This window comes from Anoplopoma fimbria, chromosome 22, assembly GCF_027596085.1.
Source record: "Anoplopoma fimbria isolate UVic2021 breed Golden Eagle Sablefish chromosome 22, Afim_UVic_2022, whole genome shotgun sequence".
NCBI lineage: Eukaryota > Metazoa > Chordata > Actinopteri > Perciformes > Anoplopomatidae > Anoplopoma > Anoplopoma fimbria.
Window position 1 is genome coordinate 7,092,308 of NC_072470.1, and position 121,896 is coordinate 7,214,203.

At 45.6% G+C, this 121,896-nt stretch overlaps 2 protein-coding genes across 5 annotated transcripts in view; both read left to right on the top strand.

Moving 5' to 3' along the window:
* Positions 1-29,686, top strand: part of pard3ba (par-3 family cell polarity regulator beta a) — a 123,762-nt gene extending 94,076 nt beyond the window's left edge. Inside the window, 3 exon segments of the mRNA XM_054624052.1 lie at positions 2,850-2,976; positions 16,354-16,430; positions 28,220-29,686. Coding sequence (XP_054480027.1) covers positions 2,850-2,976; positions 16,354-16,430; positions 28,220-28,646 — 631 coding nt within the window. The 3' untranslated portion in view covers positions 28,647-29,686.
* A 30,710-nt stretch (positions 29,687-60,396) lies between these two features.
* nrp2a (neuropilin 2a) lies at positions 60,397-117,254 on the top strand. Of its 4 annotated transcripts, XM_054623815.1 has the most exons (18): positions 60,397-60,536; positions 69,380-69,557; positions 78,369-78,550; positions 86,006-86,236; positions 87,673-87,828; positions 88,464-88,633; positions 89,326-89,481; positions 95,985-96,129; positions 97,821-97,996; positions 98,316-98,495; positions 98,605-98,749; positions 104,386-104,463; positions 104,612-104,716; positions 108,257-108,519; positions 109,204-109,300; positions 111,008-111,040; positions 116,030-116,092; positions 116,198-117,254. In XM_054623815.1, exons 1-18 carry the CDS (start codon positions 60,461-60,463, stop codon positions 116,500-116,502), a joined length of 2,739 nt encoding a protein of 912 aa, XP_054479790.1. In that variant the 5' UTR covers positions 60,397-60,460; the 3' UTR covers positions 116,503-117,254. The 4 variants fall into 4 exon arrangements, with proteins under 4 accessions (XP_054479790.1, XP_054479791.1, XP_054479794.1 ...); XM_054623816.1 differs by lacking the exons at positions 116,030-116,092; positions 116,198-117,254 and adding an exon at positions 113,040-115,800; XM_054623817.1 differs by lacking the exons at positions 60,397-60,536; positions 69,380-69,557; positions 78,369-78,550; positions 86,006-86,236 and adding an exon at positions 86,758-86,841.
* The last annotated feature ends 4,642 nt before the right edge of the window (positions 117,255-121,896 follow it).

The window sequence follows — 121,896 nt, forward strand, 5'->3', positions numbered from 1 at the left end:
ACCGGCTACCACCACGGGATAGCTGCACCCCTCTCTCACTTTCATACAGCAGACGTTTTTTTTGTTCCCCTGCTCTTCTCCAAGTTCCCATCCCAGCGTCGTTTTTGTCGCTGTTTGGTTTTGCTCTCATTCTGTCTTCTGACGCGTCTTTCATTTCCTTCCCCTCAGCCTCCATCTTCCTCCTCCTCCTCCTCCTCCTCCTCAGGATCAACCTGCATACTCAGACACTCTGAAATATGGATGAAATATGAGGCTTGAAGGGAAAACACGTCCGACTTAAGTGGCAGCAATTTCCGCGCCTGAGCTAATATAGCAAAATAAGACCTTATTGATGTATTGATCCGTTGTGGTCTATTTACACGTCAGACACTCAGAGTAATACCCCCCCCCCCCCCCCCCCCATACATCACATATAGACACAGAAAATCAGAAGATCCTTTAACAGTCTAACTTGTGACAAGCAGTCTCGCATCCCACTGTCCTATTGAGAAAGATCAGTAAAGCTTCAATCTGTTGTGTTTACGCTAGCGGCCTCAGGTTCTGTGACAGGCAATCAGCAGCGGTTATTAGCTGCTGATGACAACAGGGGAGCATACCTGTCTCCCTCACACACACACACACACACACACACACACACACACACACACACACACACACACACACACACACACACATAGGACAGGACAAATGTGTGTGCCTGTACAGACGCAAACACACTCTTTTTCTGTCACTGTTCCGAAAGCAGCCTGCCTGCCTCGACTGTCAACCCATCAAACTTCGACTCAACAAACCTCAACTCCCCCCCCCCCCCCCCACTCTAATGTTTTATCCAGAATCAGCCTCCGTCTTCAGCTATTAATATGATAATATTTGGCGTTGTCAGTGATGGAGGCCGCGGCATAATGAGATAATTACGGTGTTGTTTCGTTGGGAGAGCGACACGCACGCTCAATCAAAATGGCAGCACTAATTACGGGGCCCAGGGATTGGCTAATGGGTTCGCTATGAAGAGGGGTAGGGTAAAAAAAAGAAGAAAAAAAAAGCAACAACTCAACGATGCTCCGTTCTTCCGTTCTCTGAGGGTCTGTTTGTTTGTTTGTTTGTGCGTGGAGCCGAGGGTGAGTGAGAGTAATAAAAAGCAAGTAATAAGTGGAAAAATTAATAAAACAAGAGATTAAGTGTGAATATCTTAACAGCAACGTTGTCTGCAGGATGCAGGGGGACTGAAACACAGACCGCTATTGATTAGCTGCACGTTAAAGCAGCAACAATTGGCAAAAACTCCAGATTTCCATCTTTAATAAAGAAGAAGCTTTTGTGCTTCACGGCAACAAGGAAGCTTCCGGGAAGTTTATCTCCTCGTGGCTGCAGGATTCCAACTCCGTGTCCTGCAGTGAAGCGACACTCACACATCTATAACAGAGCGTTTTGCATATCAACATAATGGCACAGGAGTGCGTATGACTCAGCCTCCTGTCTCCTCTGAGCTGCATTAAATCTGGATACGTACTGTCACGGCGTGTCCCACACACTGCAATACAAGGATTAACTACACACACACACACACACACACACACACACACACACACAGGCACACAAACGCAGAAAAATGCACCCTTTCCGTCTTCTTCACAAACACACACACACACATTTTCTAATTAAAGGCAGGGTCACAAGAGAGACTTAAACATGTAGGCTATGTACTCCACTAATGAGCCTCTCTATCTGCTCTGTGTCTCTCGCCCTCACGCTCTCTCTCTCTTTCTCTCCGTTACGGTCAATATCTGCCTGGGGGGGTCAGGTCATTAGAATGTACAGCACAACGTTTAACCGTCGGACAAAGGCCTTCCTCCTGTTCAGCTGTTACAGGTGTTTTGAGTTTTGAACAGATGCAGAGGAAAGGGTGGAAAGTTAGCTTTTTTGTTGTTGTTGTTGTTGAATATTTTTCATACAGCGTTTATTATCTCCAGAGGATGGAATAGCGAGCGGGCGGCATATCAGTGTCAATACGAGATACCTTTTTCCAGTGCAGCCGGTAAACACAGATAAACGACAGCGCCGCGGCGTACGTTGGCGAGCACATCCTGAAGGAGTGTGTGTGTGTGTGTGTGCACATCCTGAAGGAGTGTGTGTGTGTGTGTGTGTGTGTGTGTGTGTGTGTGTGTGTGTGTGTGTGTGTGTACAAACCTTTGTTCCTGTGCACACGGCTCTCAGGTGTGTGTAGCTTATCTAGCATTAAGGTCCAGTGAGCACGATGACATTTCTCTTTAAGTTTTGTCCCCATTCTGTCCTGCGTTCTTATCTCTTTCTTAACTCTTTTTTTTATTTTTTTTATTTTTTATATATATATATATATAGTTTTTTCGCTCTTTCACCTTTCAGGTCACTCCTCTCTCGTTGACTTGTCAGCGTGTCTGCTTGTAGTTCAATCGAGGGGAGCGCTGGCTGCATCGGTCTGGGCGACTTTTTAGAGTGAAAAGCCACATCCATCAAACGTTTTTATTCTGTGTTTTTGGCACACCTTGGTTTTGTCTGTCAGCTGTAGAAAGTTCTGTTCAGGTGCTGATGTCTTCTCAGAGGCAGCGCTTTGTGGATATCATCTGTCTGCCGGGCCTGTCAGTCTCGCTGCACTGTCAGGGGGTTGTCGCTGCAAAGCCAAAAAAAAAAAAAAAAAAAAAAAAGAAATACAGGTGGATTTAAGAAAGGATGAAGCTGAACGGAGCATGTTCCACCTAGAATTAAACCATTTATCGTGGAATTAGACTGTTTGGATGATGACCCTCATTGTCTAACCTAAATCTTTGACCTTCCCAACTTTATTAACACCCCCTTTTTCTGTCTCTCCGCAGTGATCCGCGTGTGATCCGTGATCCGCTCCAGGGGCTGCGTCGCGAGTACCAGCAGGCCCGAGCCGCTCCGGGCTACGACGAGCTCGACAACCAACGACGCAGAGTCCTGGACCACGACCCGAACCGGGTGAGTTTCCATGCGTGCCTTGAAACATGGCCACCGGGAGATAAGTTTTCAGTGGGAGCTTGATGGATTTGTCGCCCTAATCATCCAACCGAACGCCACAAAATGACAGAGAGACATTCTCACCCACACGGGACACTAGTTTGAAAGATTGAAATGTTAAATGGAGGTGTATATGTTTTTCTCCAGAGCACTCCAGTGTGCCTGTTTTTCCCCCCGGTGTCTTTTCTGCGGCTATTTTCAGCTCTCTTGTTAACATTTTGAGGTGGCGTGTGCCACCGAGGCGGCGCCCGCTCGCCTCCTCATTTAGTTTATGGAGAGATCTATTAGACCGGTGACATTTCCATCCACCCTTTCCCTCAGCTCTATACCGCAACCTTCTCTCTCTCTCTCTCTCTCTCCTCTCCTCGTTCCCTCTTCCCTCTCTATCTTGTTTTTGAGACAACAGCAGCTTGAAATCTCACTGGAGTTGCCTCTCCTAACCAAGCAGCACTGCTAAATGTCCCTGAACCTGTATTGATCCGGCCTGAAGAATCATATCATCTACCTCCGTACACTCCCCAACTCGCCATGGAAATCAATAGACATTTATCAGCCATTTTGAAAAAAAAAAGTATTTTCTTTTTAATAGCGGGCGCCCAAGGATGCAGAAAAAATAACACTTTGATCCCGATCGGAATCATTGAATCTGCCCGCAGCGATTTGAGAAGCCATTTCCTCCGAGCTGGATTCCTTTTCGCATTCATTGAGCAAAGAGAGGAGCAGAGGCATCTGGGAAATATGGGATGGATCCACTGACGGCATTGCCGATACCCAATATCCCGACACAACCCGGCGTTCCTCCTCATTGTGGTGTTTATTGAGCAGTGGAGCTCTGCAGACCCCGACCTCATCTGCAGAAACACAGCGAGGTTTCTTTCTTTGAGGCCCTTGAAGTTCCCGGTACCTCAACGCACACCCTCGTGCAGCGGCCGTTCCTGCCACCGGTTGGTCGTGACTCCGTCGATGCCTAAAACTCCGACGCAATTAAAAACGCAGCGAGCGTGAGAGACAACCTCCGATCTGATTTGTTATTGTTTCACCCGGAGCAAAAAAAAAAAAAAAAAAAAAGAAATAGCCAGCAGTGGGTTCGTCCCCGAGGAGCCCGATAATGAAACACCCCACTCACAATCACACACACACACAATCACACACACACACACACACACACACACACACACACACACACACACACACACACACACACACACACCGAGAATAGAAAAACAGTAAAACACCTGGGAAGTAATGTTGGGTACAAAAAAAAAAGAGAGAGAGAACGTGATAATGGACTTTTGTATTTGAAACAACATGACGGCTGAAAAGTCACACCGAAAGAGTATTTTAATCGAGCAGCTGGAGATAAAAGAGTACTGCAACTGTGAATCAAAATACCCCCCTACACACACACACACACACACACACACACACACACACACACACACACACACACACACACACACACACACACACACACACAAAGAGATGAGCAGTAATATGTGTATTAGATTAGCCGCTCTGTTCGGCCTTTTGTGTTCGGCCTTTTGTGATCGGCCTTTTAGCTGCCGGCCTCCTCACCCTCCACCACCGACCAGTGTGGAGCTGCTCTTATATGCATTTCTGTAGCCTTGAATGGTTAAAAAGGCTTTCCAAGCTCTCCGCACAAGGCCAGGAGCGCCGTTCTCCCTCTCTGAGTGGGTTACGTGTGATTGAATGAGAGGACGAGTGCCTGTGTCTCTCCGTTCTCTCTCCTGAACCGGAGGATCATGGGTAACACGCTAACCTCACTTGACGTAAACAAAGAGCAGGGATAAAAGAGAGTGCCGTTTCTGTATCTATTCACGTCTCTGTTTATTCTCTCAGCGGTCGTCTATCGGCGGGATCTGGAGGCGGGGTTTTCTCTCTGTCTGTCTGTCTGTGTGTGTGTGTGTGTGTGTGTGTGTGTGTGTGTGTGTGTGTGTGTGTGTGTGTGTGTGTGTGTGTGTGTGTGTGTGTGTGTGTGTGTGTGTGTGTGTGTGTGTGTGTGTGTGTGTGTGTGTGTGTGTGTGTGTGTGTGGCTAAATGTGGTCTTCAAAAGAAGGACTTCATGTCTCCTTCCTCATTTCTCTCTCCCTTCCATGTCCCTGTCTATCTATCCGTCTCTAATTTGACCCTTCCCCCCCCGTGTTCCCCGTCTGCGGATAGGTCACACTTGTAATTATGACAATCACACTGTCCCCCTTTCTCTCGCTCTATTTTCTCTATATGCTAATGATAGGAGCTCTGTAATGTCTTGATGGCCAATTAGGCCACAAAAGTGCACGAGCAGCTTCTTTTTATAGCCTTCTTTGTTCTATAACATGGGTCTGGAATAACTCTGGATGTAGTTTTTAACTCGTTATTTCAGTAACTGACAGCAATGGTTCAATTATTCTTTGTCACGTTGAAGAGGGACACTTGAGTGGTCTAGCTTGAATACATTTAAAGTCTCTTGTCTCTTATGAGTGAGACAGATTCAAAAAGAAGACAATCTTAAAGTCTGTGGTAATAGTGAAACTAAATAAACGCTGGATCCTACATTTGCCATTATCTGTATTTATATTGCTATAGTTGTAATAGTTGTACTAATTGTTGTTTACTAGTTTTCCTTTGAGTTTTCTGTTATGCGTTTCTGAACGCATTCTCATTTATATTTATATTTCTTTCTCTTTTTCTTTGTTTCGTTCCTCACTGTTGGCCTATTAGCCCCCTAGTGGTCATTATTGCACATCCAATAATATGCGTCTTCAGACACGATCACTTGCTCACATCCTCTGACACATTATGTGTCCTTTGTATACTTCAGTCCTGATTGCGTGACATGTTTATTATGATGTAGATGTACTTTATGTGAATCCCAGCTGACCACGCATAACGTACGACTCCACAGCGAGCCGGAATCTTGTTTGGAGAGTCTAACAAAGACACACAGGCGCACGGTAGAGCAGAAACACACACACACACACACACACACACACACACACACACACACACACACACACACACACACACACACACACACATACACGCGCATGAACTCATGCATCTTATCTTCAACTCATTACCCCGTGAATCGTAAACAACAGTGGCAGCACATGTGACACCTTAATGAACACCGGAGTCACAGAAAAAAACACCAGCGCAACTGCACACTCCAAGTCATTATAAAACACACACACACACACACACACACACACACACACACACACACACACACACACTCTCACACAAGTCCAGATAGCACTTGTCATCCGTTGCGCAGCTGTTTTTTTTTTTTTTTGTACTTCTCTCTAATGTCGCGTGTGTGTGGACATCCATCACCTTGATGATATTTTAATGTCACATCCTCAGGCTGTCTCAATCTCCCCCTCTCCCTCACTCTCTCTCACTTTTTTCTCTCCCTCCCACACGTCGGCCATCACTTCATAAATAAACCCCCACATCATTAAGTAAACACGCACCAGCCTGTCACGGTGATAGATGGCCTACACACACACACACACACACACACACACACACGCACGCATTCACGTACGGGCGCTGGTGATCTGTGCGGGATGCGTCGTGCCCAAAAGGCAACATTTTTTTGCGCCCACAGTCCTAATGAATGAACACGGACTCAATAAAACAATGCTAGAAATGAAGTCAGTAAGTTCAAAATGTGTCCGCGGGCCCTTTTTGTGGTTATATTGATATTTAGTTTTGTTTACCAGCAAGTTTTTTTTCCCCGCTGTGCCCCAGTGACCGACCACCGCCGCTTCCACCTGACAAGTGCATCCTCTTACCACACACCTTCCTCTCTCTCTCTCTCTGTCTCGCTCACCTGAAGACATTGTAATGGATGTGCTGGCAGGCTCGTCCCGCTGTGTGTACACTGTTGGGAAAGCTGCCACACACACACACACACACACACAGAAAAAAAGAAGCTGTAGCCCAGCAGAAAGCTGCTTCTAAAGACAAGAGGGGGACCCGAGGGAGAGGAACGGGAGAGAGGAGTGAGGGAGCAAGCAAACGAGGGAGAGAATACGAATGGGAAACGGAGAAAGAGGAAGAGAGAACATGGGGGAAAAAGGGGGGAGGAAAGAGAGAGAACATGACAAAGCAATAAAGCAGAGTGGAAGCAAATAAGACTTAAAGAGGGTCGCCGTAGGAGGAAGACGGGTTGGATGAGGAAGAGAACATCTAGCAGGGGGAAGCTGGATTGGCACGAGGAGGAGACAGATGGGACGGAGGGACTGACGGACACATGGAGGCATTGACTTAAAGGACTGGAGGGATGGAGCGTGGGAGGAAGAGAAAGACGCCATGGTTTCGGGTGATCGTTGAGGCTGAAGCAAGCATGGGATGTTCCCGAAACACGATATTAAAATCTCCTACTTATAGTTCAACGGAAATGCTGCAGCATTCACATTTTATTTACTAAATACATGTCTTTGAGGGAGCTTTGAGCCCCCTCCACTCCGTGCTGTCCAGTTAATTAGAACCGTTCCCGTCAAATAAACCGTTTAAAATGAAGATTCGCCAAAAGAGAGGATGAATCGGAGAAAAGAGAGAGCGTGGGAGGCCGAGACGCCGGGGTTCGTGCATATGGAAGGAAGTGAGGGAGAGAGAGCAGCTGGTCCGGGGGAGTTTCTCCGAAGGAGGCTGCACTAATGTTGGTCTAATGTTAGTGTTAATCAGGTTAGCATATGCCCTGCGTGTGCGTGTGTGTGTGTGTGTGTGTGTGTGTGTGTCGGTGTGAGTTTTTACCGATGCACCTGCCATATTTTAATGAGGAAAGAGAGAGAGGGATGACTGGGCTGGACACCATCACTCAACATGTCTCTCTCTTTCTGTTCGCCTCACTTTCTTTGTCTTCTACACACACACACACACACACACACACACACACACACACACACACACACACACACACACACACACACATCTTTGTGAGGACACATTGACATAATCCCCATGGGGAAAAATCCGAGCTTCATTTGTATTTTTTCACAAACACGTCCTCAAGTTTAGAAAGTTTTATAACTTGGACTTTTAAGAGGTAACATACCACAAACACATAAAAAACACACAATCCACAAAGGCAACATGTACACACACACACACACACAATCCCCATGGGGAAAAGTCCTTCTTTGTATTTTTTCACAAACACGCAAGTTTAGAAAGTTTTATAACACAAGAGGTAACATACCACAAACACATAAAAAACACACAATCCACAAAGGCAACATGTACACACACACACACACACACACACACACACACACACACACACACACAGAGTCACCATCAAAGAGCTTCAAACCTCATCTGTGGCCAAAACTGAAGCTGCATTGAGTTCATTTCTCAGTAGGAGGCTCCAGCCAGATCCATGCTGGCAGCTCACACACACACAAACTCTTTTTGAAGGAAATCTCGTAATTCGGTAATTACAAGAAATGCAGCCTCCCGATTCGGGTTTCTTCCTCGTGATCCTCCAGAGCCTGCGCCGATCAAAAGCCAACTCTCTGGACCGAGCCCGATGCTATTCTGGCCCCCCGTACATAATTACAACAGGCCCCACCGCAAGTTAGTGTTCGGGTCGTACGCCCAGGAATAAACCAGAACAAGCTACTGTGAGCTACTGGAAAACAAGGCTGAGCGGGAGGGGAAATGACAGGGGAGGAATAAGGAAGGAGGGAGAGTTTAGAGGAGACTGGTGAGGTGATAATTATGAAAAGATGCGAAGATGATTCCTCTTTACAAGCCTTTTAGTCCCGGGAGATCATTTTAGGTGAAAGTTTTTTGCCAGCGAGGTGAGATTAATCCATGTTTTGATCGCAATTGTAATCTAATTTCTTTCATTTTTACCTTTTTTAAAAAATTCCATAATAAGAATGGATTTGATGCTTTATGACTATTTTGAAAACCAAAGATTTATACACAGGTAAAACCACCTGAAACCATTCATGTATTGATTGTTTTTGACCACCCACATTGTTTTACATCAGCTCCCCTCTTTTGCCGTCGGCGGTCACCTCGTTGTTTGATTGGCGCTCACAGACGGCACCTCCTTTTCTTTTCTTTTTTTCCCCCCACACACACAAAGACTCGAGGCACAAGCCGAACTCTCGCTCACACTCCAGGGAGAAACAAAGACAAGAGCGAACATCTCATTCCGGCATTATGTTTCCACCCACCGCCATCAAGAGTTTTCACACACGCGTCCCTCGCACCTTTTTCTCCCCCTTTCTCTCTTTGCAAAGTCACAATGAGAGATTCCGTCCACGGACTCTCCTCCTTTCCGTCCTTGTCTCCTCGGCTCTTCCCCGAGGCTCAACACACTCCCCTCTCCTCTCTTTTGTTTTAAGTCACTTCATTCCAATGCTGCACAGCAACCGGGTGAGTTTTTTTTTTGTTTTTTTTCCTCCTCCCCTAACTCGGTTCCCTCCTCCCAATCTGGGCCAGCAAAGTCCTACAGGGACTTATTTGGTGTCTGTTTTTATCCCCTACAGCTTGTCTCTGGCCTACGGGCAAACTGCAGAGTGTGATCTGCCTGCGAGTTGATAGAAATCTCCCATTCTGCTCCTCACCCGCGTTCGCTCTCACTTCAAAGCTCGTCACCCGTCTGTGTTTGAGTTAAAGGAAGGGGGAGGTTCAGCGGGGTGGCTGTGTCTCTTTGCTGAGGTCACACTTTAACATCTCACCAAAAGAAAATGAATTCATCCTCTAAATTATTATACACAGATGAGGGCGTGTCGTTGTTGTAGCATAAAGTTCCTATCTGTTAAGAAGTAGTGTTTTATTTACATTTGTGCACCTCTACAGTTGCTCATCTTCCACATTTTTACACGTTCACGCACGTATGGAAAATGTAATTCATCTTTACCTGTTAAAAATGAGACATAGATTATGAGATCAAGACATTTCTAAGGTTTTAAAAAGCGATCAGCCAGCCTCATGCAGCAGAATTCTCCTAAATCTCATTTATATTTTCTCTTAATGACTTGGTAAGTGGAAGTCAACTCTAAATACACCAAAAATCATAAATTGGAGTGTGGCATATTAATAAATAATCAGCCACACGCAGTCACAATCAGTTAGCATCGATAACGCCCCCCTAAACACTAGAAAGTGTTGGGCTGCTTGCAACTACTCGAGAATTGGAGAAAAGCCACCAAAATAATGGCGTAAAAAAGAAGAATTTGATTGTATGATTTTAAGGTTGTTTTTGTGTTTCTCAAATTTAAATCTTGTTTCATTGTGTTGTTCAAACAAATTGTGGACTGTGAAAAACAAGGCTTTATTATTTTTCATCTTGGTTAGAGTGCACTCAAGAAAATGTTCTCTCATGTAGGAGAAGAGTGAAAAGAAGAAAACATTTGCGAATCCCAGAAATCAATGGATTCTATGGAAATAAGAACAAATCGTGGATACAAACAACAATAAGAGAAAGTCTGGTCTTACATTGGTTCCTGTGACTTTGAGTTATTATTCCGTTTAATGCTCGTATGGTCTTTATCCAGAGAAGAAAAAGAAACGATGGATAAATGACAGTTTTTCCTCCCTGCAAGATGAGGAATTTGAACAGATGGAGGACGTAGGGGCGGTGGAACCTTGTGAGCCATAACACTGAAAGGCGTGTTTCTTTGCTTCATACAAAGAAACCGCTGCAGATGAATTCTGGCCGAGCGGACCCTTTTTAAAGAGCGCACTCTGGAGGGTCTGGAGCCGCATCAAAGTACGTGAAGGTCAAGCCACGCGGACCTCACGACATTTGCAGCAGGACCGTTGGAGGGCACGAGGAGCTGGACTGACTCATCAAAAGCCTCGCTGGCGGTGGTGGTGTCGACCCCCACATCCATAAAATCTGTCACTGTAAGGGGGGGGCGGCAACAGAAGGCTGAATTACCTGTGCTGGAGATGGCACCGTCACACACACACACACACATATATTGCGACTTGACAGAACCAGAGGAATGGCTGTTGGAAGATGTGATTTCTGCAGCCTGACACACTTTTTCGGGGCATCTCATAACCTGGAGAGGGAAGAATGGAGCCACACACACACACACACACACACACACACACACACACACACACACACACACACACACACACACACACACACACACATGCACACACACACTCACGGGGGCCTTCGGATGTTATTTCAGTGAACAGTGGGGAGGCGAACAAACCTCACAGAGGGGGAGGGGGGGACAGGGACACGGCTGCAGTAAATAAACAACACCCCATGGCCACTGCCACGGCCACACACATACACACACACACACACACACACCGACACACACATATGGAACAGGTTTAACATGCATGTTGATTGCGGCAACATGCGGCGACGAAAAAACACACACACACTCACACACGTGCAGGCTCCCCTTTTCAGGAAGTTTAGAAGAAAGTCCCTTATTTGGTTTGGCAGTTTAATTAACATGGAGCCTAAAATTCTGTTTCCAATGAGGATAACCCAATATGTGTTTTATGCATCCGTGTCAGATGAAACGGGGCCCATGCCACGTTGTGTCATCCATGCAGAGTGATATAAATCGTCCAGTTCCAAAATGTTTGTAGCTAATAGCCACTTAAACAAATCAAATACTCTCTCGGGCTGTAAAACATATTTATTCCCTCTGTGTCAGTCCGCTTGGAGCCAGTGACATCAGCGCATTTCCGGGAGCGTGCAAGTCACTCTTTTGAAATGTGTGCTGATGCATGCAAACAGTTTTGAGACCTTAAACCAGAGCATTCGGAGCAGATGAAGAAGTCTACATGGAGACGTAGCAACTGCGTGATGAAGTCTTATTTATTTAAAGAAGCTAATAAACTAAGCTGTCTTTCCCCGATACCTGTTGCATCCTCACACGGGAAGATTAAAACACAAACGCACATCCAGTCAAAGTCCGAACCCAACTGTATGTAAATGTGAAAAAAAAAAAAAAAAAAAAAAAAAAAAGCATCTCTAAGGTCAAGAGTTGAGACCTAAACCAACACTAACAATGACGAAAATTACCAGCAGATTGGCCTATTACCAAAATAGACGGCATTCCAGTCTGAGTGTGTGTAACCTTTGGTCCCCCGTGTGTGTGTGTGTGTGTGTGTGTGTGTGTGTGTGTGTGTGTGTGTGTACCATCTGCTGCTAACGAGCTCAGAGTGAGCCGGGTCCAGGTGTGGGAGTGTTTAGTGTACACCGGGGGGGCGAGTGAGCCTCCTGTCTGAGGAACACACTGAGCCTCCTAATGCAGCGTAATCTCGTGTGCCGGCGGCTTAGCGGGAAAGAGAGGTGCTCTGACCTTTTTCGACATTTGCTTGGTTATTAGTCGGTAACTATGCCAACAAGGCATTTTTAATAGGAACATTGCAAATTTGGAATTTAGTTAAGAAAATGTCCGTTTGAGGAAGACACTCGTGCCACTTTCCTGCTGGAAGAATACACACTAAACATCTGGCTTTTGTCTTTTAGAGGGAAAGGTCACAATTGGCATGGACTCCCGGGGCAAATGACTCAGCAGTAGTCATTAAATCAACAAGGATTTGGACAATTATGATAATTTCAGTCCAGTCAGTCAGTCAGACAACAGATATTTTACCTTGCTGATCATCCGAACACGCTTTATTCAAACTCAAAAACTAAATATAAGTCATCGAAACGTCTTGGTAAGTCTTTCCACAGTTCCAACAATCACCAACTTTGATTTGATTAAAATAAACCCTTAAGTCACGGAGTTGGATATGAATAGAAACAAGTCATTATATGCTCTTCTTAAAAGCTACCAGACTCCATTGACAGAAACAGTGATTTTACTTTGCCGATCATCAAACTCACTTCATTAAAACTCGACAGAAACCAAATAAAGCTCATTAACGCTGTAATTTGTTTGACTTGACGCGGTTCCAAATATCTCCAAAATGAGGATGTAATAAATGGAAATTACCATCGTAACATTTTCACTGTTTACTAACCGGGACACACCAGGAAACGATGCTCCCAATTTGAAAGGGGTCTATATTGCCCTTTTTTTTTTTTACAGGTTTTCCTGTATGTGCACTGATTTTGGCAACAACAAGTGGCATCAGTAGTTAGACTGCATGCTCTGTTTTGTTTCGGGTCCACACACTCACACGCCAAATCGTTAACGACATGTTTCCCTTCTGTGCCAGCAGAGTGTTCTTTTGGGGAGGGAGGGGAGGGTATCGGGGTGGGTTCAGCCTCATCGTGCCTGGTTTGATGAAGGGCGAGGTGGGCATGGGGCAACAGGCGGAGGCTCCACCCTGAGAGGCACGCTTAATTATCCTCCAAGATGGATGGAGGGAGGAAGAAAACGGATGGATGGATGGATGGATGGAAGAGGAGTTAGATGGCAGTACAGGAGGATAATTATGCCGTTTGGCACGAGACGACGCGGGGAAAGCGGTTTTTGGGAGAAAAAGACAAATCTGAGCATCTCAGCCACAGAATGAAAGCTGCTCAGGCATCGAGTCAAAGCACTTGGACTCTCATTTGATGGTTCATTGTATATGTGAGCATCACAAATTCACAGCGAAGCCAAAAGTGCTTGAAGAAATTCATTTCCTGAGCTCCGGCAATACTTTCTGATGAATGCGACAGCTGTGCTGCTAGAGTTGATTGGTGTGTGTGTGTGTGTGTGTGTGTGTGTGTGTGTGTGTGTGTGTGTGTGTGTGTGTGTGTGTGTGTGTGTGTGTGAGTGTGAGTGTGAGTAAGTATTGAAATGCGTATCATCTGGCACTGTCAAAGCACGGCTTTCTAATTTGGAAAAATGGATAAGTAACTTTTTTTTTTTTAAACAAATTTTCATTCACACTCACACGCCCGCCAAGCATTCTGCCGGAGTGTTTTGTCAGCTGCTGAATTGCGGCAATGACTCAACACAATTATACACTTTATAAGAGAGATTGTTCCCGATATGTTTAAGCTCATTTTTGCTTTTTCAGATGACAAAGTCTTAAAAACAGTCTGAAGATCTGCTGATTGTAAAGTTTGGATGTAGATTACGCACAAACGACAGCCGCAGAGAACTCCAACATTAACAAAGCCTTTCAGCTTTTGCGATTTTTCCCACATGACACACATGAGAAATAGGAAAATCCCAATCGTGTGTGTGTGTGTTGTGGTCTGGGAGGGAGTCCAGAGAGAATCTGGCTTTCTCTCAGCTACTGTCTGCACAAGACATTAACTTTTACCACTGATAACCACTTGCACATGCCACGTATATATACACACTGTAGGTACACACACATATGATGTCACCGGGTTCAGGGCGAGGACGTGAACTCTGGCGGCGTGCGAGGAATAGCGAAGTGTCAAAGCCCTCCACCTCCTTCTTTTTTTTTGCTCCCTGAAGTCCGACCACTTGCATTTCCTCTCAAACCTGGATGAATTTCATATTGCCGTTTTACCAGTTGCCATGGTGAGAGCGAGACTTGTTTTGTGCGTTTGTTTACTTGCGTGTATGTGTGTGCGCCGTGTTTTCAAAGTGCATGATCCGGCGCTGAAGCTGGCTCTTCTAATTTGGGGAAATGGGCTTCCGCCTGAAAAGCATCCATGTGACAGCCATAATATGTGTGTCTGTGTGTGTGTGTTTGTTAATAAGCGAATCAACCAGACCTATGGCTGCAGGCTATTATGCTAATACAATCAATGGAGTTTCACTCATTTTTTATCAAAACACACATTTCCTCCCCCCCTCCCCATCATCATCAGCCTCGTCCCCTCTCCCTCGCTCGTGCTCAGAAGATGTATTGTGCGTCGTCCTGCACACACAGAAGCTCCTCCACCTGAGTCCCGGCTCCTTCCTGAGACTAATGTCCCCTCTACTTCACATTATGCGTCCCCTTTGCATAATGTCCCCTACCTAACGCACACGCACCGCCATCCAAAGACGGAGCGCTCGCTTCCCGACATCATACTAAAACCCCCGACTACCCCAATATTAACATACTTATGTACACACACACACACACACACACACACACACACACACACACACACACAGGCACAAAGCCACATTAGTGAGCAGAGCTTGCCCCGGCCTTGCCTCTGATGTGCTTTCACTTCCTGGCTCCCATTCAGAGACATTAGAGCTCAATGCTAATGATATCTGGTAATGCTCCGCTGCTGCATTGACATGCAGAATGAATTTGAACTCCATAGGTTCGTGCAAAAACACAGCGATAGACCGGGGCCCGCACAGAGTCATTTACACTCCTATACAGTGTGTTTGTGTGTGTGTGTTTGTGTGTTAAATTCTGTGCACATGGGGGTTCACCCGGATCAAACGCAACGCTGTTTACCTCTCTAGATTTCCATGTGTGTGTCTGTCAGACCTGTGATTGCTTGTTTATTCACACACATGTCAGTTGTAAGCGCTGCCGCTTTGTGTGTTTGACCAACGCGCCAGTGTGTGTGTGTGTGTGTGTGTGTGTGTGTGTGCATGTGATGCCGCAGCGGCGTTTTGGTGTGTTTGACCGATGAAATGTCCACTGGGTAAACAAGCCTGTGTTTGTATGTGGAAACTCAGAGCGCCCCGAACCCAGATTGCAGTTAATTGGAACTGTATGCTCTCTCTCTCTCCTCTCTGTTCACCCCCCCCCCCCGTGTTCAAACCCCCGTTGTGTCGTCGTAACCTTACACCATGTCCACAATTTGACACCGCGTCTTCTCCTCCACCACATCATCCCTTTAATCCACAGTTGTTTGCAGACGGACGGAGATCCTAGAAGAAGAGATTTACCTCCACTCCTTGTGGCGCAGAAGATGACCTGAGGCTGTTATTGTGTTACGAAGTCGTTTTCACATTCAAACTGCTTCCAGATTTATCCGCCCGAGCGTGCACGTGGCTTCAGTCAATCACTTCCTGGTGTGCACAAACAACCCTCTGCACAAAAAAAAGAACTAATCAGAATGACACAATTTCTCTTCACACGATTGATGCATTGGCATGAACCAAACACGCACATGGTCGTCGGAGGGGGCCTTACATGTGGTTGCGTGTGTTTGTGTTGCCACATGTGGGGCATTCCATGTTTGTTTTTTTGTGTTTACCACTGAAACCACAAGCTGTGAATGCGTAATATATGTCCACTGAGCTGAATCTGAAATATTACTGAGGTTAAACATAAAGGCTGAGGATGTATGTGTTCTGCATCAAAAGGCTTAGAATCTGAAAACACATTTTTGTTTGCCTCCTGGCTGACGGAGATGCGAGTCCAACGTCTTGCTCAAGGGCGTTTTTGCCTGTTTTGTGACTTTTTTTTTTCAGTCCACATGCTTACGTTCCGTGTCCTGTGTTTCCTCACCAGATGGCACCCAGAGGTGCTGACTCTCGACCCATGCCCCGCTACGAAGAGTCGGACCGGCAGTACCCCACACAGCCCAGGTGAGACCACTCTGTGTGTGTGTGTGTGTGTGTGTGTGTGTGTGTGTGTGTGTGTGTGTGTGTGTGTGTGTGTGTGTGTGTGTGTGTGTGTGTGTGTGTGTGTGTGTGTGTGTGTGTGTGTGTGTGTGTGTGTGTGTGTGTGTGTGTGTGTGTGTGTTCCTCAGTGCAGTAAATGAAGGGATAACTTTTTCTTGCCACTCCCTCCCTTTGTATCTCCATCACTCTCTCTCTTTTACACACACACACACACACACACACACACACACACACACACACACACACACACACACAGAGACTAATCCTCTTTGGAGCTTATAATTAAATCTGGAGTGTTTGCCTTGGGAGTGTCTACTCATCCCAGGAATAGGAGTGTTCAGCTCTCCAGAGAGCAAGGCACAGGCAGGAGGATCACACACACACACACACACACACACACACACACACACACACACACACACACACACACACACACACACACACATAGAGGATGGTTTGCTCTTATGACGAAATTATAACCTCTAGTGTGGGTTAAATGGAACTGCACATGTTCCTTTATGTTTGTTTAAATGTTCTCATGACGAATGTTGCACATGCACATTTCCCAGCACCATGCATACATCAGTTCAACCACACCGGAGCATTACCTGTGTGTGTGTGTGTGTGTGTGTGTGTGTGTGTGTGCGTGTGTGTGTGGCGCGCTGAGCAAACGCCATCTTCGTGACGTCCGCGGCCCCAACGGCTAAGTGGAGCGGCGCGGTGCGAAAGTGAGAGGAGGAGAATGAGGAAAAGATGGGGGGGGGGGACACCGGGATGGAGAGGAGGAGAGTGAGAAAAAGAGAACAGTCATTTCACGGGTTATTGCCCCTCCTGATATGACAGGCACCAGGGAGCGCAGACATCAGCACCGGCTCAGAGCGAGAGACACTGAGAATCTGGGGGGTAGAGAGAGAGAGAGAGAGAAAGAGACAGACACATGACCAAGCAGCAGAGAGACAGAGAGACTGGCCAAGTGTAACTGTGCAGACAAACCTTAAAAGGAGACAGACAGACGGAGACTTGCACGACCTTTAAGAGCTCAAAACTATACTTAGGTTCAGTATACGGTAAAAAGAAATCATCATGCTTTCCATTTATCGAAACTTTCTCCGGAATAAAATCGAAGCAATTCCGGAAAATTGAGAACCTTCCCACCACTTCAGACTGGCAGAAATGATAACCTATTAATCGTTGGAATCATTTTGCAAGAAAAAGACCAAACCTTCTCTGTTCCAGATGTGAGGATGTGCTGCTCAATGACATTGTAAATTTTAAATTGTTGGTCAAACATAACAAGAAATTTGAAAGACACCAACTTGGACTCTGGGAAATCATGACTTGCATTTTCTTTGGTCTTTGGTCTTAGAACTTTAACCCTTTCACAGTGAAAGTTTATTGTAACATTGTTGGTCAGCATTCGGTTTGACTTGCCACCAACCTATCGTGTCACTTCTGGTTCCAAAAACCAAGATGGCTGCAGCCTAAAATGCCAAACTCAAGGCTTCAAAAACCACAGTCAACGTTAATTTAACGTGACTTCACTTTGTTTATATTTGATTAGGCCTGGAGATAAGAAGCCAGGTTCAAATAATGTTCATTACCTCAAGAAATCCTTTAGCTGTTATTTAACTGTGTTCATCTCCTCTTTGAAGTATTTTTAGGCCCAGGACCCATAGGACAGCATTCGTTTGAAATGCATATGCTACAGTTAACGCGCTTCTGGGGACATTTGCCTCAGCGGCGCAGGAGCAAAGAAAGGCTGGGGGAAAAAGTGCCAGATAGAGTTTCAACACTATTCCGAGTCATGTGTTTGTGTTCTTGTTCCTGATGTTTCTGTAAAGATAAATCACGACTCCTCGGCCCCCCCAAAAAAACTCCTCCGACTCCCCCCTTAGCATAAATACAGAGGCAAGAAGAAGAGGAGGAGGAGGAGGAGGAGGAGGAGACGCAAATCTTTTCTGGGAATTGTTTTTTTTTCTTTTTTATCATCGAGGGGAGAGAAAAAAAAAACCAGGAGAGAAAGAGAGAGCAGACACATTGAACAGTGAATTGAATGCATTTTTCAAAGTGGAGCTGAACTTTGTGCAAAATCCCCCCGGGGGCCGCCATTATTGAAAGCCATTTCCTCTCAAAATGAGTGCGGCTCCACCATTGGCCTGGCTCTCATTAGCATACATTTGGCCTGCCTTTGTGTGGAGCCGGCTGGGGCTGCAGCTGGAGGGGTGGGAGTGAAGGAGGTGAGTATGTGTGTGAGTGTGTGTGTGTGTGTGGATGGATAGTACAGGGGATGTAGCAAAGCACCTCACAGATGAGAGTAAATGGAGAGAGAGTGGAGGAGCGCTGTGAGTCAGGAGGATGGGGAAATGAAATCGAGGCTGAATCAAAGCAGGCAGAATATTTAAATATTTCACTTTCTGTGTTGTGTTGCAACATGTCCAGCCCTATTTTAGTATGGTGTGTTTTTTTTTGTTTTTTTTAAATCTTTGAGGAGTGTCTTTCTGTTTTTGTAGCTTTAAGTACCGCACTAGATTCCACTTTTCTCACAGTGAATCAAAAACGAGTTATTTTCCGAGTTCTTTTATCGGAAAACACTTCTCATCACAATCCTGCAGCCCAAAATGTGTTATTATACTGTCTGGCCGTTCCCGCCTCTCAAATCAAGAGTTTCTTTTGGACCTGAAGGAGCGGATCTCAGAGTATGAAGAGGACCTCGGCGGGGCTCCAACCTCCCTCTCCGTCGGCCATTAACGCCGGGGTTGCAGCTCAGAGAGGCTCCATGCTCGGGGGGGGACAAATGCACGCACACACACACACACACACACACACACACACACACACACACACACACACACACACACACACGGCCATATGGACGATATTAACATCATTACCAATTCAAAGCAGCGGGTCACGGGACGCCGCGACCCTGCCCCGGGTTATCCAATCAGAGCAGCCCCCCCCCCTCAAAAAGGTGATTGGATTAGGGGGCCGGGAGGTTGGCGCGGCAACGTTGCTGGCTGGGGCTGATTATTTGCCGATTGATAGAGAGTCTTGGAGCACGGAGCTCCTGTCACATCTGCACAGTGGAGATGAGCCACTGTGTCCTCGACTGTCCGAAGGTCCCTTTTGGATCTGGTCTATGTTTACTTTTGCCGTCAGTAATTCTAAGGAGCCTCTCCGGCTCATAATTTTGCTCCTTTTAAAACCAGAGGGCAACATCTTGATTGCCCTCAGCGCGTCGAGTGTCCTCCCCTATGCGGCGAAGTGTCCCTTTAAGGACTCTCATCTGACCTTCCTTTTAAAGAGCGCACACTTTGGACCCACTTCCCTTTCTTACAGCCACTTGGTTCTCTCCAGCGTGTCTCAGCACATGAACCTTTTGACCCCTTGGGCAGTGACTGCTCAAAGCCCCTAATGAGCCACGTCCAGTATTGACACACCTAGGATCAACGCAGAATATAAAAGACTAAATGACTCCGCCCCCCTCCGGGTGAAAGCAATCTGTTGAGTTTGAAGATTATGAATGATAGACCCTTCTAAAATGCTCATATTTAGGCCATTTATTTCTGCTTCACTGTCTCAATTCATGGTAAAAAAAAAAGCTCCCAGAACTTCCCTCCTACCTCCAACGGTTGGGTCGCTTGTATTTATTGCAAAGGCCCGTTATTATATCAGCGCAGTAATATCGTTTGGGCCCTGCAGTTCCGAGCTCCCGATGAATCCGGATGGCTTTTTTCAAGGTCAGGGGAGAAGTGATATTTTCTTCCGCTGCACTCGCCGCCATCTTTATTAAAACCCAATCGCCCCTTCACACAGTTTCATAAGTGATCAGATGTTTTCTCCACCCGCTGCTGTCCAGCTGTCCTATGACTCACTTTAAACTCACCCAACTCAGTTTCGACTTATTGTCTCCGTCACTCATTTCATTCCTCGGGTCCTGGAGAGTCTTTCGCCGCAGTAATCTCTCTACATTTGCCCCATAACAGCTGCTGACGTCTTCTTCGGGATTGCTTTAAAAGATCACATGACCCCCTTTCTTTTATTGTTAAATAAGCAACCCAAGAGCATCTGAAGCAATGTGCGGGTTCCTTTTTTTTTTTTTTTTTTGTTTGATTGATTTCCCGAGAGGTGTCCTGACCCTTTTTGTTATTTGCCGGGCCCCTTTTTTATGAAGGAACGGGCCCCGCCAGTGTGCCTCAGCAGCAGTGTTTGTCCAGCTAACAATGTTTGTGCTCCGACACAGAAAAACGTAATGGAATCAAAAATGAAAGGGCTTTAGCCGGCTGAGGCACCGGTGGCTCTACCTGTTTACAATAACTTATCTTTTTCTCTTTCAGGCGTCTTTCTCTGATTCCATCAATCCTTTTTGTCTGCATTTTCTTTTTTGTGTGTGTGTGTGTCGCTTCTGTTTATATCTCTCTTTACGCCTCTTTGTATCTCTCCTCGCTCTCTCTTCATCCACACCTCCCTCCCACAGCCGCTCAGGTGTGTGTGTGTGTGTATGGGGAGGGATGGGGATCTCCGCTTTATAAATAAAACAAAACGTATACACACTCCGAAGGCCTCGGCGCTCTCCGTGAGCTCGGCGAGAAATACAAAGACTGTCATGTACAAGTCTGCGTGACATTCAGTCGGCAAATACAGACGGACGGGCAGCTCCTGTGGAAGAGACACAGGAGTCAGCATGAATTCAGATGTCGTCCTCCTTGCACGGAATAGAACAGAATAGAAAAGGCGCACAGTGAACTTAGATTGAACTGCCAAGAATCTGAGAAATTGAATATGATTTGTGGCGAGCCTAAAAGTTTCTGCATTTCCCATCTGCTCCTGTCATTAACCGTTACTGCTTTTCCCAAGCACGTCTCCATTACACAACTACTCCCGCTGTGGTAGTACTGTAAAATAAGTAAGTCTGACCTTTGACCTCCTTAGTGATGTACTTTCATTGGCACAGGAACGATCCTTTTTCTGCAATCTTGCAGTCGTTTTAATCCGCTCTCGATAAGAGCAGAAGTTTGACTAATGCGACTCATTAGAATCAGATGGATATTGTAGACTCGCTGGTTTATGGATGGTCATCTGAAGCATGACATCACTAAAAATGATGAATGAGTCATGGAATGAGAGCTTCATGAGAGAGCACCTATTCTTGGTGTACATACAGGCTGTTTGCCGTCACTCCTCGCCTCCTCATTTACAAACCAAAGCTCCCACTTTGCCACTGATACATTACACATCCCCCCCCCCCGTCCCCCCCCCCTCACCCCCGTCCGTCCGTCACTGCTCGGTGTATGGTAGCAGCGAGTGTAAACACGGGCCCATTTAGATGAGCCACGTGCGTCTAGGTGAGAGCCAATTTCCACTGCCTGTTGTTGACATAGCCCCGGTTTGATTAGCGGAGCTGCCTCGGCGGGGGCCAGGGGCCGGACTGGCTAATGGTTCCCTCTGCTGCCGGGCCTGCTCTGTGTCTGTAGCACTCACCTAGCACAGCACCATTAGCGCTGTGACTAAGTGTGTGTGTGTGTGTGTGTGTGTGTGTGTGTGTGTGTGTGTGTGTGTGTGTGTGTGTGTGTGTGTGTGTGTGTGTGTGTGTGTGTGTGTGTGTGTGTGTGTGTGTGTGTGTGTGTGTGTGTGGTGCGCGCGCAGGGTAAGGACAAGGATGAATTTGGAGAATGTGGAGAATGCATCATACACTAATGAATATGTCAACTTGCTAAACATACTGTATTACATCTTTTAAATAAACATTATTTATAATAAGATGAACATGTTTTAGCTACAGCGTCTCATCTAGAAACCACCGACAGCGGTTTCGCTACATTAAATAAATTAATGCATTTCCAGCTACTTTTTTTTCTTTTTTTTTTTTTTTCTGCAACACCGCTGGTATCTCCATAAAAACATTGACCATTGTACCCAGAAAAGTGTATGCGGACATGCATATGAATGTCACTGTGTGTATGTGTGTGTGTGTGTTTGTGTGTGGGGGGAGTGTTTGGCAGTGAAGTGCAGCAGCTGCTTTTTTTTTGTTGTTTTTTTTTTTTCCTTCTGCAGAGCAAATGAATGCATTTTGCATGCAACGTGTGCCTGTTCCTCGTCAGTGGGCTAACAGGTGAGCGGCAGAGCTGGCAGATGTGCGTACATGTGCATCCGTTTTGCATCTGTATGTTCACACGTGAATTAATTAAATGCGCAAATGTCATTTAGGTGGTTGCAGTTCAGTGTTTTGGCATTTGCGCTCATTTTTAATGCGTGTGTGTGTGTGTGTGTGTGTGTGTGTGTGTGTGTGTGTGTGTGTGTGTGTGTGTGTGTGTGTGTGTGTGTGTGTGTGTGTGTGTGTGTGTGTGTGTGTGTGTGTGTGTGTGTGTGTGAATAAAGGAATATAAACATACCTACAAGCGTCCTTAAACTTTACTTCACCACTGCAGATTTCCAGGCATCTGTTTGTGGCTCTCCTAGTGCTGCACCATATTTGGGAAAACATGACATATTTTATTGTTCTGCCACCATCCTTCATGTTTGCTGAAATATTTCCATTCAACCGCCGTTGCGTTTCTTGTTGCAACCAAATCTTCCTTTATTTTCCTTTTCGATTTTTTTTTTCTCCTATTTTTGCTTATTTTCAGGTCGTGGTCGACGACTAGCGGGGCATTTTTTGGGTTGTTTGACACATTGATGAAGAATGATTGTGGCAACAAACTTTAACAGACTTCTCTTGTTGATTATGTCGTGGAAAATGAAAACTGTGCAAGTTCTCCTTTTGTGTCAAGCATCTACGCATGCGCACATCCCAAATGTGGATGCTGAAAAGCTATACCATGCAGCCCTACTCTATGAATATAACTTACAAAGATTCCTACCTTACTGAATACAACTCTATCTTGACTTTATAAACTGTATGCTTCCGAGATTCCAGCTCCTTTTTACTCCTCTCTGTATTATACAGAATAGATTTATTTATTTGTTTAATAGGTGTCGCCCCCCACACCTCCTTAAAGTAATGAAAAGATGATAATATAAGAGGAAAAAAAACAAGATTTGGAGACCAACATACACAAAATTGTTGTACTTTTGGCCGCTTTCTTTTCAAAGCTTCCTTGGTACGTCGTCTGTGAAAACCTCTGTATTTCTAATTTAAAATCAAATATTGGGAAATTCGAGCGAAAGAATCCACACAAAGGTGTTGGAGTGCAAGTCTGACAGAGACACATGGTTGTTTTCCAGCTGTTTGGGACCGGGGGTATTTGGGGGACCAGGATGGTGAGTGTGGGGGTCTAATAAGCAGTTCGGGGGTTACTAATTTCCGCCTTCCGTTTCCTAGGGGCAGGTGCAGGGTAACCCCCCACCACGCCATTCCCTATGCGACCACCATACACACAAATTCTTCACTGTCATACGCCGGACGCTACACACACACACACACACACTCTCACGGTCCCAGATGGACGTGTACGCTCACACACACACACACACACACACACTCCCAACAAGCACGGATGCAATCTTCCGGGGCGGGAGAGCGGTGCTGCATGGGCGCTGATGTTCTCCAAGTGTGAGTCACATGTATTACACGGTGTGTCATTACAGCTCTCCGCTCTGGCTGCTCCCTGTGGTTCACATCACACCCCGCTCTATATAGACCTCAGAGGGACAGACGAGTGCCTACATCCGTCTCCCTGCCCGTCTCCTGCTAAACGCGGCTCGTCTTTACACCGTCTCCTTTTTCCGTTTACCGCGTTTATTGCAAATCGTGAATGCGTCGAATTTAAAGGGCAAGTGGAAACGGGAACGGTGTAAAAATGTTATCGTAAATGAGCTCTTCCTGCTAATGTCATACCTACCGTCAGTCCCATGTCTGTGTCTACGTTGCTGCAAATAGCTTTGTTTATGATATAACATATTAAATAATAACATGGAGAGAAATAACAAGCAACCAAGGACTTAGTCATTTTTTTTAAAGTCTCTCCATTGTCCTTTTCTGGCTTTGATTCAAACCTATTGGTTTCTTTCCACATTGCTCATGGGAATATCTCATTTGCATTTGATTTAAAAAAAAAATATTATTTTTATTTTGACATTTCAAAAGTGTGGGTAAAAGTGGCTCGACAGCTTAACAAAAACACACCTACTGTCTGCTTGTCCCTTGTTGTCATAAGCTCTTTTCAAGATAGATTAGCAGAGTTCTTTTGAATTGTCATTACCGAAGCCAGCCAGCGTTTTATTTCGGCAGGAATCTGCCATATTTGGCATGTTTTTTGTAAATGAAAAGCTCTAAGGGGAATTTCCACCCTGTCCTGAAACTGTTACTCACTTTCTATGTTATAAGTGGCAGACTGGGAGACTTGTACACAACGTATTTTACATAGAGTTTAATAATCAGAGGGAAGTTCCCTTCTTTGGCCTTTTTTTAGTTATTGTTCGTTATTGTTTTGGCGGTTTCCTTTCTACGTGTTTGTATATCTTTCTCCTTCTCACGCTTCCTCTCTTTCCAATACTCGCATGATGCTCAGATGAAGTCACGCAAGTTAACAAGTAAACACGAGATCTCATTCTGACACTCGGAATAAACAAACACAACCGTGCACTCTTCCTCTGGCTCGCTCTCTGGCTCGCCGAGTCCAACCAAGTGTTTTATTTGGATCTGCTGCTTTAATCCTGATTTATATCGGACATTGGACATGGTCTGAGGAGATTTCAGGTCAGCGAAGCCTCCACAGAAAACACACACACACGGACTAAACACGTTGATCCTCTCAACCAGGGTGAGGCCAGCTGTGTGACCCGGGGATGAGGGACTCTCTGTGGGTCAATGAGGCCCGTGGACCCCCTAATCCCCCAGCTGCTTGACCGCACACACAGACACACAAACGCTATTAACCACATTATGTCAGGACGTCCCCTATGTTTACTTTTCTACAATGGTGCTCCAATAATGTCAGATATTTATACATTTTGATGTAATTGTGTTAAATCTCACAGCCCTTCTTTCTCTCCTGCAAACACATTGAAACTGCCAGACACAAACATTAGTGCTCCCATATGAGCAGGCAAAAGGCAACCCATACACACCTAGTCACACTAGTCCTGTTCTGCTAGGCCGTGTCCAGCCAGGGTCAAAGGTCATCCAGACCTGTGTGCCACGCCACTACAGGAATTTATTCTTGTTCATTTATCTAAGTCTTTCAGGAATTTAGACAAAGGCATGTTATTAGAAGAGCTTTTACAACTGAAATGGTACTTTTCAAACACTAGTGCATTTGTTTCATTCAAAAAAAAAAAATATATATATATATATTATAAAAGATTATAATTAAAGAATATATCAAAGTTATGACAAGAGACAATTTGCACAAGTCTCACATTTGAATTTATTTTAGCTCCAAATTACAGCTTTGCTCTCATTGTTACCTCTAAAAATAGCGTCGTGCACAAGTGGGATATGAAGGAGGTGAGGGCAGAGAGGTGATGGGGAAGGAGAGAAAGATGAATATTAATGTGGAAAAAGATGTGGAAATTGAAGATCTCAGAGGAGAAGGGGGTGGGGGGTGGTGATGAGAGAAGAATGGGGAAGCCGGCGGAGGTTCCTGCCTGTTTGGGTGGCCCTGAGTCGGGGTTGAGCACCCAGGTGCTCCCCCCCCCCCCCCCCCTCCCTCTACCCCTATGCCCCTCCATCCTTTCTTTCCTTTTTCCTCTCTGCCTCCCCTGGTGGCCTTCACCGCTTAATCTGGATTAATGAGCAGGTTGACCTTCGTCTCTCTTCCTCTCTTTCCTCTCCTCTCTTTACGTTGAGGAATAGTTTGCTTCCAGCCAGCCAGACTCCCCTCCACATCTGTCTCCTCACATCATAACTCAATACCAAATATCTCTCTCTGCTCTCCTTCTACCTCTCTTTTTATGCCTCCTTCCCTTATCTCAAGCCTGTGTGTGTGTGTGTGTGTGTGTGTGTGTGTGTGTGTGTGTGTGTGTGTGTGTGTGTGTGTGTGTGTGTGTGTGTGTGCGGCTCCGTCTCTGCTGACTGACAAGGCAGTGCTGTTCTTTCATGGGACCACCTGTGTATCTTGCCCCCCCTTCTCACTGCTCTGTTTGGGTGGTCAGGCCAGAAAACACACTCCACTGATATGTGGGACACACACACATATATATAGAAATCTACGTCACCACCGTCCATGAATATCCTCTAGGGGAAGTCCTCTTATGCACAAGCTGTGCGCGGCCTAATCGCTGGTGAGTGAGTCATTCTAATTGGCCAGTCAACAGGTGCCGAGCTCCACTCATGGGACGGGACAGAGGAGACGCAGGGACGAGGAGCGAGGCTAAGCTCAAGGCTTCTGTATAATAAGTACAGTGGGAGCCATTGTTGAAGGGTGGGAAGTGAATGTCCAAATCTGTTCTGCAGCTCTCTGCTGCTGATTGATATAGTTTAGTCATTTTAACTGGGGCCACTTAACGAAGGCTGTGTACAGACCAACAATAGAAACTAATACTGACCAGGTTGGTTTTTCCTGCAGGAAACTGATTTATATTTTGTCCCATGAATAGACACAACCAGGTTTTTTTTCCCACATGTATGCAATGTGCATTAGAAGTATCGACACATTATGTTCTTTTTCTGGCGCTGTATCGACTCTCAAAAAACACAGCGTTGATTTTTTTTTTTTGAATGAAAAGTTTTCATGCAAAGATTCATGGCAGACAGCGGGCTCAGAGTGCACAGAAAGTAGCGCTTTAATGTCGCACGATTCAGATAAAGAAGTAGATCCCATCCAGGGAAGCATTGCCGTCGTCAAACACACCAGTTTGTGCACGTAAACAAGTAGAATACATGGTAGCATCTTTGTAGCATTGTGCTAATTGAGCTCACAAACAGGAGATAGAACTGGACTTCCTCATGTTCTCTAAACTATGGCGACATGCATTCACACATAGACGGACCGTTGGTGTGTGTGCCTTTGGATTGCATGTAACCTTTACTACCATACATGGAAAAAAAAAGAGGTAGTGTTGTGTCCCGTGTGATGCCAAAAGTTCTTATTTACGATGTTGACAGGGCTCATTGTAGATCACCACTTTTAAAAATAGGAGAGTTTCCCCTCCAGCTAGGCCGATGAAGGCCTGACTTTTTAGATTTGCTTACTTGCTAGACATGTGTGTCACTCAGCACTGGAAACAGCACATAAGATGGAAAGCATTTGAACGGGGCCTCTGAAAGGTGAGCAGCCCTCCCTGTTCTTGTCTCCCCTCTCTTACCTCCCCTCCAGTTCCCTCTCTGCCTCAGCCTCTCTCTGTCTCCCTCCGTCTCCCCGAGGCCCGCGTGTCGCCTTACCCGGGGGTTTAGCCCCCTAATCACCCAGAGCTAGTGGGAGGGAACCGGAGACTTCCAGCTGGCTGCCTCGTTACTGCGGACCCCCTGGGACACACACATTCCTGCACACTCCAGCTAAACACACACACACATACACGCACTCAACCTCATATATGCTTACCAAGGCATTTGCTGTTATCTCTTGGCATCTCTCCATCCATGTCCCCCCCCCACAACTCGTTCCTGCCAAGGCCGCGGCCTCACCACGTAAACTGAATAACAGGAGGAGGCTTACCGCAAGGGAGGGCCCAATCTCTGGCACGTCCTCTCCTCCAAACCAGTTCAAACCAGTGTTTGATTTGTCTTTATCTATATGCTCAAGCATGCATAGATAGGCTATATATATATATATATATATATATGTGTGTTCTGATTTTTTTTTATCTTTCAGGAGGGATCCATATGATTACACCACCCACTCCAGGACCGCGCCAAGAGAACCAGCTTACCCCGGGCACTACCATGACCCTCCACCTTCCAGCCGTGCCCAGCTCCCCCAGACTGGCCCGCAATCATCCCATCAGGCGTCCAACCACCAGCGCTACTACCCCTCGTCTCCCGGCCCAGGACAGCAGCAACGCGCTGCAGTAAGGCAGGACGTCCCCCCGTCTCCCACCGCGGGCCAGAGAGGGCGCCACTACTACGAAGCCGTCGGAGGGCGGGGAGACGGCCACGGGCAGGTCAGCCAGGGCCACTACAACAGCCCAGAGAGGTACCCCGACACCGGGGAGCGCTACAACAGCCCCGAGCACTACGGCTACGAGGACGAAAGACAACCAGACCCAAGGCAGAAGAACCCCATGATAGGTGCGGTGTAAAAAAAAAAAAAAAAAAAAAAGGTTCTCCAGAGTCACAGACCCGTCTCATCAAACCAGTCACACAAAAGATATAAATAACTCCAAATTCATGTGTTTCCAGATTTGTGAAACATAATATCAGCTGTCTGGGCTGCCAGTGTGGATAAGTGAGATTTGGCCATATTAACTTATCTGATCAGGAACCCTTGAAAGCTATAAGTGACAAGCTGGGAGGCTAAAAAAAGGCTTATTTTCAGAACCATCTGGTCATAACTCTCTCCACAGGCCAAGACAGATTTATCAAGCGTTATGGACTCGTGTGTGTGTGTGTGTGTGTGTGTGTGTGTGTGTGTGTGTGTGTGTGTGTGTGTGTGTGTGTGTGTGTGTGTGTGTGTGTGTGTGTGTGTGTGTGTGTGTGTGTGTGTGTGTGTGTACATGTATACACGTTTGCAACCGCTTGTGTACATATGCATGTGTGCCAATGTTTATATCGACAATATTTTGACAGATTTTATGATGTAGATTTGAAATTAAGGGCAATTAAGTTAATGACACATTTATATAGAGTTTACTTAATATATTTAGTGTATAGAATCATAGATTTTCCAGCATTTTGCACAAGCTGATCAAACTGAAGGAAACAAAGAAGGATCACCTTGACCAGCCGGGCCAGGTGGCACAGGAAGGTGAAGTGGACAAACAGGAAAAGGAAGTAACTCCCCTTCAAAGTATCCTCTCGTCCTTGATGTTTTGTCTGTTGGACTTCCTTTACATCCTGCTATAACTCTTTTGATATTTGTATTTTTGCCTTTGATTATCTGGATGTGGATGTGGCTGACACATTTACTGCTATTTGTTAGACGTATAAATGCATCGCATATGAATTTATTTGTGATATTTTGGTGGTGTTTCTAATGAAATTGTATAAATGTTGATCCACACACAGATTAATAAAAGTATTCTGCGTGAATTCTCACACATGGTGCAGCTAATAAATAGCTACATAAATAAAACATTTTTATCTTTTGCTCTAAGTCACTGCACTGATTTGATTCAAAAATGCTGTCAAATAAATGTATGATTTTTTTTTATATATATATACACAAATATTTTGCATTAAACATTTTGAAAGTCATTTCATCCAATGTCTCTTCCATTTAACAAATTAAGCAGACTATGCATATTTAAACTATCCAGTCAAACTATGACAACACCACGAGTCATCACTTTAAATGTTCATTTAAAATATTCAGCTTAATTTCTCTGAGCACAATCTTTAGATAAATTTGCCCTGTGAGATGACTGATAAGAGTAGCCGGCGTTCTGATAATGACTAAATCATATTCCACAATTAGAGGCAGGGAAATCTCCACTAGAAAAACGATTACTGCCCAATTTGCTCTCAGAAATAAAGATGGCACTGATTGGTGAAATTAGACGTTAAAAGGGGAATAATTAGAGTGTGGAGAAGGCTTTTTCTATCAGTTAGGGTTTAATTAGCGCCAAGGCCAACAAGGACCGGGCCTCTGCTGATCCGTCTCGTCTCTGCACCGCTTTGACCCTCTCCTGTCTCGTCTTGAATACATTTCTTAAACCAGCCGGCACACACAGAGATGCATGCTTTACTTTTCATTTCAACCCATTTTAAGCAAATTAAATCTTCCCTAAATGGAGCGAATGCACAGATCAAAGATCCATAACCTACTTCAGAGGAGGCACAAGCTATCTGACTGACGCAATAAATAAATGCTTATTTTAACATTTCTATTCATATAGTCCTTTTCAAAATAGCATTACAAGTGCCGAATGGATGCAAGCTGAATAAACAGCGAAAGGAAAAAGCACAGCAGCTGTCTGCTGACCATCCTGTGATGACTAAATATCTTGCTGACACATTGAATTTATCAAGCACATGCAACGACCACTTTTTAAAGAGTCATAGTTCATTAACAGTCACATGTACTGTTGCTTTACCATTACCAAAGTGTTTACCGCGTCGTTACGCCATGGTAACGCAGTGGCAAACCATGGAACCTTTTAAAAAGCTCCCTTTGGTGGTTCAAAGACATTCCAGGGACTAAAGTTTGAGTGTCAGCTGATGAAAACATTATGGGCTGCTTTGTTAAGCAATAAAATCCAGAAGACGAACAATGAGAAGGCTCTCGAACACACTGACACATTTGACCAAAATGTAATCTTTACTAAAGGTCCATGTACTTTTATTTTCACACAATGACAACCAAACTCTTTCCAATAAAAATTCTACACCTTGGGTTAAGGTTTTGGTATCAAGAACTGTTTAAAGATCAATAATGTACTTTCACACTCAACAAAAAGTAAATGTGATAATAGACAAACCTTAAAGGGGACATATAATGCTCATTTTCAGGTTACTGCTTGTATTTTGTGTTTCTACTTAAACATGTTTACATCATTTTTCTCATTCTGTTTGTCTGAATATACCTGTATTTACCCTTTGTCTGAAACGCTTTGTTTTAGCGCCTGTCTCTTTAAGGCCCCGAAAGAAAACCTGTGCTTGCATGTGACATAGGAATGGGATCACGTCTTTCCTGATTTTGTCTTATTTCACAGTTTATGGGTTGGTAGACCCTCCCGATACCAAAAAAAGTATTTAATGATGCGCCCCCTTTAAATTCCAGCACTATGGGAGTATTCCCTTTATCAAGCACCACGTCTTATCTCATTCTCACTGAGGGCAAAACAACTCACAGCACTTAAGTTGGCTCCACTGGACATTCACTGTACTTTAAAGAATAACTACGCAGTAAACGGCCTCCTTCAAGTGCTTGTGGTCAGCTGGCTGCCAAAGACGATAAACAACAGCAACAGGAACATCCTAGCATTAACTGCATTTAATGCCTATTAAACAAAAACCTTTTAAAATGTCTGTCAGGCGGGCTCGGCTGTAACACACATCTTCTGTGATCAGTTGCCCAAGTTTGTGTGTCTTGTGAGTGTTTTCATCTTTTGGTTCATGGTCGTTTAGAGGAGATGCTTCAGTTCGATCCCGTGACACACACACACACACACACACACACACTCGGACCGGACGGGGTCACGGCCGGTGACACGCCAACAGACATATTTTCATGCGAGTTTTCCTCTCCGCCTGCATGATATCAAGGACCCCTCCTAAAAAGCTATTTGTCTATTCTCTACTCTCGTTGAAGTTCCCTGACGATTCTGCTGGGTCGTTTTTTTTGAAAATTCACTTCCTTTTTTTTTCTTTTTTTTTTAGCATTTTGTGAATTAATTTGACACCTCATAAGCCTGCATTCTTGTCGCAGTTACTGAAAAAGTAAAAAAAAAGAAAAGAAAAATTGCAGAAGCACAGGCGGCTCCCCGGTCGATTGTCATGAACCACGGGTTGTGGGAGAATTCCCCGGTTATGTTCTCTTAGCATTACCTATTCTGCCGGCGCCCCCCTGTCGAACACCTTGGCTTGTTAGCATGTGTCAATCAAACGCAGCGCTCTGGGGAGGGCAAAGTGGAGAGCTGGAACAGTTATCTGTCTCCCACACAGCTCCCCCCCCCCCCCAAAAAAAAAAAAAAAGGCTGAGAGACAGACAGAGTGGGGGAGTATATACGGGGGATGGAGGGTGTGTGTGTGGGGACTTCACCCTCTTACGGCTGAATAAAAGGAGCGGGTGAGTGCCTGCGGTGACCTCGGCCTGCTCTCGCTCATCCCCCCCCCCCCCACCATCTCCCGCTTTCATCCTCTTCATTAAAGGCACATTCCGCCGCATTAGCCCGCTGTCCTTTATGTCCTTCACCTGCTGCCATCCGTTTCAATTCAGCCCTCGTTAAGGCATCATGGTCTCGGAATCGAGATGCGGTCTGAGCGGGCCGAGCGGAGCTTCTCATTTAATTATACAGTTCGTTAGAAAGCCGGCCCCGCCTCCCCCTCCTCCTCCTCCTCCTCCTCCTCCTCCCAGGTCTGAGACAGGCCATGGGAATAGCTGGTGGCTAATGTGCAGTTTAAACGGCCTGAATATGGAGATTGGTGGAGTTATGGATTACCGTTACCCGTTAGCCTGCCCTTCACCCACCTCATTCTCTTTTTATGTCTGCTGTGTAGCCTTTTGATACAGTATCACTCAAGCTGGAGTGTGCTCTCTCAGCCAGCATGTTTGTTTGATATTGTTCATGAGCTGTGAAATTGAATTTCCACAGTCGGGCTGATATTGGAAATAATTTCATATCCTGTGCAATATTCTTGCTTGGTTTCCCCTCGTGCTGTGTTTAAGACATCCATTTTTACTTAATGTCTTTTTTTTTTCTTTTTTTTTTTGCATCTCCTTTTTTGCCGAGTCGACGCTGCAACTCTGTTAATTCAGACCGCGTTCGCCCTAAAAGCAGCGACGGCTCCCGTTTTGCCCACACACCACAGCCGTGCCACCAGCCACCATCTTCCACACCGAGTGTCGCCATGGCAACGGGGCCTCCGCTCCTGGCACAGCAGCCCCTTTTTCAGAGCTGATGACATCGTCGTGGCAACAATGAAAGGTCCTTATATCCCATTATGGAGAAAAGCAGGATTTCCTTTTTCCTTTTTTGGATCACTGAGACCCTGGATCCTCATATACTGTCAAATCCCTTTGTTCTTTGCAACAACGCTGATACCAAGTAATGTGTGTGTGTGTATATATATATATATATATATACATTACTTGGTAATGGTAATATATATATGGGGGGCATGCAGCTGGAATGCCATCTGCATTACATTCAGCTCAGTGTGGTAAGCTCTTGTTGGTCCAGCCAGTTAGCATAAATACAAACCAATATTCGTTAAGCTACACATAGCATTCCTTCCTCTGCCTTTTGAGGTGCATTTTTTTAATTTGTGGATGCAACATGAGCCAAAGACTACTAAATGGTTTGTCGGCCTCCCACCTGACTTGAACAGGCTGCATTGTGTATTTGCGTCCTCAGGCTGGTCAGATTCCAGCGTCCAAACCCTCCAAACTCCTCTCTTCATTCTTCTCCCCGGACCCTCTCGGCCTTTTCCCATCGCTCCGACAGTGAAAAACACCCCAAAAAAGTGCTGTGCGCTCTGGTGCTAGCCCAAGGCCTGCGGCATGGTTCAGTGGGTTGCGATGTGGCCGGCAACAGCTGAAGTCCGTGACCCCTGGACCCCATCCATCAGGCTTTCAGCACCAGCCCTGGCCTCTGACACACACCGAGCTTCAGCCAAGGAATGGAAGCATGCAACGGGGAAATGCATCAATGTCAGGGAGACACTAGAACCATATAAAAATGATATGTAAGACACTTTGTCCAACACTTGACATGCATACAGTACAAATCGGCATGTGAATATATAGTTCTAAATGTTCCCATGGGTCTGGAGCTGCCAAATTGTGGTTTTGTCTCCGTCATGCACACACTTATATCCTTGTATTTGTATTTCTTACACTAATTCACTTCTCATATGCCGTCTCTCCTGACACACATCCGCACTGTTCTACCCAAACACACACACACACCTTAGCGATGTGTGTGTGTGTGTTTGGAGCAGAGGCTCAGCTGACCGCCTGGCAGTCACTGTGAAATTGGCGCCCTTCTCATGCAGATGCCAGGTGTTTTGCTTGGCAGTCCGGGGTGCTGGGGGTGAGCCTGTGTCAGGAGTGTTGGGTTGCTGTGAACGGCAGGGAGAGCATGGGGTAATATGTCGCGTGTCCCTGTTAGCCCGGCCGCTCGGCCAAGAGCGAGCCCCGCATGGTCCAACAGGAATTAGAGTTAGTTTCCGTACGAGCCTGAAAACGGTGTTTGATATGTTGTCTTCCCATAACTCACAGAAATAGATAATCTGGTTTACAGTCTGACTTTGATTTATACAACATGTCCTGAGCGGTCAAAAGGTCAAAGGTGAAGATTTCTTCTGGTGTTTGGGCCTGAATTATGTGTCACTAGAGCATGAGGAGGAGTTTTGTTTGGCGAGGTGACACTCAGAATTTATTCTTAAAGGTACAATTCGACATTTTTGGGAAGGATGCACTCACTTTGTTGCAAAGAAGATTGATACCACTTATACATTTGTCTGATAAATATGAGGCTACTGCCAGCAGCCCGTTAGCTTAGCTTCAGTCAAAGACAGGAAACAGTAGGAAACAGCTATAACTTGGATCTGTCTAAAGTACCTAAATCTGTATACAAGCACTGTAAAGCTCCCTTATTGACATATATTTTATTTTTTGTTTTAACCAATACAAAAATGAAGTCCAAAGACAAGCAGTCTTGGTTTTTTTAGGAATTTATGTGGCGGACTATTTCTTGGTCGGATGCAGTCGCTTCCTGTAGTCTAAGCTCGGCTAACCGCCTTTTGGCTGTAGCTTTAAAAATATTCGAGCCCCAATTGATTTGATATTGTGCTTCTAAAAAGTCAGGGAATTGGTTAAGAGATGCAAAAAAGAATGGTCAGTCCCTATCACCTAGTACCTCCATGCCTTGAAAGTTCCTGGTGCCTGGTTTACAACAAACACATAGATTTTGACTAATATAATCAGTGGAGCGGCCCTTTAATGTCCTCCATGACGATGGAGACATTCCCGGTCTCTATGTTTTGGTTATATGCGATGTGGTTTTTTTTTCATTCCTTAAACCACAGGTCCGTACGTGCAGCCATAAACTGACAGGCGGGTCCATTTGACTTCCGGCCTCATTTTCATTTGGCAGAGATGGTTTGGTTCCAACGCGGATTAGATAAGGGTGAAGACAAAGTGGAGCCTCATTGGAAAGTCGCTGTAGCAGCCAGCAGTGTAATCCATCCACGCATTCCTTCCAGAGAATGCCAAACAGCTCGCTGAAAATGAGCTGCGGACCCGACTCCATTAGATCTCCGCTCTGTCTCCAGGCTTTCTATCTTTCAAAAACACACACACACACACACACACACACAAACACACTTTCACTCTGCGGCTGCCACCAGCTTCATTAGTGCTAAGAAATGTCCTGCTCGTTAAGGCGAGGCAATTAGTGGCTAATTGAGAAGCTCTCTGCAGTGAAGACAAACTTGTGCTTCTCTTATTCCAGCTTCCCTCCACAAATACGTTGCATTTTGACCTTTTTTTTTTTTTTTTCCCCCGCATCTGGATTCCACCTCGAGCTCATTTGCTGGAGTCGATTGAGCTGCAGCCTGAGGGAGATAAGGAGAGAAAAAAACACAGGGAGAAGTTTTTCCTCTTTCTTTATTTTGATGCAAGACTTAGTTTTTTTAGTGTTATTTATTCTAAATGTTTTGCCGGTTTGCTGAGACAGCTCGGAACTTCTTCTGCAGACACATGCGATACCAAAAAAAGAAAGAAAAACATAATAGGGAGTTTCACTGAGTCATTTCAGTGCGCCTTCCCCTTCATTATTCCTCCTCTCTAGACATAACAGTCAAACTGCCACAACTACACACACGCTTTCTTCACCACACGAAAAAACACGAGTCGCCAACTGCCTGCCCTTCTCACTCGACGGCTTGACTTTCCATCCCTCCGGTCTGTGTGCTTCTCTCCGCCACACTCCTCCATCTCCTCTTTCCATTCTGTCACTCCTCCCTCTCCCCCCCTTCAATTCTTTGCAGTCCGCAGATAAGCTCCATGATAGGGAGGAAATGAGAGTGACACACACACACACACACACAGCCTGCTAAATCTCCTTCCCAAGTTGCTTTGATAAATCTGCAGATCAGATTAATAAAACATGCAAAGGAAAGGTTTTCATTAAAGCATTAATGTTTTATTATTATTATTATTCATGCGCCGATGTGGATCCTGACTTTGTCCTACAGGGGGCAGAGTCCTTGTTGCCCCCGCTGCACTTGTGTGACCTCCTCCCTGACTTATATGTGCATTCCCTGGCACGGCCTCGCGCTCGCAGTGTACCATCGCCTTGAGTGATCAACAACCTTTCCCTAACAAACGTAGATAAAGGAAACGATGCAGCCAGAGTAAATGAACCACACACACACACACACACACACACACACACACACACACACGCACACACACACACACGCATGCATGACTCCGTCTCCTTGTCCTCGCTCCCATCACGGATTTCCCCTGTAAACATCAGAGATATGTGACCCGCTCGCTCTGACCACCCTCTGAGAGAGAGTGTTTTTATAACACGCCTTATCTCTCAGCCCACCCCACTTCAGAGGGAGAAGGACGGGAGGTCGGTGGAGGGGGGGAGATAAGGGGGAGCCAAGCCGGGGATTCCCTGTATGTTTTGCTTAATTCTCCACACACACACATGCATTCACAAACCGTTTTTCATGCGTTATAGCAGAATAAAGTTGCCGTGTGCGTGCGTTCATGTGGCCTCCATACTATTAGAGGTGAGGGTCCGGCCTTGTGAAAGCCAAAGGGCTGCCTTGACTTGATAAGTGACTCATGAAAGACACACACACACGCACACACACACACACACACACACACACACACACACACACACACACACACACACACATACACATGTATGGCAACGCCCTGGAGAGGTGAAGGCCTATGGGTGTCCGTGAGGGCGAGTCACATCCTATTCCTCCTCTCGAGTGGAGAGGGAAAATGAGCAACGGCCCTATAGAAGTCTTCTTCCTATATATGTGTGTGTGTGTGTGTGTGTGTGTGTGTGTGTGTGTGTGTGTGTGTGTGTGTGTGTGTGTGTGTGTGTGTGTGTGTGTGTGTGTTCATAGGAGACAGACAGGCGATATGTGAGTCAGTTAAGCTGGATTGACAGTGGGGAGTGTGTGGACAGGCTGCGTTTTCTTTGAACATGGACACGTTACAGATCTTATCTGGTGCTGGAGACCGACAACCAGAATTCCTGTATTTCTGTATAATATATAATATGGAATATGGAACTATGTGACTTGTTGGCCCAGTTTAAATGTCCACCATTATGGACTCACTGACACACGCTCGGGGCCGTCCCGCTATGAATTGGCAAGTGTTTGATAGCTCTGCGGTCGACTCGTTGAGCCCTGTATGGACACTAGTTCTTAAGATAGCAACTCCACAGACGGTGCTCAAGGGGAGTTACCCACAATGCATGTGGTTAAAAGAGTGGAATTTCGTTTTGCTGAAGGAGTCAGCAAAAAGAAAAATGTCACATTTTTCTGACAACAGAAAAGTAATTTCACAAAGTGCTCCCCCACTATCATAGTGATGATCCGGCGTGTTTAAAGATTCATCACCAGAACAGTTTATGTGGAACCCCCCCCTTTTTGGTTTCCCTAGCGGCCTGCTCTCTAACACGACACATACTTTCAAGCAGCTGTTAGGGGGCACTGTGATAACACTTCAGCTCACACTTCCTCTCCGCTCGCTGCTGCTGGACTCGTAATGTTCCCGACGAGCCACTCGCCAAACAAAACATTGATATTGGATGATTCTGCATAAAAACAAAGGTCCAGGTTCAATGTCGTTGAGCGCAGTGTCAGTGTTAATGACGCCGGCTGGGCCACTTCGGAAACATTATATTTCTCAGTGCAGTTATTTGTATTAATGTGAATATTACTGATATCTAACAATCAGTGGATTTGATGCTGTTGACTGTTCTGTGTTTTTCAGTTTCACTAATCACAGAGCCATTGAACTCACCATCAGTCTTGATTGGTCTACTTGCCAGTGAGCTAATGCCAGTTGAACCTCGAATGCTACAGCCAGATTCATTTATTTCTCATATATATATAAATATAAGAAGTGGACGTAGTTGTTGTGATGTCACCCGTTGGTTTGATGATGGCGGTTTTGAAGTCTCGAGTTCGACATTTTGGTCATCTCCATCCTCGTTTTTACCCTAACTATCTTGGTAAGTACAACCTAAATTTATAGAAAACTAAAAAAATTACAATTAATTGTCATGAATTTAAAAACACAACCTATTCCACCTGTCAATCACGATGTAGCCACGCCCTAAAAGATACCCTGCTTTACATGCTATTTAACCCTAAATGGGACCATAATTTACTTAAAGAACATCGTTCTGTATTGAAGAAGACTTTAAACTAGCGTGGTAATAAATCAAGATGTAATAAATCAAGTGAGAAGTAAGGTCATTTTCTTATGACTTCTTTTTGCAACCACAGAAGTCGGCCCCCTGATGGAGCAGCGTTCTGCACCGGCCTTCACTCTTCAGACCCGGAGGTTGGCGCCCGCTCAGGTTCCACTGCAGTGTGACTATTACAAGGGAAAGTTTTTAATTGCTTCCTGGCAATGACACAGTGTGTGTGTGTGTGTGTGTGTGTGTGTGTGTGTGCGTGCGTTCCCAGCATCTTGCGGCAGCTACGTCAACTTTTTCGGTGAGGTAAGTGATGAAATTTTGACACCAAAGCGAAAGTGGTTTTGGCAAACACTGGCGACTAAAGCCCAGGTTGAAATTAAATCACATAAACTTTAAATTACCTCTACTGTGAAGTCTAGAACTATAAGGACACATGCATATTTGACTGTTGAGAATGCCTGGCATGCACGTGCTCCCAGCCTCCATCAGCATCCAAGCCCCCCCTCTCCTCCTCCTCCTCCTCCTCCTCCTCCTCCATCCCTCTCCGGTGAGGCATATTGATGCAGTGTGAGGAGGTTAAGCCGTCGGTTTAGTGTCCGGGCGGCCGTGACATTCTGCCTCGCCGGCCTGTAATTGACTCGTCGGTGTGTGTATCAGTTAAACCTCGGCTCACCTGCTCCTTGCGTGTCGGGGGGGGGGGGCGCGTGATTGACAAGCTACTCTAATGCCCTGCAATTTGCAGTACACCGGGGTACCTTTCCACTCTGTTATCTCTGGCAGCTACTATTATTCCCCCCACATTTGATTTTTTTTTTTTCTTCCTCTTTTGAGACTTGCTCTTGGCATTTCTCACACTTGCTTTTGTTTTCATCTGTCTGCCGCTGTGTTTTTCTCAGTCTGTTCGGCTGTCAGTCTGTCTGTACCGCTCCCTCTCTCCATCACTATCTCTATTTTCATCTTCCTGCAGGTCTGGGGTCCTACCCGGGCCTTCCTCCTGTTGGATCCAGAGTGTCAGCTCATGTTAGCGGAGCGGAGCGGCGTTAAAGTTACCCCGCTCTGTGGAGACCAGCTGGGGGTCTCAGTTACTCTGGAAAGTTTGCTGCTCATGCTACAGGCATGCCGTTCTGCCTTTGGCTCGGTTTCAGCTGTCTACTCCTGTACGTGTACACACACACACACACACACACACACATGCACCCACTCACTTTCTCTCTCACACACATACACACATGGACTATATGTTCAGCCTCCCCAGTGACTGGACCCCAGTACAGAAGCTTTATCTGTTTAAGGCCACTAACTCTGCAGATTAGATCTTGATTCAGACCCATAATGGCGAGTCTGGCACAGCACCCTGCTTCAATTAAGGCCCGACATGTCACACACACACGCTCCCCGCAGAATAATGTGATCTCACTCACACCCAGATGTGATCACGCATACAGTACAAATGGAACTTATATATATATATTTTTTATTTTTCTTCTTAAATCCTGCGTTGAATTTAATTATATTTTACAGGTTTTTCCTTCCACAGTGACATTTACATCATTTGGAAAAATCTACGCCTACTCATATAAGATGACTGCTGGCAGCAAAGTAAAGCAGATTATGGTTCATTATTAGTGTTATGAGACTTATTAACACCTTTTACTTTAAAGGAGTAATGGTATAGAGAATAGTGGTGTCTTAATACCTGTCCAAGTCATAAAGCCGGCTAAATATGAACACATCTTTTCCTCTCCGTTTTGGCCTTTTGTTCCAGTTTATTTTCCCTGAGCTTTATGGAGAGCGTCTCCAGAGCGTGTAGATCTGAAAACGTTGCATTTTAGTGTTGATAAAATGGAAATGGAGCTCTTGGAAAACAGTGACATAAGCCTGCTGGGTCACATTAAGGGGCTATGACAACAGTGGGAATTCACAAAACGAGCTAAATCTGACTAAAATAATGTGTATGTATATTTCTGCATATTGGTCGAGCTTAGTGTGATAATGAACAACAAGAGGAGAATCACACGTACGCATAAAAGCACACACATTTTCAATTCAGGTCAACCCGAACAATAAAACCAAACTGTCTTTACATTCCGTCACACTTCCCACTCTCCGTCACAAAATAATTTAAACCCCACTTCCACTTCCCAAACATACACACACACACAACCACGTCGTCCCACAATGTTGAAGTTGGGCCGTTTGCTATTCTGGGCTCCTTGTTTTTATTTGCTTCTATCGTGGAAGCAGCTCTGTGGAGTACTTAGAGTTGCGAGTGTTAGAATAACGAGGCAAGCCTGTAAATAATGAAACAAAAGATGTTGTGCATCAATTAAGAGCCATTTACTGCCTCGCATCCATCTCATCTCCACGCGTGTGTGATTTCCGATGTGTTTTTCGTGCGTGGGTTTTTTGCAAATACGTCCCCGCGCACTGCGCCCGCCCTTCTGAAAACACATTAATCAACTTGTGAAACATCACAGTCTCCTCTGATATGAAAATGAGCCGTCCGGAACCACATTGAGGACATTGTCACCGTAATTGCTCTTTGACAGCTACGCACACACACACACACACACACATATACGCTTTAATTGCCTCCAAAATGTTTATGTCAAGATGGCGTTGCTAAGATAATGGCTGGGGACTGCCGGGCCCACACTAATGGCGTCTCCGTATTTAGCGCTGCACATCAGCAGAGAAATCGGCAGAGCCCATCAGATATTTAGTGGCGTGCAAAGGCTTCCATTGTTGGGGTAATATTGTGCTGCTGGATGCTGGCCAATTCATTAAAAACCTTATCGCACCAGAAGGAAATCTAGAGCACAGTGAGGCATAGCGGGAAGATTTTAATAAATATAGCTAATGTGACATTTTCAAAACCCTGCTTCTCTGTTTACATGCTGGAATTTTATTCTTCATGTTGCTTTAGCGCAAAATAGTTTGGTCCTGTGCAGTCATTCCCCCCGTCAAGAACTCCTGTAGTTGTTACTTACACTCCAGACTTCATTAAATCCAGACTTCTTATTTACCATCATTGCAAAGATGATGAAAAATTAAAAAGTGCAATAGAATAAAATCAATATTTCCAAGATGTGTAAACGTATTAGATAGACAGAAAACCACACCCAACAAGGGCTTCACTGTGTCCTGACAAACCGGGCTCACTCCTGGTCCTAGGCGTCTGATACCGACACACCAAGGCACCCTTTGGCGTCTGTATGGCACCAGGGATTCAATAACTCCAATAAAAAATGCGATGCGAGCAACCTATGTATTATAAAGAGCAAGAAAGCACTGTGGACAGGTAGGATGGGAGGCTAGATGGGTCTAACAAACACAGGACTTTCACCCAGCAGACTGCTGTTTGTTTCCAGTGTGAAACCAAGTTAATATTGACTCATTTAAATGTAGTCGTGTTGTGTAACTTCCCTACTTTACTAACACCAGTAACTTAGCATGCATAGTTATTTTACTTAACAAAGGTACTTATTTTAACCCAAACCACAATCTTTTCCTTGACCTTAACATGTAGTCTTCTTACAGAAGTAAACCTAAAAACAAAGTAAACCTGCATGTCAAGCAGAAACTTGGATTCATGTGGAGTTTATTTAGAAACTACATTATGCATGCAACGAGCAAAAACTTGATACGTCGTCCCTGACACGACTAAAACTGTGTTGGACTGACACACCCTGGAGTACAATCTGATCTTTCTTTTTTGGTACATGCAATTTGCAGATGTCCACCCAGATTCACCCTGAGCAGAGGTCTAATCAGACAGAATAAATGAAAACACCTATGCTTGTGTGCAAGGCCTTTTAATTGGCAGTTCATCTACTCTGAAAACCAATTGCTAGATGTAACGATGACTCAGTTTGTTTGCATTTATTATTCAGCAAACGGGGAAACGTCTGATTTAGGAGTTGACTTGCACGGGGGGGTGGGGGTGTGTCAGAGTCTCCATCACTGAGGAAAAACACCTGAATAACAGCAGCTCCACTATCTGCCAGAAGAATCAGCTCACAGGTACAGCCTGTTCCTCTGTTTATGCACACGTCTCTCCACTTCCTCCGTTTCACACCCTACTCGCACACTAGCCACATTTCCGAGTATTTTTATTCATTTTTTTTCACATCATGAAGTGTCACATTAGAAAAACTGTACTGGAAATGGAAAAATCGGGTCCCAATAAAAAAAGAGATTTTATGCTTGCTGCAGCCTGTGCTTGCTTTTCATCACTGAGGAGTTTTATGCTTTAAATGGACAACGAACAGACAAGTAACATGAATGATGAGCTGTTTTGGCTGTGATCCCGGATGTTCTCATAACAGTCTCCAGACAACATGAATATGGCGACATGAAAAGCAATTCAACCACTCTGCCTTGATCCATTTTTCTCTCTGTAGTTTTGTTTTGTTTTATCTGACTCCTCTTAATAGACAGCTAAATGCAGCTATGCATCAACCCAAGACACCTGCCATACATTCTGCTTAAGACATTGTATATGCTCTAATAAAGCTGATGGAAATGCACTTAATTTGCATTTTATTCGTAAAGTTATGAAAGTCCTCGTAAAAACCTTTTACAAATGGATGGAAATGTTGCTGCACTCTATCACACACATTTGGCAACTTTCTCCTCTCTCTTTTCCCAGACTCTCCATCACACACACACACACACACACACACACACTCACACACACAGTCCTGATGGAGCGGCAGCAGTAGTGATGACCTTGCTATCGTTTACAGCAGCTGCCAGTCCATTGTGTACTGTGGATCAGCTCAGTTACCACCACATGCACATGCAAATGCTGCAAAATGGCGTCCCAGTTTTAGCCTGCCTCTACAACCAGTGCCTAATTATCATGGCACTGAAGCTGTCATAAAAAGCCCTTTGTGTCCGCATGGAAGCAAGTCTCCTCGCAAACCTCCGAGAGATTGACATTTACTAAGTCGGAAACTTGCGCCGGGATTTTCTATCACAGTCCCAGAGAGCAGAAAAGACGGATATAATGTGGGAAAGGAGGGTGTAGACTGCAATGGATTCGTCTCTTCCATATCTGGGTTGCAGAATAACGAGTGAATGATTTATGAACTAGAGCCTTTTTTTCCCACAGCGGCGGAGGATTTGAAGTGGAAGTGAAATGACAACAGGCTCAGGCAGATTGTTGTATTTACTCAGCAGGAATTCCGAGTGTAAACTGAAACTGGCCTGCTGTAATGACAGGTCTGCTGTTGTCGTTTATTCATCCATAGCAGGGAAATAAAAAATTGTGTAATCACAATCAGTTACAAACAATTATGCAGTGACACAGCAGCAAAAAGCCTGGCAGCTTACTTAGTACAACAACAAACATTAATAGTTGAGATGCATCTGTGATTACAAACTACAGACAAACAAGTAAACTAAAGCAAAGTTCTTGCAATTATGGTTTAATCCTATCTCAGAGACAAATACCACTTACAACATTGAGCAATATATCCAAACATACATAATGTGTGGAGTACTACAAGGCTCCATCCTTGGACCTGTTCTATTTAACCTTGACATTCATCCATTTGGCCACATAAGATCATCTACTATTATGCAGATGACACTCAATTTTACTGAATTGCATTGAACAAATCACAATGTCATTGTATGCTCTCGAAGTGGAGATCCACAAGGCTCCATCCTTGGTCTTCTCTATTTAACCTTTATGTGCATCGATTTGGCCAAATAAATCCATCTACTATTATGCAGATGACGTCCAATTTTACCCAATTGAATTGCATATATCACTTTAATGCACTTCTGCAGTTTGCTAGCATTCTGCTAACTGTCCCCAGAAGTCCAAATTGACCAGTGAAAACCAGCATAATTATGCTCAACAGAATTGTCATGAAATCTGGAACAAACTTCTAGATTGCATAACAGACTTGTTGGAAATGATTATGGTATCCATTGCCTCACTCAAAATTATCGTCTTGAGTGTGTATTTTGCGTCTTAACGTCTCATGCTGAGTTTTTTAATTAATGTTGCCTTATAATCGGCACTTTTAATTGCCTTTGTGTTTCACATGAACCTTTTAAATAAACCTTCTTTGCCTTGCCTATAAATACATGTTCATTATGCACCTGTCTATCACAGATTAGTGGCTCAGCCTATAGGCGTTTTAATACCCAGTGTCTGGTAGGCTATTTCCATGGGATGCCATTTAGCACACAGCAAGTGATGCATCTATGTAAAATAGAAGAAGTGGGTTTTTAGAATGAGCAGCGATAGCCACCAAAGCCAAAAAGAGTAGAAAAGTTAAACACAAAAATTTGAAAATCATATAAAACAGTGCTGCCCACACTGTTCACTGACTGTTGGAGGTGGTTAGCAGAAACACATCCATAAATCCCCCAAAAACTGAATGTCAAAGATTAATCCTATTAGAGACACTGCAAATGTACAGTCCAAGACATAGTCTGGCCAATTGACTCGACACATCCATCATTCTGTTACTGCGTGGGTTTTAGCAGCATGGCATCCAGCCGGCTTCTCTTTCCGTCTCCACTTTTGAAGTTTGTCCTGCTCGAATTGAAACCATATTGACCCGGAGCAGGGCGTGAGACGCCAAAGCACTGTGGCCATTATTAATAATGAGCATGAGACACGAGGTGCTGGCTTAGACGTTTTTCGACAAACAGGTTTGTGACCCTCCGAAAACAATTAGAGGCTATTGTCCTGACCTTTCAGCGGTAACCACCCTGGAACCTGGGATTGAAAATAATGAGTCTGGCTGTAGTCATTACCTGTAGGAGACGAGTGTGGGCTGTGTGTGCATTGCTGTCAGAGAGCAATTGGATTACAAATGCACTCAATATGATTCATTTTAGCATTTTTTTGTGTGTTCCTGTCATAAAGTTGCACTGACAGCCCACACAGTATTGTTAAGAAGATGTTCTATGTTTACCCTTCTGTGTGTTCTTTGTGTTTCGAATCCAGAGAGTAATTTCCTGTGCAGTCATACGCCTTCACATGCAAATTTGAGTCAGAGCTGTGTATATTTCCAAGATTCTCTGCATGTGAAGTTCTCTTTAACTTTGGCTAGTGTCAGCTAGACTCTCTGGCAGGAAGAAGCTCGCGCTGAAGCGGGCAACTGTGTCGCTGTCTGAAGATTTGGACAAACATTTATTCTCACATGTGGACATCCAAGCCTGCTCTGTTTCTGGCTCTCCTCTCTCTCTGCCTCTTTCCTATCTTACCCAAAATTCAATCATTTCGTGAAAGTAGAGGACGGTGTTACCGTTGCATCAATGTAAAAGATCGACATCTATCTCACACTCTCACACACACACACACACACACACTCTCATCTGTCCGCCTCCTGGTTGCGTGTTTACAGTGTGTTTGCCATCCACAGAACCCGCTAGTAGCGCCTTGTTGTGCCTCTCTGGTCCCCTTCCTCATTTGCCTTTGACAACACTGATAATCCCCCTACAAGATCCCCCATTCAAACCCCCACCTCCAAACACACACACACACACACATGCACACACACTAACAAACATTTCCAGATGCTCACAGGCACATTCATATACACAAAACCAAGCACACACAAATACAATCATGCACAGATCCACACACACACAAGTACACTAGGTGCCAACCATTGCCATGGCAACTCCAATCAGCAAAGGCTCCCTTTCCCCTATTACAGCAGAGATATGACAGTTTCTCTCTCCTTCTTCCTGCCCTCCTTGCATTATGATTTTTCATTTCTTCCCTCCTCCGTCTTTCCCTGTGTCTTTTTTCATCCACCTCTCCTTTTTTTGTCTTTTTTTATTATTCCAGCTCCCTTTTCGTTCACACCCGGCGATACGAATCATCACCATAAGTCAGGAAAACAATATATATTCATATCTGGTATATTTTCCTGGGTCAACATGACGGTGCTTGTGTGGGATGAGCTGCAGGGTGGTGTGGCGAGCGCGGAGACAACTTCAAATCAAGTCAAATGTTGGCAAGAAAAAGATGTTCTGTTTGGCCTGGTCCCAATTACTGAGTTCCCAATCTGCTCTGAATTCCATTTGGATCCAATTTAATTTATTCTCATGTTGAATAAAGAGCTTTTACCTAACATAAAAAGGCTACTCATCCATCCAGTATCCATACCTGCTGGTGCTGTGCAGGGTTGTGGAGGGCTCAGAGCCAATGCAGGATGTATCCCCAACATATAACAAGGCCCCAACCTCTCAGTCTAACAGCACATGAGATCCCACTCAGTGATATACATCCCTGTATTCTGGATTCCACTTCTGTCTGCCATGTTTGAAGGGCAATGCAGCCAAATGATTGACAACTCACTGGGTTGGTATTGAGAGCTCTTTGCTTGTTGGCGGGTGACTCGGGGGCAAGCTTGACATGGTTTGATAAGATACAGGAGATGGATCCGCACCGGGGAAATGATACTTAATGGGGAGACAAGGGTGGAGGGAGCAAAGTTAGGGTTTTTAAATCAATCAAAATGGTAGTCAGGTTATTATTTTTTGCGAGTATTATTAAATTAAAGCTTAGAGCAGAAACAGAGTGAACCCCTGGTTTGACGTTTTCATTGAAGTTATTAATGATATAACCAAAATCTAACTAACAAATTGGGCATACTGCTTCGAGGCAAGGTTACCCTTCACTACAGCTACTTGACTCCCCCTAATCCCCCCCCTCCACCCCACCAGCCGTCCCCTCCCCCTCCTGCTGAAAGGACCATTTAGGGTCCATTCACATCAAAGGCCCCCTCGGACACTTAATGGTGCCATTGTTGTTTCCTCTTCACAAGAAACAGTGGTGAGAGGCGGAGGAAGAGAATGAAAGGGAAAGGAAGATAATCGCTGTCTCTTTCACACACACACACACACACACACACACACACACACACACACACACACACACACACACACACACACACACACACACACACACACACACACACACACACACACACACACACACACTGCAAGAGAGGAAAAAGTTAATTTAGTCTACTGTTGACTCTTGAAGTCATGGTTTTTTAAAGTAGTTGGAATATTCAGCTAATTAGGTGATACGTCCTCTTTTTTCCAGATTTTTAATAAAACTTTCTTCACACGACTGACATTATCTCCTTCAAATATGGCCGCTGGGTTAGCAGCTACTGAACCACATCTGACTCTCAAACGGGCTTGTCACTATAAAACCACACACTTACAGATGGTGCACACACACACACACACACACACACACACACACACACACACACACACACACACACACACACACACACACACACACACACACACACACACACACACACACACAAAGTGAAACCCAGCCAAACCCACAGCGATGCTTCCTTCTCACAACTCCGCTACAGAATGAATCTCACGAGGATCCAAAATGAACACTGACACATATCAGTTTCCTCACGGGATTTCACGTGTATATTTAGCAGCTTCTTACTAATGAGAACATTAATGTATCAGGCAGTTGTGACGTTGGAGCATAACAGGAAGTGTTGAGGCAAAATGGGTGATTTACAGCTCTTTTATACATGATTGAGATTAAATAAGTGTCTTAAATTGAGCTGCATGACGGCATAAAAGAAGCGGTTATCAGACAACGTGTGCTTTTCATTCATAAAATACACCTTTAAGAGTAGTAGTAGTAGTAGTTAATGGCAGTGAGGGGAAACATTCAACCTTGACTAACAGAAAATCAAACATTTGTCATTCTTCTTTTAAAAAATCTACTTTAAAGATCAGCAAACTGGAGACTAGGTCAGCCAATCAGTGCAAGCCGCCTGAGGAGACGCAATCATTTACTAATTAATTGGTAATTCATTAAGTAATAAATACTATTATTTCGCTAGACTTTTGACCTCAGGGTGGATTCCCATTATGTCAATTCTGCACCACAGGAGCTTTGTCTCAATGTCTCCCTCATCAGTTTCAGCGCAGCTCAAAGTTTATTAAGCTCGACTGGCATGAGACACGTGTGTGTGTGTGTGTGTATAATAAGACAAACACAATTCAATTCAATTCAATTCAATTCAATTCAATTCAATTCAATTCAATTCAATTCAATTCAATTCAATTCAATTCAATTCAATTCAATTCAATTCAATTCAATTCAATTCAATTCAGTTTATTTTGTATAGCCCAGAATCACAAATTACAAATTTGCCTCAGAATCTTTACAATCTGTCCTCCTCTGTCCTTCCCTCACATCGGCACAGGAAAAACTCCCCTAAAAACCCCTTTAACAGGGAGAAAAAAGGAAGAAACCTATGGGAGAACGACAGAGGAGGGATCCTTCTCCCAGGATGGACAGAATGCAATAGATGTCATGTGTACAGACACTCATAATGTGACAGTCAACACAGACAGAGCATCAGTTATCAATATCTAAAATATAGACGGGTTCATTGTTCCTGTCCGAGTCATTTGCACCTATGAAAGCAAACATTATGAATATTAGTCTGCATTTATGATATCCCTGATTCATACAACAATAAAAACATCTCACGTTTTTCTTCTATTATCCTTATATTAAATGGGTTTTATACATCATTTAAAGAGAGAATAACAAGTCAGAAAGTTTAGCTCTCTTAATTATCGTTTATAATTAAAGGCTGTGGAGAGGATTCTGCTAATCCGGTTACAAAAGAACTTCACTTGGAAAGCTTTTCTGTCCACTTAACAAAGCACCACTTAAGAAACACACTTTCTGCCAATTCTAGCAAATAAAAAAAGGAATAATTCCATTAAATCAGGAATTTAAAAGAGTTTTGAAACACGTTCCCATACTCATGATTTCAAAGTAGGGTCAATGAGCCACTGGCTTTGAGCTGGTTTCCAATTGGCCCATCCTCCCAGTAAGGACAGGAAGCAGAGGTAAAAGCTTATTTTTTTGGTGAATATCCCCCCCTAAAAACAAACTATAAAGCTATATATTAATGTAAAATGCTTCAGACAGAAATTTAAAATACACAACACCAAGCTTATCTAGGTCAGAGCCAAACATGAGTCAATTCTGGTTTGGCAGTGACAGCAGTTCCATGTTTCATTCATCACTATGGTGGTAAACCCTTGACAGTTTCGCCTCACTCTAATTAATACGATAAAAAACCTTCACCACGTAGCCACAGTGAGCACATAAAGTCGCCTCAGTCAGTCCGAGAGCACCGGGTGGTCTTATTTCTTCTATCCAGACTGTTAGTTTCATGTATCAAGAGATCTGACGATATGTTTCACAGTTATATTCCGGTGTAATGGCATTAAAAGCTGAAGTGGGCGGTGAGTTAGGAAGATAAAGTTGGCATTAAAGCCATCTTCCTTTGCCAGCTGTAAATCGTAAGTCCTACCATGTGGAAGCAAAATAAACATTTCCTTGAACACTGAAATGTTACAAAAAGCTCACATCTGCCCCAACAGGCCTTAACCCATGAAGGACAGTGAGCAGTGCAGGTGTGTGCAGACACAGGTGTGTTTAATTGAGCAGCTGATCAGACAGGACATTTCCTGTCTGTCAATACTTTTAGTCCAAAAATTCTCAGACCTCGAGAGTCGAATTAAACGCGGCCCCAAGGACGACACCTGGCTCTTATCTGGGACTTTAGTTTGGTTTTGCAGCTGACTTTTTGGGGCTTTGGATCCAGACATTTCTTATTTTACATTATGTGAGCAGAAAAGACAAGAAGCTCTCTCCAACCAAGGAAAAAACGATTCATTAAACTGACTGGCTTGTTTTTTGGCAAATATTCTTTTTGTTGCTGGGACTTAATTCAGTTTGCTAATTAGTGACAATGCAACGGAGCTTTGCTAATGACCTGAAATGTGAATTTAGCAGAGAAAATCTGCAAAAACTAAATTGTTAAAGCCACTTGGTGCAGCTTGTGTTTATGAAATTCCCAGTAAAGATCATTCTGCAGAACCAGTACTCTACCAGTTCAGACATATGTGTTAGAAATCAGCTCTGAGAGAGATCTGTGTTTGCATGCGTCTACTCTGTGATGTGTGGCGGAGTGAGCCTCATTCACTGTCCTGGGACCAGAGAAGGAACCATTGGAGGGTACATCTTGTGTGCTATGAAGGTGTGCCATGACCTCTTCCCCTCCACTGATAAACCTGTTTGTTGTGTTTGCCCTGTCAGCCATACATCATCATCCATCTTTACTTCGGTCGAGCTTGGCTTCACCTGAGGTCGGGCTGCTTTTGATAACACCTCACAATCTCCCTCTTATCGCTATCTAAATTACAGCCAGCTGCATACCAAACATACCCGTGTCACCCTTCTCTCTCCTGCCGCAGCAGCGAGAGCCGAGACCCGGCCCGGGGCTTGATAAACACTGACAGTTGAGGCGAGGTATTTCTGTGACTGACGGTTATTGACTCGGCGATATGGTGATTTGTTTCTGCGCCGCGGCACAATTGATTAGCCATAAGGAAACTCAGGAGACGTTATTGGATTACTATTCAGAAAGATTGAGTGTCAGTCTCCATCGGATTCCATATCTCATCCATCTCTCTTTCTCTCTTCAGAATATATTAGTCGTTTTCAATAATAGCAGGCTGATATGGAGGCGTTTCCTGTCCTCCATTTGATATTCTATACCCATGGCTTAATAATGATGGATCCTTGGGCTTGTCTTGTTCACCTGTCAGCCTATTCCGGCTTTCTAAATCTGTCTGTCTGCTGGTTTCAGTCCCTCATCCTCCATGCACTGAAATTAAGGGAGCACTTACTCTTGAGCAGTACTACCACGCTTGTAAAAGTGGTTGTGGAGGAACATTACTGCCGGGAATAACCCCTGATGATGTCATGAGGGTTACGCAGCTTGGTCTGAGAGACTTAATGAAAAGCATGTGTTACAAACTGCTAAATGTCCTTGCTACTGTGAGATCCAGTGTTGTTGGACCAAGAACCGAGATAACGACCCCTGCTGCAATGGTTTTCACCATTATTGTTCCAATGTGTCTCTCGCAAGTCCCCAAACATTCTGCGTTGCATTAGTGCCGAATTACCCCTTTAATATTATATATGCAACTGCAACTGAAGGGGTAATTCCTCAGTTGCACATATAATAAACAACATAAATTCTTCATTAATTATGTTCATCAGATTGAAAGACAGTTTCTAATCAGAAAGTGCGTATTCAATGGCAATATTTTTCATTTTTTGTATTCATTATTGGACTGCTTGGTAGAGCATGATTTTGAAAACAAATATTAGATAAAGTGATCATTCTGTTCAGTAAGCCCTCTAAAACCAAGCTACATCAAATATATATATATGTATATATAAACCTACCACAACCAGCGCCCATCCAAGATTGATTCATCTGCTGCTAACTTCTTGGAAGGAAGCCATCCAAAAAGGCTTGATACTGATAATTACAGTGCACCCTGGGTATTTTTCAACATGATATACTACAGCTCAAAATGTGCTCTATTCTAAAGATCCTAAAGATTCAAAATGACCAAATGTGTCAGATAAATAAAGATTAGGATGCGTGTACAATTATGCACACTGAGGATATTGCTTTTCCGAAATGGTTTTCACTATTTCACTAAGAGACGGAACAAGTTGGTGGACAATAAAAACATGACATTGTCTTACATGATGGGACTTTTCCAACCTTAAAGCTACTGAAGTTAAAAAGAGGAAACTGTCTGTTTAAAGGGGTTAAATGTCGTTTTTTTACTCGTACTTCCATAGTGTCTCCGTGTCTCTCTTTTGGCTCCATTTCCCACTCCATCTCATCTCAAGGAGACGGAGATACGGTCCATTTTGCCTCCACTGGTGCATATCAAGGTCAATCAGTGGCAAAGGGATGCACGTTGAAGCAAATGTCATTTAAACCCGTGTGTCTTGGTGTGTGTGTGTGTGTGTGTGTGTGTGTGTGTGTGTGTGTGTGTGTGTGTGTGTGTGTGTGTGTGTGTGTGTGTGTGTGTGTGTGTGTGTGTGTGTGTGAGGTGACACGGGGCACTCACTTACATGACTGACACAGATGTTACCTTTGTGGTCAGAAGGCTGTAAGTCAATTAGGTTTTGCTAATGGGGCCGAGTGCTTAGCTGTCTCCAACCCAAACACACACACACACACACACACACACACACACACACACACACGATATTGATAAGATTACCATGGTAATGTGAATGCACCAGGGTTAAACCACATTAAGGGAGCCGCCTTTCTCAAAGATCCTTGCTTCTTTTAAATTGTCGGCCATCTTATCCTAAGTGCCCTCCTCTGCCTCTCCGTCTGCCTCTTTGTGTTAATGTGACTTTTTCCTCCTCTGTGTGCTCCCTCTTCCTTCATCCTCTTTCCCCGGCAGCAGATGCACCACAAATCTCCTCTTTACATCTCAAACTTCCTCAGCCCATCTGTCTCCCCATTTCTGTCATTGGCTTCTGACTCAGTGGCATGATTTCTTCTTCAGAAACACATAAAAAAAATGTTGGTTTCCTCCTCTTCCCAGGCCGCTGTTTCATCATTTTTGACACGTCGTGAAAAAGAACAATAAATCAACCCCTAATAATATTTCCTGTGTAGCCAGGCCTGGTACATCTTCTTCCTCGTTGCCATAGAGTTCCATCGTTCCAAAACGATTTGAAAAAACACTTCAATGAGCCACACCGTTGCACTGTGACATGTTCCTTTTATTAAAATGATCACAGACACCGTAATTTGTTATGAGTCAGTCCCACATACACCACCCTGCTCCTCACTACAGAAGAAAATATTCCCCAACGAATGCATTCTTTACTCCTGTTTGAGTAACGTTTGCTATGAAATATAGAGCCCAGCCTTTTTAGGACATCATTTCATATAAAAAATGGAAAAGTATGTATTTGTAACATGTCTTTAAAGGGTTATCATCGTATTTATGTCGCTCAGAAGCATGATGACAATCAAACCAACATAAATAAATAGCCAAACGATGCACACGGCAATGACCAAAGTACGATGTTTCTTATGTTCTTCAAATGGCTTTTCTGATTGTAATAAGAAAAATAATTTCAATATAAATGGCCGTTTTAATTGCTATCTTGGCAAATACCTAAAATTCTGTATTATTTATTATGTTTATCCTACATTCAAACTATGATACTCGTCTCCTAAGCAACTGTCATCACAAAGGTTCCTGATCCTCTTGGTTTCTTTCCAACTCTTTATATCTTCCATTGACCTTATAATTCTGGTGTTGTTAACTCTAAAGTTAGAAATAGGCTGCCTGTACTTTTGGTTTTCATACAGCAAGTACTTTTCCAATTCAAGCTCTTGTTTAAATTCTACATAAGTATACATGTTCAGTACAAACCTTTGGGTTTGAGTAACACAGACAGGATAGGGGAATTAAAAGCTACTGATCTTTTTGTTTGTTGACATAAGGAAAATATTTTTAAAAAGTGTTTAATTTAGTCTATGCAGAGTATAAATGGGTGTATTTCTACAAGAGTAACCCGTGGATGATGTAACAATACAGTACGTCTCTAGTCACAGTTACAGTAAAAAGACACGATTCTTCTTCTTCTGTTAGCAGCAGACAAAACTGTAGCTCCTAGTGGTGCAGCACTTTTATCCCCCCCCCCCAAACGAAAAAAACTCTCTCTCTCTCGCTCTCATTAGCATGCACTTGTCCTCCAGTGTTTTCCCTCCCCGGTATGTCAAGCGCTGATCTTTCCTTCAGAGGCCGGGTGATAAAGGCCCCGCAGAGTAAACAAGCCGTGGAGAATGGCCTCTTGTCTTTTTATTATTGCCTCCTAATGCAGCACTCATTCCTGCCGTGATGGAGTGGGGCTGGAACCACACAAACGTCCTGTGAGAGGGGGGCGCCGTCACAGGAATGAATGCACAAAAAGAAACACACTCGAATAATTTATTTGCACAAATACACACTGAAATGGATCCTCTCACTATTTCTGATCACAACAACAGTCTTTTTTTCATGTCAAGCAGCAGAGATAATGCGTAAAAAGATTAGCTGTAGCATCTGCAATGAAGTTTCAATGCAATTGTATTTCCATTGTTCACTTAAAACTGCTCATCATGTCAGGTATTGTATTGCTGTCTGGATAAGCCCCCCTCCCCTCTCTCTCTCTCTCTCTCTCTGGTCTCCAGACTAAAAGGAGGGGTGGGGGGTTTTGGAGGGAAAAAAAAGGGTGGCGAAGGTCACTTTGATGTGACTATAAAGACACGCAGCAGGCCAGTGGAAAGAGATGAAAGAGTCGGGGGCAGAAGTAAAATAGATCCTGGAGGAGAGGCAGAGGGAGAGGAGATGCATTCTCTCCTCTCCCTCTGCAACACACAGCGGATAATGATGCTGTATCATAAACAAGAGGCGGCCGGGGAATAGAGCCGGCGTCTTGCAATTAAAGTGAGCAAACAACATTTATTTGAACCGAGCTGACAGCCGCTATACACCGTAGAAAGTGAGACGAGCGGAGCTCATATCTGAATCAAAAAATAATAAATACATCAAAATAGGGCATTTGGCACATGCTGATCATCCACTGTGACTTATTTACTCAATGATTAACGCATACCGCCTGATTTTAACCGCACTCTCAGACGCTCCGGATTATGCCTTCAAGCAAATTAGATGTGTAGATAGCTGTCGTAAGTGCATGTTGATCTTAATAATCTTGATAGTTTTAATGTATGCAACATCAAGTTTGTTCCTATTTACATCATGTTCCTAAAAATTGCCTGGAGTCTGGTCTACTTTAACGCCTTGGCTTGATGCGGTTGCCTGCCCCCATTAGGCTCAGCTGTGTACTGCAAATGAATCATCCTGCACTGAAACAAGCTCTGTGCAGTCCCTGTGTTTGACTCCAGACTGCCATCTCTATTGCCTGAATGGGTGGCAAACAGCAGCCCCAACATGAACTGCTATATGTACAGAAACCTGCGGAGCAAGAAAACCATGTAAGATTCAATCAAAACACTGAGTTTCAACGGGGCTCCGCTTTGAGGTTTTCTTCTCTCTTGTCTGCTGTGCGTGCTGTTCCTGAAAGTGTTTCCATGATTGAGCTGTTTTTGGTATTTAAGGTAGCATGTACAGAAGGGAGGAAGAGGAGGAGGTGGAGGAGGAGGAGGAGGAGGATCGAGGGTGAGACAGCAGCCAGACACCAGATGTTTCCATACAATCCAGCCAGCGCAGCAGAAGCAAGATTAGTGTGTGCCATACAGTGGGTTGAAGTGTGTGTGTGTGTGTAATTATTACCCTGGCCAGGGCATGCCCATAGCCTGGGTGGCCCAGCAGGAATCCGACGGTGGCAGTAAGTCTGGAAATAGCACAAGATGTGAGAGATTTGTGCCTCCTGGTGAAAGGAGGGAGATACCTCCTCACTGGAGGAATTGGTGTATTTGGAAATATATTACAGGGCAGACAAGGGTGTGTGTGTGTGTGTGTGTGTGTGTGTGTGCGCATCGATGTGTTTACGAGATAAAGATCAGATGAAACTTTAATGATCCCAAAGGGGGAATTGGGTCACTGCGGCAGCAAAAAGAAAGTGAGAAGATAAAAATACAACAAACAGAACAGTTTGAAGATTAAAGATGCAGCATTTTAAAACGGGGCTCCTATAGGCTTTGAGAGAGCTCTGCCTCTAACCTGTGCACTGGTGTGTGTGTGTGAGTGTGTGTGTGTGTGTGTGTGTGTGTGTGTAACAGTTCCTTATATATCCCTAAAACTGGATGAAAAGCTCTGATATTTGCTAGCTGAGGTGTCACAATAAATACGTAAGGGGACCAAAAAAACTCCCTCCTTGACCCTTGATGTGCTCACAATGCCCTCAGCCCCTCCCACACACACACACACACACACACACACACACACACACACACACACACACACACTCGAGTTGCTGATAGGGTCAAGTCGAGGCTATCTCCAGCTTATCTCCCTCACCGTTAGATCTACGGCCTTGTCCGTCGGTGATGAAGAGAGGAGAGCTGAAGACCTCGACTGGGATCACTCAGCCTCTCCAAGGGACGACTAGACTCTCGCACAGTTTCCTCCTTGAACCTGCAGCCGGCTGACTGACTGGTGAAACGGGAGAGGAGGGGGGGGGAGGTGTTGAGAGAGTGAAAGAGGTAGAGAGATGTGTGTGTGTGTGTGTGTGTGTGTGTGTGTGTGTGTTTGTGTGACAGAGACGGGTAGGGGGGGAGAGAGAGAGAGAGAGAGAGGGAGAGTTATCAGTCATGCTGTCAGTCTCCGGGGCAGGTTGTGATAAGGGAGGCAGTATGGCAGCGGTTGGTATCTATCTCTCTCTCTCTCTCTCACACTATCTCACACACACTAACACACACACACACACACACACACACACACACACACACACACACACACACACACACACACACACACACAAAACGGGGGAGAAAGACCCTGTTGTGTTCCCCTTCACCACCCATGAGTGAACACAGCCCAGGTGTGCTGGACTGTATGGCAGCCATTTGTCGACCGTATTTTTTAGGGCAGGGAGACGGCAGAGGGAATACAGATGATAAGACCTGAAACACGTCGGAGAAAAAAAAAAAAAAAAAAAAAAAAAGGCTTGCGCGTCTCAGCTGCAGGTTTGAGTGTTTGATTTCACTGCTGTGGTGCTTACACAGCCTCTGACACCGAGACATGCAGTGAGCTAGCTGGGGCTTATACTATAGAGCGTGGCATGTGCTCAAAAGGATATGAGTTCCATTACTCTGTGATAAATGTCTATTCTGCTCCTCTTTATTGGAGCTGCTTTATAGGAAGAGAAGAAGAACCGGGGAGTGATAGCCGGCTTTGTTGAATGTGTTACACCGACGGAGACTCGTACTGCATGTAGGAATAAGAAAAAATACTCCCAACTGTGGATACGAAGGCGACAGTATACCCTCGTGGGATCAATACAACATTTCCTCTCTTTCTCTGGGTCTCTGGTGCACCGTTGCCCTCCATTAGCCATGCGTTGACCCAATATTTTGGGGGGGTTGGGGGCCGGCGGTGGTGGAGGGGGAGAAAAGATGTTGACAAATGGGAGAGAGGAGTATCGAATGACCCCTTGCGGACTGGGAGGGAGGGGAATGGAGGGGAGGGGAGGGGAGGGAGGTACAGACCGGAGTGAGAAGTGACCCAGTGTTGCTTGAAGGTTTCATATTGGCTGTGTTCTCTCTCTCTCTCTCTCTCTTTGGCCATGTCCACATTAACCCGTTTTCACTCGTTTTCAAATGAAAACGGGGTTTTAGGATCTCCGTCCACACATGCGTTTCAGCATCGTTTTCGAAATGATGTGCGTCCAGTACGTTTGAACGTCTATGTACAAACATTTGTAACAAATACCACATTCTCCATGTTGAATTAACCTGGTAGTCGATCGGTATCAAGGCTGTTGTTGTTGTTCTCTTACGGAAAGGGGTCACGTGGTAAGGGGGTGACGAATCAGGGAATGACACGTCGTAACTGCTAAGAACCAATCAAATAGCGAACGCCGGTGTCTACGTCATCGTTTTCGGACTTCTTCGTTTTCCGTCATCCACACTATCATGAAAAACGCGGCGTTTTCAAACTTCTCCGTCCTCGGGAGCGTTTTCAAACTTATTCGTTTTCGGTGCCCTAAAACGCCGTGTAGTGTGGACGCTCGGTGCAAAACGGAGAAAAAGATATGCGGATTCATTTGAAAACGGGTTAGTGTGGACGTGGCCTTTTATCTCTCTGTATCTCTCTCTATCTCTGTGAAAGGGTTCATCGCGGGGGGGTTAAGTGAAGGTCACCCGCCGCTCATCAAAAAGAGTTTAATCAATGCCCACTCATCGATACACACACATACAGCAAAAAAACAACACACTATAGCACATGGCAAACTGGTATACGCCAGTGCCCAACAACACCCCCCCCACCCCCCCACCCCCATAAACAACCACCACCACCACCACCATCACCACCACCACCACTCCACCAGAGGCTCAGATTAGCCAATCACAGTGACGTCTGACAGCCGCCACACCCTCGGGCGAGAGGTGGGCTTAAGGAAAAAGATGACTGACAGGCCGTAAGAAGGCTGCAAGTCGATGGCATCTAGTCAACCTGTGGGGGGGGGGGGGGTGTTGCGGAGCAGCAGTTGACGGAGGTGACAGGCAGACGGTGACACCCGGGCCTGTCACACAACCTTCTGTCAAGGGCATCGGGGGGGGGGTGTGTCTTTTGTTGACTTTGTTTTTTCCACGGCTGCCATGGGGGGAAAACGAGATGATGAAGTCTCTTAAAGCGTATTCCTTTCTGCTTGCAGTTAAGTTCCCTTAAAGAAAAAAAAGCTGGTATAAGAGGTGAAAAGTTCATCCCATAAGGTGCGGTGGAATGAACCCCCCACCCCCACCCCCACACACACCCCACCCCCGTGCCCTGACCTGTAGGAATGCACCTAGCAGCTCCAAATAAAGATTGCCAGCGAGGCTACATACTGTACCTCATTACACAGCCGGCCGGGGCCCTCAGCCAGTCCGTTACATTTACACGGTAACACAAGCCACAGGCAGGGCACATGGGCTGGAACGCCGGAGAGGCCTTTCTCAGCAGATTATTTTGGGCTCGCTCGCTGTGTCATTACACGGCTGCACCCGCTCTGTATTTAGGGGCCTGCTGATTGCAGGGCAGAGATTGGGCAGGGCCGAGGCGGTGGTCTCTCCCTCTCCGTTGGGTCGAGGGCTCTGACATTGGCCGGGGCCGTCTGATGTGTTTTTGTGGTGAAAGGCGGCCTCGTGCCATGTTTGCTGTGATTCCACCCCTCACCCCCAAATGAGTCCCTCTCTCTCTCTCTCTCTCTCTCTCTCTCTCTTCTGGGGTTTGTCTCTCTCTCTGTGTTCCTTTGAAGGCAGCCTCAGGAGAAGCTCTGCATCCTGGTTTACCATCACAATGTGTCTTATCTGTGGAAGAGCGCATATCTGTGGGATCTTCTGAAAAAGAGAGACAGAGAGAGAGAGAGAGAGAGAAGATGCGCGTGCACGTTTGCTCTCCCTCTCCCTCTCCCTCTCTCCTTATGATCAGCAACCTACGGGAGAGGGGGGCGGAGCCGAGGCGCCGTGGCTGTAACGCGATAGCTGCTCAGCTCAAAAGCGCGATCCCTCTCTTACGCACGGTCACTCACCACACACGCCTCCTCCTTCCCAGACGCGTCCACGGGACACACGCCGGTCCGATGCCAGGCTGAACGGAGAGAGAGGAAGAGAGACGCACACAAGGAGAGAGGAGCGCAAACAAACACCTCTTCTTATTTATTACTCAGCTTCTCGGACTCATACTGTTGACTTGCCACACTACTACACCCAAGGAGGACCGATCCTAGTGCGCTCACAAATACGCGTGGATACTGGTGGTGTTTGGGTGGTGGTGGAGGGGTGCACTGAGAGAGGCTTTCAGTCCGAACCTGACGCACCCTGGAGCCGCAGAGCATCGCCTCCCAGCTGCGGAGCGCACACAGTACCGATCAGGGAGTTTGTTTGTTTGTTCACTATATATATATATATATATATTTTTTTTTTTTTTGGATGAGGCTGAGTGGCTAAATGGACAGACTTAACAGGCAAATAGAAATCCATCAAGGACATGTAGTTGGCACACAGTTTCCTCCGCCAATGGTCTGATAAACGCCGTGGGATTATTCCTGGAAGTGGTCTCGCCTCGGCTGCTGCCAGCAGGTTTTTTGGTCCTACAGGGGTTGTGGATTTTTTTTTTTTTTTTTTTTTTTTTGTGTGGAGAGGAACAGAAGCATTTCTATTCTACGAGGTGGAGACATTGTAAAGTTAAAACGCTCGCCTGCATCAGCCAAGATGGATTTTGAGTCATCGCTGATTGGATTTTTAATGGCAATGTGTCATCTGGCATTGAGAGTCACAGGAGAAGATGGTGAGTTTATAGGCACTCTTTTGAATTTGACCAAAACATAAGAAATCATAATTCTAATCACAGTCTAAACATTGTAATTTGGTTTAATCTGCTGGTTTAGCTATTTATTTTTCAAGAGATCTTGTCATGAGTTTCACATTATTTCATAATCTGCATAGTAAAGGCATTGTGTGATAATCAGATAATAATAATTATATATATCAGACACACATTAAAGAATGTTTGTGAACTAAACCAGGGTGACTTTTTAAATTAAAGTCTGACCAATTCAGCCCTGTGCCAAGCCAGCTGGTACACATTTTAAAACTAAAGAACATGAAATATTTAGAGGATCTGAAACAGTTATCTGTCCCAGCTCCACTGGGAGCTGCTCACTGGACTGTGAATGAGCTGATTATATGCATATATCACATTGTTTACCCCGAGTTTCCCCCCTTGTTTTCTCTGTGATTTAATTATTCATCAAGGGAAATAAACAAACAAACCTGTGCCTGATTTTAAAAAATGCTCTCTCTCTCACATCCGGATGAGAACAGGCTTTAGGCGTAGGCTGCACTATCACCTGCTAGTTTCATGAATTCGCATAGTGTCCAAGAAACCGTGCGTAAAAAGCGACACTGTCATTGTAGGATTCCCAATAATAAGACTGTAATCATCACTATTATAATCATCATGTTCATCAGCCACAAGTCTGCCTCTTTCATTATCTCCTCCTGCTCCTCGGGGTTGTCTGTGCAGGGTGAAGGCAGGGCTTTTGGGGGTGGCTGAGCTCCTCCAGCTCCTCCGTGAGCTCCCAGCAATCAAATAACAATAAGCAGGGAGATTATAGTGCAGGATGAGCCGCGGAGGAGCAGCCCTGCAGCCGGTGGGGATCCAGAGTCTTGCTCTAAGGCACTTAAACCGGGCTAATTCTTCACTGAGAGAGAGAGAGGAGAAACTCCAGTCTGAAGCACCGCCAAATTTATTTAGAAGCCTCATTAAATGTGGATTTAACATCAGGGAGCACAGTGGTCCAACTGGTGACACCATCACATAATCGCAATAATGAGGGTTTTTATTTTTATTTTGGGTTTTTTTTTGCTTCATTATGGCACCAGAAATGTGCAGGCAGGGGCGCCGAAAAGGGGGGGTAAAGGAGACGGATTCTAGGGGCCCATGATGGAGGGGGGCCCCTAATGATGATGAAATTATAATACAGAAAAAATAATGACACTAAGTTATTAACTAACATATAATCACACATGTTTTATTTTTGTTTTTGCTGAGATTTTTTTCTCTCCACTGATTATAATTGCTATTTTTTCATGGAAGAGTTTATTTCCAATTTAAGAATCAGTGGTGCAGCAAATAAATGACTCAAAATGAATTCCATTGTATTCAGAGTGCTCAGTTCTTCCCCTACTGTACATGTCAACTGTCATGCTGTTCTTCTTTCACAAATATGGTAATGATAGTCAAAAATACCATTAAAATGCATAATTGTATGTAAAATAGCATCAAAAAATTTTGCCGCTGTGTTGGGGGCCCTGTAAAGATTCTTTTCATGGGGCCCAAAATCCCTAGCGGCGCCCCTGTGTGCAGGATGCTGCTGCTGATGATGGCGGGGAATGGGTTGTATGTTTGGGGCCACCACACAGAGAAGTGTCGCCACCGGTGGGATGACACATGGCCTTTAGCATTCTTGTTTGCTTTCACAGTGGTTTGACTGCCTGTGTCACAGTTTATATTTATTTTCATGTGGTTGCGCTTCTTTTTTTGCAGCTTGTTGTGGATTTTTTTGCGCACAACTGCAAGTAAATATAATGTTTCAAGCAAGGTTTGGTGCCTGTAGTATTCAATCATGCTTATTAACTTAGTTTTCATTACTAACAGAGTGCTATTTCCCTATAATAACACACTGAGTATTCTCAATAAGATGTATGGTTTGCGTCTACATGGGTCTGGAGTGTTCCTCTCCGCCAGGAACAGGCGGGGGTGACGAGCTGTTCCTGATCCCATGATGACTGTTGAGTCTTTGCAGCAGCAGCAGCCCGCTAGAAGCCCAGCTCTGTTCCCTTCACATGGGCTCTCCCTCTCAGTTTAGGCTACTTGTTGTAAAATAGGACAGTCGGCCCAGCCATCCCATCTCAATGTCGGTGCGTGTTTGTGTTTTACTGGCTGCCTGTGTACCTCTTGATCAGAGACAGATGTGGGCCTCTTGGCAGCCATCAGGCAAGCAAGAAGCTAGCCCACCTCCCTCCCTCTCTCCACTCTCTCTCTCTCTCTCTCTCTCTCTATCTCTCTCTCTTTTCCCCCTGCCAAGACACTGCACCACATGTCCCTGCCTCTATGCTCCCCTCAAGAGCCACATTACACACAGATGCCAGAGGAAAGAGAGACTGAAGGGGAACAGAACGGAGACAGAACGGGGAGGTTCAGAGAGGAAAGGAGGGTGCAGCCGAGGCAGAGAGAGAGAGAGAGAGAGTGACTGCAGAGAAGAATGGAAGCAAAGCGAAAAGGCAAAGAGAATCCACCGGGAGGGAACATGGAAGAGGAGGACTTTGGAGGGGGGGTGGATTGTGCATCAAACAAGAGTGCGAGAGGAAAGGGCGACATCAAAGCGTGCAGGGGTCACGCAGTTAAAAGGGCACCGGATTGAGAGGGAACACATCGGTTTATGAAGTGACCGTCGTCTGGTGTGACGTACTTAAGTGTGGAAAGAAGTGAAGCGTATGTACCGTTTAGAAAAACACACTGTTACAAAATGGAATTGAAGCACATTGGCGTCACATTAAAGGTTCCTGCTTTTGATGATCGACTCCATCTGGTTGGAGCGGCTTGGTGCGTTTCCAGTAGCAAAAAAATTGCTTTCCCTTAAAAAAATGATGCACGCCTGAGGTGTAAACATTACATGGTCAGAAAGGTTGATGACCCGTGAGAGATGTTCGGTGCTTGGACATTTCCAGCTGTGTCCTGCTGTTTCCCTGCTGGTAGCGTCCTCGTGTGGGATGGGAAAATTTCCCTTTTCGTGTCTCAAGACCTATTTGCTGCAGTCTTTGCGTCCGAGGCAGAAGGACTTCCACTCCACTTGTACTGTAATCACAATAGTTTGACTCAGTGACATGTGCATCAATTACTCCCTACCGCAAGCATTAATATTCAGGCCATTAAGCATCTCATTTGCATGTTTATTGAGTGGGCTGCTGTGCATCCTCTCCACCTTTTTGGTATCGACTTCCTCCAGAGTTGTATTTCTATTCATTTAATCATTTCCAAACGTCAGGTCCTGTCTGAATGGACTTTGTAGTTTTTTTTTTTAATCTTCTTTGTTGGTCTTTTTTTTAAACGATTCTCTATTTGTTTTATGCCTTCGCCCTTTTTTCTCTCCCCGCTCTCCTGTGCAACCCCGCCGTTCAATTCTTTGCATTTCTCTGTGTTTTAATCTGCCCCAGTCTCAGAGGTATCAGCTGCGAAAAAACAAGGTCACCTATTAGCATTCATAGCCAAAGACAAACCGAGCGGCCCCGTTCAATACCAGTCAGGTATGAGAGTCACAGGCTTTCGCGCTAAGCTCTGGAGCAGCCCGCCGCACTTGGGGTGAAATTAAAAACAAGACCCCCATAAATAAAACAGATCTGGGTCTTTCACTATGGCGCATTAGCCACACAGGGTGGGGGTCTTAACGGGCGCTCTGGGACGGGTTTAGATGGGAGCCGGAGGGGGGGGTTAGCATTGTCAAGAGGCAAAAGCGTTTTAAATGTACTGTAATTCACGAGCGGGGGTTAAAGAGGAAGGGGTAACACGAGGAAAGAGTTAGGAGTTTGAAATAAAAGAAACTGCTTTTCTAAGACCCTAGAAAAGGTTTTTCAAAGCAGTCAGTTCCGTTGAAAGGTAACATTCTGTAAGGAAGGGGGGGGCAACAAATCACCAAGACTCTTGCAGCTCCCCCTTGCTGATGTAGGCTCAGCCGGTTCCACTCTTTAGGCAGGGAAATCTTTTGTGAAAAGTGCTTCGGCTGTGCAGGTTTGAGACAAAAGAGGGGAGGGAAGAGACATGATACTGTAGTCAGTCAGGTAGCGTTTAGGATTAGGCCTCACATGCACCACTACCCCCCTGCAGGCACCGGCAACCATCTGTTTACCCGATTGATCCATTGAACCATTGATCACGATGGCCAGCGCCGTGCATTTAGCTGATTAGCATGGGGGCACTTATCCCGTTAGGGAGGGGAGGGGGAGAAAGGGAGAAAGAATAGGAGACAGAGAGGGAGGTAAAGAGGATTTGGGGATATTTATCTGCCTTTCATGTAGCTTTTGACGGTTCTTAAAGGAAGAAAATAATCCCCCCCTTTAAACACATTTAACACTTTTAAACACAAAAACCTTTGTCTGTGAATGTTGCATCTCTGGGCTGATTGTTGTTTGGTATATTTTCCATTTATTGTGGTAGATAAACTGTCTGCAGAAAAAGTTGAATCTATCAGAAACATCAATATTTAATTTATTATGTCTCCAAGTGAAGTCTTTTCAAATTGGACATTTTGTTAGTAACGGGTGAAACTTGTACACTTTAAGCTCACAATCAACAATATAATGTCAAATCTTATATATTTTCAGGTTTGTTGTTTTTGTTTGTCTTGTTTTTTACTTAATGCACCCCCTCCTAACACACACACACACACACACACACACACACACACACCAAATGAATGCGTAATGAGTACGTACATTTAAAATAAGGCTCCTAGAAAGTTGCAAAAAGGACATCTTGATGATATTTAATCGTATATCAGTGAGGATTTTTCATCACTCATAATACTGCTCCTACCACTGCCTCTATTCCCCAGAGCACCGTCCTCCTACCTCCCCATAAAGGTGTTAGAGCCCAGGGCAATGAAAGTGAATCTCTCTCCCCCTTCGCCCCTCTCCCTCCTCATCCTCTCCCTCTGCTTGGGGTCCAGTCTAGTGTGGAATAGGGTGAGATTAAAAGCAGTCAGAGAGACAACCCCTTTGCTCTTGACTGAATGGATGAGCGCTGCCCACTCTCCCCTCTCATTCCCTCACTCTGGGCGATAGCACTTTTTAATTAAGGTGGGGGGGGAGGGAAGGAGAGACACTAGGAATGATGGAGGGATTTATCAGCGCCTCTCCTCACACTCGCAGCTTATCCCAGAGCGTGACGCCATACTTCTCCCGATAAGGGCGACTAATAGAAATGAGACAGTGGCGTGAGCGTGCGCACACACACACACACACACACACACACACACACACACACACACACACACACACACACACACACACACACACACACACACACAGAGCGCGGGCTAAGACATGCAGACATATGCACATTTTCCCAGATAATGAAGATAAAGGCACTCGCTGCTCGCACAAAGACGTATTCTGGATTTGACTTGATCTGGAGCGACTAGAAAATGTGCACGCACAGATCTCACTTAACGTTCACTTCATTGACACAATCTACGCTGCAAACAAACCATGTGGCTGCATGTAGACACACATACACATACACACACATTCGTAGGATTATTTCTGCCTTTCAGTTTCATCCAGAGTAATAATGAAAAACACAGGTTTGCAAACGCGCGCTCGCTCTTACATACAGTGTACACACACATAGTGGTGACATTGTACTCATGTAGCCTAATAGGAGTTTGTTCCCCGCATGGTAGAATCATATGTGTGGCGTGTGTGTGTGTGTGTGTGTGTGTGTGTGTGTGTGTGTGTGTGTGTGTGTGTGTCTGTGTATAGACAGATTGGCTCCTCTAGTAGAAGAGACAGTGTAATTCATGAAGCTTGCTGGCAGCCCCTGAGTGCTTCCTCTGTGTTACTCACCCAACACCACAAGTTCTGTTTTCACCGAGACACTCCGCTTAGCAGTCAAACACACACACATCTCGTATATACATATCTAGTACCAACTAATTAGCGCGGACATCCAAGCAATTAGGGAAAAATACACACATCTGTCATCAGAGAATCTTCTCAGTTATTTAGAACAGATGCATTGCTGCTGCATCCCCATCGTTCTTTATGTTATTCTTAGCGGCAGCAGCAGAAAACAAACACCCACCAACCGACATATATACACACACAATACACACACACACACACACACACACATGCTGCCAGTGCTAGTGTGTGTGTGAGCTGACTGACAGAGGTTTCCCAGTGGGGTCAGTGTCTACAGGGAGCTGCTGGATAGCAGGCATGTCTTAATGAGGCTCGTCAGGCTCTCTGCGCACACACACACACACACACACACACACACACACACTAACATACGCACACACACACACAGTCCCTTCGCTCCATCTCTTCTCTCTCACTCACTGCATCCTTCTCTCTCTTCCTCACCCTTCTGTATTTCTCCTTCCTCATCACCTTTTGTTGCCTCCCTTGCTATCTGTCTCTCTCCGCCTGTCACTCGTCCTCTCTCCTCCTCACTCTTCCCACCTAGGTCCTCGCACCCTCCCAATCGTACATCAACCCCACCCACCGCCTTCACCCTCGTCCCCGTCCGATCAATCTTCCCCCTTCCTGCTCAATCCATCTTTCATCCATCGCCTCACTGTCTCTCCTCCTTTTTCAATCCTCATCTCCCTCTCTCCCTTTCATCCTCTTCCATTTTCCTTCCCGCTGTAATCCCCCCCCCAACCCTCTCGCCTCCACCTCCTCCACTTCATCCTTCCTGGAGGCCAGTGAATGGGCAGCTCAGGGGGAAAAAAAGTGCAGAGGCTGCAGGATTTTTCCCCCCAAACGGCTTAATCTGCCGCGGCTCTGCGTGCTGATAGCCTCCTGCACACCGTTCCCTCCATAGGCTTCCCAACAATGACTGTCTGTCTGCACAGCCGCAGCAGATAAAGAGAGTGTGTGTGTGTGTGTGTGTGTGTGTGTGTGTGTGTGTGTGTGTGTGTGTGTGTGTGTGTGTGTGTGTGTGTGTGTGTGTGTGTGTGTGTGTGTGTGTGTGTGTGTGTGTGTGTGTGTGTCATTCTTTGCCATCCCTGCTATCTTTTTGAAATGTTTCAGTTAGCTGTTTTTTCCCACCTCTGTCGGCCCCTGTGATTGACAGGCCCTCTGCATGTATTTGGATGTGTGTGTGCGTGGGTGGCCGTTTGAACAGGGAGCTTTGGCTATATGTGTGTGTGTGTATAAAAGCGTGGGTGTGCGTTTAAGCACGCATCCCCGTACGTGCCTTCACACATGCACGCGTTGCTGTGCATCCGCGTGCACGCTCGTGGGCGGCTGGAGTCGTGCACTCACATGAAACCACCGGCAGCTGTGTGCGCCTGGTGTGTGAGCGTGGGCACCGCTCCTCTCCGGCAACAAAGTGAGGAAGCCATCGCTGCTCTATCAAATGTCAGAGAATCTTAAGTGTGCCTTTTAAGCACAATAGGCGGTGGAAATGTCAACACTTGAAGGGTCTATTACACTTCAAGCCTTTGGTGCTTTTTTTTTTTCTTCTTCTTTCTTTCTTTTTCCGCTTCCTTTATTGATGCTTTCACAGAAATTTGAAAGAAACAGGCAGGAATATCAACCCATTTCTGTCAAGAATAGATGCATCTCAGCGGCTGAGTGGTTAAGCCCACCATTTGGCGGTGTATTGTTAATGGCAGTATACCATAAGCTTTAGTTTGTTGCCTGATATATATATTTGTTGCCTCCCTTCCTCTGGATGTTGTTTTCCTCAGACGGCTGACGCACGCCAGCCACAATATTAAGAAAACATTCGTCGCTATGAGTTCAATATCAGAAAGTTCATTACATTTAGAGATCCCCCTGGTGCATCTGCAACCACACACACATATACAGAGGTAGAGCTAACCCCCCCCCCCCACCATCACTGTTGTCATGGAGAACACGTTGCTCCTTTGCCTCCGTAGAGAATAATAATGCCTGCAAATCTATTGCAATGCAAGAGTAATAAAAGAACCATTGTGCACAACGCATGTGTATGTGTGAGTGTGATGTCCCATTGTGTGTGTGTGTGTGCGCACACATGCAAAATACATGTTTCTTTTTGCGTGTGCATGTGAGTTTATGTGTTTAGCGTGTTTATGGGAGATAACGCAAAGAGCGAGAGCCGCCTTAGCTGTCGGGGCCCGAGCAGAGAATAGGGCCTTTGTCGCGGCCGTGAGCTTCTCATTACAGAGTCGGGGTGACCCCCAGAACCCCGCCAGACATGCCGTCTGCGTGTCACTTCCTGTCGAAGCCTGCCGAGCGACGCCATTGGCGGGCTATTGTTCCTGGGAGAGTGTGATAGGATCAGGGAATGTGTCCTAATGTTTGCAGATTGGCTTGCCGGAGAGCAACAATTACACTTGGTGAAACGCTCCCCACGGGGAACGAGAGAGAGATAAGAGCCTGGGTGTGGAAGAGGGTGAAAAAAGGCTCTGTGTGTTTGTGTGTGTGTGTGTGTGTGTGTGTGTGTGTGTGTGTGTGTGTGTGTGTGTGTGTGTGTGTGTGTGTGTGTGTGCGCACACGCCCAACAAATGCAGCATTGATGATCTTTTATTGTTTTAATAGCTTACCCATGTGGTCCCGCTCGCATTGACAATCCACAATAGAGAAGTTTTTCCAATTTCCTCCAAACTGACGGCCTAAATTGCTTTTCTTTGTTTTACTGCTCATTTGTTGCTCATCACATCTTCATACAGAGAAACAAGATGAATCAAGGCGCGTCCTCTGAGTCACTGTCATTTACTGGGGGGTTTATATGGTTTGACGCCGGCCTGCCGTGCAAATGACAGATGAAGAAGTGTGTGTTTTAGAATAGAAACGTAGTTAATTTAACTGGATTTAACAATCATTAACTAAACCCCACCCTTCTCTCTCTCACAGTGTCAGAGTGCGGAGGCGTCTTCGATGCCAGCGAGGCCGGTTACATCACCTCCCCCGGTTATCCTCTGGAGTACCCGCCTCACCAGAACTGCCACTGGGTCATCACGGCGCCGGAGCCGTCGCAGCGCATCGTCCTCAACTTCAACCCGCACTTTGAGATCGAGAGGCTGGACTGCAAGTAAGATGATGGAAGGGTGCAAATGGGAGAATGGTGGCGGAGATGGAGTCATGTCTGAAGCCAATAAGCCTTCGTGGTGTATTATTATTCTGGCTGAATGATGATTTGTGTTGACGTTTTCATTAGTATGCTGCAAAGGCATTTGCATCTCAAATAAGCAATTTCCTGTTAAAGCACAGGGTTTTTTTTATTTTTTTTACATTACACTATTATTATTATTATTATTCACTGCTAGCGGTTTGGCTTGATCCCAAGTCGTTGAAACATTTTCCACATTTTGGCCACAACAGGTCAGTTGCGAAGGAAATTTTTAATTGTTGATACAAGCTTTCTGCAAAACGCAGACCATTAAGTGGACTGTGGTTTCTCCTCTTTTTGTGAAATTGTTATTTATGGAGAGCACACAAGCTCTTTTCAGCGCGGCTCCTTTTCATGTTCACACCATCACACACATCATGTCCTGGATTCTGCCCAGTGCAACCGCAGGCTTTTATTATTGGCCCTTCTTAAAGGGTTCTTTGGAGCAACTACTGGGTTAAATCCCTTGCTCAAGGGCACATCAGCTGCACACAACCTCAACAGAAAGTTGAGGTCAGTTTCCACATCTCAATTGTTCAATAGTGAATACAAACGAGCAAGACGACATGGAAAGAATGATTCAAATGTCTCAGTAATTAGTCCATGTGTTTCTTCCCCTGGTTAAACTGATGATGTCATACATTCTGCCAAAAGATGTTTTCTTTTATTCTGCTTGGAACTGTTTTTTCTCATGCTGAAGGACAACACATGATCTAATCAACAAGGTTACACACATTTCGAGAATTATTCGTGTTTATCAACCTATTAGATTTTATCAGGGTTATCTTGTCTGAGTTTCAGGGCAGATAGAATAAAAAGACAGACAATATTGGATGAAAGAAAAGTATTATGATGTAGTTGAAGTTTGTAGGGGAAGGGAGAAAGAGAATAAACAGGGAATAATAATAATAAGAGAATGGAGCCCAGCTGTTTGTCTGGATATGACTGTGTTGGTCAATTTCCTTTCTCAGAAACATGAATAATCCAAGTCATATGGTCTTCTATTGTCTTTGACCTTAGAGGAAGGAGGAACAAGTCACGGTCTCCGCCGCTAAATCCACATTTATACAACAGAGTCAGGGAGAATGTTACACAATTCACCCACTTTGAGACTTTCTCATTGTCTGTTTAAAGTGAGCACAGACAAGATGTATCAGTGCAGTCTCTGCAATTATGGCCATTTATTTCTCCAGTCCTCCATTCTCTCTGCAAATTGAAGAATTAATAATCCTACAAGGTTTAGAATTTTTTATTATTGCATTGTTCGCTGACAAAGCACTTTGTCTGGTCAGGAGACAAAAAAAAGTATCTTTCATGATGACATCAATGGCAGCTTTGGTGAAAGGGTTTTGTAATGATTGTCGACTCCCTTCAAGAGGCTAAAAAACGTTATTTTGATGTCTCGGCTTTGTGTCCCCGGGTTTCTGTTCGCCTTTGTCAGAGGCAAAATTGTTGCGTAATTATCTCCTGGCAATATGTTTCTCAGTAATACCGCTTTTACACCAGCGTCACAGTGTCAACACAGTAGCACACTGGACTTCCCCGCTGTAGTGGCAGAGAGGGGACCGGCTCAGCTGTTGATAAGCAGTGTGTCAAGCAGTTTCTCACAGCCCAAGGCGTGCGGGGCAGCAGGAGGCCGAGGAAGGAGGAAAGAAAACTGAAAATTGCCTCCTCGTTTCTCCTCTCCACTGAAGGTTTTATTGGGATGAGTTTTTTCTCCTATTTTTTTTTTTTTTTTTCGCCTGGAGGGACCGAGGCCTTGGCCTGCCCTCTGACACACACTCCCACTCAATCTCCCTTCATCCTGTATGTATGAGTGTGTGTGTGTGTGTGTGTGTGTGTGTGTGTGTGTGTGTGTGTGTGTGTGTGTGTGTGTGTGTGTGTGTGTGTGTGTGTGTGTGTGTGTGTGTGTGTGTGGAACGAGAGTCAGTGAGCGTGGGAGGGGAGAAAAGGCGTCTCTCCGAGTGAGTAACTCTGCAAGCATGTAAGTGAGTATTAGTTTGTAAGACTCGCTGCTCCGCTTCCCTCTTCCCTCCATCCATATGTCCATTTTTCAATCCAGCCTCTTTGTGATCACCCCCCCCCAGTTTTAAAGGAGGATCAAGCAAACATTTATTTATGCATAACCTCTAACACTAATGTGTTTGCCCTTCTGCGTTCAAGGAGGATGCAAATTCCCTTTGGGGCGCAGAAATAAGTGGAAAAAGCCAAAGTACGGCTCGATACCGCTGCTCTCTCCGTCCTGTGCTATGCTTTTTACCCGGATTGATCCGAGCCCTGTAGCGCTTTTACAGGCAGCTTCCTTCTTCTTCTTTTTTTTTTGCCTGTATGATTAGGCACGGCAGTGTAAGGGAGCAGAGAGTAGATTTCTGCATGTTTTCACGGTTCCTCCGCGAGGTTAGGGCGAGAGTCGAGCCACAGGGGCTGCAGAGGTGGAGGGCCCGCCATCTTGGTCAAGGCTGAAAATCTGCGTGACAGCTGGGATTACAGAGGCGGCAGCAGAGAAAAAAAACGGAGCTGTGTGCTACCTGAAAGACGCAGAGCTATGTGGTCTGGACTGCTGATCGCCGAAACACTAAAAGGAGGAAAAAATATACACGATAACATGGTCATAAAGATAGTAAACGGACACATGTTTTCAGTGGATACGCTTAAAAACACATGCACGTACGCACTCAGGCATGCAACCTGTCGACGAAGGAGTGCTCATGAGCCATCATATCCCCCCTTGGGCACTTTAAGCCCTTATAAAACTGAGAAAAGTGCTTGGTCAGCACAGGCAATGGGGTCTGAACTCTGGCTAATATCCCTGGCCATCTGGTTATTTTTCCCTCAGTGGGTTCAAACAGTCAGTACTCGGACGATGCAACGCACGCCAAACCGCCGCTCCACTGCAGCAATCAAATCGCCAGCCTTATGCAGGCGCTCCGTGTCTGAGGTGGCACTTTAATTCAGGATTTCATTTCAGGGGGAGTCCGGCCGCGTGCCAAATAGCTCTTTCCTCCAGGTTGCCAGCCGATTGATGCGAACTAAATGTAATAAAGGCTAGATGAAATATCAGGCCCATATCTCTAATGCAATCTGCCATCGCCGAGCCCCAGGATGCTACCTTGTGATATACCAGCTGAACGATTCTCCCTCCCTCTCTCTCTCTCTCTCTCTCTTCTTTCGCTTCATCGTCCTCCCATTCTTGATCCAGCTCTTTCCTCCCTTTTGTTCTTCCATTCTTCTCCCCCTCCTCTAGCCTGAGGAGAAGGAGGTGTTTTATTTTTACACACTTGAATTAAACATTGAAACCGAATCCCATATACAGACACGCACACGCCATGAAACTGCAGTCATTCCAGACGATCCATTTCTTCCACCTTTGTGGTTTTTATTTTCGCACTTATTTATCTGGTTATTTGTTATTGACTGCAGCCCGAGGTGGGAAGATTTGATGATATTACTTTTATAACTTTACCCACACACAGAGCTGTAAATCCCTTTGGACTGTGACATGCCCGATCGCAGTACGATGTAGCAACAACTCTCCTGTGTGCATGATATCACCCTCTTAATACCCAGAGGTGCCGCAGAGAGGTGTGGGATCAATGTCTGTATTCCGCTTGTAATGGGAAATCGATAGATGATCAGCAAAGGCCGGGGGGGGGCAGAGAGAGACGGGGATGAAGAAGACGACAAGGGTGATGGTTGAGGATGAAAGGAGAGACAGACGAGTCCGTCAATATCTGGCACTTGGCCGGCGTTTAGGACAAGATCATGGTCATCAGCGTCCGGCGGTCATGACTGTTGCAGTTGTCAGCAAATTAATGATGATATGATAAGTGAGAGGGATGATGAAATGAAAAAAAAAAACCCATCCAGTTCAAATGCTTTCTTTAATAACTTGCGTTTGAATAACTTGCAGTCCAAAAAAAAATCTAAATTCTGTCCAGATGAATTGCAACAATCTCAATTGCAAATACACGTTGATAGAGGTGGATTTAAAAATGCATCCAGCAGGGGCAGCGGGGTCACGGCTTCAGCTCAGACAGCATTTATAGTCTGATGTTTCACAATCGATGCCGCTCTAGAAGGTCCGGGGCCGGGCCCAGTCTGCCTGTGGTCAGCGGTTTGGCCTCAGTCATGTGTAAGTATGACTCTGTGATGGACAGCAGAAGGGAGGGAGGGGAGGGAGGGAGGCGAGGCATGAGGAGATAGGGAAGAGAGGAGTGCCATTTGTTTTGGGGGCTAGATTGAAGATGGCAGGCCCTGTGGATCTGCAGGGATTTCGCTCGCAGCATCTAGTTAATATTTCAGAGGCACTTATGGTTTATTAGAGTCCCGATTGGGTGGGAGGAGTGGGTGGTAGAGTGTATGTGTGTGTATAGATGCTACACCCTCTGCTTTACTTAATTCCTGTTTCTGTATCCATCAGCGAGAGAGAGGGACACGAAAGAAGCGACAGACGTTTCTTCATTGTTTACCGGATCGGGATCTTGTGCTCCGAGAGTGGAAAACACGCAGGGAGGGGGAAAACACACTCACACTCACACAAACACACACACACACACACACACACACACACACACACACACACACACACACACACACACACACACACACACACACACACACACACACAACGGAGCAGTGAGGAAAATAATTTCTACTGAAGGCCTCGAGTGTGTGAGCACTGCCAAGTTAGGTTTGCTGATGTTCGCGAGCAGCTGTTGCTCTTTTACAAGCACAAACAAAATAAATCAGACGACCATGACGCGCCCACAGCAGATTACGTGTTAATCTTTTGTGTAATTTCGACGCTCCCTTTGTATGGTTTACGTATTTGCGTCGGCATTTAGATGAAACTCAATGACACTCTTTTGCAGAAAGAACTCCTCTGCAGATTCCACAAGATAAAGAGTAATAAACCAGTGTTCACAGCGGAGAGAGTGACTGCTAGTCTAGTTGGGAGACGTGTAAATATACATACATACAGTGTATACATACTGCAGGTGTGTTTCTCTGTGGTGAGGTGCCAATGCCTGCGGGGGATGTCCCCAGTCCCCGACAAACAGCAAAGGTGCGAAAGGCAATTAGTTGTTTTGACGGAGGGGCGGAGTGATATATGAGAGCGGAGGAAGAGAAGACATGTCTGGACTGGTGCTGCATTACCGGCCCTTAAGGGTTTTTAGTTTCCTCAGCCCCTCTCCCTCTGCTCCAGCTATTCTCTACGGGCAAAATGAGGAATAGGGGGGGGCTAAACTGGTGCCCCGTAATGGGTCCTTAAACACAGGGCATGCAGACCCAGACAGACCGCCAGACAGACAGAAAGCAGGGAATGATGGTGTCAGACATAGGTGGGGTGTGGTTTAAAAAAAACTATAATGGTATCTGGGCTGCGTGGACGGGGTCTGTGTGTGCAAATAATTTATGTGTGTGTGTCGTGGAATGCGTTGGAAGTGTGTGTGTGTGTGTGTGTGTGTGTGTTTTGAGAGGAGGCAGACAGCGGGCTCTCACACATCAGGGCCTCATGCATGTATTCATCAGAGCCCGGGGAGAGGCTGAGCGAACAGGTCAATAATCACATCTGAGGAACACTCACTCACTGACGCTAATCCACGACAGGAGAGAGGGAGGCAGAGAGAGGGAGACGGAGAGGGATAGAGACCCACTCCAAAATCAATTAAAACCTAATTAGGCTCTCAGCTCTTCTATCCTCGGCGTTGGCGATACGGCGTTGAGTGTGTACGCGCACGCCTGCGTCTTTGCACGCGCGCACGCTCGTGCCTACATGTCTGTCTATCTGCATGCGGGCGTTTGTTGGCACAATGTTTTTGAGTGTGTGTTTTCCCCAAGCATGTGTCAGTTACAGCCCTAAGCAGGCGTACTTAGGGATAGCGGCGGTGGCTCTTACAGGCTCACCGTGGGAGCTCACAGCTAAAGCCTTCACGATCGCCTCCGTAATGCAGGATTACAACCAAGACACGTATAAGAGAATTGGACAACGGCTTCTGTGCTCACTAGCACAAGTGCTCTTCAGGCCCAACTTCTGTGCAGATTTAGCTTCAGCCCCCAACCGTCACACACTTTAACTGCTGGCGGGACACCCCAACTGGTCTTCTATGGCGGCACAAACACGCGGCTCGCTTTAGAGAGAGGAATGGCATCTGCCTTTGAATAATTCACATATGTTCTTCCATGCTGGTGCACAGATATAATGTGAATTGGTGATCGAGCACTCCAGTGATTTAGTATTGCACTTACGTACAGTTGAGGGCCTCGAGAGAGAAAGTACAGCCATCATCGCTGCGGCAGATGGATCTGGACTTTTAGGCAAAAATGATGAATCCTGCAATTCCCATAATCCAACTCAATACACCCTTATCACACTTGTGACTACTAAACTGATCTGGTTGGGAAAGAATTGTGTTTTCTTAAATATCTTTACAGTTTCCAAACTGGCATTAAAATTGAACTCTCTGATCATTCTATGCTTTTGTAGTTTAATAAAAAAAAGACCACTTTCATGGTTGTGGCAATGTTGTGGTGACATTACAGGCTCATTGCAGCATTGTCGCACTTTGATCCTTACCTGTACATGTGGCACTAGACCCAGATTAATGTGGCTGGGATTATCCCGCCATCAGCAGTCTTAGCTATAATGCTCTGTATAGGAATCAAAACACTGCAGGAATGAGATAGCCCCAAAAAAAGAGGCTTAGTGACTCAATTTAATCCACGTTTTATTCTGAGACGCAACACAAAAGCAGTCTTAGTGCTTAGATGCCATAAAGGAACACAGCCTAGTGCTGATTGGTAGCTCTCGGCTTTACTGAGTACTTTTCAGTTTGAGGAAGTAATGAGAAAAAAAACAGCTTCCAGTTTAGAATATTAGCTGCGTTTAAAAAGTGGATGAAAACCCAGAGACGTCTGTGAAGCTTCACGAACATCAAAGAAGTCATCACGGTAATTAGTGAGACAACGGCGGGCGGCCCTGTTGTCTTTCTGACGGCTTCGTCATATGATCTAATTGAGACGAGTGTGTTTGCATTCGAGTATGATGGGATGGCGTCCTCCGTGTAGCTGCAGGGCTCCTGTGGCGATGCAGTTAGTTACGCAGGGAATCACAATATGGGGGGTGAAGAGACACTTAGTAGCACTGTAGAGAGAGAGAGAACCAGTGAGGAATATTATGGAGACCAAAATTACAGGGAAATTTGTCACCGCTGCGCAACTTGAAATACAATAACATCCAAATTTAGGCAAAAAAACGCAGATCCACACACATACTTAAACACAAACACATGCTTACAGAAAGAGGAAGAAAAGTGAAGGGTACTTTTTGGAATGATTGCCCGTTTAGGAAGAACATTACTCAGGAAAAATACTGTGTAACTCACTTATAACAGTACTTAAGCGCTGAGATAATAACAGACAGAAATTATGGAGCTTTCCACACCTTCCAATATTGTCGCAACCCCAAATTATTACCTTTCAAACCTGGTGATTCTCCAAAATTCTTAAATTATTGGAGGTAATGCACACTGTGTTTTATAGTAAATGACCGTTTTCATTGTACAGCACTCACCCGTCTGAGGCCTAAATATGTTGTCAGGTAAGTAGAGGAATAGGAACTTTCTCTGGAAGCAGCACGTGGACAACATGCATGGGGATTCTCAGCGTGACATAGAGTGTTGACACCATTAAAACATATTGAGAGTGATGCAAGGTACTTTAACTTTAGAATAAGATTATCATTCATTTGGCATTCAATATACATGTCTATATTTGACTTGGCAACAGTGTCAGGTTATGCATATTCCGTCTGTGACTGTGCTGCTGCATGTTTCTAATATTGTAAAGAGGAATGACACACAGGGCTGTGAGCTAATTCTGGATCAGCCAGGTGGACTCTTTCTCTCTCTCTCCCCCCCTATATCTCTCTCTACCCCTTCTCTGTTTTCCTCTCATAAAAACACACACACACACACTGACCTGACAGTTAAGAATTTGCTTTTATCGTTCAGGGTCAGTTGGCTAGTCAAAGGTTATAATGAGCTGAGAGCTCAAGCATGTGGAAGCTTAAAAAGCGAGGCCTCTTGACATTTATTTATCCTAATTTCTCTCTCCTCACCCCCCATCTCACCCCCTGATGTCCTCACCTTTCCTCTCTCTCAAGCCCTGGCCTCTTTATTTTTTCATAAGCCTCTCTGTCTATTTTTACGCCTCTTATTAATGAATCCATCCAGCTGTCTATTTGCCTGCATCTTCGCCCCCAGATTGTCTGTTCTGCTCCCCATCTTGTTCTTCTGTGATTTGGGGATTGCTCGCCCCAAGCTGAAGTAAAAGGGATCCGAGTTTGTTGTCCCGAGCAACAACGGGCTGTAAGAGCTAAATTTATTGAATGCAGCTGAGGGGGAAGAGTATAAGAACGGTGGAGAGGCTTTGAGTGGGAGCCAAGTCTGTGGCAGATATATTTACTTGTGTCTTAATGCTGTGTTCCTAAATGCTTTTCTTGGACACTGTGTATTCTGTCCTGAGGCTGAACTCTGATGGTAACACCTGTCTGTTTTTTATTAGCTTAGCTTGTTGCATAGGCCCATAACTATCCATCTATGTTTATCTACCCTCCATGCTCTCCTTTTATCTCTTTGCCTCTCTTTCCTGCTGCATTGAGCCAAATGTAAACTGAAGATTGTTTTCTTTTCAAGCAACAGGAAATAATATCTTTCTTTGTTATTCCATCAGGTATGACTTCATAGAGATTCGCGATGGGAACTCGGAAAATGCTGATGTTCTGGGTCGGCACTGCAGCAACATCGCCCCGGCGCCGATCATCTCATCGGGATCCTCCCTCCAGATCCGGTTCGTCTCGGACTACGCCCACCAGGGGGCGGGCTTCTCTCTGCGCTACGAGATCTTCAAAACAGGTGAGGTAGCTGAAACATGATTGGAAGTTTAGAAAAAGACACGTGTGTGATTGTAATTCATAATTCATTATGTAGTTAGGCCTAAAATATGATAAATTAGATGTTGCTGGTTGATCAATAGTGTTTAGTTTAAAAATCAATCTTTTTCACATCTGCCAACTGATCTGTTTATATCTTCTTTATATTAACAAGTTCAGAGACAATCCTAGGTAAAAAATATTTCAATAAATATTGCATTTTTAGCTAGCTAGAGATGTGTGTTTTATATGTTCAGCAGAGAGCAGAGTGTACAGTGCCTTTGCTGACTCTTCTGATCTTCTCGCGCTTTGATTTATGTATTAAAATCTTGTTTCAGTTTTACATTATGCTGATGTGCAGTTTGGAATACAAAAGAATAGTAGCTGATTCATGTTTGATTCATCGTGCTTATTTTTAAGATGAAATTTCCCTAAAAAGTGCTCCAGCTGCTCTGTGTCTGTTACCACTGTTAGCCAGGGTCCACTGCTCACTGCATGTCATTTATCTCAGTGTCTGAAAGTATCAAAAACCTTTGTGGGAAACATGAGTTTTAACTTTTCCACGAACCAAATTAGGGCCTTCGCTGTGCATTAACACTTGAGTTAATGATTTTGTCCCATGTTAATGGCCCGAAACCTGTGATCGTTCACCCCAACACTCTTACAATAATTAAAATCAGCAGAGGCAGCCCTGCATATAAACAAAAGTTAAAGAGAAAGGAGAAAGAAAAACTACTTTCAAGCCGCCTGAAAGCATGCGAGGAATGCTTGCTTTAATTGGAGCAGGATCCGCTACTTCTGGGGAGATGAGAGGGGAGGGGAAGGGGGGATGATGGAGAGAGCTCCGAGGCAACTTGGAGTTGGACTTAAGGTTAAAGGTTTATGGGTAGAGGCGTTGGCGAGGAGATTGATGGGGATGAGTTTGTGCCGAAATGGAATTTTCTCGAGGTCGTCAAAGTGCACGAGGTGAACAGCACACTGCAGGTGAGATTGTAGCGGCAAGTGTATTTGCTGGTCGTGGTGATGAAGTGTGTGTGTGTGTGTGTGTGTGTGTGTGTGTGTGTGTGTGTGTGTGTGTGTGTGTGTGTGTGTGTGTGTGTGTGTGTGTGTGTGTTTGTAGTGAGAGAAGGGAAGTGGTCAGGTGGCCTTGAGGCAGCTAAAAGATTTATGTTCAAGTGAGTTACCAGCTGATTGGTGAGCCGGCAATCAATTAAATTAATCTTGATTGATAAACAAGGAATTAAACGGGTGTTTCAATTGAAAGCCATTGAAGAAAAGTAAAAATCAGGGTTTATGGAGCACAAAAAAACTAGCATTCCTCCTACAGAGAGCTCTCAGTTGTCATCTCCTACCTCTGAGAAATATCTCTGGTTTTGTGTCAAACGATTGTGACCCAGATTTGACTGTTCAGCTCCGTTACCAAGGCCACCAGCTTGAACCCCGACGACGCAATAGTGTAGATTGCATCTGTATCACACAAACACACACACACACACACACACACATACACAGAAATACAGGGACGGATTGAAGGCTGGTGGATTGGGGGATGCGGTTGCCATGGCTTTAACAAGATCTCGGTATAAATTCAGGGGGCATAAGAGATTGTGTCACTGTGTGAGCACATGTAGGTGTCTGCTCGCTGCGTGTGTGGGTGGTTCCACTCTGCTTGTTGTGTGAGATTCTGTCCGTGTGTGTGTGTGTGTGTGTGTGTGTGTGTGTGGAGGCGGAATCATAGATGCACATGTGTGTGTGTGTGTGTGTGTATGAGAGAGAGAGAGGCAAACATAGACAGACACGGTGGGAGGGGGGATGATTGGGGTGAAGGGAGATAGAGACGGGCAAAGCAGGAGTGAGTCAGAGTGAAAATGTATTCAGGAAGCGTGATTGAGGCCATGTGTTAATTACGGCGTTCCCAGCTCCTGCACGCTCTCTCATCATGGCTGTTTGTCTTACCGTGGCGGGCCTGGGCCACGGGTCTCCACTAAACACGGTTTGAAACTTCTGACAGGGAGGCAGATCCCGTCTGAGATGTGTTTATTTACCAGTGTGGAAGTAATTGCGCCGCCATTGCTTTCACCCTCGTTAATGGATTTAAGTCGCATTTCTGTGTACCTGTAATTACAGCTTTGGAAGACTTTAAGTGACATATGTGTTGATGTAACTGTCGTTGGCTCGTGTCGGAGCTGTAAAAGTGTGAGGAAAATCCTAGAGTGCTCATGTTTTTGGTACAGTGTGTACAGTGGGTGAGTGGTTATGTGTTTATGGGTGCGTTTGTGTTTCTAAAGGGTGCGACCGAGCATAGATAGGAATCTGAGCACGCAGCTGGGGGACGTGTTCAGCTTCCTTCCGATATTAAACAGACAGTACAGCTCACAGGCCAGGCCGACCCTACCACGCTGTGTCTAGAAGGCAGACAGTGTGTGTCTGGATTTGGCTCTGTGTGTGTTTGAGAGAGAGAGAGAGAGCGAGAGAGCGAGAGAGGCATCTCTTGGCCTTTTTTCCGTTCTATGAACTAATGATACTGCAGATTGTTTTTGTTTTGTTCATTCAACCCTATTACATAAGCGGTGACTGAAACAACTCTAGGGGGTTTTGAATTGGACGGGCAATCTGTTTGTGTCAACATGTGTGTGTGTGTGTGTGTGTTTGCGTCAGTGTGTGTGTGGGCATCAGTGTTTGTGTGTGTGTGTGTGTGTGTGTGTGTTTGTGTTTTTAATGGGGTACAGTGCAGAAAAATCTAATTATTTCCAGCGAGAAGGAGCAGGAGTCGACCTTTGACTGTACATCAATCCTGAGACCCCTCCACCCATCAGTGCACCTCCTGAGGGGAGCCGGGTTGAGCGTCTGCCCCAAAAAACATCCACCCAACCACCCAACAGTCCATACACACACACACACACACACACACACACACACACACACACACACACACACATGCACACGTACAGTACACGTATGCCTTTATCCCGCCATAGCTACAGTGAAAGTGCACGCCTCCCCTCCTCCCTATTATTATTGTGGCCTACTTTCTTCCTACTCATGCGTGATTAACCCTTTATTCTGCCCCGACTACCCCCCACCCCCATCCATCCCCTCGTTCACTTTCACTTACACACATGTGCCGCTGACGCTGTTACCACGGCTACAGGGGGAAGACTTGCCAGGAAAGCCCCCTTTTTTTCCTCCACAGTTCCCCAAAGCCCACCACTAGCGCGGCGGGGGCAGATAACGTCGCAGCCAATCCCGAGCGGCCACGAGCACCCCAGGGCGTTGGGTCTCCTCCGTGACCGCTGTCGTGGCATCTGCGGGGTCACGGCGGGAGAGCGGCCTAAGGCGGGACCCCCAACCGAGTGCCAGTCACAACATTGGCCCTGTGTGTATTTCTGATGCCGTGGCGTTGATTGGATGCCAACCTTTGCGTCGGTGACGGCTGTTACTATATGGCCAAATGCCATGTGGTGTTTATTCCTGAAACACCCGAGCCATCCCAACGCTGAAATTACACTCAAGTAATTAACTAGCCGAGGTAAATTAGATTCATCAGTGAATAAAATGGATGAGCGCGAAGAGTGTTTAAAATCTGATCATGGATGAAATAATAAGGCCCGATCAGCAAACGGCACAAATGAGGAAATCCAAACACTCTGATCAAAACATGCAGGAGGTATTTTTTGGCGTTTGCTTTTTTCACGCTCAAGATTTAAAAAAACTTGTGCATTCCATCACACATAACAGAGGCATCAGTGTGAGTTAGAAGGAGCATTCCTTTCTATATAAAGCTGCTTCAGACTGATGTCTCTCTGGGTCCATAAAAGTGTGGCACGCCAAGAACATTGTTTTTTATTTTCTTGAGTCTTCTTCTTGTTCGCGATGTTGTTGTTGTTGTTGTTGTTGTTGTTGTTGTTGTTGTTATTGAGGGTTTTCCACCCCCAACCACCACTGTGCAGCACGCCCCCCCCTACTACTACACATTCACGCACGCATACACACACCCCTACCGCGCATGCCTCGGGAGACACTTTCTTCAATGAAATCTGGAAGTGCGCTCCAGCAGGGTTACACGAGAGATCTGTGTGTGTCTGAGGAGCAGGAGCATGTCAGACGGAGACAGGCAGGTAGAGAGCGGAGGGGCGAGGGGAGGTTTTGATGTGTGGCAGACACCGTGCACGGAGGTGAGCCCTCAGCAAGAGATGCATGCCGAAGAACGGGGCGAGGGAGAGACGACGCCGGGGCGAGACATGAGAGTTAAAAGAGTGAATGAGCAGAGACTTGGTGTGTCGCTGCTGAGAAGACAGGGAACCGAACAGGATGACAGGAGGAGCAGGAGGAGGAGGAGGAGGAGGAGGAGGGGAAGGGGGTTGCCCTGACACAACATGTGGAGCTGCTACTACTACATCAAGCACTCATGTGCAAGAGTCGAGCGGTTTTTCTACCCAGCAACTCGCCCTCTCGCCCCCCTGCGTCACACTCACACTCACACATACACGCTCACACCATGACCTCCCCCTCCTTGCCAGCAGACAGCTCTCGCCAAATGGCAGCTCATGGTGCGATGCAAGCACCAACCGTGGGCCCTGCATAAGGCGAGCATGTGTGAGTGTGTTTGTGTGTGTGTGTGTGTGTGTGTGTGTGTGTGTGTGTGTGTGTGTGTGTGTGTGTGTGTGTGTGTGTGTGTGTGTGTGTGTGTGTGTGTGTGTGTGTAAGACATGGGCCGAGGTTTGACGGAAGGAGGTAGTGATGGGGACTTGTTTTTGGCGTGTTCACGTACTGTGAACTAATGAACGGAGAGGGAAGGTACCCATGCATACACAAAACCCCGGCACACGCACAAATATACGAACGCATGCACGCACACACAGCGTTGGCACGTGGGCGGCGCCAACTGTGTGGAGCGACTACTTCATGTGTGTGTGTGTATGTGTGTGTAAAACGCATAAGAGCGGTGTGTTTGCAGGCGATGGAGTCAAGCTGTGCTCAGATTTAAGTTTTCTTTTTGGCAACGGGACTCCAGACCACTGCACCGTGACCCAGTAAGAAACAAGGCCAGTGTGTTACTGGGTCTCACGCCCACTGTGAAGCCACCACACATGCCTTCAGACACACACACGCACACACAGATACAGAGAAGCAAACACCCCAGCAGTAAAAAGATGAAAGACATGCAAGGAGCTTAATAAAAGGCATACAGACACATGCACACATTAACTAATGCATGCGATTACCGTTTCGTTAGAAGCATATTATTTACACATATTGCTGCTTTAATGGATTCATAAGATGTTTACTCCACTTTATGTTGCTCCGTCATACATAGTAACTGTATACTCACACATAAAAACACACTTTCCACAGAGAGGAGGTCAGTGTTTGAGAGTATGAGAAGATATCGCTGGTAGCTTTCTGTAAATTACCATAATATTTCAACATGCCTAGTTCTGTGTGTGTGTGTGTGTGATTGTGTGTTTGTGTGTGTGTGTAGGCAGCCAGGCTCCGAGCATGAAGTGCAGATGATCCACGGTTGTGTTTTTGATGTTTCAGTATGTGTGTGTGTGTGGGAGTCGACGCACCAGAGGTCGTGTGCTGCTTTTAACATGTGTGGGAAGATCTCATGCGTTTGTGTCAACATCTTCAGCCCGACATACGCTCATGCATGCAAAACAGATCGATCGGCAGACAGGTACACACACGGCCGTCATAGATACAATCGACCCGTGCGTGAGTCAAGGGAGACATGAGAGGTGATTGGCATTGAAATAGAAAGTAGGAAAAAAAACGACAGAAAGGAAGCTGTTGGAGAAGAGAAAAAACAAAGCGAGACAGATATTGTACAGACAGTCTCCTGAGTTTTTTCCCCCTCTTTCAGGGCTGATTGGGGTCAGCTCTCTACCATTAACCAAGTGTAGACAGGGAGGGCCCCGTCGACCCCTCGGCTTTTATAAGGCTGCCTGATAATAAAGACTGGTGCCTTGGAGGAATGCAGAAGGAAGGAATGCGCTGTTGACATGTCTGCACTCCTTAAACGCTGCATTTATGAATAAGTATCTGCTTATCAAACGCAGCCTGGCACATTTCTGAGACAATGCAGCGCTGCCGGATGCAACCCCACTTTCCCTGGTTTTTGAAATCCACCAGAAGCTTCTCCCCCGAGTCTCTTCAACCTGGGCCCCCCTATCTGCTTTTCTAACGCACTCAACGATGGGAAAGTACAAGAGCAGACTCTTTTCCTTATGCTAGCTATACGCTTGCCAGTTGTGAGCGTCTTGGCAAAGTAATGAAATTGGCCTTTTATCAGTTGTAAGTTTATCTGGAGAGAAGTTGGAAAAACTATGCAAGTACACTTATAAATAGCCACAAGAAGAGCAGCGATTTCAGTGGCATCAGTTGGCTTAGAAAGGACACAACCGCAGGCATTTCTGACATGTAGCTGAACAAAGATCTAATGCAGTCTCTATAGCAACATTATCTCACAAAGATATTTGCACAGCGTGATAGATTGAAAGACATAAAGACATATAACTAAACAGACCTAAGTGTTTATAGCCAGCACGGGCAGGAAATAGCCAGGGTTTGTGAATGAGACTGTGTGTGCCGGACCCGCCAGCTCTCTCCCACCCTCATTGATGTGCCGGTCCATAAACACTCGGCCGTGACTCAGGCTCCCCCAGTGGGCCGGGGAGCATTGGCTGATGGGTAGATGATCTGAGCCACACAGCTGCCGCAGCTCAAGGTGAGCCGACCAGGGCGCATAAATCTGCATTGATAATGAGGAGCCGCCGCACAGGGCCCACTTAGAGCCATTACACAACGTTTGTGGTGTGTGTGTGTGTGTGTGTGTGTGTGTGTGTGTGAGAGAGAAAGTGTGCAAAAAAATCGTCGGGAGGTGAAGAGAGAGTGTTAGAGAGTATTTGTTTGAATATATAGAATAGTGCTGGGGTAAGTCTACTCTCCTCTTCAGCCTGGCATAAGACAGTATCATAGTCACATTATGTAACGTATGAGGATGGGGTCTTTTAAGGGTGCAATAAAGCTGTCAAACATAATATTGCTTTTCCCAAAGTGTAATAGATTTTTGCTCACATCTGTATTGTTTTTGAACACAGTAGTTGTGTGAAACATGGTGGCGGAGCTGATTGGTGGCATACGACCGAGAAAAAGAGCTGCTCATAGCGTTAGATACGCCCACTTGAGCATTTACTCCCTTTGTATTTTCTCCTCCATCAACGATCATAAACGGTGTGTGTTTGTGCGCCCCAACCACCACAGCCACTGTATATTCCAGCACGCTGTCAGTGATGAACGACTCTCCCAAACACCCTCTGCAAGTCAGATGGAATCCGCGAGTGTGATCGATTGTTCACTCCTGCATCTCCTCCTAATGTGGCCGATTGCTCATTCCGTTCTAAATATCATCTTATCCTTTTATTTATCCGCACAGGGTCAGAATTCTGCTTCCGCAACTTCACCAGCTCCTCCGGCATGATCGACTCCCCGGGCTTCCCGGATAAATACCCCCACAATCTGGAGTGCTCCTACATGATCATCGCCCCGCCGCACATGGACGTCACCCTCACGTTCCTGACCTTTGACCTCGAGAACGACCCCCTGCTGGTGGGAGAGGGCGACTGCAAATACGACTGGCTGGACGTGTGGGACGGCCTGCCGCAAGGTGAGGGGGCGCACACACACACACACACACACACACACACACACACACACACACACACACACACACACACACACACACACACACACACTTTGCAGACTGAATCAGGTTCCTGTGGATAACACACATACACACTTAACTCCCATTCAGGACCCACACATTCCTATACAGAAATTTGCAAACCAGTCTTCAATTTCCTGAGTCACCGTCGCTCCCTTTGATGTAAGCAGCCTTGCCTTACATTCCTTCACATTACATAGAGGAAACATTATTTCACACAGGGAGCTGAAAGTGCCTGGACACCCCTAAGGAGCAGCCCTTTCCCATGCCCCTCTTCCCTCTCCATAATAACACCCTTCATCACCCCCTTCCTATCCTCCCCTATCCTCCCTCCTTATCACCTAGCGCTTCCTCCCCCCGGGGCGAGTGAGAGTGATGACCGCGATGAATATCTCCTTGTATCCAATAGGAGGTGCCGAGCGTTGCGAAAGCGGCCTATCAGCCGAGATCAGGAAGTTGTGAGGAAAAAACATTTGAAGGGCTTTGATAGTGACCGCCGCGGGGCAATGTTAGTTTCTGTAGTGCTGATGAAAATCACATTAGTAGTGGTGAGTGGTTTACTTCCCACCTCTGTCTTGCTGACTTTCTTTCCCCCCCTTGTTTTTGAAATATGAAGCCGAGAACTGAGGATTTGCTCTAATTATTCTATTTCCAGTTGCTAAAAAGGGATCCAAGTGGATTTAAAATTCCAATTATAGCCTTGAATTTGGGAGGCTTTGATAGCTGAAAACAATTCATGGCATTCAAAGTTGAGAATTAGGAGGAAATTAAAGTGTAACCCAGTTCCAGTGAGCCGACTCCTCGGGCATAAAAGGGAGACAAGAGACAAGAATGGAGGGGTGAAGAATTTGGTGTCTGGAGAGGGAGCTGCTCCTGAGACTATTGTAATCCTCGCTACTGTGTGTGCGTTTGTTTGTGTGTCCATGTGTGGGTCTGCAGCTGATCCCAGTGCAGCTTGCATTAAGGCAGGGATTCCAGTCCCCCTGCTGGGCCCTGGCTGAGACACACATGGCAGATGGAGGGATGGACAGGGGAGAGAAAGGAGGGAGAGAGGAATGATGGGAGGGAGAAATGTGGGGGAAGCGTGCTGCGACTCATTAGACAACACTTACTGAAGCAGCGTGGCCACTAGAAGCCTGTCTGCAGGGATGGATCCCTTTTTCTATTTTAAAAGGAAAGGACACTTCTTAGCTTCACAAAGCAAACTACTCAGTTTTTCAAAGTAAAAGCACAAACTGTTCCTTACTTGGTGTTTTTAAGCACTTTTTAATGTTATATCAGCTTGAAAACTAATTATAAATCTAACTTTTTAGTCGAAGACAACATTTAAAATTGAACATGTTTACATCAGTTTGATTCATGTGTGTGTGTGTCTGCAGTATCTCCTCTGATTGGCCGGTACTGCGGCACAAAGATCCCTCCGGAGATCCAGTCATCCTCCGGCCTGCTGTCCCTCTCCTTCCACACCGACATGGCCGTGGCCAAAGACGGCTTCTCCGCCCGCTACAACATGACGCACAAAGAAGTCAGCGACAGTGAGTGCGAGATAACTTTTAAGCGAGCGTGTGTGTTTGTCCGTACAAATGCTCTGTGTGTCGGCCTGTTTGCCTGTTTTTCATCTCCACCTCTATTTCCTCCCTCTCAACAGTTTCTTCTCCGTCATCTCTGCTGACGCTCATCTTTCTTTCTTCATCTCTCGCTCCTCTTAACCTCTCGATCTTTTCAGCTTTTCCTCCTTTAATGCTATTTAAATCTCGGCGCTCTCTCTCAGCCCTCTCAGTCTATTTCGCTCTCTCCTAAGAGAGCCACCGTTTCTCAGAAGCAGACTCACACTATTTTCTTTCAGAATATAAATTAATTTCACCTCAATTTACCTCTGCTCACCTGTTGGGCTGCCTTCCGTCTCCCTTTGCCCTTTCTCTGTATGGATTTACCTTTTCCTGTCTGTCCTCAAGCTCTATAATATGCTGCTTAGATCCTTTCCTGTCAGTCTTTTTAAAAATGTTCTTGCACCTGTCATCCATTCTATTCAACTTCTCTTGCATCCTCGTCTTCTTTTTTTAAAGCTCCTTTTTCATCTGCACCGTAAAGCCGCGTCAACAAATATACAGTTAACGCTCTTCTCTCTCCATCTCCCCCCCCTCTCCCCCTCTCTCTTTGTCCCCACCAGAGTTCCACTGCAGCATGGCGCTCGGTATGGAGTCGGGGAAGATCAGCGACGATCAGATCACCGCCTCCACGACCTTCTACGACAACCGCTGGTTGCCGCGGCAGGCCCGCCTCAACAACGACGACAACGCCTGGACGCCTTCGGAGGACAGCAACAAGGAGTTTATACAGGTCAGGTTTTAACAAGGGACAATTGTAACAAGTCCAGCTGTGATTTTGCCATGAAGACCACACAAAGATAAAAATCTGAATCAAAGGAACTTTCACTTCCTACGAAACAAAGAGTGTCTCAGTGATACTAGTGTAGAGGAGAGGATGCAACGGGCAACAGCGTTTATCGTACAGTGAGGAAGTACAGCAGGATGGCTGAGAGGAAATAGAGGAACTGTGAACCGATGATAAGGAAGTGCTTCGGCTCTCTCAATCTTTCCTGTCTCGAACACACACACGGGCCCCAACGCGCATGCATTTATAGGTAGACGCACACACACATGCACAGGAGCGGCAAAGAGAGCAGCAAGAATGCGCCATGATTGATGAAGGGCGCTCTCCAGGAATACATCCAAACACTCCGCCATTGATCTTTGCCTGCAGCCTTCCTCCCCTTGCACACGACAATGCGAAGATACACACACACACACACACACGCACCCCCTAAGCTCCCTCAGCAGTAGGCCACAGTCGGTGTCCATCCCCTGCTGTCTGTGTGACAGATAGACACAGCAGCTGGTCTGTCTCTGTTATCTACATCAGCCCTGAGCCCCATAAATCCCTACAGCAATCTACAGAGCCGCTCTATTACTACATTCAATTCTTCTGTTCGGCTTTTAAATTATTTCTCCTCTGCTCCCCGTTTTTTACAGGTTGACCTCCATTTCCTGAAGGTTTTGGCGGGAATCTCCACGCAGGGAGCCGTTTCCAAGGAGACGCAGAAGTCCTACTACGTCACCACCTTCAAACTGGAGGTCAGCACCAACGGGGAGGACTGGATGGTCTACCGACACGGCAAGAACCACAAGGTAGGAGCAAGCACTGAAATTAAAAAAAACAACTCATCCAGGACATGAACTTTAAAGTTACAAGGCCCCGGTTCTCTAACATTGACACTACCATCATGATACGTTCTCCAACAACAGAGGCTGTAGTGTTTGTCCCGGAGTCCCGTATCAATAGATGGAACATTCCTGCAGTAGTCATTCCCCTTCCAGGACTGTTTTATGAACCTGAGTCATGACCCCAAGTCATGAGGCAGAGAAAGAGGGAGCGGGAGGGAGGAAGAGATAGAGATAGAGAGAGGAGGGGAAGCTGACAAACAAGAACAATGGAGTCCTCTATGTGCCCTTATCTGGGATTGCTATTCATCATCTATCACAGACCAACATGCACATAAACACACGCCGGGGGTTGTGGAGTCATACCAGGTGTGGACTGAGCCAGTTTGGGAGTTTCATAGCAACATTATTTTATGTTTATAGCTTTGTGTGTAAGGTGAAAGGCTGGATTGATACGGAGGCTTGTGTATGAAGGTATGTACAGTGCAGGTTGTTGTTGTTGTCCTACATTAAGGCCGTCTCCAGGGGATTTGAACTCCGTCCCTTATATCTGGGCTAAGGTCACTGTGGATAGCAGCAGTGTTGGGCGTGTGTGTGTGTATGTTTGGAGGGTTAATCCACACTCACTTACCCACACAGACCGGGGGGCCCCCTTCTGTGTGCACCAGTGATTGGTTTGGGTGGGTCCGTGGGGGGTATTTGATGTGGAGATTATTGGGCGGAACGTGGATTTGACTTTAAAAGTCAACATCTGTGCGATATATTAGAAACGCCCCACGCCTTCCACATACACACACGCACAAAATCAACAGACGCCCCCTTTAAATAACCTCTGGCTGATCTGTCTGTCTGGAGATCTGTGCGTGTGTGCACAAATGGTTATGATGTGTGCCTGTCTGTATGTAGCATGTAATCTGAGTCCACTAATCTGTCTGAGCAAAAAACTGCTCAGACACTTTCAGACAGATGCATTTGGGAGAGATATTGCTTGTACGAGCAGCCGCTTTGAAAATTTGAAAATTGGTTATGCTTTCAGCTTTTTAGAATGCACAAAGTCCAGCAGGAAAATGAAAGATCAATAAAAGATAGCCGACACGTTCCAGTCAGCATCAGCCAACCAAAGAGCTTTTAAATATTCTTCAAAACCATCAAAACATTACGTTATCTATATAAAATGTTAATGTGATTAAATATACCATCTGTTTTTGGTGACCATACAGAGATCTCAGATTACGGATGGATTGGATTCAGGGTTGACACTTTTGACCTATCGCGGACAGTTTGCAGTCATGATTTGAGCCTAGACCTGACTTTATAATTAAATAGTTCACTATACAGCCAGGTTCTCCCTCTGGTCCCCGGTGGGTTTGCGGTTGAATCTTCCGTGACTGCTAATCCACCAGTCATGTCGTACAAATTCCCAGTTAGCCCGTCCTAAGCCCCCCAAAGAGCCCTTAAGTGGGTGAAACTCAAATCTCGTCAGGGGGTCTGTAATGACTGGGATTTGGTTCTTCTAATTGTCATTTAACAGTGAGCTTGAAGCTAATGTGGCTTTGGAGGAGAGTGCGTGCGTCGGTGGTGTTTGTGGAAGGTTGAGCCGTGAGTGTGTCTGTACATCAGATATGAATCACCCGTGAATAAAAAAAGGATCGGCCTGGCACTTCCTGCGCGTGGCGATTTATTGTCAAGATTCGTTTCATTATTTGCTGTGTTAACAAAGAACGAAGGATTTAATGCCAATAAAGATTATTTGACAGAAAGAGAGGCAGAGGCAGAGAGGCTGAGAAATGAAAAGGCATTGTGGGAAATGGGTCTTTTATTTTTTATATTTTTTGTAAAGAATTGAAAGTGCTGTCGGAAAAGAGAAAAACACCAGCACTGCAGATTGCAATCACCTCAGTCACACCAGCACACAGGCATTGTGCACATGTGTGTGCGTGCATGTGTGTGATATATATATTTTTTTACTCGTTTTCTGCACGCCAACACATTTTCAGTTTGACACCCATGTGACTTGTTAATTCCAAATCACACTACTCACATGTGCACCTCATTACTTGATGAGACGCGTGCACACTAAGGAATTGCATATCTCTCACACACACACACACACACACACACACACACACACACACACACACACACACACACACACACAAACAAATTAACATTAAAAGCACACACTGTCATCCGTCTGTGAGAAAAATCCCATCAGCCCCAGCGCTAACCAAGCATTGTGTTACTATAAGGCAATGTGAGGCTGTGATAAATCTGTCCAACACACACACACACACACACAAACACACTAACACACACACTCACACAAAGTAACCTGGGAGAAGAAAAAAAAACGCCCACACAGCATTTCAGCCTGCTCCTCTATCACACTGTGTCACACACCCTCATACAGATATTTCTTATACTCATTCTTCAAGCTAATACATGAAACAAACTTTGACAGACTTGGACATAAGGAGGTGTAAGACAATTTCTAAGGATCACTGCATCAACCACACACACACACAAACACACGGACACACACCGTTAGCACGTCTTAGAGCCAGTAGTGGAGAGCGGCCAGCTGGAACCAGTTCCTACTGTCAACATCTTCATGCCGAGAACAAGGGGGGGGGGACGACAGACAGAGGGAATAACTAGAGCAAGAAGACAGGGATGAAGAGTGTAATGGACAGAGAAGGAGTCTGGGATCGAGGGAACAACACAGGGAGGAAAAAGCGGCCGGGAAAGGAATAATGTCTTTTGCAGAGCTCGCTGCGTCTCCCCGCGGTGCCATCAGCTTGAAGGAAAACACTGGCAGGGGATGGAGACATGTGCCAAAAACACAGTGTTGAGAGAGAAAAAGAGAGGGATGGTAAATGAATCAAGCTCGGATGTATACATCTATCCACACCTCGTTTTGCACCAACAGTGAAATTCAGTCTGTTTTTTTGATGCACACAAGTTTCCTCTTTACTCTTTTTTGCTGGTCCAGAGCCTTAGAACTGTAGAGAGTGTTTGCTACACACCTTTCACGGTGACCTCGTTCTCCGGAGAGGTTATCAATAGTTAAATACCCATGGTGCCTGTGTCCCGCCAATGTCCACACAAACGAGTCTGGCCGCCGCCAGTGTGTGCGCGGGACTTCGTTATATTTTCATGACTCTCCACACTAGGAGACACAACATGACAACGTTAATTATTTAGTCCAGCTCGCCAGCCCGTCACGTGACTGCTCATGTACAAAACAACATGCCAGTCGTCAGGCAGATTACAAAGAAGGCCCAGAACAACAGGCTGGCAGCTTTGCCCACCTTCAATACAAGCATACATTTCTATTCATGTCCCGCTCCTAGTGAGTCAAAAATTAACCACGTTATCCGCAAGTTGGTCAATGAGCAACCATCTGCTTCCCCAGGCCATTGACCTTTAACCCTGGGAAGAAAAGGGTCAGGGGTCAAATGAGCGACCTCTCAGGTACCCTGACAAAAGACGGGAGGAAGTGGAGGAGACAGAAGGAGCTTTTTAGTGGCCTCTCACATCAAAAGAAAAATGGAAAGAGCCTATCGAGCCGATTCTCATTGAACAAACTGTTCTTTTTGTGTCAGTGATGTTGGCCAGATTCTCTGCTTTTATCCAAAGATGAAAACAAAGCCAAGCAGCAGTATTTTAATGCACCAGCTAATGGCCTTTTAGTCGTGACCGGCATCTTTAAGACTGGAACATTGGACATTTCTGGGAAGTAGGGGACGGATATTTTACAGACCTTTCTGAACTTTATACTTTTGAAACTGGACCTGAACACACTTTATTAAAAAGAAAGTTAACTATTTTGAAAGTTGATGCTTTGGGAAGTTCATTTCACTCACATCCTGCCCACCTGGTGAGACTTCCTGCGTCTGACGGCCAATCATGTTTGGTCGTGTCAGGTCATGTCTCCCGCAGCCTCCCATGGACACCAGCACGGAGGTGTGTGGACGTTGGTGTATGAGTGAGCAGTGTGTGTGTGTGTGTGTGTGTGCGTGTGTGAGAGAGAGAAACCCTCCATCCATCGTCAGGCTTTTCCCAGCCTTCCAGCGCCGAACCTTTGACCCCAAAACATATCGACAGCTGGGCTGGTGACATTGGATTTTTGTGTCAGTGATGTTGGCCAGATTCTCTGATTTTATCCAAAGATGAAAACAAAGCCAAGCAGCAGTATTTTAATGCACCAGCTAATTTTAGTTGCATTTTAGGCCTTTTAGTCGTGACCGGCATCTTTAAGACTGGAACATTGGACAGTAGGGGACGGATATTTTACAGACCTTTCTGAACTGGACCTGAACACACTTTATTAAAAAGAAAGTTAACTATTTTGGTAACAATATTTACATTGGATGTGATATTCTGGCGGTTGAATGATTATGTTTGTCAGATTCTAAACTATAAATTATGACCACAATTGATTTAAAAAAAATAAATTCCATTAAATTTAGCCTAATTTAATGGAAATTATGAGATAAATTCTTGGATGAAGTATTTCCTGTTTCCGTGATGAATCTGTCCGTTGTTCCTTCCTCCTTACTCGCCACCGCTCCCTGCCTCCACTTCCACATTCCTCCGCTCACATTCAGTTATATCTGCTGACCTCAATTCAACCTCGTCTTTTTTTCTACCTCTCTCTCACCCGCCTCGCCCCTCTCTTCATCTGTTTTTAACTATTCTTCCGAAGACTCTTCCTCCCTGCAGTCATTTTTTTCTTGTTTTTCCTGTCCTCTCTGTCCGTCCATCACGTGGCTCTTTGTTTCACAGACTGCATATCTGGGAGCGGTTGAGATGGGTCGGTTGTATGCGAGGCAAACCCTCCAGCATACGCATCGTCTTTGTGTGTGCATGCGTGGGTGTTTACATAACCCCCATAAGAGCCTGCATCCACTGTTTGGCCTCTTAGGTAAACATAACGGCTGTCTCTGCTCAATCCACCAGATACAGCAGAGATAGACCCGCTTATCTGTTCAAACACTCACACTGCTTTGTATTACCAGTGTCAGCCCCACTTGATTAAATCAGGCCATGCCCAAAATCAAATAAAACCCCTCGAGTAGGATTTTGAAGTAATATCACTCATATTCCCACTGGTTATGGAATTTCTGGAATATCATATCTTTTTTCTTTTTTTTGGGAGGCATGCGCCAGACAGGGAATTTCACAATTGGGTCACTTTATACCAATATGGCACAGAAATATCTTTAGACTCTAAGTGAAAATCACCCTGTTTATCACTTAAACTAAAGAAAACAACATCGTCAAAATAAGAGGGAATCAAATTTTTAGGCTACGGGAGCGTGCTTTGGTTTTGATCATCCTGTGCTTGGATTAGAGTAAAAGAAAAGTCATGTAGGGATTCTTTTTTAAGAAGTGATGCCTTTAATCTTTAATTCAGCTGCTTGTAGCAGTTGTCTCTCCGTCTTTCCATTGTGCCTCATGGCCCTGATGTTAGTCAGTGTGGTTTCTGAGAATAACTGTCGGTCTCGTATCAGCCGGCCCGGTCGACCACAGACAGATAGTGAATGACACTTAACAGTCAGTCTGTGAAAAGACACTTCCCCTGCTGAGTGTGTAGGATGTGTGTCTGAGTGTGTGTGTGTGTGTGTGTGTGTGTGTGTGTGTGTGTGTGTTCTTGTGGTTTCCTGTGCTTTCGTGTGTGTGTGGTTTCAGTGTGTAGCCACCAACAAGAGGAAGAAAGGCAATATGGGTGAGAGAGGATGTGTGCAGAGATATCAAGTAATTTAAGAGGAAAATGGATGGAGGTGTTGAGATGCAGAGGGAGGAGCTGGTAGAAAGAGGTAGAAGTTATTTACAAACAGGGAGCCCTCAAGCATCATGGGATGCTTTTTCTGCCCAAAGCAGGAAATAACTTGACCACCCTGGTTACATTTGCCCTCTGACCCCTGTGAGTGTTCGCGGAGAAGAAGTGAAAGTTGATGCTTTGGGAAGTTCATTTCACTCACATCCTGCCCACCTGGTGAGACTTCCTGCGTCTGACGGCCAATCATGTTTGGTCGTGTCAGGTCATGTCTCCCGCAGCCTCCCATGGACACCAGCACGGAGGTGTGTGGACGTTGGTGTATGAGTGAGCAGTGTGTGTGTGTGTGTGTGTGTGTGTGTGTGAGAGAGAGAAACCCTCCATCCATCGTCAGGCTTTTCCCAGCCTTCCAGCGCCGAACCTTTGACCCCAAAACATATCGACAGCTGGGCTGGTGACATTGGATCCGTGTTTGGGTTGTCTCTGCTTTGTCCGGCCTGCCACTGTGTGTGTGTGTGTGTGTGTGTAGCCAAGCGAAACCGCGCACTGCGGGTGGGTGTGGAGAAAGAGTGTGTGTGTGTGTGTGTGTGTGTGAGAAAAAGAGAGATAAGACTCATACCGGCATGAGCAGTACATCTCCTTCTGACATTAACCTTTGTTTGTCCTCTGTTTGTCTTTGTGCTCACAGATCTTCCACGCCAACACAGACCCAGCTGAGGTGGTTCTGAACCGAGTCCCGCAGCCAGTCCTGGCCCGGTTTGTCCGTATCCGACCACAGACCTGGAGGAACGGCATCGCCCTGCGCTTCGAGCTCTACGGATGCCAGATCACAGGTGTGTGTGTGTGTGTGTGGGCGTGTGTGTGGGCGTGTGCACGACTCCTCCAACCTTTTGTTTTTGCCTGAAGAAAGTCGTCTTTGCCAAATTCCCTCTGCTTCGCTCTGAACAGACTCAACAGCAGGTTTCTGCTGCACTTTTGGTTCTTGTTCAAAGGCATTTTTAGATCATTGAACATCTGCGAAAAATAACCTCCTAAACTGTGAAAACCAGAAACGCACACACACTCACACATACATGTGTATTTCGACTCTTTCCCACACTCCCACTGCTATCTTTTAAACATAGAAAGCCTCCAGCTAATTAAAGGAAACTCATACTCTATTCTTCCTTCCAGAGGCACCACCAGTGTCATTTCTTCTTCACCGCCGCTCGCTTTCTGTCTCCGTCTCCCCCAGCGACGCCTCTTTTCTCTCTCATGGCTTTAGATACTTTTGTTAGAGTGTCCTCTTTGCTCTGCGAGCTCCTCTATATTGAGAAACGAGTTCCCGATCAATCATTCATGGCGCCCCGTTCACTCTTACATCAGAAACTGTGATTCGCCTCAGCCTCAACAGCTGCTATTGAAATAACTATTAGCTCTTACAGTACAGGTACAAACACACACACACACACACACACACACACACACACACACACACACACACACACACACACACACACACACACACACACACACACACAGGCAGGCTTCTAAATATAGCAGATGACCTCAAAAGCATGCACACCCTTTGAAATGTACACAGACACCACCCACCGGCACGCACACACACACACACACACACACACACACACACACATAAACACTTCCTGTGCCTTTTATTCATTATTTACATCTCCTGCTTTTGCAGTGACAACAGCATGAAACTTTGATCTGTGTTCTCTTAAACCGTCAGCACAACTAACATCTCCTTTCTCTCTTTCCTCTTCCTCAAGCTGTCTCTACCTCTCCACACTCACCAACCAACCCCCCGTCTATCGCTCCTCCTCCCTCGATCCTTCCCTCTCCCACTGTTTGTCTCCGTAGGAGTCTCATCTTTCTCTCCTCCCAGCTTCCCCCAAGCCGTCATCTTTGGCTCCTGCTCTCTTTTTTTTCCGCTCTCTACTTCTCTGCCTCCCAGCTCCTCGTATTATACCTCTCTTATCCCCTTAATCCTCATTTCTCCCTCTCGCAAACTCCCTCTGCAAGTTACTTTCAATGCTACCCGCTCATCCATATCTGAACGAGCTTCATTTCCAAGTGCTTTTGCGTGTACGTGGAACCTTCCCCTCAGTCAGTGAATGTTCATAAAATGTGTGCAGCGCATTGAACAGACAGGCTATTGTTGGGAAGACACAATAACATATTTAAGATGTTTGTGTGAGATTGTGAAGGGCATGAATGCAACGCAGGGGAGTTAACGTATGCTTTTATCTCATTACTGGCAGTCTAATTCCGTATTGAACATGAAGCTATAGCGCTGCGCTACACATCTCTTTTCCTCCAGTCCCTCATCTCAGCCAGTCTACACTCTTAATGCTCAGTGGCCGGCAGTGCAATCCTGTGGTGAAGCTTAACAGCTCCCAGGCGGGAATATGTGTAACAGAGTGTATGTCAGGTCGTTTTCAAGTCTGAAACTTCTCCATCCACCCTCGGCCCCTGAGGTGAAGGTTAAAGTTATCTCTTCCCTCTCCACTTTCCACTCCAGATGCTCCGTGCTCAGACCTGCAGGGCCTGCTGTCCGGCCTGCTCCCCGACGCCCAGATCTCCGCCTCCTCCACCAGGGACATGGTGTGGAACCCTGGGACCGCCCGTCTGGTGGCCAGTCGCTCCGGCTGGTTCCCAGCCCCCGCACAGCCCCTGGCTGGAGAGGAGTGGCTTCAGGTACAAAGGAGGTTTTAATGGCACTTATTGTAAATTTGGACTGCATGTTTCTGGCACCTGTGTTTAATGCTAAATATGCAAGATAAAAGTCTGGTTGTTGTGTAATTTGTTCAGGGTAATTGTTGTTACTTTCACAGTGAAAATGCCATGTTGTTTGAATAAGTAGTAATTTTAAATTGGCTTCCAAAAAGTGTCATTCCAGCCACCAGAGGCGAGCAAGCTAAAACAAGAAGCACAGCTGCAATAAAACATAACCATGTGTTGTTTTGAGTAAAACATGTTCGTCGCCATGCGGTTTATCTAAATCTGATCTCTGCAGGTGGACCTCGGTGTGCCTAAGACTGTGCGCGGAGTGATCACCCAGGGAGCGAGGGGGGGAGACGCGGGAAGTGGGGCGACCACAGATAACCGGGCGTTTGTCAGGAAGTACAAAGTGGCACACAGCCTGAATGGGAAAGAGTGGAACTTCATCATGGACATCAAGACCAGCCTGCCAAAGGTGGGTTAAGGAAAAAAGATAGTGACGTGTTTGTGTTTGCAAATACCCTCCCCCACATACAGACAAACCATCATGATGACATTTGTTTTTTTGTGTATTTCTTTGATAGATTTTTGAGGGGAACACACACTACGACACCCCAGAGCTGCGCCATTTTGAGGAGACAGTGTCCCAGTACATCAGGCTATATCCAGAGAGGTGGTCTCCAGCAGGAATCGGGATGAGAGTGGAGATACTTGGCTGTGACCTTCCAGGTAGGACACTCCGCTGTTGCTTATATGACAGGGAATCATTTTATATATTTAATCATTTCTGCACTATTCAAGGCTGAATTGTTTGCCCCGTGCTGTAATAAACTGATCCAAACAGAACCGAACGGACCTTGAGGAAGGTTGAAAAGTGTGGCTCACATTAGATATGCATGAGTCATTAGAGTCTGCCAGAAGTGAAGAGACTGAAGAAGGGGGAAAGTGATTGCACAGTGAAAGCTTGACCCTCAAAGGTTGAGATTTTGAGAGATTGTTTTACCTGGAAAATATGAAATAGTTACAACAAGTGTAAGCATCAGCAGGGAGTGGACAAGGTTCGGTTTGAAGGAATGCGTCCCCACAGAGAGAGAGAGAGAGAGAGAGAGAGAGAGAGAGGATCATTTGGTTTGTTCACTTTCCAGCGTGGTCTGTTATCCAGATGTGAGGTAGAGGAGAAACACACACACACACACACACACACACACACACACACACACATTAAACCAATCCCACGCACATATGGACTCCTTACAACTCCCTGAGTGACTGAACAGGATGACTATAGGACTGTACAGCACAACACGTTCAGCACTTACATACACAGACACACAATTACTCTCCAGGCATTCACACACACCGCTGAAATGTAATCACACCAAGTTAGCCTTCGTTGAGGTGATTTCTGTGTGTCAGCGTGTGTGTTTGTGTGCTTGTACAAGTGCTGATGAAGTGCACTGCACTCGGGTCGAAGAGAGATTAATTATTAAAGCTACTACGAGGAACTTTAACTTTGTGTTGACTTTGGCGGTCCCTGTGGACAAAAAGGGGTAGTGTCTCAGATCACCAGAGTCCAATTAGAAAAACCCTAATTTTGCTGCAGCAGGGTCTGACAGTCTGCTCTCCAGTCCTGGTTCTGGTTGTCCTGTGCCTCCCTTCCCTATAGTGCCACCGATGATAAGCAATAAGATAACTATATAGAAATAGACAGTCTTCTCGCTGATGGTCTCTTTTTCTTCTGTAGGTCATATAGAGACATGAGATTTAAATTGAGACTGATTTATAACTCCTCACAGTTACTTTAAGAAGAGCACATCATCATTATCAACACTTGTGTGGACAGAGTAACACACAGTCAAAGACACGCTCTTGAAAAATGTAAAAGATAATCCGTCAGTTGATGATAGAGCACAGTTATGCTTAAATTCAAATGCTCATTAAAGAATTTATTTTGCTAAACACCTGGTATCTGGTGTTGTTTTGTCCCCCCTTGCCGCACAGGAAAACGGATGTGTTTTGTATTTACCGTTTGATTCACAAGTGGGTTGTGGGAAGGCCAGAAACAGGACAACAATGAACAGACACTGCCAAATATGGAAACAAAACGACAGAAACAAAAAACCCCACGGTGAAGGATTACCTCTTTTTTGCAGAGGGGTGATTTTTATCAGATGGTGTGGAGGGTTTGAGGGAAACGTGTCAAAGAAAAACTGCTGCTGAGGGTCACACATTGTTCACAGGCCTCTGAAACTCAGCAGGAATGGTGAATTACTGCTGACATCCTGCAAATCATTCACTTCCTTTAACACTCAAACTATTCACTGCTTTCTATTCTACACGCTGTTGAATTTCTTCTCATTTAAATGAATTGCGAAATAATGGATGCTTTTTTTTAATCTTAAATCTTGCTCGGTGTAAAATAGCAGCAGCTACCACAGTGCGGCAGGTCTCTCCCCCCCTAGTTCCTACACATGGTTTCAGTTCTTTCTTTTCCCACCCTGAGGCCCAGTGCGTGGGTCTGTTAATGTTTTTGTTCTTTTTTTTTTCGTTACCATGCCTCCTCTCCTTTCCTCCTCCTCCGTTACTCATCTGCTGTCAGTCTTGACTCCTTCTGTTTCCCCATATTGAAGCACAACTATCTCTCTTTCTCACACACACACACACACACACACACACACACACACACACACACACACACACACACACACACACATAAACATACACAGCCTCTGCAGTGACTGTTTTTTTTTTCTAGTATACGTGCTCCAAAAATGAAAAATTTATGAGCTTAGGAAGGAAATTTAAGAGACTGATCTGTAGAAGGAACAAAAATGCAAAATATCATCCCTCCCTATTTCCAGGAAGGATCATTTCAGTTTCAGGAACACTGAGTTGTTTCTCACACATGCACATACACACACACACACACACACACACACACACACACACACACACACACACACACACACACACACACACACACACACACACACACACACCTGTAATGTAAATCTCAGGTGTCTCAGCTTCACAGCAGCTTCCTAGTGCCTTCAAAACATAAGTAAATATGGTGGAGTTCACTATAAAATGATGGCAGATGTTTCTCAGTTTAGTCCTATACTTATTTTTGCTGGTCATAAAAGTTATTTATATAACGTCATAGTATCCCATCCATTCGGGTGTGTGTTTGTGTTTGTGTGTGTGTGTGTGTGTGTGTGTGTGTGTGTGTGTGTGTGTGTGTGTGTGTGTGTGTGTGTGTGTGTGTGTGTGTGTGTGAACGTTGATCTGAGCACTTAACCCCACCCACTAGAATATAAAACAATGGCTACTTATCTTTCCCATCATGTTCTTTTGGGGTTTATGCGTGTGAGTGTGCATGCATCTATTCCGTGGTGTGTGTGTGTGTGAGTGTGTGTGTGTGTGTGTGTGTGTCTAGAACTGCCAAGCAGAGTTTTACAGAAAAGCTTTCTACATAATTGAAGATTTTTTTTTCTCTCCTCTCTGACATATCGCTGAGTCAGATTCTTTTGGAGAGAGCAATGTCTTTTAGCAGTGAGCTCTTTTCCCACCCCGTCAATGTGTGTGTGTGTGTGTGTGTGTGTGTCTGGGTGTACATGTACGCGCATTGAAAATTAAGCAGGCGTGTATTTTTGCGAGCACGTGTGTAAGCATGCGCCGCTGCAGTGTGTGTTTGCACGTGGGAGCAAGCGCCTCCATTAACTATGCCAGCAGCTCCCCTGAGTCCGGTTCTAAGTGTTGGCGTCTCATCCCGCGCATGATGATGACTTGCATCATCACCTGCAGCAGTAGACACATTATGTAAGACAACACTCCGCTGCGGAGGGACTCCTCCTGCACCGCAAGGCCTCCTCTGCCGCGCATGTACAGCAGGCCTGCTTGTGCACACACGCAGGCCTCCTCGTGCAGCTCCGAGCCGTCGCACACGTCAAGGGCAGGGCTCAGGGCGAGGTAGGCAGGTCACATACGTTCACTCTCTCTCCGTCTCACACGGAAACATACGCACATGCACAAGTCGCTCCCACTCCCATTGCCCCCCCGACACCCCTGTCACACCCTGGAAAGGTCAGCGCATTTACACTGTGACAAGGCCTGACCTTTGAAAGCATAGAGTGCTCAGGAGCTGGATAGAATCTTAATGGACCCGACCGTGCGCTTTGGTGTTTAGTTGTGCGCCCAGGTAATTTATAGGCCCTCGGGTTTTTTTCACGCCCGGTCCCAAGACTTAAGTGGAGGGCTGAAAAGGTTAAACGAAAAGGCGAAAGCGAAAAACAAAAGAGAAGAGTCAGAATAAAAGAGGAGAAGGGGAACAAGAGATGGTTTGAAGAAGTGGGTCGCTTTTTTGGTTTTACCTTCCCGGTGGGCCGGCATTGATAAGAGTCTCATTAGGCAGTTAATGACAGGAATAAAGGACATGACATTAACGCTGGGTTAATGTCAGGAGCCGTCGCCAGCTGTGGCCGGCCCATTCATGTCTGCCATTTCTCCAGCTGGGTCGCCGTCGCGCTCATTTCCACAGGAAGTTCCTTTAAGCGGATCAATTGTGCATCACGCAGCGTTTGTTGCCCAGTAGTGCCTTTAATGATAATGGTTGTCATACAGAAAGACCAGTAGGAGGCTCCAGTATTGCCACTAAAAGTCGGCCAGCAGAGCAAAATGTGGTGATGAATCCATGTGACATTTTCTTTTCTTTTTTTGCATGCTGGTTGTTTCTTTTCCAGCTGATGAGCTCTGTCTCGGAGGCCATCTTCAGGCATTTCAGCCTCGGAGTTGTTTGGATAGACTTAAATGGGACATGTCAGGGAAAGCTAACAAAGCAATGTGAAATATAATATCCACTTACCCATTTCAGCAGTCCTTAATGTCAGGGAAGTCAGGGTCATTATCTTTAGCTGCTTTGGTTATACAGACAGAAACATCTTACGCATTTATTCACATGATAAATTTGGATCTCTGGTTGGGACGTGACCCCAAAACTCGTAAATTCCCATAACACACCAGCATTGACTCATCTGCTCCTAATAACACAGCACTTTCCCCCACTCCTCATTCCAACTGCTCAACATGTGTCTCTTTCTGCACATTCGATGCGTTTTAATGAGCAAATTGTTATGCCTCAGTGTGTTGTATGTGTTTCCTTCTGATTTACGGTTAGCTTAAATAGATGTTAAGGGCAGAGAGAAAAATCATACATCTAACTTTGTGTTTGCTCTCCTGTCTTCGGAGCGCGCATGAGTTATAGAGTGAGCGAGACAGTCTGTAACACACACGATAGTTCACACACAAACAGAGCGGGAGAGGAAGTGTCTGTGTGTGTGTGTGTGTGTATGTGTGCTCGGTATCCTCCCTGACAGAACAGTGAGTAGTCCCAGAGTGTGGTCATGGTGTCCAAGGTCGAGGGGAGTTTGTTAGACACGTCCATCCATCAGCTTTAACCCCACTTCTGTATGTGTGTGAATGTGTCTGTGTGTATTAGCATGTGGACATGTGGGTGTCTGCATATTTGAGACAGACACTGACGCCTGAGCACCCTGACACAACACGACGGGTGTTCTTGGGCTATCTGTGCTTGCCTCCCTCTGTCTCCGACACTCTGTGTGGGATGGAGACAGGAGACGGGAACTGGAGTTAGTTTCGGACGATGACCCTCACACTGTCAATTATGACATGCACTTTAATTCACCCTTAATACACAGTGAGACGTGCTGATTATGTGCTGAATTATGGGTAAAAATGACTCGACCCTTAAGCGCCTGGCACAACAGAAAAGTTTCAGTTGGTTTCAGTCTGCAAACTCACCGCTAGAAGCCTCCAAATCCTACAGACTGGCCCTTTAATCCATTGAGATATGAAGTGTAAATTAGTGAGTTTTAGACAGTATATTAATTGGATTTCTTTTTTACCTTTCCACACAGAAAGGCTGACTGTTTCCCTATGTCTCCAACATTTATGTTAAGCTGACTGGCTGTTGGCTGTAGCTTCATATTAAGTGTACAGATATGACAGTGGTATCAATCTTCTTCATCTAACTCTCAAGAACTATTAGCTCCTTTAACTTACTTTGCTATCTAAATATAGGCAGAATGGAGGGTTATTTAAGGTGCATAAAGACACTATGCCTCATTACTTCCTGGTCCTTTTCGGCCTTTGTTGCTTATCACTTCCTCTCACATCTGTTTTCCCGGCCCTGCTTCACAAATGCTGCCGTGGAAGGAGAAACTTCACATAAATAATATCTCATACAAACATCGGGTGATTAATGTGTCCTCTTTACAGTAATCTAATATCTGGGGATTGTTTCACACACCTGCCTTTTGACCTGAACTGTGTTATGTTTGTTTCCGCAGAAACCACCACGCCGGCCGACACCGCCACGCCAACGCTGCCCGACATTGATACCACCACTGTGCCCCTTACGACTACAGGTGAGTCCAGGGAACTAAGTATTTCACATGAAAAGAAATTGTGGTTTAATAGTCTTATTTGAAACTAGTAACAGAAAAGATGAAAGCTTTTATGTAGAGCAGCTGTGAATACTCTCATTTCACTCATCACTGCTCTCCACCTCTGCAGGAGCCACCTCGACTCCATCCGACATTATGTGCGACTTCGACCACGGCCTGTGTGGGTGGACGCGCGACCCCAACGCCCCTCTGTTCTGGACCCTGCACAGCCACGGTGAGTCTCCTCATCAGTCATGTGAAGACTCTGCTTGACTCACAGCCGCTGTCTGCTTAGCAGAACGACTCGGTGCTGCTTTGAGGTTTCTCTCAATGCAGCAAGCATTTGATGGACAGCGACCTGCAGGGGCCGTCTGGCTGGTTTTACAAAACAATGCTGCGAGCAGCTCAGGTTGAATACCGACATCTTACATTTTATTTTGGTTCTTTGCGGCAGAGCTTTTATGTATGCAGCTGCAAGCAGAATTTCATTTGGGCACAGAAAATTGCACGAGCATAAATGCATTAAGTTTATTTCATCAACTTCACTGAGTCTAGACAAGACACTAATTAAATGGAGTCATTCTCTTTGTGCATCTCCATTGAATTCTTTTTCAATTTGATTAAAATAATTCCTTAAATTGACACCAGTCTAATTTAGCGGCGACGTCGTCCACCAGCCACTCGGCTCTTTCCGAGCGACTGAGAATGAAAATAAATTGAGGGAACGAGAGAGAGACACACACACACATAACAACTTCGCGTGCGACATGTGACCTACACCAGCTCGCATCCGTGTGTCAAAACGCGCGACGTCTCGGTAGGACGGGGTTAAGACCCAGTAGCTCCAATTAAGTTCAGAGCAGGAGATTCCAAAGACGAGCAGTTATTCCCAGCCGTCCGTTACTGCCCCTCCACCACCACAGGCACATCCCAGATGATGCTGTGTAGGCTTCCATCTACTTAGACACTACTTTAAGAAATAATATTCATTTTCCCTTCATACAGACCCGCATACAGCTTTTGGCGTGTTATTAAAAACTATAGAAGATGTGTGCTGCTGGGTTAAGAGAGGTTTATAGCTCTATTTATAATTGTTCACAGGCAGGGTAAAGGATTCTTATCCCAACCTTGTTTTAAAATTAATTGGTTTCGAGCAAGTCGCCATGAAAGATTCAGCCTCTCTCCAGCTGGAGAGAATTAAACAAGAGGCTCAGCATGCCCTCTCTTTTTTTGTCAAATTCGTGATGTCACTGGGGTCGTGTTCAGCAGGGCAACAGATCTCACAGCAAAGGCAGAAATGTTCCTGAAGCATGACCGACTTTAGGTCACAGCCGTCTTTGACAGGGAGCTTCAAAGCGGCGTCTTTCATCACGGGCGGATTGAGAAGGGTTGCTTAGATTAGTCAGGTTGTGGCTTTCATGTATGAAGTATCATTTCCAACCGTTTTGACACGCCACGCCGGCCTTTGATTCCCCTCTGCGGAAGCCAAAGGTCAGGAGTCCCAGCCAACACAGGATCATTATTTCACTGCTATCAAATCACAGTTTAATCTTCCATAGAGATCCTTTTCTCATGTTACCCAGATTACCCAGATTACCCAATTATTAGGGCACAGAGGTGAAATTAGCCCCTATGTACTGTGTTATTTGGCTTAATATACCCCCGCTAGTAAAAACATGCTAAATAGGCTTCATAGATTGAATGTTTGCTTCTCGCTGCAGGAGACTGCTGTAAAATAGATTAATAATGCTCTGTTGTGCTGCGTATGGCAGGGCGGCCTCCATTATGAGCTGTCTGGCAAACAACTTGCACAACAATGGGGGGTTCGCTGCGAGACGCTGCGCTTCAACGACGGAAGAAACACCTCGCGGAGTCACAGATATTACATTACAGTCATTTAGCAGACGCTTTTATCCAAAACTCAATCAGTAGTATATTACATATCATTCACCCATTCACACACTGATGACAGGGCTACCACGCAAGACTCTAACTAACATTCATCATCCAGTCCACAATCCTGGCAAGCCTTCAGGAGCAACTTGGGGTTAAGTATCTTGCCCAAGGACACATCGACTGCTGAAGCCGGGTATCGAACCACCGACCCTCTGATTGGAGAACTACCTTGCTCTCCACTACGCCACAGCCACCCCGTAAAATATGTTTCACTGGCTCATCCTCTATAGGCCTATCCACACATGCGGTTCATACGCAAGCAATGGGGGAAACACACACACACACACACACACACTCATTCCAGGGCTGCGAAGGGGCCAAGGGACACACTGTCACACACTGTCTGAAGTGTCACACACAGGCGAGTCTGGGCGTATGGCGGGCAGAAGGGAGCTGTCAAGTCGGAGGAAGATTTGTCCCTCCAGATACCGCTTGTCGGATCTGCTGGAAAGAACGCACACACACACACACACACACACACACACACACACACACACACACACACACACACACACACACACACACACACACACAAGCACGCACGCACACAGTGAAAGGTTATCGACCCAGTCACTCAATAACTCGAGCGCGGCTGGATGCTACTGTACGGTGCTTTTTGGATAAAAAACACATGCTGTGTTTAAGATAAACCTCTTAGTGTTACTGGGAAACAAAAAACAGACACACTAAAATAAAAAAATACTGCTTCCTGATTTGCCTTGGACTATACTTTTTCCTGGCTTGACATAAAGGCACGTAGTTGCTCTGCCACACACACACACACACACACACACACACACACACACACACACACACACACACACACACACACACACACACACACACACACACACACACACACAGAGTCTTACATGATAAAGCAGGTGATTTAATCTGCAGATTGTTGATGCTGGACATTTTCCCACCGGGCCCACTTAAGAAATTCTTCACCAGACGCCTCCTTGAGTCACTCTCTCACACAGCACTCAGAACATACTGTAGGCTCACCAATCTCTTACAATGGAATTCATGTTGGCATCCAATTTGCAAGCTAAACATCCTCTGGTGTAAACAAATGGAGCGGGCGTGTTGGACCTTTTCCGTTGTTTAAGTAATTTACCTGGAAGGGAATGAAGAGAAATAGTTCCCTGAGGATCTTGGCTGGAGTTCTGGTAGCATGACGCTCTCACTGGACCTATTCTTCTGTGTGTTTATGTTTGTCATTTCCCTATTGTTTGGAGTGACTATTGTGTGTTAGCGATCCCGGTCCTGTTAGCAACTGGTGATTAATTTCTGTTTTTGTTTGAGATATCTGTAATTGTGTGAAAACATACCGTACATGTCTGCATAAGGGTATATATATATATATACACAATTATAATCATAAATCATCACATACAGTCAGACTCATATATATATATATATATATGAGTCTGACTGTATGTGATGATTTATGATTATAATTGTGTTTGGGTTCTTTCCGACAGCATCCATTTACAAAAGTATACGCATCCTTATTGCCTGGAGGGCTGAAATGAAAACCCATTAAATCAGGCTTTTTTCTTTCATTTGGCTGTAGCAACCAGCAAGCTCAAGGTTAAAACAAAGCTCTGCTCATCTATTGCACTTTGTTACAAATACTAGAGCAGCTTGGTTTCATATTGTTGCTTTGAAATTATTATTATTATTTTTTTTCACATGATCCAATGGATTCACTGTCTCTATTTTAGGAGTGTGTGGAGACTTGTGATGTTGTTGTGCATTTACATAACATCTTCAATGTGTTAAGAGCATCTTCATCTTATCATCCACCCTGCAGAACTCAACAGCTATATGTACATGGACAACAGCATGAAGGCGGAGCAGCAGCAAGCCTGGCTCGTGAGCCCCGTGGTGGCGGCCAACACCGGGCCCCTCTGCCTCTTCTTCTCCTACCAGCTGTGGGGGGAGGCCCAGGGCCACCTGAAGGTCCTGCTGCGGAACGCCAACGAGCAGACCGTGCTGTGGATGCTGAAAGACGACCAGGGCCCCGTCTGGAGGGAGGGTCGCACCATCCTGCCGCACTCCCCAAAAGACTATCAGGTAGTTATAAACCCACATTTATTTTACGCTAAATAATGAACTTTTTCTTCATGAAAAAGTGCAAATACTAAAAAAAAGAAGGTGACTAGAAAAGTCATAACAGCAGCGCTATGAAAGCATCCAACTTCTGGCCAATATCAGCTATATTAAAGTATGTTTGCCTGATAATAAGTATCTGGGTCAAACTCTTTATTACATGTCAACGCAGAAATAGAAACACGTCTTTTTTCAGGGTCGGTTAGAGGGAGACATATTCATCTCAGAGCAAATGAAAGCCTCTGTTTCAATCTCTGTCACCTTAGGCCAGGTTTGACTTCAAAAGGAGCTAAAAGTAAGCCATATCGTCTCTATTGGCTGTGTGATTGTTTGGGGATCGCTGTGCATTTGTCAGAGACATCACAAGCAGTTAATGTTCTCATGAAAAAGTAAGTTGACGAAGCTTGCAGAGACGGGGGGGGATGATTGCAAGTGTTGAGTGCAACTTTGAAATCACTGGCACCGTATTAAGTTTTTATCCTCTTTCTCCTCCTCTTCCTCCTCCTCCCCCTTGCTTGTCCCCGTTCCCAATTTGCCCCCGCTTCCCCCTCCCCCTCTGCTCCCTCTTGCCTCCATCCGTCTTCCTCTTCCTCCGCCTCTTTTTCAACTTTTACCTCTTCCTCTCCCTCCCCTGTTTTTTCGCGGCAGGTCGTGATGGAGGGTTTCTTTTTGCACGACACCAGAGGACACATCTGGATAGACAACATCCACATGAGCTTCAGCACCCCTCTGAAAGAGTGTACACGTAAGTACACACACACTTTGGGACCAACTCTGACAGACAGACTGGGACAAACTGTATTTCTTTTCTGCTTCAGTTTGCCAAATCTCTTCCGAAATATTGAATAAGTAAACAAATCCACAATTGACCCACCCGCTCGCTCTCATCCTCCGTCAACTCCGCCATCGCCTCATCATCTCACCCGCCATCAATCTGCCATTTTCCCTTCCACCTCCTCCACTTTTAGCCTGAAGGTCCTTGAACAGTGACACACACATGAAGTGATAAACACCCTCAATCCTCCCTCCACTCCCTCGCCCTCCCATCCCAGTTTCTCAGACACCATCTCCTCCAAAGAGCCCACTGAATACCGAGATGAAAGGAGGAAGGAGAGGGAGGGCCAGCGTTTATTCCTCCACAAAAAAAAAAAAAAAGAATAAGAATAGGAAAAGTAGGCCATAAACGCCCCGTGGGCCCCGGCGATGCTAATCTATGTTTCATTAGATTCCTCTTCTTCTCTTTCTCTCCTCTCCCTCCGTCTCTCGTGCACTCACTTCTCTGTCGTATTTGTAAACAGAGCTTTTTCCCGAGCCGTCAAAGGGAATTACTAGACAGGCTGTTTCCCAAGCAACTTTCCGGGTGCCTGGTGTGAGCCGAGCGCCAGCGCAGCCTCCCTAATCTGGCCCGAGCAAGGGCTTTGGAGAGGGTCTTAAACAGATCAGAGACCGAGCCGGGGGTTCAGAGCCCAAAAAACCTACCGCCATCACTTCTGACTGACGTCCAGTGTGTTTTGGCCCTGGAGCACGATGGGGAGCGGGCAGAGTGTCGTTGAGGGAAAGTGTGTGCGTGCATTCCAAGCTAGCGGCAAACACATATGTGTGTTTTAGCGTTGTAGCCGTCATTTTTGTGCGTTTGTGTGTTTCATGGGAGTCTTGAGAGAGTCTGAGCAGCACAGCAGCTCGGAAGGCAAAGATGACAGCCCAGATCCCCCCCCTCATCCTGCCTCCATGCTGCTGTGTTTCTCATTTCCCTCCCCTCCTTCACCACTCCCAGAGCATTCTGGGATGTTGCTTATCACCCAACGCAGTTGAGTTTTTCACAGTGCGTTGGGGTTCCCGCCAAAAGGCACCAGTTCCCAAGTCAGTTTCCCCTCCTTTTTTTCTCTCCAACCCGCCCACGACACTCAAACACACATTCTAACACACACTGAGACACACACACCAGTTTCTTGTGTTTGCATTCCAGGCAGTCAAAGTGAGGGTTCTGCTCTGTGCATTTGCAGCAAGCCAAAAAAAAAAAAAAAAAAAAAAAAACCTGCCCGCTCCAGTTAAACTGGACTCGGCAGATAAACAGCTTGAAATGCATGAACTTTTGCAAACACACACACACACACACACACACACACACACACACACACACACACACACACACACACACACACACACACACACACACACACACACACACACATAACTCTCAGCACAGACCATCTCAGATTCCCCCCTCACACAGTGTTTGAAATTGCATTCTGGCAAAAGAGCCAAGTAAATGCCATAACTCATGTGAGTTATCTGAGGAATTAACTTAAATTTCCCCAGGAGGACTTTGATAGTCTTGTGACATTTGTGTGACATTTGGCTGACTTTTCCATCATATTTAAAATTATCTAACAGTTGTCTCTCTTTTCCTGTATCTCTCTCTCGCTCTCTCTCTCTCTATCTGTCCTCGCAGAACCCTTTGCTGCTTTTTCTCCAGAAAATCCAGGTGAGTTTGACTTTGGTATGATGTCACTTCCTCTCTGGTCTTGCTTCCTGCCCGTTGATATGCACTAGCCTGAGGTTTTTTTTGCTTGGTGGCACTAAGTTGTCTCAACCGCTTAACAGTCAGCCCAAACCAGCCCTTCCCCGACGACAGAGAAGCTGAGCCTGCCGGAGTCTGCTGTGTGATTCCAGATGAATAAATATGCATTCATTATTAAAGCTAGTGACTCGTGGCATCAGCAGCAGCATGTAGACATCACCAAACCAATACGAAACCCCTGGCTAAAATCTTAATTATCAAATTTGCAAATAGTGAATTAATCATCTCAAAGTTTGAAAATAGATTATTTCGCCTAATGTGCTGTTGTGTGCCAGTTTTACCTTGTCAGTCTCACTGGAAACAAAGGATTAGACTCAAAAGAGCAAACTCTGCATGCAAGGCAAGCTGAATCAAGCACACCTCATGGAGTCGGATATTTGAAAAGAGCTACATATTCTCAGTTCGGCTCTGCCTGACACAGCCTGAAGGGTTTTAAATAACTGTCTGCCTCATGAAAAATATTTAGAGCATCCTGGGGGACTCTATGAGATTGATGTTAGTGTTTTGGCATCTCATAATGTCTTCCAATAAGATAAGAGCTTGGCGGTTTCAGTGCGAATGTGATGTGTGTGCACTTCTTGAGCTTTTTCTACTCCTCTGCCTCCAAACACACACACACACACACACACACACACACACACACACACACACACACACACACACACACACACACACACACACGCACATACAGAGTCTCTAACCCTTGACAAACATGCACCAACACACACATTAATATCACCTCACACATACACACCAGTGTCCCCAGCGAAATGCAATCAGATAGAGTGACTGAGCAGTGGCAAGCACGGGTGTCTCTCTGTCTCTCTCTCTCCTCTCCCTAACTCAGCTCCTGTCTAATGAGTGTGTGCAGTGTGAAGTAGCAGCAGCACGCACCATTTCCCTCTGTAATTATGTGACACGGTCCAAAAATCAGGATGTATTCAGCTCTGCTTCACTCTCCCTAGTTCAATTTGACATTCACCCGGTCTTACAACTCTTCCCCACAAGTTTGGATGATACATTTGGGCTTTATTTCTTATAGTTTTTCAATGTCTTCAGGGGTTCTTGCATAGCAGTCTTGGATAGTCAAATAGAGGCTTCTTGGAAGGTGGTTAGTTGGTTCTTACCAAGAATTTGAGGACGGGGTTCAAGCCAGGGGCAGCAGTGTAGAGGATCTCTGGAGATAATCTCCAAGGAGACGGAGCCTGGCTTGAGGAGGAGAGGACTGGCCAGGAGGCTGATGCATGAGAAGGAGGAAAATGAATAAACCAAGAACATAGAACAGGATAAATTATGTACTCAAAACAAATCTGTCCATCTCGAGCCAGCTAAACAACAAATCCTAATCCAATATCAGCCGCGAGAGCTCTGGAACATTGGATTCCCATGTGGTGTCCGTTGGACTGATCCTTGCATGGTCCTGATACTTTATCAGGGGGCTGTTTGGGACTTCCTGTGCCAGTGTGAAACAGGAAGAGAAAGCTCCTTAATTTAATGTGTGTGGGTGCTTTTATAACTAATCATTTTGGCTTTTGTTTCACACCAAGTCATTCCATCGGAGCTTTGGGGGGAAAAAAAATCTATTGCATTTCATTTGACTGGATCAACCATTGGACTGATTTCAAACCAAATCTCTTGATGATCTTGGTGTGAAAGCTTGTCCTCCAAATGCAACCCAAATTACATGAGAGAAATGGATGCATTTTAATTTTTTTTTTGGCCTTGGAGATTTATTTAATTTTTGCAACTGGCATGCCTGTGCATGCTCATATGAGGTGCACGCCTGCTGTTCGTATGATGAAGACCAATAGGGATAGAAAAAAACAGCAATTAAATGTAGATAATAAACAAGTGCCAGTCCTCTCTTTTCCCGTTGGCCAATTATTCTGTATCTCTCCACCAGGGGGAGGCGTTCCTGTGCCTCCCTTGCCCATCCACTGGTATTACATTATGGCCGCGGGAGGCGCCCTCCTTCTCCTGGCGGTGGCCATCTTGGTCAGGGCCCTCTGTTGCTGCCGACAACACCTGGCCACCAAGAAGAGCCAGCTGTCAGTGGCCTATCACAGCTCCTCGCAGTGCTTCCAGTACTCTAACTGGTCCTCCAGTATGGCCGCCCCAGGGGTGGAGCCAGTCCTGACAGTGAGGTTGGACAGCCGGGACCGACACCGTACCCTCTGCTGAAAAGAAGCACTTAGCCGCGTTGTGTTCGGCAGAGCAGGACGCCGACTCGTGACGGCAGTGGCAGCGTGCGTCGTGATGCCACAACACTGACAGAACATCCACCCGACGAACCCCCTCCCACATTTAGTTTACAGTCGCGAGGGTGATGATGACATTGTCCCTAAACTGCCACGTGAACATTTGCAAAGAAACACTGTGCTCTCTCTCTCTGTCTCTAATGGATGAAGCTTTCGGTTTGCTGTTTTTCCTCCTTTGTTCCATTGAGGAGTTTGCTGTTGACATTTCACACTATGCTGCTCCTGATGAGAGGACTAAAGTCTGAGTAAGTTATTTATCTGAACAGCTTGTCTCGGACCATTGAGTGCAGTCTGGCTCCTCATAACCCCAGCGGTCCTCCTGGAATGACCCCAGCGCGGACAAACACACAGACATGTGTGGGCTGGGAAAAGAAGGGGGTCGAACTGGTACGCCTGCAAGAGCCAGCCAGCGCTGCCAAACCACAGGCTAAAACAAGACCCCAGAGACATGGGGAGCTCTGCAGTGCTGAGAGTGAGAGTGAGAGAGAGAGAGAGAGAGGGAGAAAACTGTTAGGCTGAGAGGCATTCGACTTGCTAGCTGTGGAAATGATCTGGCAAGCCCCAGAAAATAAAGCTCCTGGTATCTCTGTAATAACAACATGAGATAGCTGTGATATGAGTTGCACCAATGGTGAGGGGGTTGCATTGGAGGAGGAAAAATAAATCCGTCCATTGTGCTTTTTCAACAGAGCATGTGCACATTTTAAAAAAAACAAAGGAATGCAAATCCATCATACTTTAAGTCCTGCATCACAAATGGTGATAACCAGCTCCTTTGATTGAAAGTCTTGTCTTCTCCTGATAAAGGCACCAGTCAGTGATGGATGCAGCCGTCTTCAGTGTTTAGTGTTTCATCTTGATTCTCTGGCGTAATAAAGCACGTTGTTCCCACTCCCATTTACACTCCATGCCACCCACTCCCGTTGTTCTTCATGTCTTTGAGCTGCCCAGATGAGACTCACGCTGCGCCGAGCCTTGTTGTGATTTCAGTGGGAAATATGTGCTTGTTGTTCTTAGGGGGTTGTAAATAGGCACAGCTGTCTGCCATCACCATCTCTGTCGTGATTTATACTCCTACAAATCTCATAATGCCGCTGGACCAGCTGGAAGGCATAAGTGCAGGGTTTTGTTGTATATGTGCACCCTTGAGAGCGATCCACGACGTTATGAAAACCAGAGCAGAGCTCCAGCTGTTGATGGTGCTTCCTCTGGTGCCATAAGACGCCATGAATGGCCATTAACATAAAACAAGACAACGCTAATGCACTTCTTACTCATGTTTAACATACATGGGATCCAAAAGCCTATTCTATTGTGAACTTTCTCAAATCTCTGACTGAGCTAAGACAAATTCGCCCCAGTCTCTCCCTCATCAGTCGGTGCAGAGGTGGTGAGATTCAACACGAGCTCGGTTTAACACCCTAGATTGAATGAAATTGAGGTCTTCACTCTGCGGCTTAACGGGCCGTGCTTTCTGTGATCTGTCACACCAGCGAAAAATCCATCACCCACTAGCCCACAGCTCAGCAGAGTGTGGCTCGATTTGTTGCCACAATTTAGAAGCTGCACTTCAGAGTGGAGAAGAAGTGTTTTCTGGCACCCTCTCACTATGTGCTTTTAAATCAGCTCGGGGGAGGAGGAGGGATCGGACACCCTACTTGGGCCATCTCGACACCGTTACGCTCCAAGCCTCTAATAGTTGTAATTAGTTAATGGACAGATAACATTTATTAAGGCTGCGGTAAGCACTTTTCCCCTCCCATCTACCGCACCTCAGACGCCCAATCAGCTGCCAACTTCAGTTGCCCCCGGAAACAGAATTAATAATGCCATTGGCCATCAAAGACCTCCAGATCTAGACGTGTGCCTTGCCAAGCAGTTACTCCCACTGCTGCACGCTTGCCAAGAGAAGCGAACTCAAACACACACACTCACGCACGTAGACACAAATGCACACAAAGTGGAAAGAAAACTTATCTAAAGTATAAGTACACTTGAGCCATTTGGCTCAACTAAAGTGCTGCAGCCAGCTAGTTTTAGCACACTTATAATCCTTCAATTTAGACACGCACATACATATCAATGTTCAGTTCACACCAACAGGCAGTGAGTCGCACAGAACGGAGAGACAAGCACTACTTAAATGTTGTTGCCGTTAGTTGTTTTTTTTTTTTTTCTATCATCATCTTATACACCTCTCTTAAACTTGACAGCAACAGTGTCGGTGATGTTAACGGTGATAACGATGGGTAATGTTAACTATTTGATGATGTTTGCATCTCTTATTCACACAGAATGAACAGTCTTATACCACCAGTATGCTATGTGATGACTGTGTGTTTGACAGGAATGTATCATAATGATCTTTCTCTATTAATAAAGTCATATTTTTCTATTATGCCAAGACTCGTGTGTGTGTGTGTGTACAAATGCAGAATGTAAATATGAATTTGCAATATGCAAAGGGTTAGTTATCATTAAATATGTGTGTGGTCCTGTTGTTGCTGATTGTAAGCATTACAAAAGGTATAAAATATGAACCAGAAACAGACAAATGCTGTGCTATGTAACAATTATTTGGTGTAGAATTTGCTTTATGATTAAAGGTTATGTCTCCTGTGCTTCTCTCTTACAGTTAAGAGACCAAATGAATTTGGAGATGGCCGTCTTTTCAGCGGCAGAGACCCACTAGGTGGAGGTAAGTCACAAGGAGCGAAACACACCACCTTCTGATCCATAGAGGCTCAATTTAAGTCGCTGTCGTGATATTAACTTTTCTCATCTACTTTTGCTCCCCTCCCAGGTTTACAGTTCCCTGATTGGAACACGGCGTCCCCGTCATCCGATCCCCCGGTGACCCGCATCTCAGAGAAGGACAACTCCTGGCTGTACACCCTGGACCCCATCCTGGTCACCATCATCGTCATGAGCTCCCTGGGCGTCCTGCTCGGGGCGGTGTGCGCCGGCCTCCTCCTCTACTGCACCTGCTCCTACAGCGGCCTGTCGTCCCGCTCCTCCACCACCCTGGAGAACTACAACTTCGAACTGTACGACGGCCTCAAGCACAAGGTCAAGCTGAACCAACAGCGCTGCTGCACCGAGGCGTGAGGAGGTTTTCCGAGAGAGAGGGAACACAAGAGGAGAACGGAGCGAGAGATGCAGCCGTTTTGTGAAAACCTCTCACTATTTTCTTCATTTCCTCAAGTTCACTTTCAGTTTACTTCCTCGCTGGTGCAGATCCCCGGACACATGGACAACGAGAAAGCCACTTATTTTTATTTTAACTCGAATGAGAACTTGTTTCCTGCTTGGAAAACGTGGCACAGTCCAGTGTTGGTAGTTTTTGTGGTGAAAGAACCAATGAGAGAAAGACTGGGGTTAACCAGATGGATTGTTCCATTGCGGGGACATTAGGCCTCAAAACAATATCTACACATATCAATTACAGATTCCTGCTCCACCAAAATCAAACTGTTGATAAATGCATCGTAGACTTGAAGCTGGATACTGTAAGCTACACATACTGCGTCCGAAACACATTGTGTTGGAAAGGTGGTAGGTTAGGAACGTGCTTAGAAAGCGTCTTTTTTGATCACATGTGAACACAGTGGCCTAGAATTTAGCTCCTTTGTGTGGCCCGTTGGCTTTTTCTTTTTTTTTTTGTTCCGTCGTAGACTCTGCTACCTATCAGCCTCAGTTATCCTCTTAGTTCCTGACAGTCTGCGGTATTTTTAGTCACAGACGTCCATCGAGTTTGTTCGGTCACTCTCTTTCTGTTTAATGTTTTCCCGTCTGGCCTATCGCCAGGCTGTGATGGCAGATAAGTAGAGGAAAAAAAAAAAAGAGGCGAGGAACGAGTATGTGTGTGTGTGTGTGTGTGTAGAGGTGGGGTGGGAGGGTGGGGGGGGTTAACACTTTCTTTTAATGACAGAGAGTTATTGTTAGATTTCGTTGTTACTGGTTCCTGTCAAAGAGAAGGTCATGTTTACATTGTGGTTAATGGTAAAAGGTCAAGGAGCTTTGGTCGGTGCAACCTATGGATTGCTGGTAATGGCAGAGACTGAAAACCACTGAAGAAAAAGACAAACAAAGAGAGAGGGAGAGAGACTATGACTGACAGAGCACTAAAAGCCCCTGCCTCTCTCTCTCTCACTCACAGGGGCGATGTCCGCCCGGTGCTTTAGCAAAGGACAGAAAGCAAACGGGATCAAAAACGAATGCCAGAAACGGCTCATCTCGATCCAACAAGCCTTAAAAAGCAAACTGTTAGCGGAAATGTTGAAAAAGGAACGTTGAGGCAACACCAAGACTAGAGAGGAGGTATTCATCTCTCTCTCTTTTTACATGTGGACCTCAAAAAGCCATGATTTAAAGGACCTATTCCCCCACCCCAACCCACCCACCCCACTCCTCCCTCCTCAAACTAACGGCTGATTGTGGCAGGATTTATCTTTTTTGTTTCGTTTTTTTTTTTTTTTATTGTCTCTCGCACAGCAAGGCGGGCATTCTTTTGGACTGTGTTTAACCAATCAGAAAAGGGTCTTGTCTCGCACGCTCTGAATGGACTCATAAGCCATGAGAAGGAGAGGGTGAGAGAAGAAGAAGTCTCCCTCCCACGCACATGCTCACACACACACACACACACACACACACACACACACACACACACACACACACACACACACACATTACTTCACTTGTATATACAGATGTATATACAGAACATGAATACACACCCTCTCTTTCTCAGACCTCAAAATGAAGGGAACACTGGTTGCCATATTTGAGACCATGCAGAACATAAATGCCATCGATCCACACACATGCATGCAACATTTCATCCCATCCACCCTCACCTCATGTAAACACACACACACACACACACACACACACACACACACACACACACACACACACACACACACACACACACACACACACACACATGCCCTCCCTCTCTCCTCTGAGGCCCGCTTCTCTGGACCCCTACTGACTCTCTTCAAAGTGCCTTGGAGCCTCGGGGGTCCAGCTTGCCTTTGGAGCCGGTATCAGATACAGTAACTTGACCAGTGACAGTCACAACGCCCCCTTCCGCCGGGGAGGACCAAACATAAAAAGGACAGGACCCCGAACCCCCACCCCCACCCTTTCGCACTGCTCGGACTGCTGTTGTTGTTGTTTTAAAGGGGTCTTTGTACAGAAATGCTCTTTTTATGATTGTTATTATAATTATTGTTATGATTATTTAATAAAGGATTTATACCATACGGAGGAAAAGGCTGGCCAGGATCTTCTTACTGTGTCACGTCATGTGAAAGAGTCGCAGCGTTTTTGGAGCATTTATTGACATTCCTGCCATGCTGACTCCATCTGAGACTTTGAAACTCTCACTTTTAATTAAAAAAAGAATACACACAAACACACACACAAATGCTCAGTCTCGTCACATACACATTCATACATAATGCCATGTTGTCAGCCTGCTACACTCAGCCTCTAATCTCCACATGATGTCCCATTAGTCTGGACCTCTGGTGGCCCTCATTTAGGAGCTCCAACATCAAAGCTTTGAAGTGCCCAGGCGTCTCAGCACCACACACACACACACAAACTCATACCGTACACATGCAATTACTCTGCTTTTCTTTTATACAGCTTGCTGAGTCTCCCACACACGGCTCCATTTATCCACATAAGCTTCCCTCACCTAAATGTAAACCCTGTTAGCAAATACAGCACAGTTTCAGATGCAGAATGTGATACATTTGACTCTTTGGGGTCTCCTGGATGCCTGAAGAAAGACGGGCGAAGTTTTTACAGTCTCTGCTTGGAAGATTAATGAGAGAGCGAGAGTTAATGTTGCATTTCTTCGCTTGTGTGCGCCTCTGAAATGTGTTTTTCCTTTCTGAAATAGACATAACTTTTTAATTACAGCAACAGTTAACACAAGTTTGGGTCGATGTGAAATGGAGCCTGTAGCTCAGGTACCAAATTATGAGCCGTACAAAGCAGAACGACACGTGTTGTTTCGCTGCACAGCGGCGATGGCGGGGGCTGTTAGCATGCTCCGGTCCGTGACATAGCGGGCCAATTACCGCCTCTGAAAAAACACAGACTACCCCCAGTCCACCGGAGGAGTGCGATGCCATCTGCTCGCGGGTTTGATTGATCCCGGCAGAACAGTCCCAACCACATCACACGAATGAACACCGACAGGAAATTACCAAAGGAGCCAGATTGTCATTGTTCCATACCACCTCTTGTTTTCACAACCAAATTATTCTTCATTTTTTTTTTTTCTCCCTGTGAGTGTGTGAGTTACGCAAATGTTGTTTTTCTAGGTTTTTATCACACTGCAGGGGCCCTTTCCTTTAGCCGTCAGATCAGAGAGTTTCTTTTGCCTCTGAAGGCGAGGCGGCCTTCAAAGAAAAAGCTCTGGCACCCTGTAAGTCGATAGGCCAGATTGAGGAGGGAGCCCATTTGAGGGTCGCGCCACAGGAAGTGTCTGCAGCACACAGCTAATTAATCTGGGGATTATGTAATCAAGATGGAAGAGAGGGCAGTTAGTCATCACAGTTAGGGAGGAAACTTTGTTTGGTTTTCTAACTTAATCACTTAGTATTTCCTTTATATCACTGCGTAGGGGCTTCTCACAGCGTCCAAGAGAAGTGAGGCTTGGTTGTGTCGAGGTACATTGGCTTTAACTGCTGTTAAAAATATCTTGCGATCATGAAGAATATTTATAAAAAAGAACTTCTTGGAAGAAATTTAGAAAATCAAAAAATCCCCCATATCCTCCTCCCTGCACCGTCAGTGACAGTCTGAGGAGGAGAACCACCTGGAGACTAAACCTTACATCTCTTTCAACAGCATCCAAAATTCCAGACGAAAAAAACTGCACCAGCGTTATGTATATATACACGCAGAGACTCACATGTTTCATGCACACAGATGCACACACACACACACACACACACACACACACACACACACACACACACACCACCACGCACCCACATCCCAATGGTCTTCCTGGGAAGGGGGCCCAGATAATCTTGTCTGGCCTGCCAGCGGTTCAAAGCACCTATATGGGTCAGAGTTGGTGTGTGTGTGTGTGTGTGTGTGTGTGTGTGTGTGTGTGTGTGTGTGTGTGTGTGTGTGTGTGTGTGTGTGTGTGTGTGTGTGTGTGTGTGTGTGTGTGTGTGTGTGTGTGTGTGTGTGTGTGTGTGTGTGTGTGTTTGGTGGATGAAAAGGGGCTCTGTGGCAACTTGCCCGCCAATGACGACAGACCCGATGACAACAATTGCCAAAGTCTTGTGTAAACACCAGACAGACCATCACTCTCCTTCCTCCGTGACATTATCATCTCTCCACCACCAGAGGATACTGCCCCCGAAAACGAATACATGGAGGAAATGATCGGGACGAGAGGGGCTCCGTTCAGAGCTTCAAACTAGGCCAGCTTTCTTGTGAAGCAGCAAAGAGGAAATTAAACTTGATAAAAAGATACTGTAGCTGATTTGAGGCAATTTTGGGACCACAACCACACTGTTGGTGTGTTTTTTGGCTGGATGCTAGACTGAAGCTAATGTCTTGTGCTTGGATTTGCTCAGTAGCAGGGTTGATTTCCCAGAAGCATCCAAAATGTCCTCCATCAACAGATCTGAGGCAGTCGTGTGGTATCTGGAGCATTTTCCTCCTGACTGAACTTTTGTCGTGGACACGCAACGTGACCATTGCGACCTATGTGGTGGGGCCACCTGTTCGCTCCACTTGAGGCTGGTGTGTTTACAGTCACGCTTTCCCTATTTAGCACCAGAAACTTGTTATCGGGCATCGCAGGAGGCCTTCTCGCAGCGGGTCCTAACCATCTGTCTGGGGTGTTGTGTGGTTGAGTTTGAGTGAAGGTGTTACAGTGAATGTGTTTGACGTCTGAGACGAGGACAAATGTTACTCCTGTAGAAGCACTGCTTGAGAAATATTGTTCAGTAATTGCTTAATCGAATGAATGTTGCATGTTTTGATTTTAATTTCCCACAATGCAACGTGGCAAATGAACTCTCGAGCCTCTTGCCTCAAACAGAGATGAGGAGTAGACTGCAGAGGTCTGGTAACAACCGAGATGCCAGAAAAAATATTAGCATTGTTGGTTTCTGCAAACCATGGGAAACAAGTCAGAAGTCATTGGAAGAACAAACTGTTTCTTTTGGTTAGTGTCCTCTCTAAAACATCCAGTCTTTAAAATGGTATCAAGAGAGAGTGATCATTGTGTTGCTCTCAAAAAGTTTTAACAAAACTTAATTCTAAAAATAGATCAGATAACTTCTGTGAAACCTTAATGAATTTGAACTCTTGAACCCGAGAGGTGGAAAAACAGCTAAAAATACATCTGCCAATCACAAGTTAAGTGAATAAAGGCTGTTAGTGGCGCAATCATACTTGACAGGTTGTCAGGAATTCTTGAAGAAAACATCTTAAAGCTTCTGTAACAATCTGCTCAAT

Coding starts and splice junctions, on each gene's coding strand:
- nrp2a (XM_054623815.1), top strand. CDS start 60,461: ATGGATTTTGAGTCATCGCTGATTGGATTTTTAATGGCAATGTGTCAT. Junction 89,482..95,984: donor GACACGGCAAGAACCACAAG/GTAGGAGCAAGC, acceptor TTGTGCTCACAG/ATCTTCCACGCCAACACAGA. Junction 98,496..98,604: donor TCAAGACCAGCCTGCCAAAG/GTGGGTTAAGGA, acceptor TTTCTTTGATAG/ATTTTTGAGGGGAACACACA.